General features: G+C 42.0%; 1 protein-coding gene across 2 annotated transcripts; it reads right to left on the bottom strand.

Moving 5' to 3' along the window:
* Nucleotides 1–41,910: 41,910 nt before the first annotated feature.
* ZNF516 (zinc finger protein 516) lies at nt 41,911–100,911 on the bottom strand. 2 transcript variants are annotated; one of them, XM_059485826.1, is made up of 5 exons: nt 98,999–100,911; nt 57,305–58,774; nt 52,348–52,452; nt 51,374–51,441; nt 41,911–44,876 (listed from the first exon to the last, which is right to left on the bottom strand). In XM_059485826.1, exons 1-5 carry the CDS (start codon nt 100,893–100,895, stop codon nt 44,817–44,819), a joined length of 3,600 nt encoding a protein of 1,199 aa, XP_059341809.1. In that variant the 5' UTR covers nt 100,896–100,911; the 3' UTR covers nt 41,911–44,816. The 2 variants fall into 2 exon arrangements, with proteins under 2 accessions (XP_059341809.1, XP_059341799.1); XM_059485816.1 differs by lacking the exon at nt 51,374–51,441.
* Between the last annotated feature and the right edge of the window lie 43,268 nt (nt 100,912–144,179).

Below are 144,179 nucleotides of genomic sequence, written 5' to 3'. Positions count from 1 at the left end.
TTCTTATTTCTCTGTCTTTTCCCCCCCTTCAGTAGATGAACTTTAAATGCAATAGTGTTCATCCTAAGTGACCCTGCCTGCTGGGAGTAATTGTCTAGAGGAGAATAGAAGAATATAAGAGCTTTTGTGCAAGGGAATAGAGAAGACAGACTTTATTATGATTCTGAATCGTAAGCCTGCTCTGTTTTTTTTTTTTTCCTTTCTCTCCCTTTCTTTTTTTTTTGGGGGGGGGGGGGGGCTGGTTTCTAACAGCTGTTTCCCATCACAATCGGTGTTTGAAAGACACAGCAAAATTGAGTGTATCAGTATCACAATTAGTTTCACAGGCGGCTAATAACTTACTTGCCAGCCATGCCTGATTTAATCAGGACAGTCCTGATTTATGGTTGTTTGTCCCAGTGTCCGATTTTCTCTGCCAGTTCCAACACAAGGAGATGCATGCAGCCTGCTTCTGCACTCCGTCAGGGCCACCAGTTCACTTCAGTGGGCTTGCTGCACTGGAGGGGAAAAAGGAGGAGGTAGCTGAAATGAGAAGTCTGGAGTCCTCTAACACAACCCAGGAAACAAATTCTTCTTCCTGTGATAAACAGAGCAGCTCACACTGGTGCAGGCGTGCCAGGCTGACGTGTAGGGGCTTGTACATTTATCAAGGTATCTCACAGTGGCCTGCTACCCCCCTCTTCCCTTGTGACCTGGAGGAACCTCCTGGGTTGGGGTCAAGAGGTGATTTTAGCAGCACATTATCTCAAGCCTGCAAGGCCCTGAGCTGCTGCGAGTGAGTCTTCTGTCAATGGTGCCAAATTACGCGTGGCTCATTTTTGCGAAGTGATCTACTGCTGCTGCTCATTGGGGACAGAGCTGAGACCATCCAACTCATTTTTCTTAAGACTGCAAGCTGGTCTGGAGGAAGTCCCAGCAGCAAGAGCCCAGCTCATGCCTTTCTCACTCAGCAACTCTACTCCTCGGAGCTGAAAAAAATGTCCATGAGAAGACATTTAATGGATCAGTCGTAGCTCTTAAAAGATGAGATCTGAGGCACTCCTGCCTGTGGCTACAAAAGGGTAGGAAAAAGAAAAGAAGAAAACAGGTTTGTAGGAGGCGTTTGGCTGGGTTGGCTATACCACTGTTCTTCCTGCTTAAAAGAAAATAGGCAAAGTTTTTTCCTTAAAGAATACAGAAAAGTAAGAAATATTATGTTATAAACAAGCATCTGAAATAACACCCACAGGGCTCTTCAGGGTAGATTTCTCTACAGCCACCTGAAAACTGCCCCAGTGCTCTTCTTCACATCTCTCTGCAGCACTCTCTGTACTGGAATTGCTACAAGACCAGAGCAGTGACTATGCCTCCACTGAGCCAAGCCCCCTGCCCACAGCTGTCTCACTTTCACTTGGGCTCCCCAAAGTATGGCAAGGTAAAAGGTCTGTTTATATTCAGTGTTTCTTACTGATCTTCCAGTTTGCTTTGGTTTTGCCTATATTTCTGAAATGGAGCAAAGGCTGATGCCCAGACACGTAGCTGTGGTTTCTAGATGCCACTACTGTACCAATAACCCTCAGGGATGTCTAATCAGGAGAGCTGGAGCAGGTTCATGTCAGAGAGAGTCTGTGCACTGTGATTAAGAGTGTTTTCAATCCGTGAACAGAGGGGTTTTGCTTTAGTTTGAAAGATTGTCATGGAAAATCCCTTGTGTCACCTGTTTTAAAAGGCATGAGTTACACTCCTATAGCTAGCTCTGAAACGTGAAAGACAAGATGGGCCTTGTCATCTCCTTCTCAAGTCAGGGATCCAGAAATCTCAGTTCCCTGGTTTGAAAGGGGAGGTGCAAGCAGATGCTTTGCACCTTCCATCTATGTGCTGGGGGATCACACTGCAATGGCACTGCTTATGGCTGCCACACAAACCAGGTCCTTGCCCTAAGGAGCTTGCAGTCTGGGTAGAAAGACAGCAATCTCTCTGGGAGGCTCCAAAGAAGCCTGCCAGTTGTGGTTTTTGTTTGGTTGGTTTTTTAAATTTTCTTCTTTTAAAACCTTATATTTGGCATTTGGCAATGCATGACAGAGAATATACATCTTGGTTAGCTGTTATCTGAAGCATAGCAGCTAACCAAGATACCAGAGAGGGTGCTTATTAGTTTCCTAGAAGACAAGACATGAGCAGACGCCACAGCACCTGATTTTCTCTAACTCAAAGAGCTGAATCTACATTTTCAGGCTCCTATTGTCCCAAGGTGCCAGAATGGGGGCATGTCAGTTGCAGATTTCACTTAATTTTAAGTAGAGTCAAAATGCAAATTTGTATTCAGGTTTTGTCCCTGAATAAAAGGTGTCTTGCACAATGCCTTTCACAGGAGGTGTTCATGCTGCTTCACCTGGAACATTCCCATCCACATCCTGGGTTTCCAACCAGCTATTTCTAGCTGGCCCTCCCTTGAGTATACAGACATGCTGACTTCCCCTACAGCAGGGACATTCTATCTATAAGGTCCACTAAGGGAAATTTAAGCTTTTCTCAAAGGCCTTTATAGGGGACTCGTGCTCTTCTTCGTTTCAAGCTAAAGGGGATTTGAGGCAGTCTGGAAACCTTAACTGAGGCAGAAACCTCATTTTTAGGTTTTACACTGCTCATCTGAGGTCCTAAAGCAGAACGTGGGCCTAGCATGTCCCTATAAGCAGGTACGCAAGCACATGGATTTGAGTGCTAATGTCTCTGTCATCTTTCAGAAGGACACATGACTGTTTTCTCATCAATGGTGGCAGAAAGTGTGACTGGTGCTGCAGCGACTTCAGTAAGAAATCTAAACTTGGGATTCCTTCCTGCAGTTCTCTTTTCTCTCTCTGTTTACACAAAAGACAGACCACATTCAACGGTATCAGTGCAACCCAACCATGATACTCATTGAGCAGTTAACACACACACAAATACAAAGAGAAAAAGAAAAAGAAAAAGTGGCAGTCTATCCATCTCACTTGGCATGTTTATATGTCCTTCTTAACCATAAAAAAGAAGCCTGTTTACAAAGTGGAGTGTCAGGAACATTGTGTAAAGGAACACTTATCTGAGAAACTTTGATCTCCTCCTGAAGCACCATTACTCTGAGCCTGAAGGGCTAATGGCTCTTTGGGTGGGAGAGAAAGTTTTTCAACAGGAAAAGAAGGAAGTTTATTGTGCTATCTAGTGGACACATTTAGAAAATCCTGCTCCTTGGAAATAAGTCGTGGCTGTATCACCAGCAGCACTATCACACATTGCACAGGCTGCTGAATGGGGGAAAAAACAAGACATGGAGGCCTCCTGTAATGGGATAGCGGAGTTGTTGTTACTCTGGGGCAGGCCTGCTATCTCACTAATTTAAGTAATGGACATATTAATGGAGATGAGAGCTAAACCAGACACAGAGCCCTGCCTATTGGAGCAAATCTTTTCCATTTACAGACTCTGGGACACATTTTACCGTGCTGATTCACATATTTAGGTCCTACTTGGGTGAGTAATCATATTGGCTTTGAGAGCACAAGCAGAACATTGGCCTCAACAAAAGGAGTAAAAACCACTGCCAGGAGAGTGATGGAGTTGGATCCTAAAAGATCTAGTTAGATATCACTATATATAAAAATATGTATATTTTTAAAAGGATTGAGAATTCCTGGCATGCAAAAAGCAGGTTGAAAAACATACAAGAGACTCAGGTAGATTCAGTTTCAGACAGGTCTGAAATACCACGGGAGCAACATCATTCACCATACTGCCTTTGCAAAAATTGCATAAAATCTTGCCCAATCCTTTTTTTCTTCCTAATTTCAAGTTTTTCAGGTCTCCCTTAAGACGCTGAGCTTCACTTGATGCTTCACTGCAGTCAGAGATCTGGGTATCTCTAATCTTTCCTGCAAACACATTTCTCTAAAATGTTTGTTAAAACGTTACTGTCAAATTGAAACTTAATAGCACAGACCTTCCTCGCAAACATAAATAGCACCTCCGGAGGCTCACACATCACTGCTCCTCGCTTGCATCTGTCCTGCTGCTCTCCATTTTATTTCTCCGCGCTGCCGCTTGCACTTTTCAACTTCTTCTATCTGTCGCTGAGTCCTTCATTCAGAGACTGCTGAAATCCGTGGGAGCCCATCCAATACCTGCCTCTGGCTGAGGGCCCCACCACAGCAATTCTGCCCTGCTAGCACTGAACACTTCCTTCAAGGCACTGAACAAACCCATTAACTAATCTCGTTAAAAATACTCCTTCACTAGCCAGCCTTTAAACAGTGGCGTCTATTGTATAAACGTGTATTTCTCCTATAAACAGTCCTGGGGAGACAATATAGAGATAGGCTGGAGCTGCCTTTTGCCAGTTGCTTGGCCTGTGGAAACAATTAGCTTGAAAGACAGACTTTAAAAGATGAGGGGTTTGTGCCCGCAAAAGAAAAGCAGCAGCTTCAAAAGAGTGTGATTTATTCGAAAGGGGGAAAAAAAAATAAAAGGAAGCAGAATAGTTAGGCTCATTGAGTTTCCATCCTGTAGTTTCCTTATTTTGCTGGGCTGTGAAAGACCGTGGCCAGGCTCTATAGAGAGTGCACATTTGAACCCAGATTCACTAGTGACTGATACGGCAGTCACTGAAGTTCAATTTATGTCTTTCTTTTCCCCAAAAAACAAGGTGTTCGTAAACCACCGTATTTTTTTCTGATGGGAGACCAATAAGGTAACTGTTATTGCAAGGTTTTTAAAATAGATAATACCCCGCTCGGAAACCAAGATGAAGTACCCTTCTATCTGGCATAGCCTTGAAACATTTACAGAAAGCCTTTTAATGGAGATTTAATGCATCTATAATAATAACACAGAATTTGATACCCTCTAGGAAAAACTGCCTGGTGCTCCCTTAACAACCACAATTACTGCACAACTTGTTATACCTAAAGTTAATAAACCAGAATTAAGGTTGTGAATAAACTTTATTAACCAGCAGGATCCTGTGTCTTCTCCCCTTTGTGACTGTCCCACAGGCACCAAAGACCCTGTGTTTGTCCTCTCGTTTACCTTTTCTGGGGCGGGTTTACCTTTCTAGCCCTGGAAGCTCTGGCCGTGACTGAGGCACACTGGGGCCGAGGCAAAAAAAAAAAAAAAAAAACAACCAACCACAACAAACAAAACAAAACAAGGCAAAACAAAGCAAAAAAACCCAACATCAACAACAAGAAAAAACAAATCCAAACAAAACACATGACAAAAAATGAACTACAAAGAAAGGAAAGGAAAGGAAAGGAAAGGAAAGGAAAGGAAAGGAAAGGAAAGGAAAGGAAAGGAAAGGAAAGGAAAGGAAAGGAAAGGAAAGGAAAGGAAAGGAAAGGAAAGGAAAGGAAAGGAAAGGAAAGGAAAGGAAAGGAAAGGAAAGGAAAGGAAAGGAAAGGAAAGGAAAGGAAAGGAAAGGAAAGGAAAGGAAAGGAAAGGAAAGGAAAGGAAAGGAAAGGAAAGGAAAGGAAAGGAAAGGAAAGGAAAGGAAAGGAAAGGAAAGGAAAGGAAAGGAAAGGAAAGGAAAGGAAAGGAAAGGAAAGGAAAGGAAAGGAACAAAAAAGTAGAATAGAATGGAATAAAATTTAACAAGATAAAACATTGAAATAAAATAAAATAAAATAAAATAAAATAAAATAAAATAAAATAAAATAAAATAAAATAAAATAAAATAAAATAAAATAAAATAAAATAAAATAAAATAAAATAAAATAGCCGATCCAAGCCGTTCCTGCCGTGCCGCTGCCCGGTGCGGCGGGCGCACGGAGCGGCGCGGGTGACACCGTGTGGCCGCCGCCGGGACTGTCCCCGCCGCTGCCGGCCCTGCCCGCGCCCGCCCGGGGGCCGTGAGGCGGCGGCCGGGGAGCACGGCCTGGGCCGCCCCCGGGCCGCCCCTCTCGGCACAGCCACAGCCGGGCTCTCTCCGGCAGAGGAGCCCGCTCCTTCCTCTCGGAAGCTGAATGAGTGTGGAGACAGAACTTGCCTTGAACTAACTCTGTTGCCGCCGGGGAAGACATCCGCCTTTTCGTTCCATTTTGGGCGGCTGCGGGCAGGGCAGCCCGGGTGGAGATTTGCAGGAGTGCTGCTCTTTCCGGTGTCCGCAGGCCGGGGAGACGGGGGGGTTCTCCTTCCTCAGGCCTGGCTCCTCACAGCAGCCTCTCTTGGACCCCGGTGCCGGAGGAAGGAGGCGAGCACAGCACGCCCCAGCCCGTGCCCGCGCATTTCTGGGGCAGACATCCTCGCCGGGAAATGGCTTTATTTAGACAGAGTAGGTGGTGATGAGATATCGTGTGCTGGGCCAGCAGAATTACAATGCATGCGGTTTGGGCCTTTGTGAGTCTGCCCTCAATTATTTGTGTTTGTTTTGGTGCTTCCCCAAGTCTTTCAGATAGAGTGTCTTCACTCATGTTTTTGTTCTTCCAGGAACAGGCAGGAGAATCCAAACTCCAGGCCTCGTCCGACAGCACATCCCTGTGCCAAAAAGGCCAAAGGAGTTGTAATAGCTGTCAGAACAGAGCTTTCAGCAGGCCCCTGAGAGGAGAGACAGTGAAGAAAAAAAACAATCCTCCGTTTCCTTGGCCCCCAAAATGCCTGTAAACTTTGACCTGCTGACAGAGAAAGGCCAGCGGTGGAAAGGGCGTGCTGTGGAGTCATGACCTCTGCTAATGGACCTCCTGCTTGGGAAGCTGTTCAGTACTGCCACCTGCTCTCCCCAGAGGCATTAAATAAAGTATTAAAAAGTTTTGTAATGTACCAGTTCTCACAGGTAGAAAAAGGGGACTAAATGCTTCATGCTCCTCAGGATGCTGAGGATATGAAATATAAGGTATATAAATGTTTCATGCATAATGGCAAATCTCCCATTAGCCTTTCCCCCTGTATAACATCATGAGAAAGTCTGAGGTTACTGAACATAAATTTCTATCACTATTTTACACGCTGTGGGATTTCCAAAACATCTTCATGATCTGAAAGAGATTACATACGAGTTGCAGAAGATCCGTATTTTTCCAGAGAAGTGGCTGACTGCCAGGTAGGTGGTCAAGAGCATAAGATCACTGGATGGTTTGGAAGGTACCTTACAGATCATCTAGTTCCACCCCCAGTGCCATGGGCAGGGACATCTTCCATTAGACCAGGTTCCTCAGAGCCCCATCCAACCTGGCCTTGAATGCTTCCAGAGATGGAGCATTCACAGCTTCCCTGGGCCACCTGTTCCAGTGCCTCACCACACTCAAAGAATTTCTTCCTAAACATCCCCTCTTTCAGTTTAAAGCCATGCCTGCTTGTCCTGTCACTACATGCCCTTGTAAAAAATCCCTCTCCAGCTGTCTTGTAGGCCCTCCTTAGGTACTGGAAGGCTGCTGTAGTGTGTCCCCAGAGCCTAACATGACACTAGAAATGGATGTTTAGGCAACTTTATCACACCCACATACCTTTTTTCTCTTAGGTGTGGACAGTCAAGAAATCTGGGGTCTTTTAAACATCTCCGCACACAACAGAAAAGAACACATGCAGCAGGTCACCAAGAATCAGGTAGTATTTGATTTAGGACAAGTGAAGCCTCTTTGCTCATGCTCCAAGAGTTCAGCATAGATTTTTGTCTGCAATGGACAAGTCTTCTCCACTTGTTTATGTACTGTTGCCATAATCCCTAAACTGACTGGTTTGGTGGAAGGAGCATACACATTTCCTGGCCATCAAAACCCCATCTCAAGCTGTGGACACCAGAAGACTGTCCACCTCCAGCTGTAACCAGGTCAAACAGAGCACTCACTGTCCATTCAAATCCTCTCTGTTGCCAGACTAACTTTAAAGAGAGAAAGGAAATTACTTGCACTCCAGCAAAATGTATTTTCTCTCCATCAAAATGGATGTTGAGATGATCACAAAATTGGAAACAAGGTCGCAAAATAGAAAAATAATGAAGAGTATTTATAGGTACGGCTTTTCAGAGCAGAGCTCTTCTCTTAGCATCCAGTGTCTAGGTGTATAATGGAAAAACCAGTGATCTTGGGATGAATGTAGAGAAACTATCAAAGTATGTTCTTAAGAAACACTGAAGAATACTATATAATACAATATTATAATAAAAGAAGACTAATATTGATGCCTACATTATTATAGTTTAGTTTAAACTGCCATCCCTGACTGGTGATTGCTCTACTGACTGGCACAATAGCAAATTCCTTCAGTTTATGCCCTGATATGAAAGAGAAGCAAGTATCAGCACCTCAAAGTACCACAGAGCCATTGTTTTTTCTTTGGTTCATGTGGATCCATCAGGAGCACATCTGCCTGTTCTGTGTGGTGTTTGGCAGCACTCTGGTAACTCAGGTGTTAGAATTCTTGCAGGAGGACTCTAATTCTGATGTTCAAGTACCTGGAGCTTTTCCTGGTGGCCCGGGTAACTGGTGATACCCCTGCCATGGGACTTCTTCACTCCCTTTCTTGACCCTACTGATGCTGACTCCATGCCAGACTGGTCTACTTTGATGATCTCCTGGATAGAGGGATGAGTGTGGCCAACTGGAGGAAGACAATAATACTGTCCATTCATCTTTATCCTCTCTGTCAAAGCAGAAATGTCACAGAGATATGATTGCCCCAGCTCTTTGGAGAGAGATTGATGAAGGCCAGGACAAAAAAAAAAGCCCCAGAACTGCAAATACTGATATAATATCAGCACTCAACAGTCTTTGATACTGCAGACAGAATCATGATATCATGATGAATCGTGATATCAGTACCTCACCTCCTCCATGTTACTCTCCATTCCAATGGCTAAAGTGAGGCAAAAGGCCACTGATGCCTCAAGAGGCTGCCTGGATCAGAGGCTATTTTGCTATCGGCCTATTAAAAAGGCCTTTAAAGGATTTACCTTGGGCAGTACAAGAGCCTGGCTGTGGCTCCTATCCAAAATGGATGATGGATCACACGTTTTCACACTTTTATAAGTTTTGGTTCATTTACATGTTGGGGTTAATTGTCCAATTACACCTTCAGGTTATGAAGTCCCATCCTCCCAGACTGCTCTCATCAGTTTGCTGTTATTTGTACCTTTTGGGCCTGAAGCTGCAATGGTGTCCTTGGTTGTCAGGCTGGAAAAGGATTGTTTTGTCTAACTACCCTGTGAAGAGAACTTGCTAACACTTTATATGAAGTTCAGAGTTATATGCTAATGCAGTACAGACTCTGGAAAATATGAAAGCTAAAACTTAAGACATCACACTCAAGTGGATTTTTTGGCTCACCTGCAAGGTCTCAAAGGAATCAGTTGAGGGCCTAGAGGTCAGTGCCTTCAGAGGGCTGGAGCAACCCTTTCACCTCAGTAAACAGTCTTCTCCTAACTCTTATCCTGCCTGAATTTATGTTCTGGGCTTGAAATAATGTCATTGCGCATGAGAGCTTTCAGGCAGTCTGAACGATGAAATCAGCCCCCTGTTGATAGATGTGTGGTGAAGGAACTCCTTGATATTTGCTCTTTCCTTCTGTGTCTCAAAGCAGACAGTTCATAATGTCCAGAGTTAAATGTAACTAGATAACTAAATGGCTTACACTGCTCTTCCAATCCCATTGCTAAGAAACATCTAGAAACCCATCAAAGGAGGTGGCTGCCTATCTAAGCATTGGAAGAGAGTTTCAGATTAGTAAAATCAGAACCTAGAAAGCCAAAGTGGAAAATCCATTACAGAAGAAGGACCCTTCCAGAAACCTTCCAAGTCTGGACTCGTGTCCCCTTCCTAAAGAGCTGTGGCACCTCCACTGCCAATCCCAAATGTACAGCATGGCTATCTTCACATAAGGAAAATGTTACTCCTTATTAAGGAGCTTACTTAGCTAAATGAGCTCCTCAGGTACTGAGATCTGTGTCAGTAAAAACCAGAATAGTGAACCTAGCTGAAGACTGACTGGATCCCTGCTCAGGCAACAGGACTATGAACACATGGTTTAAGACCCCTAGCACTCTGCACTGATTTGAACTTTCTTTGCAAATTCAAATACCATGCATTCCAGAAGTGTCAAAAACATGAACAATTGTGCCATGTCAGGAAGGAAAAGTTATATGCACTGTATTTGCCAGATACAAATGAAACCATTATTCTTGATCACAGCCACCACCTTGTGAGTTAGATGCAGCCTGGAATTTAGCAGGGTGTTAAGGCAGCCCTAGATCTGAAGCTGAAAAAAGTTTTACCAGTTCTTCTTCCTCATCTGAGCATTTGGTTTTATGTAATTAAATAGGCCAACAGAAAAAAATAGTCCTTTGTCAGATTGACAGCTAAGCACTAACTTAAAGCCATAACCTCAAGTGTGTTCAAAGCAGAAAATCCAATCTGGCTGACATTTTGTCCTTTAACACATGTTATCACAATCCCAAATTAAAGGCTGCCCTTATATTGTACCAAACTAAATCACACACATTTCAGAAACTTTGGCATGTAAAGGAAGCACAGTGCTACATAAAGATGGTGTCAGACCAAATATTCAGCCTTCTTTGTTGGTGTTTTGGATTTTTCTCAGACCTTCAAGGTTATATAAATTTCATGGTTTAATTTCTGTTATTCCCTAAGGCACTGGTGCATATTTACCCAGTAACAAAAATAATTCCTTTGAAACATAATAATTTATAATAGGCATATTATGATCCTTTCAGCTTTATTGTGATCTAATCACTAGGCACGTATTTAGGAAATATAAAATCCTTTCTAGACTTTTACCTTGAGACAGGCTAAGAATGCACAATGCACAAACACACATTCATAACAGTTCCCAGTTTGGTAAGATGATCTGTTCTCAAAAGTCATATATATAAAAAAAAAAGTTAACCGAACATTAGCCATCTTTCAAACCTAAATTGCCCAACTTGCTTAAAATAGAATATTTTGCAGAAATGTTTTTGTAAATTAAAGTCATGTTCAAGCTGCAGACATAGAAAGAAATGGAAAAAGTCAATTTTGGCCAGATTGTCACTTTGGTATGATTTTGTCTTTACGGATTAATATCAGAATCTAAATGCAACTCAAATAATGGTGTTTTCTATCCACTGATGGCCAGACTTCAAGAGTTTTACCTCGAATTAAGAAGAATGCCCTATCACCATATCCTGTATCAAAACCTGTTTTTAGTGGTTTGGTTGTTTTTCCTGCAAGCACAGTGAACTCTCAAGCAGCTCCCAACCCCTGTGCAGTGGAGCTGTATCAGCAGAACAAAGTCCTGGCACACCACACCATTTTTGCTGGCAGGAGATTTCTATAGTAGTGTTACACCAGCCTGAATGTTCCCTGTTCCTGCTAAGGGATTAATGATGATAAATAACTAACTACAGTAGGGCAAGTAGGTGACAAGAGTTGGAAAATTTGGTAAAATGATAATATTCAGTTTGATATGATGGATGGCTTTATTTCACGTTATGGGATACAAACTTGATTTTTCAGTGGATGAATTTGAGCTGTGACTAGTGTGAGGCAGAGAAACTTTGTGACTGCAATGAGCATACTTATTACTGCTAATAAAATATGTGTTCCCAACATTTCCTTAGTGAAAGAACCTCTTCCACAAATATCTCATAATTAGGCAATACTCATATTGTGTCACTACCTTTTTTAAACTTCCAATTGCAAATATCTACCAGGATGTCTGGCAGACACATTACTTTTTGAACATAAATTTCTAATTGTAATGTCTACAAGCTAAAGCTTGAAAGCACGAACACTTAAGATTATGATACCTGCAGATAGGTAAAATAAATCCAAATCTTTGCAATTTAAAAACCAGTTCTGTAATCTCTTCCTTATCATCCTAATTCAAATCCTTCTTTTAAAAATATTTTTCTCTGTAGACACACTTACACTGTCCATTATTTTTGGTACTTACCAGATACTTACCAGAGAAAAAACCCCTAACCTGACAGACTACAAAGTAGGTATTTCTTATGAAACCAGACAATTTTTTTGCCCTTATGTAGTGAAGGTTAAACAAGAGGGATGGGTAAAGGTGGTTCTTTGACCAAAAAAATATATCCTACCCCACAGTTTGTTTTTCCAAGTATTTATACTTTTTTCCTATTTAATCCATTTAGAATAAAAATCCTGAAGCAAAATTCCATTCTGAAAATATCCCATCAATCTCAACATCTCATACTTCCTTATGGTTTGAGCTGTCCTTGGTGGGTTTATCCCATGCTCAGCAAGGGGAGTAAGGCAGTTTAGGGAGGGACTTAATAAGTTTTGGTGCAAACCGAAAGTTTCAGAGTTCTCCAGTGCTCTTTAGGGCTCTACTAACACTAAGTGTTGGGGGGTAGGAGAGCTGTGAACAAAACAGGGGAAGAAGAAAAGGCAGAGAACAACAAGCCACTGGATTAGGTGGGAGGAAAATTAGAGAGAGAAGGACTGCTCTACAACCCATAGCCATGGCTCCAGCTCAAGTTACCTAGATATCAGATGTAGATATGGTTGTGGATACCTCAGCTGTGTGCCTCCCTTTTGAGCTACCTCTTAGTGTCCTTATAAATATACTGTGGGTAAAAGCTCTTTCTGTAGTGGTATCAAATTGTCAGCCTAAAGAAAATAATTACTCTTGGTGCCAGTGAGAGTTTTTCCTATTGTTTTGTTTGTTTGTTTGGTTGGTTGGTTGGTTTTTTCTGTGGGCAGTAATAGGAACCTCATTAAACTTTAATCAAAATCCATGGAAACTTAGATGAACTTCAGATAAAAGCTTCAGTGACAAAAATAAAGATGGATAGATGGATAGATAGATAGATAGATAGATAGATAGACGGACAGACAGCCGGACAGTTATAGACAAAACAGGGGTTTTATCTGTGTTTTGAACTTCCATTGTAGATGGGTACTTCCAGGTTAAACAAATGTCCTCCCCTCCTCCTTCTTCTGTGCAGCCCTGCGGGATAGGGCATAGCCTAACCTTACTCCAGTTTCTCTGTTTTCATCTGCTGAGGGACAGTGAACAGATCAGGAAGACTGTTGTTCCAAATCTGAAATTCCAAGCGCATTACTTGTTCAAATTAAGCCATGTGATACTGTTTTAGTTCATTGATTTGACAACTGTGACATTTAAAACAATGTTTCTGATACAGAAACTGCTTGAAAAGCAAATGAAAAATGTCCCAGAAGCAAACTGTTGTGGAAAGTAAGCACAGCTGGACCCTAATTCTTTAATAAATTGGAATGAATATTCCCAGAACAAATTTTCAGTATTTTGCTGTGTTTTTAAATTGGAAGACTTCTGAACTTGCATGACGCCTGGAAAACATACCATCCTCCCTCTCTCCACAAACTGAGTATTTCAGAAAATTTTCTTGTCTGTACAAGGAAAAGCCTCTAAGTTCAAGCATGATAATTTTTAGGCATAAAGTTTAAAGCTACAATACACTGAAGTTTGAAATAATTTAAGCATCTAAAGGTACAAATACTTGTTTACTGAGATGTTCAAAACACCCAAAGCTGCTTAAAACACCACAAAAGTATATGGATGTGTCACTTGGGGACATAGTTTAGCAGTGAACATGGTGATGCTGGGTTAGACATTTATCACACTGATCTTAGAGGTCTTTTCCAGCTACAGCAATTCCACTATTGTATGAAAGTGACTTTAAAAATGTTGTTATCTGCTTGTACCCCTGCTTTCTGCCTTTCCATCTCCTGTCTCCACTTGTGCCATTGTCTCCATTGCCAGCCTTTTTTCCCTTACTTTCCTCCAAATGCCAGACTAAAAATACTTCCCTTCTGCTTTCTCCAGCCAGGTCTCAGCATGCTGACCATACCTTTGCCTTGATTCCCAAGACCATTAAAAACAGTCTGTGAGGGATAATGCTGCACAGCTTGATCATGTAAGCAACAATGCTCTAGTGTACCTGTAAGATGCAAAGACACTGTAAAAATAGAGAGGGGATGAAAAAAAAAAGGTGCTGTTCTCATTCTTCCCAAATGAAGTAAGGGGTTGTCATGGAAGCTGTTTCCACACTCTCTCCCTACCCAATTTTTTGGCCAGTCTGCTCTTCCTTCCCCACTCATCCATGAGGAGTTGAAAAGGGCAGAACCAAAAGCAGCATGAAATGGGAGTGAGACTTGTAAAGACAATGAAACAAAATGAATAGACATAAGTAAAATAATCCTAAAACAATGACAGCTCTCTTTTAAAAACCGAGATGATAAAATGGATAGTAAAACTTTTAATCGCCTCTTTACCGCAGTGCAAGACTGCCGCTGTCAGAGTCCTGCAGTCAAGCCATGGTGAGACAGAGCAGGTTTTTTAGAGTTTCATTCTTCATCTGCAGATTTCAGGAATGAAAGGATTGTTCCTAAGAGAGGAAGTTAAAATTTAAATTGCCCAATTTCTTCCTTAGGCCGGCATATATCAAAGGTATCAATTGAGTTACGCTGGTTGGGGAGAGATGAAAATCTGGTCTGCAATCTTTAAAAGAAAATGCATTTCTATTGCACATTATTAGAAAATTAATTTTTGTTGCCTCTATAAGAAAGCAATAAGAAAGGGAGGGAAAATAAAATGTTTTAAGTACTGTACTATGTCCCATGGACACTTTTTGGAGTATCAGTCAATCATCAGTCCCAAAATAAGGTTCTCCAAGGCTGCAAGGGATTCCAGGTATGCAGGAATCCAAAACTCATGGCCAGAAGCCCAGGGTCCCGACAACTGACCAGGAAAAAAAGGCAGACTTCCACCACAAATCTGTCAAACTTGAAACGTTTCCAGGAAGCATTTCAAGTTATACTAATCACACCTTTTTGAGTTTTGTCCTGGCTCTCCTCAGGGGGCCTATAGTTGTGCCAGATTTCTGTAAGAGAAGAACAGTAAAGCCTGAATCAAACCCATTCAATTTTAGATAACGGTGATCTGCAAAGCCCCGTTCTGAGTCTGGCCTGAGGGGTGTTCCAGCTCTTCCTTTACAGTTTATAATTTTCCCTCTGCATTTATTTCAAAACCACAATTTTCTCTTTTAGTCTTGGACTCATTTAATGAACTGAAGGCCATCTGCCACTCCTGATGACTGACTGATGAAGTCTGCTTCTATTTCTAAAATAAAGCCAGGAGCAGACTAAAGCATGCCTGAGCCAGGCTAGGATGAGAGGGATGCTTGAATGAGTGGATGGTTGGAGTAGAAAAGGGACAAGTCAAACATTTATGCTCTGTGTGTCTTCTTGGGCAGGTGATTTAGGACAGACAACTTTGCCCTTCACCAATAAAATAGGAACAAAACTACCACTCTCCCTGCCGTTCTGCTGCTTTATGGCACAGGAAGGGAGGAAAGAGAAGAATGTATTTGTTTGGAGCATCCATCCACCATTCAGATCCTGGAACCCACACCCCAGTGTTATGACATGGCCACACTGCTACATCCCAGGAACAGCCCTCCTGGGAGAACAGGGTGCTCCTGGTTGCGGCTGTATGTCTGACAGAGTTGGTAGGCAAACTAAGATGGATTTGAAGCTTCTCCTCCTAGCACAGGAGGGAAAAAATTTAAACAAATGGGCAACAGGATGTCTAATGGTGCTAGTACAATCAATGGCAATAGCAGCTGTAATAGAGTCAGCCTTGAAGCGAGCTATTCTTTGTAATGATCGTTGTTAACTAATATTTGTCTGCTGAATGCCCACAGGTCTTTGTCAAAGATCAGGCCCCCACTATGGCTGGCCCTGAATACAACCTAATAAAAAGCTGTCGTCCTCCAGAGCCTGAAATTGAAGCACAAGTCAAAAGACAATAAGTGAATTCTGCAAAGAAACAGGTGGACCCCAGGGTAACAATGAGACAAATGTGTCATGACATGGCCTGAAAGTGGCCAAACAGTTACATGCAAGAGAATGAGAAATGCTGCTATTTCTGTTAATTTGAAGAGTCTCTCGGACAGTCTATCTAAGTTAAAGTTGCCAGGTCTTTTGATGCCTTTTCAGAGTTGAAGTCCCCCTCCTGGTAAGCAGCTGTCAGCAAGGCAGGGAAGAGGTAGCCTCTCTCTCAAGGTGACATGAAGTGAACGTGGGAGCTGCAATGTTGATACCTAAGGCTAATTCTCTGCACACAGTCCATTTGAACTGCATCTTCCAGAAGCCAAACTGGACTTCCCAGGCAGCTAATAAAAGGGATTTGTCTTCTGTACAAACTGGCTGCTTCCAAACGGCCACTGCAGAGTGAGCAGCCAGTCCTTCCCCAGGCTCGCACTCTTCAGAAAATAATGATGGCTTTGCTGTCTCTGCTGACCAGCTCTGCACCGAAATGGGAAAGGTTCCATACGTGTAATAGGAGCTCAGAGACCATGGTAATGAGTATGGTGTAAAAAATGATAGATAGGTGTATGGACAGATACCTCTTTATCATTTTTCTGAGCCATCCAATTTCCCCAGGCACAGAGTACACCCCGGAGATTTGGGTTTAAGGCAGAGAAAGCTTTACACGATGGATTGAGTGTTGTGTAAATATGTAAATAAAGAATAGCTATTTAATTTTTTATGAGGAGTGCATTTTAAAGCCCTGCTTTGGTCTTCTTACTCAGGAAAAATTGCCACCTAACAAAATGGCAGTCATACCTGCACAAACATAACTATGTTCTGCACATAAAACACCTGTATTAAAAATTAACTAATGAAAAAATATTTGGATAATATTAAGAAAAGCAAAAAGCTTGTGCATCAGACAAAAGCTTCCTGGGGTATGAAGTGCATTTGGCTATCAAGATGCTCTTTGTAGGCCACATGCTGCTTGCTGACATGCTTGAATCCTAAATAAACAGACTCTATACAGAGAAGCTAACAGGGTTCAGGGGCAAGTGGAATGTCACAGCCACCCTACTGCCATGTGTGACGTGTCTGGAGGCAGTGTGTGCACAGCAGCGTGTAGTGGTGGCGCCGTGCAGGACTGAGCTGTTCAGCAGCAAGACTGGCACCTGAGCACCCAGAAGATGCCAGGCCCTCAATATGACTCCTGCAGGACTGTCAAGAAAGACTGCAATGGGGTTTAAGCACACCAGCTCCCAGCCTGGAAGCTGGCAGAGGGAAGTGGAGGGCTAATCAGTGCCCTCTGCACCGTCTGAGCTGGCTGTAGGGTGCTGGGTCCCAGGCAGGCACACCTGCACCCCGTGTCTCAAACACAGAGCCTGTGCCTCAGCATGTCAGCTCAGGGGCCCCTGATGTGAGCCCAGTTTTGGGGGTTTTGTGGGTTCCTTTATCCCCACACAATCCCTCTGTTGGTGCTGCAGTAAGGAGACCTACCTGGCTCAATTCCCAGCTGCACAGAGGAACTGACCTGCTCCTGCCTGCCTTGCCCTGTCATGGTCTGCCCTTACACACTGAAACCAGGAATGGAGGGGAAGCAACCCCCCAAAGCAAGGCATTGCTAGTGGTTTACAGGAGAATGGCTAAGGCAAAGCAATGTGTGCATCTGGGAACAATCCTGAGCTGGTAGCAGCACAGACAGCACAGTCCAGTCATAATTGCTCTGTTCCCCCTCCAGGATCTCCATCAAGATGAGAACGGTTTCAGCAATTGATCAACATCATTCAAAGGGAAAAAATAATTTTCTGGTTCTGCTTGCACCTAAGAAAAAAATCTTAGAACTGTTTTACTGCTAGAAGTCCAAGTGTAAATATCATCCATAAGAACAGACTCTGCCATTAAAACCATCTTTGCTTTGTTCATACCACCAAAGACACAGTGTTCTGCCTAACTAAAGGTCACAAAACAGCAGAAATTTGAATGCTTCTATCAATGCTTCTAGCAATCCAGGAGATTTCACATAAAGCCTGTAATCCATCCAGTAAGCATATCTACATACATGCATACATACAGATATTTATATACACACACATACACACAATGAAGGAGGAAATACTCCCTTGAATAGCATGACCTTGTTGTTTTGTACCACTGTTTAAGAAAGGGATTATTAATGAAGCCAGCAGAAGTGCAGCAGTGTTTGTTAAGGCATCAAAAACACCCATTCCTCCTTTTTTCAGCAGAACTGAAACCCTCACATACATCCAGACTCTTGCAGTGTTTAGGTGTAAATAACACCCGGTGTGTACAAAGCTCCCCCTTTCATATTCATTACTGTCATAGCTTTGAAAGGAAAAAAGCAGAGGTCATTTATTAGAGGTTACTTTTCATGCAAAACACCCTGTGGTTGCTGTCATTCAGAACTACTTAGTCTACGCCCTCAGTCATCTATTAGCAGGGCTTCAGGTCATAACCTTTAGTGGCATTTGGAATCCCAGAACCTCTGATTAGTGCAGGATTTACATATCCTTCAGTAAAAAATGCTCAGCTATAGAAATGCATGAAGTGTTGTAAATTTGTTTGGCCTTTTGTCTGGAATACATATGAACTCTGCATTCAAAGTAGGGTGCATTAAACTATATTTGTTTATCGTGTTGTAACTCCTCTGTTAATGTGGCGTCCATTAACCCATTAAAGACAAACTGTCCTTTCAAAACGGGCTCATAATTGAGCACAAAGAGGAGGTAGATGCCAGTGCAATTAATAGGTTCAGATCCCACAAGCCAAATGTTGGTGCTTCTTTAGGCCTGCTCTGTTTTTCTCAGAGAAGTAGCCATGCCTGTACGAAGTTTGATTTAATGGTCTCTGCTAGGATCCGTATCCTGAAATTTTACTGGAAGGTGTGAGAGTACTACCGAGTTGCTGCCTTGGCAGGTGGTAGCAAGGTGAAACCAATCACACATTTTTGAGTTTCAGTAGCATAGAAACATCGTTCATTTGCAATATAGGATCAATACATGTTGGGGCTTCATGTTGCTAGAATTTAGAAATAGAGCCAAATTACACTGTTCTTCTAACAGAAATGCCATTAGAAAACATTAGCATGACTAATTGACTGATTTATCTCAGCAGAGAGGATTCGTCAAACAATACTAAAGCCAGTTTCCCAGATATTTTGGGTATATATAGAAGAGTACTTGGGGTGCTCTTCTACATTCTGATGTATTTCAAAGAAGATACAAAGAAGATACTTTTTCAAAGGGTATAACATTCGCAGCACACAGCTGGAATCAGTCATCTGTGCATTTGAGAGGACCTCACCTGAAATGAAGTTCTCTAAGTCATACACAGTGAGAGACCATCTATGTTTTATTTTGGTTGGTTATGACTCTCTTTGCCTGGATGTGAGTCCTAATGATGATAACAAAAGTGGTACCCTATGCAGTGGGGGCTTCTCTGTATCACCACAAAGCTTCACCTGGACATTCCAGACTTTGAGTCAAATGAAATTCCTGCCAGAAGTTCGTTTAGCCTATGGTCTTCCTCCTTGGAAAGTTAATTCAGATGTCAGTGAGCTCCAGTGAGAGCACAGCAAACAGAATACTTGCCAGGAGTATTTTTAATATATGCATTAGGACTTTGTCTGGGTATATGTCCCCTCTAGGTAAACCTGGAGATATTTTCACCACAAATTTAACAAAATAAATATTATATATAATTATTATTAATACTTCCTCACACCAAGTTAATATATTATCTTGCATACAGGGTGGTGGACATCTCTGGCCCCCAGTTTCTTTCCATTTACAATCCAACTGAGAGGTGACACTCACAGTCTCAAAATTCTTTGTTGAAAGAGCAACCCTAGCTGCTTCTGCCAGATGCATCCTTATTTCTGCATGTCTTGGTGTTTTATACACTCAAATGTGAGAGGAACTGCTTCATGCCCTGCAACCAATATCAATGGGAGATACAGTCTGAAAGGATGCTCCCTGCATGGACGGAGTTTTGGCAAACGGATCTATGGTCAGCAAAGAGGATATCACCTTTGCATATCTATCTCATGTCAGCATCCAAATGACTGCCCAGTTCTGCAGCTACTCTTTGGTTTGCCTGCAAGTTGAGAATGTCAGAATGGCCTGGCCTCTGAGTATGAAACTTGACTTTTGAGGTCACATCTGTGCATTGCTTCATTCAAAGGCTGTGTCTCTGCAGGAGTGAGGTCAGGTATTTCAATGTATCTCCTGGTTTAGATTAAACTCAGTGATAAGAGGCAGAGGGACTCCACATTTGGGTGATTTGCTGCACTGGCTTGGAAGCAGCCCACTCCCCAGGGGAGCAGAAGGACACAAGCTCACCTTTAAATTGGCAGCAATGGGGAAAGACTGAACCTGTGAGCTGCATCTCAGGTGATTATAGCAAACTTGACTTTTTCAATTCAGGAAAGTATTTCAAGGCATGCAGGCTGAAACCGAGAGCACAGATCTAGACACAGCCCAAGAAGAAAACCTGGCCCTTTGTCTCTTTTTTACCACAGAGAAGCAATACCTTTTCAATTATAAGAGACATCAAAAGGTCTATCTGTGACAGAGAGAAGGCTAAAATACCTAGAAAATGTCATTTTCCTGCAACATCAGGTTCTGGCATGGGTATCTTCACTGATCAGGCTTTCTAACTCAAGGTTACCAAACCCTTCAGGGTGGAATCATGCGTGCCCATCTTACTTTACCTTTCATATTTCCAGGCAGAACCAGATGAAAGGCAGAGTGCCATTTTCCATTCTGCAGGATCAGAAAAGAGAATGACACAGAGCCTAAAATTACGTGAACTTATGAGCAAAGCTGAGGACATTTCCTGTGGGAATGTGCAGTGGAGAATGATCAACCCCAAGACACACTGAAAATAATATCAGGAGTCCAGCCATGTCTTCCATTAATTTTTTTGAAAACCTGAAATGCTACTGATTCTCCAGCAGTCAGAAGTTGTAAGAGGCAGGATACTGCCAGGTGAACATGCCATCTGATACACCTGATCCACACAGAGAGAGCCTGAAATGCACAGGAAAACTGTCTGGCACTCTTACCTAGATGTGTGTTACTGCCCCAGCGCACATCAATACCTAGAGTAAACAGCACATTTAAAAAGTTCATTTGGTAGGTGTCAAGGTTGTTCTACAGGGACACATGTGAGGGATGGTTTTCTGAGCTTTCATGGGATTTCAGAAAAAAACTAATCAGTCAGTCCCTGATGACAAAAGGAGCTTCATGCATGGGACAGTGCTCACCACCCACAGAATAAGAGCCCTGGGGGACATATCAAGGGTAAGGAAGGATTAATAACAGGAAACAATGAAAAGTAATAGAGAATGGAAAGTAAGAAGCAGTAAAAGAGATGGAGGAATGGGATCAAAGCAGTAAAATCACTTTGAAAGCAAACTTTCTCACATGGTTGGTTGAAAAGAACAGATGGCACATGGACTTATTACAGCTGCTTGTCAGCACAAGTAAGAAGGCAAGTCTACAGATATCTCTAAGCCCAATGACTTCAGCCTGCCTGTGGCTTGCACATCTATTCAAAGTTAAAATGGTTACAGTAGCACTCTAAACCAGAGATTCTTCTGCTAATATGAAGAAAGAAAACCGGAAACCTGTGTTCCACAGTGATAAAAAAAGTGACCAGCTCCAGAACTTTTTAAGAGAATTTGCTTTCTTCTACTATTTAAGCAGTTAATTTTCATTCATCAAAGCTTTTACACCAACTTTTAGGCTGTTGAACAACAACAGGACTCTGGCACACCTTTAGTTAAGATGGAACACAAATATTTTGCTAAAATGACATCCAGGGAAACCATTGTTTATGTAGAAGTCAGGGAATGTTTTGTGGCTACCTTCAGTGAAAAAAGACTGAATTCCATGTTGCATGGTTACAAATCGTGTTTTAAAATATGAGCTTAATTTAGAAATCATTTTATTAAGATATATACCATTTTTCCTCAAATAAATCCTCTATTCTTTTTTTTCTGCAAAACCTGGTTATATGAAAGTACAGTATTCAGGAAAGCATTTGAAATACTGCTATTGTTTAAACTGAGGATGATAAATTCAAGCATTGATCTGTCCCTGCTACTGAATGGGAGGAGCTGCTCTTGAGGTCAGCACTGAGAAGAGTTGTCAGCAGATCCCTGCCATGTCCCATCAGTTACTCATGCACTTTTGATGTACCAAAAGGTTTAGTTAAATTAGATGGGTTCCATTCTGTTGGACCTTGAATGTGAATCACATATTCTCAACTAAATAAGGAAATGAAATTAAATACAATTTCGGTCAACCCTCTACCACAAGTGAAAGTTTTGTGTTTGTATATACAAATGCTTAAATCTCCATACATGCAGACAATTTTTAGTGGATTATTCCAACTGTCTGCCTTACAGATGCATCACATTGGCTGTGTTTAAGAGCACTGTGACCTTCCCCTGCTCTGGAGGCTGTGACTGCAAGAGAAGACACATCCATATGTTCTCCCCTCTGCTTCTCCCTCCTCTGCTTCCGTGCTCCCCCACATCCTGACACTTGCTCAGACAGGAAGGTCTGATAATTTTCCCACTCTGCAGGTTAACTCATTTCATTACTCCACCATTCTTCCAAATTCTCCACCACTGACCATGTTCTCAGTGCCTGTGCACAGCAGCACCCCCAGACAAAACTCTCCTCTGTCTTAGGGGCTTGTGCACTGACCTTATCAACTCCTCTTGGAACAATAGCCATAACCAGCACTTTAAACAGCAGATTTATTTAAAAGCAAAATGATCAGGAGAGCACAGCACAACCAGAGCTCAGGGAATGTGTTTTTTCCCTCTGGCTCTCCCACTGGCTGGCTGTTAAGACTTCATGCAAGTTACTGAGTTCCTCTGTGCTTAAGTTCAGTGCTCAGACATGTTTCTCTCAAAACTTCATGGTCTCAGAGACAAGGCCTGTCTTTTGCTCCAGATTTGTAAAATGACTGGCACAGTAAGGCCTTGTTAGTAGCTGGGATCTGTGGCTATCATGGCAATACCACAGGTGCTGTTAACATTACATAAGCAAGTACTGCACTGCAAGTGCATTTAGCACCCAACAGTCAAATAATGTAATAGGTCCCTGCCAACATCAAGGTTAAGTTTCACTTAAAACAATAACACTAAAGAAGTCATCTGAGTGTGGAAACTGCAGCAGACTTGAGATACAGCCTCTGTGACATTTCCCTGGCTTATACAAGCATTTTCTGCCCTCCATCTGAGCTGCCAAGGCCTGACTTGTTTGCTTTTATAAGAGAAGGAGTGGTGGGCTTAGGGTCGCAGTGGCTACAGGGCTTTCTCTCAGCCAAGCATGTGGATGGGCAGTGTGGGTGCTTCTGCCTGAAAAAGGTGTTGTGTAGAAATGTCCTTACTCAGCAGACGGCTGAGAGTGAAGCTGCTCAGCAGAACACAAGGTGAACAAATGGAAATGGAGGTGGGAGGAAATCATCATCTCCTAAACGACCCTGCAACACCCTGAGCCCAGCCAGGACTCTGCTGTCCCCTCCTGCAAAGAGGAGGTTGCAGTAGCAAACATCTACTGACCTCACTGGAACACGTGGCAGAGATGAAGTAGGTGACAAACAGCAAAGGCATCATTTCCTAGACAGCCATATTTATAATTTGTAGGCATACACACACACACTGTAGAGCAAAACTGGGACCTAAACAATTTGTGTGCATTGATTTTTGTGCTAGACTCAAGCTGTTCAGTTCACCTCTGACATCTCTTAGCGGATTTTTTTTTAAACTAGCATGTGACACAAAGTGAAAAATCCCTGTTGAGCTGTCTCCATCACAAGTGTCTTCACCTCACTGAACTTTGCCAGTAAAGCATCCAGAAAACAGAATGATGCCACTTTTAGTCATTGTCTCATTTTCCAGCTGTTGGTAATGGACACACTGTGCCTTAGCCTGTAATGATAAAACTGAAACCACAACTCTGTGTTTTATAGGCCTCTGCTCTTTTGAATTTGTGAGATCTATGCTAAAATACGTCATTTTTTGACTACAACTGGAAAAAGGCACCAATAAGCTGAAACACATTGCAAAAAGGTGAGAAGGATTATTTTTAACAAATTTCATAAACAGAATGGTGTATTTTTTTGATTTTTAAATACTAAAGATTTATAAAGAAAAACAAAATAACAGTTCTCTATGGGTTTTGTCTTTCTGTACCATAGGGAAAAATCCTTTGAAATGTTTTAGACATAGATGCTGCTCAATGAAATATCTCCTAAAGTGGTCAGGTTGAGGATTTTTTTGGAGAGGAGAGGTGCAAAGCCAGGAAATCCAGCCAGAACAATATATTTATGTACTGTGTGTGAGCAAACCACAGTGAGCTGAGACTGAGACTGTCTGGTGAAAAGTAAGGAAAAAGCTGTAGCCTGGAATAGGAAGGTTCCCTCTCTCTGTTCCTGGGAGTCTTGGGCATTGCCAAAAATGACCATCTGAAGGCTTTTCCAGAAAGACAAACAGACAGCCAAGGTAGTGGGTGGCATTTGAAAATCAGGCTGTGGCACAGTCCCAGCTTGAGGGACTCCAGAGAAGCCCCTGGTGAGTGGGCCACACTTGTGACTACATTAAATTACAGCAGTAATGAACCCTCACAATGGGCTAAGAGTTGGGGAACCTCAAAAATACAACAAAGTGACCACTGCTGTGCAGCCCCCTGCCCCAGGCTGCCAAATGGCCCTTGGGATGGAATTCCCCAGCCAGACAGAATCGTTTTCAAGGTGTGCTCTGCACCAGAATTACCCCCCATAAACATGGTCCTACATTTATCCCTCCTTCTCCCATTACCCACAAGAGCAAGTGCAATGCATGCAAAGGAACACTTCCAGCATCTATTCAACAGCTACCAGTGATAATATCTAGGAATTACTCCTCTTGTTTTCCCATTATTATATGCGTCACGGGGGATAACCAGGAGGCGGGGAAGGGAGAAGAGAGACCACCAGCTGTTCCCAAAACTCCCAGCTGATCAATCTGGAAGATGTTTCACACCTGGGAGGGAAATTGCTGGTGTGTGAATGGTGGTGGTTACTTAATCCCTACACTCGCAGAGAACTGGAGGAGGGCACAAAGGCTGAGGCAGTTCTGCTTGTTCCTATGGCCAGCCCCTGTTTTAGCAGCTCCATTTCCTCCTGACCTTGCCCCTCTCTCCCCTCTCTCACCCCCAGTTTAAACTGGAAACGAGTCAAATGTTTTCCTTAGGCCTGCAAGTCTAGTTCTTTGTAGGTTTGAGTTGTTGGTTTGTGTTGGAGTTTTTTTTTAAATGAAAACGCCTTGTTATGTGTAACATATGGATTTTATAAAGGTGGCTATGTATTAAAGGTAAAACAGAAAAAGAAAGAACAAAGTTTATTATTTTACACAGTGGAGTAGACACCTCGTATGGCTAATACTTGAGTTAAATGAGTTTTCCAAGAAAGTGTTTAGTCTTTCATTGAACAATGATTTTAAATACTCTGCCACCAAGAAGTAAAGCAGTGTAAGTTTTATGAACATTTTTTTTTTCCTTTCACGGAAACATTTGCTTGACTGATCCCTTATAGTTCCAGAAACAAATACGAGTGCATTTGCTTAAAAAACAAAACCACACACAATACTTAACTCATTAGGATGATTTAGCAGCGGTTCAGTATTTCTTTTGGCTGAGTGCTCTGGATGAAATCCCATGTACACAGCCTTGTATTTTACGCTAATACTTTTACTTCAGGTTACACAGTAATCTCTGTCAGGCGCTGTGCCCCAAGTACAGTATTAAAAGCTATCTGCTGGTGGAATGTCTCTGTCAAAAGGGCATGTGCAAAATAGATTCTAAAAATTAAACTTGTTTAATGCATTACACTTCATGGGTGTTAGAGCAGAGAATTAACTGAGATAGTAACCCATACTCCCCACCACTTAAAAGATAAACACAGTCACTGAGCAAGGGATATATTTGTAACTATGAGAAAAAAAATTGCCTCAGTTCTAGAAAAACTGTCTCAAACTGTCCTCTTTCCTTTTCATGCCTGACACAAGTAGAAATTAAACCTGTTAAGTTGTAAATTTAATTAAAAGAAACCTCATAAAATATATTAATACAATCTCTAGGAGCACTCCTCTGTACAAAACTTTTATTGGCTTCTCTTTTTATATGCCAGAATAATCCTTTGTGAAATTTCTCCTTAAATGTATTTAATTTATATCTCTCTGGCTGGTGACACTCACACTTAACATCCCTGCAGTATGGATGTACCCTACACACTGTGTTTTGAGTGTGTGGCGCAAGCTTTTCCAGCTGAAACTTGCCAGATGCTGTCCTGTGACCCCACAATCCTCTGCCTGCTCCTCATGACCATTTTGGTACCAAAAAGTTACTTTGAGGAAGGGTGACAGAATCTTGACCTAAAGAAGGCCACGTATTTACAGGCACCATTCTGCCATCCTTCCACAGGTTTTTAATGGTTCTAGTTTCCTACTGGCTTAATTAGAGCTGCAGGGGAGCTTCTAATTTTTCTGGTCACACTTTATTATCTTCTGATTACTAATCATTAGCCTTCAACTTTCTCTAGGGCTTGGGTTTTTTGGATTTTTTTTTGGAGGGGGGAGAGGGTGGTGCTTTAGGGTTTCTTTGCTTTTTTAATTTTTTTTTTTTTAACAGCCAGGGGTAAGATATATATTGAAAATCAATTTCCTCTTGTCAAAGTAATTGCAAGCTGGGCATGATAATTTCTTTGTTCGGAGCAGATACAGAACTATTGTCTTGGCCTCCTAAATTGGTACGCCATACCCCATGCTGTCTGCAAGCCTGAGTGTGGAGCCATGCACAGGAGATGCTGAATATCCAATATAACGGTGGTGTCCCTGTCTAACAAAAACTAACTCCTTCTCCTTTTTTTTTCCATTTTTTTTTTTAATGGAAGAGAAATAATGAGACAACCGCACAGCATTTTAGTCCACATTTCTCTATTTCCTTCTCATAAAAGGTCTCAAAGAAATGCAAAGCACCATTGAAGAGTTCAAAGACATACCTCAGAATGTGACTGCACATTCAAGGCACACTGACATATTCAAGACTGGATAGCTCTATTGGAGGGGAAAAAAAAAAAGGAAAGAAAGAGAGAGAGAGAAAAGAAAGAAAAAGGCTCAGCATACAAAACACAATACACAATATCTACTTCTACTGTGTGAAACTCACTGCATTCATTTTGCTCACTGAGCAAACTAGGTCCCAGAGTATAACACGCACAATAAATCGAGCCCTTTTTTTTCCATAGGACCTGATTTCAAGAGAAGCTAAAAATTACCCAGTGTAAATGATGCAGAGGCTGATGCAGCTGAATTTATAAATTGGGTTGAAAAGTTTGACATGCTGAATTAGATTATACTATATAATGCATCACTAAGTAATTGATATGTACATTACGTGCAAAGAAAGCCCCGCTAACTCATGTGTAACTTTCTTTTTTTTTTTCCACATTATTGTATAACTTGGCCGTTGGCTCATTGTCAGTTGAACAAATTTTAAGAAGGTGATTTAGTCCCTTATGAGCTGGATAAAAATTTTATTACATTCTGGTATTCTAAAAGTAGAATATAGGACAAAGATACACTTTTTTAAAAGTAGAAAATAGATAGGAAAGCATCAGAGCATTTAAAGCCTCTTTTGTGGCCTGTTTTCCATTTTTAGGGAAGTTTTCCTTACATTTGCTCAAGAAATGTAAAAGGCCAGATGAAAGATGTGCTGTACCAGCACCAACTGAAGAGGTCATCAGAAATTTAAGGGACTGGGGAATATACCATTTCCTCAGCTAAAACCAAACAATGTAACACAGATTTCTGTCTTCTGGGAGTACACTAGAAATCTTTTTTCAAATTATACCAGAAAAAAAATTCAGTTTGATACTGGCTGTTCAGTATACTTACAGTCTTCTACTGATGATCTGCATTTATTTCAAGAAGATGAGAGCATTTCCCTCTGCAATTACTAGCATATCTGCTCTGATCCAATGCTGATTGCAGCACAGGGCCTTAAATCTCTGTAATCTGTCTGAAATGTTATTAAATATTAGATTTCACTGTGATTTGTTTTCTTATCATTTTACTTGTAACTTTACTGCCATTCACCGCCAAGAGACCTTGAACTGGAGGCTACGGCTTCTATGTCAATTTGTTATACTAAAATGCAAAATTAAAGAAGAATGAAAAAAGTTGAATATTACCAAGGAATATAATTGATAACACTGTGTCAGTTTTGAGTTTTAATATTATAAACTGAATTTTATTATACTGTACCCTAATAGTGACATATTTAACATTTTAAGACTGGATATAATAATTTTATGGGACAAAATGGGTATTGTTAGAAGGTTATATAGTAGTACTTTATCAAGTCCTTGTATATTAAATACCAAAACACTATGATAAAATAATAGCAAGTCTCACTTCCCCTTGGAGAAGAAAATCTGGTTTTAATGACTCATCTCTGGTTCAAGACCTCCTGGAGGTCTCTGGTCAGGAAGCAGTGCGGTGCAGTACATGCCACCAAGCTCTGTGCACAGGGGCATGGACAGACAGCATCTACAGAGTTCTGGCACATCTCTTTTGCAAATACAAAGCAGGAACATTTTTATATCCTGACAAATCCTGCTTTGCTTCCAGGAACTCTTAGTTTGGTAGGTGCCCAAAGGGAACAGGCATGGACATGCTTCCAAACAGTACAGGAGCAGCCAGAAATGGATGATTTTGTTTTTCCTCCCCTGTTTGACCACTTCCTGAAACAGAGGTTCTCTCTTCCATATCACCAGCTAGACTCAAACTTCCTTACATCCAAATCCTTCTAATGCACCTCTGGCATGCTGCTGATTATGATGGTTGTTGGTTTGCATTGCATTTTCCTTCCAGACTTCTCTTCCCTTGACCTCCATCTACCTCCCTCCCAGCCCATCCTTAAATTGTGGAGAACTTGGGATATATTAAAAAAAAAAAAAAAAGAACCATGCAGAAATCCAAATCCCTGTTTCAAGTGAACTACCTTGCCAGAATGTGGCAGGATGTCAAGGATGTCATCACGTGTAACACTGGTACACATCTGTCATGGTAAAGAAAGGCAATTTTCTGGACTGGGAAAAGGAAATAATTCCCTGTTGCCAAGAGTCTGAAATTCAGACAACGTCCAAATGCAAAATAAAACTAAAATAAAAAAATATTGGTAGAAATATTAGATGTTAAGGCTGCAGTATGGCAGCAGCTCTGGAGATGAGTATAATATGTGAGGGGACAGATGTACAAAGAGGGAGGATAGCACAGGACTTTCAACCATGGAAATATCCAGATCAGGGTACAAGCCCTGCAGTTCCATCCTGCTTTGTCTGTCTGAATCACCCAAGCAATGTTCCTCCCTAACAGTCTATCCTTGAAGTGCATATAATAAAACGAGGCCACTGAGACTCGTACAGGGCTGGCTCCCTCCACTGATTTTAATTCACTAACTAGAAATGCTGCACAAGGTCAGTGTATGTGCAAAAATCTGTATCAGCAGAGGCTCACATTGACCCTTCTTTCAGAGGAAAAGGATAGGACTTGAAATTTGGGTTTTGTATAGATTGAGAAAAGTGTCCCCAGAAAAGAATGGTGACTGCAATTTTATCCAGATACACATAAAAGTTTTGAAGAGCTTTTGTTAGTTATATAGGACTCTTTCATGATGCACAAAGATCAAAACAACTGAAAACTGCCAAATAAAAGAGGTTTGGCGGAAGAAGGAAGTGGCAGAAGGAAGGAAGTGGCGGAAGGAAGGAAGTGGCGGAAGGAAGGAAGTGGCGGAAGGAAGTGGCGGAAGGAAGTGGCGGAAGGAAGTGGCGGAAGGAAGTGGCGGAAGGAAGTGGCGGAAGGAAGGAGGGAAGGAAGTGGCGGAAGGAAGGAAGTGGCGGAAGGAAGGAAGTGGCGGAAGGAAGTGGCGGAAGGAAGTGGCGGAAGGAAGTGGCGGAAGGAAGGAAGTGGCGGAAGGAAGGAAGTGGCGGAAGGAAGTGGCGGAAGGAAGGAAGTGGCGGAAGGAAGTGGCGGAAGGAAGGAAGTGGCGGAAGGAAGTGGCGGAAGGAAGTGGCGGAAGGAAGTGGCGGAAGGAAGTGGCGGAAGGAAGGAAGTGGCGGAAGGAAGTGGCGGAAGGAAGGAAGTGGCGGAAGGAAGGAAGTGGCGGAAGGAAGGAAGTGGCGGAAGGAAGGAAGTGGCGGAAGGAAGGAAGGAAGGAAGGAAGGAAGGAAGGAAGGAAGGAAGGAAGGAAGGAAGGAAGGAAGGAAGGAAGGAAGGAAGGAAGGAAGGAAGGAAGTGTCGGAAGGAAGTGTCGGAAGGAAGTGTCGGAAGGAAGGAAGGAAGTGTCGGAAGGAAGTGTCGGAAGGAAGTGTCGGAAGGAAGTGTCGGAAGGAAGTGTCGGAAGGAAGTGTCGGAAGGAAGGAAGGAAGTGTCGGAAGGAAGGAAGGAAGGAAGGAAGGAAGGAAGGAAGGAAGGAAGGAAGGAAGGAAGGAAGGAAGGAAGGAAGGAAGGAAGGAAGGAAGGAAGGAAGGAAGGAAGGAAGGAAGGAAGCTTATACTTATACTTATATATCACAAAATATGAAGATAGTCTAACCACATTTGATGTTCATGAATGGGTTAATATTAGAGTTGGCTGCTCTAGAAAGTTCTGTCCAACAAGCTTGGGTGCCCCTGATCTAGAGCACCAAGCATAACACTTTATTGCTTATATTTGTCACTTTTTACTGTGACTGCGATTTAGGGACAGATTTAGGTCAGATTTAGGACAGAGTATTTTTCCCAATTCATCCCCACAAAATACAGGTCACCAAAGGTCTTCTTAGCTGCTGTATTTTCATGGTTTTCTTTCAATTTCACATCACAGATGAATACCCTAACACTTGCACTGTCTTTGTCTCTCTCCTTCTTTGTGTGCATTTACACACAACATGAAACATTCTTCATTTTAGTCCATCAGAGATGTATACTATTTTCAGTTTTACTTTTTAATTCTAGCGTATCACAGGATTGGAAAATATTTAGAGTAAAATAGGGATGGCTATCTATAGCAAGAGAAAGCCTACTAAAACTTTCAAAACACAAAGGACAACATTCACCCAAAACAGGATCCAGCTAGATTCTGTCTCCAACCATGGACAGTCCTGGAAGGAAAGGTCATGATCATCTTCCTCTTGGAAGAGGATCACAAAATAATTTCTGAGATGTTAGTTTCAAACAGACATCAATCACTCTGCCTGCAACATTATCCCAAGGCTCAGTGCAGAAGAGAAACATTTATTTAAACATGCCAGCTGTGTTCAAAGTGAAAGAAAATTCCCCTAAAAATACTTTCAAAACAGAAACGAACATCAATTAAAAAAAAAAAATTAAAATCAGCCCATATTTATAAAACAAGAAGAGCACAAGAAGAGAAATAAAACCTTGTCTGATCACACTGCAGAAGTATTGTGCACATTTTGTAGTACAAAGAAAGGAAGTGAAGCTATAGCTGATTTTCTCTGAGTTTTGTTTCTTTTTTTTCTCAGAAAAGAAAGACACAAAAAAAGTAAATAAAAAGTGAGTTCAAAAATGCATAGGGAAAAGGAAACCCTCGTTCTCTCTAATTCCATCTTTGGAGATGTCAGCAAAAATAAAATGTCCTGCTGTGCCGGCAGCAGGACAAGTCATTAAAAATATGAGGAGCCACATTTTGCACCAGGCTGAAGTGCCAGGGGAACTGTGGCACCCAGGCAGGAGCAGCTGGCAGCTCCCCCAAGGCTTTTGTGCCCGGAGCCAGGAGGGCAGAGCTGGCCCTGGAGGGGGCTGGATTGACTGCCCCAGCATCAGGGCACTGCAGCACAAGGAAGGGCACTCTGTGTGCTTGCACACTGCGGGGTGCTGGTCTAAAAGTGACTCTTCCTGACACATGATTGCTGCGATTTGGCTCACTGCTCTATCCGAGTAAAAAAACCAAAATAACCCTCCAAAACCCAATAAACAAGCAAACAAAACAAAAATTTTTTAAAAAACTTTTATATCAATCTTCTAGAAAAATTCTGTTAATGTTCAACCTGGAGACAAAAGCCAAAACACCCAAGAGGCCGATCCCAGAGCCGCAGTGCCCCAGCAATAATTAAAGGGAACATTTTTGTTTTATGGCACAATATAGTCATGGTGCTTGGACTTGTCAAAACAAACAAACCATATTCAGGGAAATCTGTGGTACAAAAGAGCTAAACAAATTATGGGGTAGAGGCAAACATGGCCACACCATCAGCATTCAAGACCTGAAGAAAAGAGTGGAAACTTTCAGGGTCTGAAAGCGGGAGTGGAAAAGCTAATTGAGCACAAATGAAAGGATCTATTACGGCTGAAAGAATAAGTGAGAGTACAGGCAGGACAATACTCTCATTTATGATTCAAATATCCATGGATAGTGCAGTACAGCTTTAAATACAATTTACAGCCTTGATTACAAATGACTATGTGCATCAACTTGGAAGCAATGCAAAGACTGTGAACGGGAGAAAGAGCCTTCCTTGTCAGAAAGGAAGGAGAAGGGGATAAGTGACGGCAGAGCGGGGCTGGACACTCAGAAGCAATTGGAATGTGCAGAATTATGAAATAGGGCTTTTAAAAACCTGAAGATGAACTGATTAGTGGGTAAGAAGGCTCACATTTAGAATAACTGAATTGCCCAGTGATAAGATTATAAAGGGAGATTTATATTAGATAATCACAGTGAGATCAGGGGCAAAGGAGTATCATTCTGTCCCTGTGTCTTCCAAAGGCAAAATATAAATATATGAATGTGGTAAAAATAATAAGTACTGGAAATGAAGAACAAGGACAGGCTCTTATTTTTATGGAAAGCAGCAGCAGCTTTTTTTCTCAGCCTGCATGAGACCCAAAACTGACCTGAAACCACCCAAGTTGTGAACTGCTTTCTACCCAGAAACTGCCTGTATCCTCATTGCCCCCTTTTTTTTTTAAGCTGTGTTATGTTTTATGAATCAAACATTACTTCTGTTAAATTTCCAAGAGTTGGAAAATTCTAAAAATTTTACAAAAAGCATAAAATTATTTGGGCTGTGTAGCAACGAAATTAGCACTTGATGGACATTGGCACCAAAGACAGTGCACCCTGAGGTTCCACAGGCTGTTAAGTTTTCTGTATATTTCTTCTATTCCTCATCCATTCTGAGTTCCAGTCATTGAGTACCACAGCAGCTAACAAAAGTCAGGATAATGCCATCAACCCTCCACAGATCCCACTTTCCCACTTCTCTCAGAGCCTCTCTGAAACCAGAAGGTCACTAAAAAGCCAGTGGTGGCAGCAGACCCCAGTGACAAGGAGACAAGCACAAGCAGAGGCAAAGAGCTGGATGAAGGTGTGGCCTTCACATCTGCAGGAGGACATCAGTACCTGAGATCTCAGCCCTGCCACGCTTTTCACTGGGATTGGCTAAACAACACAGGTAATTCCTTTGCATTTACCTCTTCCCAGAGACCTTGTTTTCTTCCAAGTGGAAATCACTCACTCGAAGTGATCTGTGCATCCAGAACTGTCAGTCTTAATCATAGGCAGTGCACCACGTTCTCAGGATTGAAACCCAAATTTAAAAATCCTCCAAGCCTCGTGCAATATGTAGCAGTCCTTTGACTAAAGCAAATCAAGGGGTGGCTAAATGAAATTCAGGAGAGTTGTACATATATCCCTGCAACATCCCAACCCATTCCGACTGAACATTTGTCAGATTCAGTGTTCAAAATTTACACAGTAGTGAGAACAACCAAACATCAGGAATTACCCCTCCTCTCAGAACCAGAAGCGACAAACTCTGTAATTATGTGCACAGGAGACTGGAACTATGTAATGAGGAGGAAGAAAATGAGAGGCTTCTGGTGGTTGATTCAAGACAATGGAGCCCTCATCTCTGAGCCCAAAGAGTAACCACACAAAGGACAAACCCAAAGTCTCTTCTGTTTCCCCTGTCATAACCATTCACTGCAGAGCACAATAATGCTGGGGCAACTGTGTGTTATTTTACTTCTTTTGTAAGAGGTCGGGTGGCACCTTTCTTTAGCAAGGCAGTTAGCAGGGGTAGCCCAACACAACACCCCTTCTCCACAGTTATTCCTTTTTTAAGGAAACTTTTTGAAAGAAAAAGAGAATGAAACTACATGGCATGCATTCCCAGTCTCAGATCAGGAGTGGAAGAAAATAAAGGCCACACACTGCTACACAATTAGGTCTGTCTTGGAAAGAAATTATACTGATGCTTTTCTAAGCAATGCCAGGTGGTTTATTCACCAAATAATGAGATCCACTAAATGGATCTAAAGATTCTTGGTGTCTGGTAAATGCTTACCTTGGACTCCCTATTCCTCTCTTCAAGAAATGGTTTGCTTTTCCCAATAGTTTTCTTAAGTAGCTCCTCAGCTGTGATTAAAAGTAATAACAGTGGTCTGAAGGTTGGTTAACTTACACTTGTTTAATGATACAGCTCAAGGAACTGCAAGTGCACCTCAAATGCCTCATTGATTTAGTAAACGGCTTCAGCCACCAGAAGACCTTGTTTTTAAAGTTTATAATTCGCTTCCAGAAAATAAAAAAATCCTGAACTGTTGTAGTTTAGTTTTCTCTACTTGATCACTGCTCAAAATCCTATTAAAAAAAAAAAATTAAATCTTCTGAGCTTCATTGTTTGTAAGAGCAACAAAAACATGGAATCTTTTCCCTGACACTGCAGAAGGAGGGATCACATGATCTGGGAGCAGGAGATGGCCATGTGTGGGCAGCAGCACAGCAAGGACTGGTGGTGCCCACAGCCCAGCACAGAGGACCAAAGGAGCCAGGCTGCCTCAGAGCTGAGCAAAAAAGGGGGAGACCGTATGTCAACAGGCTTGTGCAGCCTCTGGGCTCTGCATCCGCTGTGCAGCAAATCTGCGGACAAAGAAGGACCTGAGCACACCTGGATCCAACACTTGCCCAAGTAAAAGTGGGTGGGATGGCCAAGAACCTCAGAGCCAACACTGCAGTAACTCCCAGGGTCATCCCGTGCCCCTAGGGCCAGCTGAATGATCCCACTGGTCACTGGGAAACTTGGTGTTCCAGCAGAGCTCTGTCCTGTGATACAATCCCTGCCCTGTGCTGCTCCATCTTTGAGAACTAGACAGGGCTCCAGCTCCAGACAAAACTGACCTGGGGACAGAACCCCTCCTGTACAGGTACAGAGCAATTTAAATGAAACTGGGGCTGCTAAGGGCAGGCTTAGGTAAGGGCTCCTCGCTTTTCCTCCTGCTGCACTGGCAGGGGTGGACACAGCCTGGTGGGCTGGGGTGGTCACCAAGGTGGGCAGAAGCACCAGCACCCAGCAGGTGACAGCCCTGGGATGTCACTCAGGAAAAAGGCTCTAAGGGAACAAGCCATTTCAGAACTATCAGCAGACAGCAAACAGAGCAGCCGATGGATTTTGCTTCCCTCTCTTTTTGTCAATTTAGGGAGAGAAGCACATTATAAAAATATTAATAATGAAAAAAAATGCTGCAAATAATTCTTCGCTTATGGTTTCTCCTCCAAATATTCAGAATTACTATTGCTTTGACCATCTTTGTCCAAAGATCGTTCCCATTTCAAAAGATGACTGTTCACAGCCAGAGATTCAGAATTTCGTTTATGTGAATACAAATTGATATTTATGAAAAATCCTACATCTAAAGTACATCTGCTAGAGTAATTTTCTAGAATATTCTACAAAACTCTAAGCATACCGAACATTGCAAGGCTTCCCAAGAAGAACTAATTACAATGTCAAAATTAATATTTGAAGAAAATCTTGAATCAATGGCTCTGTTCTCATTTAAATATGTGACTACTCTCTTTATAATGTGCAAAGCATTATAATCATTTATATATGTTCCAAGTGATATATTACTGAGTTGAACCTAGATTCCCCTTCTTTTGTTCTGGGTTCATAACCTTGCTGTATTATCTTCCATAACTCTATAGCTTGCTAATGCATAATTCAAGCCTCTCTTATTGACAAAAGGCGGCAGAAAGAAAGAATATTTCAATGCCACTTTCCCACGTAGATAGTATTGCTTTCACTTCAGCTGGCATCATTTCCATACTAAAGCCAAATCTTTTAAAGTACATTAAGTATCATTTTCATAGTTTATTCGCAATTGATTCACCGGGACAACTACATCTGTTTACCTCCATCTTCTGAGACTACTTTATTGCAAGTTTTTTGTTGGGTTTTATTGGGTTGGGGTTTTTTTTAAGTGGGTTTCTTGCCAAAAGAAGAAACTTCAGTTAAAATATTATGCACTAATGCATGACATCAGCTTCACATTAATCTCTTGATTTAACTAGAGCTTTGATTTAGGACTAGTGTCACAGCTTCCCCAAATACAAGTGTGGAGCAGAACCATTTTGCCATCATCCTGAAAACTCTGTTCTAATCCCTTCCCTGTGTAAAGTAACTGTAAACAGGCAAGTATCACGTTCCCATGCATCTCTGAGTGGAGATCAAATTTGCCTTACAGTCAGCCATGCATCTGTGCAAAAATCCCATTGATGTTAGTGCAGTTTCTTCAAATACACACAGGTGGGAAGGAGAAGATAGTCTCTTTTTTTTTTTTTTCTTCCCCATTTTTCCATGTAGGTGATGGATACAGAGAACTCCAGTGGTTTTCAGTCTCCTCTGAGAAACAGACTGCCTTCCAATGGTACAAAAGGAATACAGGCCCACAGATAGACAGAATAATTGAAAACAATTAAAGGCTCCAAGAAACATCCAAGTATCAACCTTTCCTCATCACTACCTGGGCTGGTTAGGACTGTCAAGTTCTTGTGTTTCCACACTCAATGTCCTCTCATTAGAGCATTCTTTGGAAGCCTAAAAAAGGACACATCTTCCTTTACAGACGGCTGTAGGGCAACGAGCAGGACTCTCCCAGCAAAGAGAGATTGTCACCACACCCTTCCCACAGTCCCTGCTCTCCCCTAACTTGCCCTGGGCTCAGTCTGCAGCTATATATGCAGCTACACACGCAGCATCCACCACGATTTGTGCCATCTCTTGGCTGCAGTGAGAGCAGAGTTTCAGGCAGGTCGGTGAATCCGGGAGTGCCAGGGCTGTGCACTGCACCTCCCTTCTCCAAGCTGCGACTGGTTTGCCCCACAGGCAGCTTAAAGGCATTCAAGCAGGTAAGTGCCGTGGTCAGAGGGGGAATTTGCCCCCGGGGCTGGTGCAGCATCACTTCTGCGTGGCTGCCCATGGCAGCTTCAGCATCAGGAAATGTCTCTTACCATACAGCGCCCAGCAGAGATGGACACCTACCTAACAGGCACTTTATATAATGAAGGAAGCTGTAATCTTACAAATTATTCTGCCAAAAGTGGCATGAACAATTATCAGAGGAGGCCCTACAAGGCACCTGGACTCCCTGGAATCATATTTACCAAACCAGCCTCAGGAATAACACCATCTAGCTAGGTCTGCAGCTCTGGTGCTTCTCTCTGTGCCATCTCAGCCCATTTCTTGCAAGTTCAGCTTCCTGAAGCATTCTGGCTACAGTCAAGATGATTTCTCTAAATTTAGGAGCTTGTTTATTTTTTTCTAAAAACTCTCAAAGACTCATTTTCTGCAGAATACTCAGAAAACACAGCTTGAGAAGCAAAATTCAGGTGGGTTTAATGGTGCCTCCAGCTGTGCCTCATTTTAAAGTCACTGTTTATTTAACAGAATCAATGCAAAGCAGAATTAACTCTAGTTACCAAATACTTTAAATGTCATGGTCTGAAAAAGTTGCAGCTTAGGAGAGTAACACTGCTGCCACTTGGACTATTCCCCTTCTACTTGTCTCACCTTAAAAGCCATGGGATTTCTCATATCATATGCTGTCAGAGAAGACAAAATGAAAATAACTTATGTAACTTTGTAGGGAATTCTGTATGTTTCTAACCCTGAAAGCACTAGTACTTTAGGGGGTAGTGTTGGAAATGGTGCTGTGACATAAATCAGCTGCCTTGCCAGCAGCAAGAAAAAGGCCCATGTCATTTTGACACTTGCTCACCGCCTGTCCTTCCCCCTGGAATTTCGCTTGGGTTTGCCCGGATTTAACTCCAGCACTTGCACTCAGCCTAGCTCAGGAAGTTCCTGCAGTTCTCACTGAGATGTGAGATAGCAGAGCAGAGCAGAGAGCAGAGCTTCCCCTTTTGTGGCTGTGATCTGGGAGGTAGGCAGGTCAGGGGAGGGAGCCCAGGAAGAACCATGCACGTGTGTCACTGCTGGCACAAGTGACAGCAAGCACAGGTCCCCTTCAGCACCCCAGGGCCAGCCCAGGGCCAGTGGCTGCAGGCAGCCTTGTCCTCTCAGGGCACAGGGATGGCAGGCAACCAGAGACTGAGGACCTGAGCAAATATCCACATAATTCCGTAACTCTTGTTAGCAAATTTCCAAATATCTGTCTTTGTAAAGAGCCCCCAGAATGTACCACTAGACCTACAGTTCCTAGAGATAAAAAATGTGCTTCATGTCACACCTGCACTAAGCTTCCTCCTGTACCTCTAACAAAGCAGTCCAACACTCCCTAACAATGACACTCTATACTCTTGCCAATATTTAAAAAAAAAATCGTATTTGGAAAAGCCAATCATTCCTATATCCATAGCAGGCTTTTGCCCATTATCAGAAGCATGGATGCACAACTGATTTGCCATTTGTCAGGACAATCAGGTAGGAAACCCCAGCAGAGGGGACAGGACGAGGCAAGCTCCTGGTGTGGATTTCTTGTAAAACTCTTCCCAGCTTTGCAGCTTTGGAGATGTCAGCTCCTGTGTGGTGCAAGAAACCATCCACCTACATCTATGTTCTCTGAAGCAGGAGAGGAACACAAGGGAGGAAAATTTGGGAAAGCAGTAGCCAGTGACCTGGTTACCACTTTACACCCATGGTCTTCTGTGGCTGAGGTGACTGCAGTGACCTCCCACTGCTGGCTCCCATGGGGAAGAACAGACCCAGTGTCCCTGCAGCAGCATGACTGTCATCAAAACTCATGGCAAAAGCAAGAAATGGTTTGGTTTGTGACCTACCTTCACCAAGGAATGTCCCTCACAGAAGAACATGTTTATTGAAGCACTGCTCCAGCACTCTGTAACAACCTGCAGACCTCAGAAACCACCACTGGCTTGTGAATTGTCCCAGGCAAAGCACAACACTGCCCTGTCCCAGAAAAATAAGCTGAATTCTGGGAGTAAGATGAACCAGAGGGTCAGTGTCCCTTTTATTTTATGTCATATCATAACAATGAATATTTAGAAGATAAATAAATAATTTTTCTCTGCTTAGAAAAGCCTTCTGATGTTCCTGTGGTACTTTGGGTTGATGATGATGAGAGATGACATGCACAGCTTTTCACTTACAGAAAGGGAACATGGGAAACTCACATTTTCTAAATTCCTCACAAGTAACTCACCTGATGACACAGGAACAAACAAATCAAGCCATCTGTACCAATCTCACCTGAACAACTTGAGTTTGAGATACAAAGGATTTCACAAAGGAAAGAGCCAAGTGTCTGAAGCCATTTTAGTGTTGGACATTTTAGCAGCTTTAAGCATCTCCAGCTCTTTCATCCGACATACTACAAGGCATCTTTAAACATTCTGTATTTCAGAATGCTATCTGAACATACCCTCTAGCATCCTCAAAGGATTGCTCCAGTTCAGCATCTGCTTAGAACACTGAGCCTTCTTGCCTGCCTTTTTTCCCCCCATTCCTGCTTGGGGCTAATCAGTCTACTTGTTTCTCTGGAAGAGCAATATGCTTCTCAGAATGCCTTAGGTACTGGAGGGACCCTTCAGTCCACCCTCAACTACTCATAATTATTCACCTCTGATTCACTCATCACTCAAGAAAGCAGAGATCAGAAAAGGCATTCCCTTATTTTCTGTCAGAACATCATTCAGCCTAAGAACATTTTTGCAGAATAAGATGATTCACTGAGATTAAATTATGAGCTTATTTTCAGAAGTTTCCAATCCATCTTCCCAGAAGCTGTCTGCACACTCCTCCTCTCTCATTTCAACAGAAGCCCTCTGCAATAGGCACACAACTCTTCTGGTTAGGTTTCAGAGTTTCTGCTCCATCTCCAAATTCTTTTCATCTCTCAAACTGTTGATTTTGCCCTTTTTGGCAATATTTTCACTCAATGGTGATTCCCCTCTGAACTTCTCGCTCCACTTCTGGCCTCTCCTTGGTCCTGTTCTCAGCTTCAGCCTTCCTCAGAGACTGCTTTCCATCTACTTCAATTTCAGGCGGTCAAAACTTAGCTCCTTAGTGACCTTTCATGGGCTTTCTTCGTCTTTCTTATGGCCCTGTGAGCAACGTCCACTGCAGTATTCCAGCCTACAGAGCTGGGAACCAAACAAACCCCTGCTCTGTGCCTGCTTCTCACTCACAACATACCCCTTCCTCTCTCACTAGCAAAAGCATCCCTTACTCTGACCAGTGGCTGGTGGTCACCTTGGAAATACTTGCTTATACCCAACATACATACATTTATTTTTTCCATGTACTATTTACTCTGTGACTAGCAGCTGCAAACAAAAGAGCATTATTTTCTAGTGTTTTAGGGTGGTTATGGTTTTCCTCCTCCCAAATGGAGTATTAATAAACCCATGAGGGAAAGAAAAAAAAACCAAACAAGCAACAGCTGCTCTATACTTGGAGATAGCTAATGATGTCCTCACATGGGTACAGTCCCTCTTGAAAGTGAGAGCATTCCCAGAGTCCCATAGAAAACAGCTAATAGGGGACCATGTCTATGCTTTCAATTATCTTCAACTGCTTTACACCACTTGCTGCTATCCAGAAACAATAATTTCATAATAATTTGTAATAAAAAACTACATTAGAAGTTTTTTCATGTATCAACACACTCCATTTCATTTGTGTTACCCTCTAAGCACTGGGAGGGGCTGGTGTTCCTTACCTGTGAGCTCTCAGTGAATCCACCTGTGCTCTGTCTCTGAACACTGGACTGCCCTGAAGTGTGGGGTCCTCAAACACAGCAGAAGAGAAAGGAGAGAGCACACGTGGAGAAGACTCTGCAATTTGGTGCTTTGCACAGAACTGCTGGCTTAAAAATAGTGGCTTGCAAGGAGGCAGGGGAAAGTTGACTTGTCATAAAATGCAACCTTTCCCCCAGTAATCCAACATATTTTAAGTATTAAGAATCTAATGAAGAAGTTACCTCTTGCTTTGTTCCAGGCCTTGTGACAGATCAGTTTTTCAAGGACAAATCCCCACCTACGTCAATGAATTCCAGCACTCCTGATGGAGCTGCTGAGATACACTTGAAGTAGCCCAGCATGGGAATATGGCAAGGAGGAACAAAACCAAGCACAGGCCTGGTCAGGAACTCCATAGGTGTGAGGAGGAGTGAACAGGAGGGATGCACTCCCACTAGAGTAACAGGATTTTGTTATTTTGCTGGCTCCAAACATCACGCACGCTCTGATGCCTCCAGCAGGGTAAACAACACCACAAAGTTTCCCAAAGCAACACATTTACAGGGATTACCATGAAACCTGCAGGATATCAGTGCCTGGAAATCCCCCAGTGAGAAATCTGTATCCTACAGTCAATAGCAAACCACTTTTTGCACCTGCCAGTATGTGCTGTTTTCTAAAGGCTCAGTCTTTGGTAGGAGAGAGGCAGCAATTTATGCTAAGGTTTATCACTAAGGGCTTTTAAGAGGTTTTAAAAAACAAACTTAAAAACTGTCTTGGCTTTCCAACTGGCTTAACTTTTTGTAGAATGCACCCATTTATACAGCGTTTCTGACAGAAGGAATTTCAAGAATGCAGCATGGTGGCAATGTAGGTGATTAGCACTGTGGATAAAGTTTCTCCAAGCTGGACTTTTGGTCAGTGTACAACATTCAGGATACAAAAATACTCTGCTGGTCTTTCGCTTCAGCCACAATAAAAGAGTCTCCTACACTTTAGCTAAAATAAACCACACACAAACCAGAGAGAGAGGGAGAGAGAGAAAGAGAGAGAGATGGCAGATACACTGAGAATCTGCAGTGTAGATAATCAAACCCTTTATTGTCTAAGTTACATTAGACTTGCAACACCATAAAAACCTGTTAAGAAGAAGAAACAGTAGATTGGTAGAGGTAGTAGAAAGTCCCTGTAACAGTCATAAAAGGGCTTTACAGGAGTGTGTCATGCCGAAAAACTTATCACGTTGCTTAAAAGAGCTGATCAAAGCCCATTTGACTAAATAAATAAGAACACAACTCATTTTAAATACTATGGTCTAACTAAAATAACAAATCAATACAACACAATGATAAAGAAAAAAAAACCCAGAAATCGTGGGATTCACTTTCAAAAACAGATGGTCCTTAAGGTTGGTTTTCCCCCACCCACTCTTATTTCTTGTTTAATTAAGTGAAAATCTCACTTCTTTGCCACACACAGCATATAATTATTTAAACTGATTTCCCCTACTGTTGTTCTTCATGAAGCTAAATTATGATTGTAAACTTTGCTGATTAGTACCCTGGCAATGGCAGTGACAGCACTAGCTTCTCTGGCAAGAATTCGGGAAGAAAATTCCAGAAAGAAGATTTTGGCTCTAAATATTAACTCAGATTTTCTAGTTCAGCTTGCCAAAAAAAAAATACAATTTAAAAAAAGAGAGAATTTACAAATGTACACTACACTTTTGTGCCATTTTGGGTATAGAAGAGTTTTTAATAACTAAACCACAAACAAACAGGTTAAGCAACTAGCTTTTTTGCATTCCTGAACTGTCACCATTACTTTCTCTCATGGAAAATATGACTCAGAAAAGCAACAAAACAAAAGGAAAAAAAGTAATTAAAAAAAATCAAAACCAAAGAGAAAGCTAGTGCAAACCCAAAATGATAATCATTAAGCAACACAGCAAAATATTTAACTTTTTCTTTTCTTTTTTTTCTTTTTTTTTTGGTGTACAATGGAATGTGTCTATGCGAACTCCCTCAAAATAACTTCACAGAACAGTTAATTACAATCACTTTTAAGTACTTGCACAGACATTCCTAGCTACACCGAGACTTACAGAGAACTCTGGTTCACATCTCGTGTAATAGCATAAGGAAAATCTAGTTTGAAAAAAAGAAGTAAGAAAGTTAATTTGCATTGTTGCAAATGTTGCAAAGTAACAAAACCTGTCAAGTAATTCAAAACAAGTAACAAGTAGTATCCAGCCCAAATTGCTGACTAGATTTTCTTTAAAAAGCACCCTCCCACCTACCTGTTAGAACAGAACTGTTAGAACAGAAAGATCATGTTTTAAGGTTTTTTTCTGCCTTTTTTTTTTTAACAAATCTCTTGTCAGAAGCCCATTTCTACAAAAACAGCACTATCCCATTACTGTATTAAGTAAACTGTGGTTTCACCTGTATTAAAGGTTAGCATCATTTCTGTACATGTAAAATTATTGCTTTTTTGAAAAATATATTTAGCATGCTAGTTGTTTTAATTCCATTTCCTGCCTTTACAAAATGTTACAATTTAAAAAAAACAAACAAACTAGTAAAGCTTTTGCAAAAATTTTCACAGAACATTTTCTTTCAAGGCAGCAGTAACTTTTGATAATGCATAAAATTATATGTGCAAAATCTGAAACTTTCAGAAATATTACCATCACACATAGTGTCACAGCAATAAGAAAAGAAAATATTTATATCTGTGGAATACATTTTTAATTGCTTACACTGCATGGTTTAACAACCTGTTATGTGCCACAACCCCACCTTGAAAACTTGCAGTTAAAGAGTTACTGTAGAAGAGGTATATAAAGCTTTTTTTTTCTTTTTTTTTTTTTTCCTAACACCACCAGTGATCACCAAGTACAAGACATGACACATTTATATGAACATTAACCTGCCACCACAAAAGAAGTTCCTCCTCTTTCCAGAACATCAGTGGGCCCAAGGAGGAGCAGCAGCTGGTCTGCTGAACCAAAGGCAGGAGCAGAGAGCACCTTATGGCCCCAGGGCTGCCTGAATCCATTCAGTGACACCTTTTCTCTTCCAAACAGACAGATCAGCGGTGTTAGACAGCTGAATGTTTTATTTTCTCCTTTTTATTTCTTCATTAAGTGAAGACTTCCTTTGTGACCAGGTAGAAGAAAGTAGCCCTGTTACAAAAAAAAGGTCCTGAGAGTAAAACACAGAAGCCTGGTTTTTCCTTAGTGTTCAACTAGCTTTTCTTTTCCAAAGCAGAATAGAAGCTTTTCTCGGGAAGTGTTTCAATTTCCATATTCACATACTATTAATGGTGCGCAGTCAAGAGCGAGAGCACTAGAAATGCAAGTGGTCCCCAAACTGTAATGAAACAAACCATTGCAGAATGACGGTCTTTCTCTTTAGTCCCTTTAATCCTTCATCAAGCATTGCTTTCTCAGCACCGAATGCCACCTTTTCCCTGCACCCCCCATTCTTCCTCTCACTGTTGTTGTGTTTTTTTTTTAATTTGCTTTTCAGCATGACAGGCAGTGGCAGTTTCATTAATTAATACTTCTCCAGCCCTCGAATCCACTGCTGTTTTTCAAATGTATCAAACAGTCATTGTGAGCATCAGGGAGGTTTTTGTTACAGTGCTTAACTTCTTCATGCTGTCCAAATCACATAAAGTTTAATTTTTCCAGTGTCTCAAACTTCTCTTGATTAATATAGACGCCTTGTGCCGCCACGGTGCTTGCCAACTCCACTGTTTATTATCAAGGAAATAAGGAACCATGGGACTGATTAGTATGTCAATTTATATATATCTTGTGTAGCATCTTCATTTGTTTTAGGATGATTAACAGCGCAGGGGCACCCCGCTGCTGGCAGAGCCTGCTCCCAGCCCGGCGCAGCCGCTCCGGGTGCGGGCCTGGCTGGCAGGGGATGGATGCTCTGGAGCGCGGCGGCTGCCGGGGCTCCTCCGCCCGGGATCTAGGTTCCCTTCCGGAGGTGCAGCATGTGGCTGAGCTCCGCGCTGCCGTGGTCTCTGCCCTGCAAGAAGGACAACACGGGGAAAAGCTCATTCTCAGCCCTGCTCCCAGGCGCGACCCTCCGGCAAGTTCTGCCGGCATTCGTTACCCTTTATTAGCATCATGCACATTCATCTCGACCCACCACGTGAGAACACTTTAGGGGTTTTGTTTTTTAATGCATCTTCACCAAGAGCAAAGCGTGTCAGGCCCATATAAAGTCCCCCATAAAGATGGACTAGAAGAAGAAGTAACAGGACCTGGCAGAGCAGCTCAGAAAAGGCTGAGAACAAGAAGGGAAAAAAGTGGCCTCCAAAAAGTGGAAATTATGAGCTAGCCAAAAGGGATTCACAACTAGATCAGTGTTTTAAAAAGGCTGAAGTTTGAGGTCACAGAGGCAGCTGAATGAAGAAAAACTGAATTCTTGTGCAGGTCTGTCAAATGGTAAGGCGGCTTTTTTCCCCCCTTGTCATCTTCCTTTTATTTTCTTAGACAATTTTCATGAATAATTACCACTTTGAAAAAAAATAGCAGGGATATTCTAAAATCAAGTGAAATTAAAGATAACATCATGAATAAGTGAGAGCCTGCAGCTCCCAAGAAAAGCTTTAAAATGACATTTAGAACATCACTATCGGAACAATGCAGTTTACAATCCTGATCCTAAAACAACATGGCAAGATTAATCTTACATAAATGCATTATCCTTAAGCTAAAGTCTTGATGAAGTGAAACAGACCATTTTAAATTAATGCAACATAAAATACAGCACCCATGTAAAATCCAAGCAAGTTTCAAGCTGTGCCTATGGCAGCCCTCGAAATAGCTAAAGAAAGCCCAGCTCTGGTTGACATAATGTATTAAGTGCATCTCTTTTGTTAATAGATTTAGAAAATTCTTAATTAAACCTGGCCCGAGATTCATGACATTTACCAGTCAAAGTTTGGTTTTAAGTCGGAAAGATTTGCAACAAAATTAAAGAAAAAAAAAGCTGCTGTACAGACTGCAGTATATTTGAAATGTAGGAAACAGTAACTGAATGAGAGATGTGATAAAACTTCCTTAGTTGGATGCTGAATTTCCCGCAGTAAACTAAGAAAGATGCTTTACATTTTTGCGCGGCTGCATCATGCCTGAGAGACACAGCCACAATTCCAGGAGGAGGCATTCATCACTGGAACGCCTCGCATCGAACCGGCTCCACGTACACGGGGGAGCACAGCAGAGCTTCACAGGGCTGGGGAGCAGGGAGGGAAGGGGAAGGGAGGGATGGCAGGCTCCTTGCCCCACTCTCCCTGGGCAGAAGCTGGAAAAGAGGTGAAATTGGAGGCCCTCTTCTGGGATGGATGGCCTGCGAGGTGGTGAAGGTGTGCCCTGCATGTCATGGACCACACAGCACAAGGGATCCAGGGGAAGGACAATCCATCCGCCCCGCACGTGCAAGGACTGGAGATGCTGTGTGGCTGGGCCCCTCTCAGGCACAGCTGTGCTCCCAGTTTCACTGGTGAACAGAACCTGAGCTTCATGTGTGCTAAAACCCACCCAGGGGCTCACCCGCCTGTACTCACACCACCCCAAGGTATGGACACATTTTGAACCAGCTGATACAGAGTTGGATTGACTTCTTCCTGAAATAATTTTTTTTTCCCTTTTAAAAACTAGGTTTTCTTCACTTTCAGTGAAAAGCAGCAGATCTTTATGTGAAACCTACAGCTTCCATGCCAAAAGCTGCTCTCATAGCAACTTCCAGGGCTTTTCCCCAGTCAACAGGAAAAAACCAGTTTGTGTGCATGTTAATATGCTGGAGACAGATCACTGCATGACATTGGAGTAAACTGCAAGGAGCACAGATAGCACTGCAGTTTGCTAGCAAGGGACAATTGTTGGGACAAGAACCAGAGCTCCAAATCCTGTCTCTAAATCTCATAAAGTAACAGACGTACAGCACATGCATATTACTCAGATGCCAGTACAGCAGCCTCCATGGTTCCTTGATTGTTTGCATTATAATCTCCATATGTATGAACGAGACAAATTAGGTTGCCATTTATTTGTTCATTATCTATTATTTTGATTAATGGAATTCTTGTTCTCAGAATAACTATTTAAAAATAACATTTGCAATAATGAGGACTGAACTATTAATCATGATCTTTGGAAGAAACTCTGCAAGGAACTGGGGCAAGACATTTCATATGAACAAATGTCATAAATAGGACTTCTAACAGACAGTACGAGAATTGTGAGTGCAAGAAAACCCCAATCAGCCAAACTCAGAAACCAACAGTTTAAATAACTTTTTAATCTGGGTTATGGTTTTTTGCCTCCTCCCTTTCTCTGTAAAGTTGCTTTAGGACAAGCAGAGCCATAGTGTTGCTGGACTATAAAAACATTACAGGTAACAGATGTCCCCAGCTTTTCCCCCAAGCTCCTTTACAACACACATACAGACATGTATATAGTGTTTTCTTGATGGCTCTTTCCAACCTTTCTATCCCCCTCAGGCTACTCCTAATTACGTGATTTCAAGTACTGAACGCTGCAAGAAATATTTTTAAATACTTATAGTGGAGAAAAAAAAACATAAAGGTTTATGGACCCCTTAATGAAGGGTCACAGAGTAGGTACAGGACCTACTGCACACCTGTCTTTTCAGTGAATGAGGCCCAAAAACTGGGGTGTCCAGAGCTGTTTCACAAAAAAGGCTGATCTGTTTTCTGGCATGGGGAAAGCTTCACCCAGAGAATTCAGGATATGAATAATTTGGGTTTTTTCCCCTGAGCTGCAGCTTCTAATTGATTTTCTGTAAATAAAAACTGTTTTTCTGGAGAGGACAAAGGCTGGAGTTTTGGGGATTTTCCTTGTTTCACTCACACAGAAGAGGGAGAACTTGGTGTCTCTGCCTCCAGTGCTGCAAATATGGTTCACGTACATATACACTCAATTAGAGAGAGCTCTCCCTAACTGCTAACCAGGAAATCAGGCCTTTAGAAAACCCGATTTCTTGTCCCTTAAAATTTTTAGAGATTATTGATTGACACTCATGGAGCATAAACTGCATTCCTTAAGCGGGCCAGATTTTTCTAGGGCTTTAAAAACGCAGAAGGAGTCAAAACTCACGGCGTACGCGTTAGAAACTGCCACCACTGCTGTCACCACAGTGAAAAAGCAGGCTCCAGACTGACTCCTGTACCTCTGGGAATTGGGCTTCTGGCTGCAGCATCAGGCAGTGCCTCTGAAATGACCCCACGCTTTAGGAGAGCCTTGCTCTGAGACACACACACACACACGTGGTTGCAGGGCCCCTTCTGAAGGGGAGCCAGCTTTTGTCTTGCCATGTACGTGCAATTGGAGTGTACTCCCTGAATCCATGCCTGCTAAATCATGTCTCTGAATGTTGCTTAAGAGTATTCCAAATTAAGATACATATTCATTGTGGATAAGCAAGTTTAATTATGTATATACTGAGATATTAAGCATTTGTAAAAATATTCAGAATATTCAATATGTTTAATATGGCAGCTTTTCAAGAGAATCTGTGACTTAGCACAGATTGTATTGACTTGGGGTATGTAATGAGCATTTTTTGTCCTTTAGAAAAAGAAGAGTAGGAAATAATCCAAAGTTCATGGGAAATTAATTTTATGTAAAAATGTCATTTGGTTGGGTTTTTTGTTTAAAGCGTTCAGGTAGAAATAAGAAACCACAATAAATAATGTTATGAATGAACATCTTATTTCCTACATTTCATTTATTTCATTGGTGCTGGTAACAAAGCATGAAACACAGCCCAGTGCTAATAGTAGCAAAACTTGTGTGCTGTTTGATCTTTTTTTACACACTCCTATAGGTAACCTCCTTTTCACAGATGCTGAACACCTGCACCTCCTGTTGGTGGTTCACTACCCTAAAACAGGGTTCTTATTTAGACACCTAAATATAGATTTAGCTGGTTCATTTTTGAAAAAGCCTGGCAGTAGAAGCTATTTTTCACACACAGAATTAGAATTATTCTGTGATAAAACTACTATTCAACGTGGCAGTGCTGTAAGCTACCATGCTGGGGGATTTTAAAAGCCCTCCCTAACATTGTTTCCTGAAGGAAACCTTTAGAGATGATCTGGCTGCCTAGAGAAGGGAATGGCAGAACCATGAAATACTAATGTTAATACTTTTACTTTTTAGCAAACTACTCAGGGGAAGCTATTTTACCTGTGAGGTGGAAACATTATGTAAAGTGAATAATTTCCACTTGACATCAAAAAAACCCCTCTTCCCTTCTCAAACTACCATATAGGTAACTATTGTTTCTTGCTCGGAGCACGTGCATGGCACTTTTGTAACTTGAACTGACTTTACACCCTAAACTCTCATGAATAGATCTGTCCCCAATTAAGAAATGAAATGAAGACATGGAGTGACAACGTCTAAAGTGGGAAATGGTAATGTTAAGGGAATGCTGCAGGCGCTGTTCTCACTGAGAGCTCATTTCTGTGCTTCTAAAGGCCCCCACAGCTGCCTGTGGAAATGAGAGCATTCCCTCCGTAACGCCCAGGGACTGTGCAGGTGGAGGCTGCTGGGGCAGCACAATGCCTGCCTGCCACGAGAGCCAGCGAAACAGCAGACAACTGAACAATCCCCCGACACAGACACTGACAAATTGAGACAAAGGTTGGTACCGAGGAGCAAACACCACAAAAGAAAGGGAACGATCTCCTGCAGGAGTGATCACACCGCATCTTCTATGGAAGAAATACCGACTGGCATGAGATGAAGCCATTGAAGAAGGCAACCCCTACTCAGTGCTCTGCTGTACTGAGAGATGATGTGATTTCATCAAATGCTTCGAAGGCAGACTGGCAGATAGAGAGAGCAAGCTACCTTTGCCATGGAAGAAGCTAGTCAATAAATTCTGGCATGACAACAGTTTACAAAGGCAAGATTACGAGTCAATTGATTGTGCGGCAATATAACCCAAATTACAAAGAGAGCCCAGATGTGGTCTGAGCTGACACATTTCTATTTGGATATATATGGCCATTCCAGAATATTTTGGAAATGTAGTTCCAAATTTGACCTTATATTGTCCTCTAGAAGAAAGCCTTCAGAATGTGATCTCAACTACACATGCGGAGAGAAAACCATGAGCATGAAAAGATGAAAGAGCATCTTGCAAGATGCTTAGGTTTACTAAATCTATGTTACTAAACTGATGAGAACCAAAGGCTAGCTGAGTGAGGTGGCAGAGTTGCAGTGTTTCACTCTGTTACATTGACTGTGTCTGTGTCCCTGTTACTCAGAGATGTGTCCCTGCACAGTTTTATCCAATAAGCATCATAAGGCAGACACTGCAACGTAACTTTGCAGCTACTGTCCCTCAAAAGCATAGCAAATATTGCCCATAACAACAACTGAAGTGCTATGCCATCTTGGAGACTTTATGATAATTGCTGGCCACTTCTATGGCTTGGTGTCCATCCAGACACTCCTATGACAGAGGCTCGCTTCTCCATGCAGCCTTTGGGCCAGAAAGATGCAAGGGCACAGAGGAGGTGCCAAGAGTCTTCATGAAGGGTGCAGCACATGAACTAGGCAGTGCAGTGGTGCCCAGTGAGAATGCTTGCTGAGCAAGGAGAAACCAATTCCTGAACTTTATCAGGTTGGGAGTAGCATGGAGATGCATTTTCTAAGCATGGCTAAAAACATCTGCAACAGTTTAGTAACAGACAGGAGGACAGGGGCTACTATAGTGAAAATTCAACTAAGAATGAGGATGAAAGGAAAAGTGAGTTATGCTGGAAGTAGTTTCACAATGGAAGGGCAGTGCCCATGAGAAGGTGTGCTCTGAAACAAACCTGCCAAGCTGGAAACTGAATGGGAAGGTCCAGGTTATGACACTATTCTCCAACGACATAAGATACACAAAAAAATGTTGTGTTTCAGTTTAATGATTTTTCAGTTTAATGGTTTTCTATATAACAGCTTTGTCAGGTATAATTCAGAGCTCTGAGAAGTGTTTGTTAAACAGGAAACTGTATACTACTAGAAACAGGAAAGCACACTAACAGAGTCTATGGAAACTGGTGGGTGAGAGCTTTTCAAGTCATATACTGGGTATCAGGGTGCAAATACTCTTCAGAAAAATAGAGACTAAACATTAGTTGTCTTGTTGCAGCAGAAAATGTGTTAATTGTAAAAGCAAATTTCCAGGAATTCTTTATGTGCTATCTCACTATTACACGTCAATGCACATTACAGAGTTACCCATCCCACCCAGTCCCCAAGTAAGCCAGTAACATGTTTATTTAAACACTGACTACCTGCTTTAAAATTAACTGACTCTCTATATATCAGGTTCTGATAAAATGCTTTAAAAATTTAAGAGCTAAAAATTAAGCAATACCATTATTATTTATACACATTATAAAACAGTCAGTGCCTTAGTGATGAGCATCACTGTGCAATATTTTCCCAGCTACCACATTAAAAACCAAACACCCAATTAATTGTAAAACATACTTGTTTTGGGGCATCTGCAGAGGTGGTGTGAACTTCAGTACCTCGGAGTCCATTAGACTCAAACACCACTGTGGGAACAAGGGGGCTTGTTAACAGATGAACATTCAAGCTTCGTTAGTGTGTGTACATTATTTGAGACCATTACAGATTAACCACATTCAAAAAAAGACACCAGCTCCTAGCCTGTGGCCGGAAAATACCAATTTACCGTAACACTTACTGTAAGAGAGTGTGCTAATGGCAGCCTAGGGCCACTGCCCTTTTTAATTCAGACTTCAGCGCTGAAGAAAGCAATCACTGACAACATTAATTATCAGTGTATGTGTAAAGGGACCCTCTTCTTGCATTACTTACCATTTGGCTTCTGTCATATTGCATCAGACTGGCTTATGTATGCATCATTCACACTTTTGAGGAGGAAACCTGCTACTCTCACTGTCTCATGCAATGCTCAGGAGGGCTCAGGACAATGGTAGCTTCAGCGTCCTCCAGCCTCAACCACAGACTGTGGCAGGTTAAAAAAGGCTGGCAGGGACTTCCCATTTTAGGGCTAACCAGGCTGAGGGAAAATCTCGTTTCCCACAAAAATGTTCCCATCAACAGCAACGATGAGGCAAAACAAAGCCTTATGTTGTGCTGAAAGGGGTACTTTGATTTCAATTTGTGCTGGTGGCAACAGAATTCATTAGCATATTCATTTCTGAGTACCCTACTCTCTAATTAAAATAAAACATTTGCAAACAGACATCTTAAATGCATTGCAATTTTATGGAGTTCGGGCAAGGATTAGGTAAGCAATATTTGGAGAACAAGAGCAATAGTCATAAAAATAAAAAACATGTCTATTAGATTTAGGTACTGGAATTACTTAGGCTAACATGGTACGTGAAATGTAATTCTTGGCATTTTGTTAGCTGAATCTGAAAGCAGGCAAGTGAGAAATGGAAAAAGCAATAGCGAGTGTGAAAAGATACCTGTGTGGGATCTCTGATGAGTCCTGAGGTGGCTGGGTTGGGTAAAGCATTTTCCACATTCTCTGCAGACACAGTCTCCTTGGCGTGTTTGTGTCCTGAGCATCCCTGTAGTCAGGAGAGAGGGAGGAAAGGGGGGGAGGGAGGTGGGGGGGGGGGGGGAGAGGAGAGAGGAAAGTTGAGAAGAAAACATTATGCCAGAAGAAAACATCATTAGTATGTCTAATGTGTCATTATGTGAGGCTACCTTCAGGCCCTGGATGACAACTGTCAGCCTTCATCTAGGCACTGGCTGACAGGCCAGGCACACACAGGACTGCAAGAATGCATAAATTACATTGAATTAAAAAATGCTCCCCGTGATGTGCCCGCACCAGGACTGGCATGTCAGGTGTGCGCTTTTCAGAGCAGCTGGATCCACTTCTCAGCCATCACCCAGCTTTGTCAAGCAGTACATCAGGCAAATCAAAGTGACTCCAGCGTGGCGGAGACAAGTCACATGGATAATAGGAAGTGAGTAGGACCAGAGCCCGACTGTCCCCCCCAGGCGGCAATACCTCAGAGACAAATGCAGAGCGAGCGCAGCCATCGCAGACTGATCAAACCTTTCGCCCCTGCCTACCTGCCTGCCGGTGCTGCTCTGACCCTGGACCTCTGAGGCACAGACGAAAGACATCTGTGAATGAAAGTGTCATTCCGGACATTTTGAGCTGGTAGCAGCACAGCAGCCTTCCCCCAGCCCTGGGTAAACATGTTTTCTAGGCCATTAGCATTTGTGGAAAACCGCTCAAACCTCTCCTTTTTCTCCAAAGGTCAGTTTACAGCATCTGACTTAAAGGGCTGGTCTTTGTCTTTTTGCTGCTGATCAAAAAAGACACATTTGACTTTTATTGGGCTTTTTTATTATTTAAAAAAAATGTTTGAACATCATCTTTTCTATTTTGGTAAAACACCCTCTTTGGAAGAAAAGAGTTGATGTTTCCATTTGCAACTGGAATACTCTGGCTTTTAAAGAAATTCGAGAGGGATGTCAACAGAAGCGAAGTTTCAGCTTTTCTTTCATATTCCCCCTCCTCCTCCCAGTCACAGAATTTAAATAGAATAAAATTGAGACCAAAAAAGTGGCAACAAAAAACCTCCACACAACTGAAAAATCAACTGCAGGATGCCACAAGATTAATCCAAAATATGGATGCTGCACCTGAAATTGAATGGGGAAGAAGACAGCTGCCATTTACTCTGCCAGTATGACACCAAGCATCCTGGGATGGTTTTCACCAGACCATATACTGCAAAGAAATCTCTTGCTGCAAAAAAACCTCCAAACACCACACTCACAGATTGTTTTCTTCTTTTATAATAGCACCTCCTGCAGATGGCAGCACAGTCTGCATAATACACCTGAATACCCACAAAATTAAGTTTCTGACTGTCAAATACAAGATCATGATTTAGGGAAAAATCCAGATCTGGTACACACACACAAAAAAACCCCCAAACAAACAAACAAACAAAACCCTATGGAAAAAACAACCTATCAAAAAAAATTTTAAAAATCATGTAAGTGTTCTAAACATGAATGAGAACCTTCCTGAACTGTAACAGGATGGGTTTGCCTTGTAAGGAAGGCAGGATTAAAGGTGGATTTCTGAGCTGTTAGGAGCATTTCTCCCCTCACTGCCCAGAACTGTAGCTGCAAGCTGGAAAGCAAAGCTGAGGGAAGTGTGTGGAGGAACCAGCTGTGGCCTTTGCAGGAGTGCCACGCTCACTGTGGACAGGCAGGGACTGGCAGGGCAGCTTTGTGAGGCCCAGGAGAGCTGGGTTCCTCAGGTCATGGTTCTGACACCTCTGGAAAGACATTTAATCCCTCTGTAACCCACATTTCCTTCTGTTGAAGGGGAATACAGTTATCTCAGCAGCCATCACCAATCTGACCCACCAGCCTTCATGGAAGCACCTCTCTCACCCATGAGGGAAGGTGGAGCATGCTGTTTGTAAACCAATGTACAAACACCAAGGATGAGTGGGTTAAGACTTCCACCTAGCCCCTCCCTAGCACTCACTTTATGGGAGTTATTCAATAAGCAGGTGGAAAAAAATGGACTGCTTCCAGGTGTATTTGCCATTGTTGCATTTCCCAGGTAGCACCAGAAGGCTTTAGATAGTTCAGAGGTTTGAGCCATGGGGGCGAGTCATCACTCAGGTTATCCTCTAGGTGAACAAAAGGGGGTGGATGACTGCAGGTGTTCGATAATTCATGTAAAGGAACCCCACTGTGTGAATGGGAGCTCCTGTGAAACCCATGCTCAAAGCTGGTCTCAAAGGAGCCCCGAAGAAAGAGTGCATCTGCTGCCATACCCCATCCTTTCCTAATATATTAATGGCACGAATAAAATAAATAACCTCTATTAAATGTAACAGTAAGATTCTCTCCACAGGCATTTCGTAAGACTGGGAAGAGTGAAACAAACCTAGCCTAGCACAGCAAGCTTCATGTTTGCAGCTGTATCACAGCAGTACACACAACAACTCTCTTCCAAGGACACACTGGAACAAACACAAACATCAAAGAAAGGATCCCAAAAACAAATGCAGCCACTCAAAAGGAAGTTGAATACTGCACTACCACACACTAAAATAATCTACTGTGATCCAAGATGACATCACATACCAAAAACCCCAAGGAAAGTCCATTGGGAATATTCAGCTGAGGAGAAAAGAACATGACAAACAGTATACATAATCCAGATTTTTGGATGTCCTTTATGTCATAATTGCCATATTCACATTACAGTATTAAAGCTAAATGGGATGATGCATACTGACTCAGAGGACTCAGCCTATCTAGAGCCATATGTTATTTCAGATGAAGTTCAATTACCCTCCTCTGTTTGCAGTTGGTAGGATCTCGTTCCTTTTGCCCGAAGCAGCTTTTTATTTGAGTGCTATGAAAAACAGCCGTCATGCCAATTGGTTTGGAGAAACATCAGCAACCTGGAAGTTGTATATAAAACCAAGACAAGCTACATTAAAAAAAAAGGGGGTTTCAAATTCTGAAAACTTGATTGCTGTAAAACACTTGGAATGAAAGAAGACGTTTCAAAGCAGAGATGGGCACTAAATAACTTCCAGTTACAGCATCTCTAGAAATCACTGCCCAGCAAAAACATTTTGGCAATAAAATCCCTCTTTTAAAAGGCAGGTAAACAGAGACCTTTTTAAAAACCCTGCCCCTATTTTACTTTGTTCCGAAAGTCATCATGAATTTTCTGGTCCTTGCCTTCACTTAGTCATCTTCCATTTCCTAGCTTTTACTGTTTTTCTCTTATCCCTCCTAACGTGGCTGGGAGCTCACTGGATCAGTAAGATTTCTCTGAGCAGGCTGACACAATGTACTATTAAATAACATCAAGGAGGGCACCCACATGAAGGTACCCCAAGTTGGGGGTGGTACAATTAACTGGTACTTGGAGCAGGAAGTGGGCAGGGAGAAACTTTAGACAACAATCCACTGGGATGGCGAAAGCAAAGCTGACTGGACCAAAAAAACCCTAAGGAACACTGAAACTGTAGTTTCAGACATTAAGCATGTCTTCCTCTGCTTCCTTAACAAAACTCAGGAGCCTTGTGTTGGCTGCAATCATCATACAGGCCCTAAGTTTCTGTGAAATGATCTGCTCAATAAATAGCAAGATCCCTCACACCATCACCTTTGGATTGACTGAGCAGAACTGACAGTGGGGGTGGCTGAAAGGCACCACTCACTCATGGCCTATGTCAGGGAGATTCTGCCCTCCTGTCTCCTCCAAAAGACCCTTCCACCAAAACCTGACTTAACAGTCTGGGCTCCTTCAACTTGCACACCTCTTCTGGGCACCAAACCACAGCTGTCCTTAATACTACCACCTTCCAAGGGTCCTGGATTTTGTACCACTTGCAAAAGATCCATTTCACACATGCTTCTGACAAAATAGAGTGTATTATGTCAAGGAAGGACACCAGAACACTGCCCCAGAATGTGTGGTATTTTCATGACAAGTTCATTTGCATGACTTCTACAAAGAGAAGGGTATAAAAAGTAGCACAGTTTACAAGTGGTAAGAGGTGAGACTATGACTCCAATTCTCCTCCCCTACAGACACACACACATCTCATATGTAAACAATCAGTGTGATTTTCAGTTTCTACTGAGACAAACTAATTCTGGAAGACCATCAGAAGAGTATGGTTTCAAATGCAAATACATAGGTGTATTTTTATTTATACGGCCGTTGAACTTTTTTAGTCCCCAAACTTTTAAACTGGCTATTTGCACAACTGATTTTTCGGCTTATGTGAATTACCATGCACGTGGTTCAGCTCTACCTCTTTTTAATTATAATTATAAAAAAAATCAAAAGACTAATTTGAAAAATACTTAGTAGCCTTTGATATGGACAAGGAAGATCTCAAGACTTTTGTCAAGAAAGACAAAGGACACTGACAAGCGATTATCCCTCTGTGTTGTTGGAAGACTTGTTTGCAGACAAAATTGAACAAAACCTCCAAAATAACATCACAGATAAGCCCCAGAGGATGTTTATTTTGCCTGAAGCAAAAAGATGATGATGTGTGCCAGCACCAGCATATCAGGGGGATCTTCCTGTGACAGCACATCTGTGTAACTCTAGCCTGCTTGAAGCAAGAGGACAAAGGAACAGCAGTACTCCAGGTGGAACCAGATACATTTAACCTGCGACAGAAATGTCACACAGAGCACAAGGGGGGATGCTGCAATGTTAAGAGAGCAGTAAACAAACCTATTCAAGCCTATCCAGCAATGATAAAAACAGTGAACTTGTAATCCTAACTGTTAAAGGCAGAGGGGGAAAAAACTGGGAAACAGCATGTCATGGTTCTGAACAAAGAAGGAACAAACAAGCTATGTCCCCAGCAATGCAAGAGGTTGTTAAAATCTTACCTGTGTGATCTAGGACGGGGCTGTTGGCACCACAGGTTTGGTACAGTGAAGCAAGGTCCTTTGGAATGTATGTTTTAAAGATATTTAAAATGTCCAAATGTTTCTCATGCCCATCTGATCCCAGATCCTGTTTGCTGGAGTGTAAAGCCGGAGGAACTCCCACGGCACCAGGCTGAGGCTGCAGCACTGGACTGGCTCGTGCAACTGCTGTGCAGTTTGCCAATGTCCTCATCTCATTCCCAGCCTTGACGTGAGTCTCCCTCTGAGGCACGGACGGCTCTTCGTGTTTAGGGTACTGCTCACTCTTACACAGGGCGTGGTACTGCAGCGGGGGGGTGTATTTGGCCTTCATGGAGTCGGATGCACAGTGCTTACCTGGAGAGGCAAAACCAGTACTTCCTTGGGGAACCACATACTTCTCCACCTGCTTACTGTTGGTGGGCTGCGTGCCAGGCCTGGATATGACTGTTTGAGTAGGTGTTACGCTTCTGCCATAGCTTCCCATTTGTGTGAGTTTGGAATTTGCTTCGTATTTGCTTTTTTGTTGTGCTGCTATGCTGTACTGCTCCTGGGAATGGTTTACCTTGGGCTGTCTGTACCCATCCAGGCCTGACACACGTGAGGCACAGTGGCCGAGCGCGTGACTGTCCTTTGATGGATGCGTACTCCCAGACTTTGCAGCCATCCCGACAGAAAGGGAGCTGGCTTTGGAACCTGGCAACGCACTTGGCACTTGAGTACGTGTAAATCTGGCAATGGGCAAAGGCTGGCATTCCTTCCCACCGAGAACAGGAGGGGGTCCAGTGCGCCCACTCCTCGCCAGAAAGACCAGGTTGGTTTTAATACTCTTGAATCCATTTTGTTGAACCCACGGGGGTACCATCGAGTTACAGCTGATTTTGTGCAAAATTCTTTTGTGCATCCACAGGACTTCAGGGTAGTAGGTCTTGTGACTGCAGAAAGGACACGGGTAGACAATTAAAGCAGCCTGCAAGGATGTATTGAGATATTTATTGCATGAACTATCCCTTGTTGATTTTTCACTCAAATCAAGTGGAGCTACCTCTAGAGCTTCAGCACCTTTTTCTATCAGAGGATGCTCCCTGTGCAAGTCTAGCAAATTTTCTCTAGCACGACTAGCCTGCACTTCAAGTGACGTTTTCAAGTCCATGACCATGTCTAAAGATGTCTGGCCCATGCCAGAAGCAAAGTCAGCAATGTGACTGGAGCAAGGAAGCCCTTGGCCATGATGAAATACTGGCATCTTTATGTCTGTAGAACCATGGTATTTTGAAAAGGGTTCCTTGATGACACTCTCCAGTGCTGAGACCAGAGCAGGAATCTCTGGTTTAGATTCCCTGGCTTCATTCTCTCTGGCGTTGTGGCCTCCCAGTTTTGGGAGTTCATCCAACTGAGATGTTATCATTGGGGTTTCCTCTTCGGGGAAGTTGCAGTGGTATGGCTTTCCATCTGAATGGGAGAAACAAAAAAACATCATTGTCATTTTACGCAGAAAGGAGCCCAAAAGACAAAGAAGAACTCAAGATAGAAGAGGACAAACTTTGGCATTACTATGGTAATGATGTGCTACAGACCAAATGTACCGTATGAGCAAGAAAATCTTGAAATAAGACGCAACAGTTCAATTTACTTTTAAAGATTACTGTGTAGTCTGGATAAGCTCTCTAGTACTGGGTGTTCATGACATTTTGAAGAAAAAACAATTCAATAACAAAACCACGTTAAAATTCTGGGACTGTGAGAAAAATAAACAAATCTGCAACCATTTAATGCTTTAACAAAAGCAAAGATAATGGAGCCAGATAAAACTGACCTAGTTAAAGGTCTGTCAGCGCTTCCATTACAAGCCCCTATTTTCAAAGGGTTTATAACTCAGCAATAAAAATTGGCTCCACACGGAAACCAACCATATAAGCAGGTACAGCATACAGAATAAACTGCCCACTTAAGGGAGACTTTTGCAGTGGCCAAGTATAACAGATGAGTTGTAGAGGACGTAAACTTTGAATTTTCTGTCCTTTAGTTTAAAGCAGGTATTTTTCTTCTGGTTTCTTTAATATTTTTTTTCTCTATAACATACATTTATGTTTGAGTCAACTTTAGGAAAACTTTGTGACGGCTCAATCCACAGAAGATAAGAACCCAACATTTCAGCCATTTAGATTACAGAATTCAAAACGCACTTTTAATTCTCCTCATTTTCTTTTTCGCTTCTCCAGAGTAAATTTATCCACCTAACATATGTCCTGGAAAGGGAGCATACTGGCCAGTAATTAAAACTGTTTAGGGTGAAAAAGTAGGAGTTGTTTTGCTGGGAGTGTGGCTACAGCTGCCTGCTCTCCCAATGCTGACCTCTGAGAGCCACTGATGAAGCCAATGAATCCCTTTAAATCAGTTCACAGATCAATTCACAGAGATTTTCACCACAGCAGTAATGCTTACTGCACTGAATCCATTTAGCATGTAACTGAATTGAATCATCTGACAAACTTTCAGTTTCAATTAACACGCAGTTAATGAGCCACTGCCAGGCAAGTATAAGGAGACTGTGCTCCATCTAAAATGTCACCAGTCCAAAGTGATCACACATCCATAGGAGGGGTGAGAAGGGGAAAGGAGTGAACTGCTCTAGAGCTGCAGATCCTCTCACATCAGCTCAGGAAAGCCAGCCCTTCAGAGAAGCGAGCGCTGTTCATTAGAGCAGGGCACTGCCACGGGCAATATTCCGCAATGGAAGAGCCACGCTATTGGCTGGAGCTGCTCTGCACATGGAGTCTACTTATCCTCACCTTCAATTCAAGCAAAAACATTCTTAAGCTTTTGTTTAATTCGAGGTAATTAGGTTAAAAATAACCCATAGGTTTGCAGCCTCACAGGGCTGAATGCTCACTCTGCTAAGATCATTTTCCTTTCAAACTCTCCAAGGGAGTATAGGCAGGGGGAGAAAATCCCCCCAGCTCAGAAATTTGTTTTTCCCGTGTTGCAGGCGACAAGGTTTTGGAAAAGCACATGCCCAGCACCACTAGCCAAATTTACAGTTTGAAACAAAGACACTGCATGCAGCAGTGAAATCTGATACTGCACATCTGTGTTGTTTTCCAAGTATATCTGTCAAAGCTCAAAATACTTGTGCTCTTAAATACGATTTTAAGGCTTCTCTTTATGATCAGAGGGAGTGGCTGCTTTGATCATTGTAGTAAATAATAAAGCAAAGCAAAAACAAATCCTTTGGTTGCAGCAGTACTCAGCGGAGAGAGAACCAACCTGCTGGGTATACTGGGCAGAGGAGGGAGGTGGAAGACCACTGCCAGCCCCATTCCAGGGATTACACAAATGGGAGGCTCTTGGTCCACCTCTGCAGCTGTGATGAAGCTGGGCATCAGCAGTATGATATCTGCAACTCCCAGGTTGCTCTGGGTACCACAGACATTGCTGCATACTTTCTTGCTTGGTCAAAATCTATGTACCAAGCTCTTTCAGCAAGGAGGACAAGTCAGACCGTGGGAGGTGTCACATCTCAGATCTGGGCTTGGTCTTTAGGTCTGGGCTGCTCAGTTTAGGTCTGTACCTGGGGAGGGGAGGAGGAGAAAGCAGAGAGACAGCCCACAGTCCCATGTGCTCCCATAAAGCCTGGGACTGTAAATTTTGAGGTGGATGCAGACCTTTTTGCCCTATTTCCTAGTGCATCCATCTATGAAAAAAAGATTTTTTCAGGTGGAAAATGTAACACAGAGCAGGAAAACGATGAAGACATTTCTGAGGTGTATAGGTCTGCAATTGCCCCAATGCTGTCAGTGCATTAGATGAAAATTTGTAAGCTATTACAAAACACAACCATAAGCTTCTAACATCTCCTCCTAGTGTCTTGCTAGACTCAATTCCTCTGATGTCTCACAAGAACAGTAATGAACATACCAGGAACAATTTTACAGCTTAGATCAGGAGGCTCAATAGCAGTATTTGTGCTAACTGCTTTTTTTTCAAGCTGTACTTAAAAGAAGAAAAAAAGGACAAACAAACCAACAACAACAAATGAACGAACAAACAAAACCCCAAACAAACAAAAACCCCACGTCCATACCCTACTTCCCAAGATTTGGACAGAAAAAAATTTTCACCTGCAGGCTAACCCAGGCTTCCTTCTCAGTACAAACACAGCCTATGCTCTTCCCTAGTCCCATGCTGCCCTCCACCAGGGATCCAACACTACACATCTCAACACCCAGGCTGCCTCATCCATCCTTCCCATCATGGCAGGGGGTCCAGGCTGGGCAGTGAGCAGGTAACAAGAGCCAGGTGGAAGAGGGGATGCAGGCAAGAGCATGGAAAGATGGTAAGCATAAGTCTTTTTAGAAAAATGGATTAAATTTATTTCTGCCTGCTCCCAGCTACTTGCCCCACTGAAAAGGGGTACTAATAATCCTTTTAAATCACTGGTATAAAATATTGTTCCATGCAGGCATTACTGTCACCAGAAACTTTTGAAATTTTATTATGGCCAGGTCAAAGCAAAAAGCCATGAATGAGATGCCTTCTGCTTGATCTCCAGGGACTATAACTCACACTCCCCATTGAAAGAGTTCTTGGCTAAGCATGCTCTCACTTTCATCCTACAATTTCCACTATCTCCTTACATTTTGTCACAATTCCTTTGTTTCTTACCCCAAACAGCTGTTTTTATCTGTTGTACTTTAGAGTGAGAAAGGTCCTTTTACTACAGGAGAAGTGTTCCAGTCTTTCTGTATCACAGGTACCTGGGCAACAGCTAAAGCATAGGAATTTTCCAAGGTGCCTTGCTAGGAGATGGCTGCTGATGCCAGCACCAGTTTCACTGCAGCTTCAAGTACCAACAGCATCACAGGCCACAGGGAAAGCAAAGCAGGAGAGTGCAAAACACTTAACTACACGAAACCCATAGTCTAGAAACACAAGAATATTCAGGGATTTGAGCAGTTCCTCAGAAATACACCTAATGCCCTCACCCATTTACTCACACACAGAGATAAAAGCAACTCCCCTTCTCCCCACACACATATATCCCTCTTCTCTCTTCTCCCCCTCACATGCATAAACTCCACTTGTTTTCTTCCCAGCACTGTTTCTCCACAAAACAGAACTTCAGAATGGGCTGCACAGCTGTTTTAATTCACGAGGCTTCCTATAAAGTAAACCAGGCTGCAAGGCTGAGGACAATGAAATCGTGATTTCTATTCAGAAGAGCAGAACTGGCTAGAAATTGGCCCCTTTTCTGGCTAGTGTTACAGCAGTAGGAGTCTGAGGAAAAGGAACAGATGTGGTGTGTTTGATTTTCAGTAAACATTTGATAGTGATTTGCACTTTGAGATGAATACTGTGACTTGATTTGAAAACTGACTGCAAATAAATCATGATAAAAGCAAAGGGATAACATAGGAAGAAGGTGCAATATTGCAAAGACCTGTATTTGGTCCTATTTCACTTGGTATTTTCTTTAATGTTCCAGAAGAGATTCTAGACAGCATGCTAACTTAAATATCCAGGAAATATTGCATTTGGAGGAGCTGCAAAAATAATGGGGACAAGGAAATAATGCACAGGGACTCAGAGAGAATAGAAATGCAGTCTGAAAATAATCAAATGGGATTCATTCTGGGGAAGAAAAGCAGGCTAAGACAAGTGAAGGGAAATGATCCAAAAAAATCCATGCAGTGGGAAGGCAAAATCCAGGAAGAAGCAATGTTGAAAATAACTGATGTTACAACAGACAGCAAGTTAAATATGAGTGTACTAGATTAAGTTCTTCAGAGCTTAGTTTTCAGAGATAAAAGCACACATTATAAAAACAAAAATAAAATTATCTCTCTGAAGAAGACACAATGGCAATGCAGGTCACACTGGGTTTTGAATATAGAAAATGTATGAAAAGCATATATAAAAAATCTATATAAATATATACAGACAATAATAATGGGCACTATGCAAAAGTCCACAGTAAGCACAATACAGTGGGACCCAGCAGGGGGGAAAAGGCAAAAAGCAGTTTTGCCACAGAAAATTCAGGTGATTTTTATTCTGTGAAAGGAAGGTTCAACAAAAACAGTCCATGCCCCTAGAATATCTGTGCAGATCTGCAAATACAGCTAAGTCAGGAGGAGTTCAGAGAACTGCCACAGAAAAGTAACCCCCCCAGAAAATAAACACTAAGAGTTTCCCCACATGGCTGAGGGAAGACAGAAGGGTGACAGGCCAATGTCTGCAGCCTCCCCAGGAGCTCAAACTCCAGAATTATGTCATTCTGAGCACTGGAGTCTATCAACAACCATCAGATACACTTGCACGCAGAAAAACTCATGATTAACAGAAATACAGAAATAAAAAAATGATTACATATTTGCAGCTTGAGGAATAAATGTCAAGGGAAGAGGTGAAACACCACTTGGACTGTAAAACTTGCATGGACAAAAACATGGACTATCAACACATAAAAATCCATCTTTTTCATAGGGAGGCAGAAAGCATGAGTTACTCCTCCCCTTTGCTCTCTCAATACAGCAAAGCAAAACCTTGCGTTAGCCAGCACCCACACACAGTAACTGCTTCACAGAGATATACCCAAAAACTATATGCCTTCCTTTCATATTAATTCCAGACACACTTAGTCCTCCAAGAAGGGCCTCTTGGAGCATTCAACAGTGAGCCCATGACACTCCTTAGCAGCAGGTTTATCCTGTGAGCCTAGCTCAGCCGTTCAAAGAGACCCAGTGTCTGTTTTTCAGAGGGGGATTTGTCTTAGCTGAGCCACGCCCCCTGTTCTAGCTAGTTTTATACCCCACACACTGCCCACCCTTTTCCCTGCTTTCTGATCCAGTTTTGCCACTCAGAGGATCCCACATGGTGGCAACCGTGGGCATGAGGTGAGAGCCAACTCCTACAAACCCTCTCAGGTTTTCTTACAGCACAAGGCCACGTGCCACAATGACACACTGGGAAAATAAAGTTATGCTGTTTTGATAGGAGATGCAGCTTCTCATCTGCAAAGCTCCTCTTGCTTTACACACTGTTAGATGTTTTGAGGGGCTCCTACATGAGCTCCCGAACAATTCAGAGGAAGATCAAGGACTAGACTGGGGCACTCAGCACCACAATCAGCTAATATCCCTGCTTTCTCTCCAATGAATTTTAGAATTGGTGGTGAGGGCTTTTGGCTGAGGTTTGAGGTTTTTAACAGGGCAGAAGCCCAGCACAGCTCTTGATGCTGACTGACACATATGGTTTGTCAGTCAGACAGCACATCCTGTCCCACAGAGGTTTCCCTTCAGCTACACGGGTGGGGAAATGGAGTAATGCTGTCCCATACCACAGGCCAGGAGCACATGGAAAGCAAGTCCCAGGTGCCCCGAGAAGTCCTGCCTTCATCAATGCTTCTGGTTTATATTACACTGTTTTTTCTTATTACTTTAGAGTATTTTTTCTCTTATTTTTGTTGTGGCTAGTTGTTGGGGAGTTACTTTTACAGTTCCACAAAATCAGCTATACATTTCTAGCAACCCTATACATCCTTAGCAAATAAACCCAGGCCAAAGGTTTACCAACCAGAAGTAGCAGCCCTTTGGTACAGTTTGCACGGTCTCCCTATTTTCCTTTTCTATATCTAAATTTTAATGATTTCCCACTGACTTTTTAAATTCAAAGCCAGCAATTTCAAGCAAAGCATCCTGATGGGAACTCCTTACTTTCTATCAAGTATTTACTGGGGAAGGATGATGCCACATGATGCCACAAGTAGAGAGATAAGAGCTGCTGCTTTGTTCTGGTTTTCTTGAGGGAGGGGGGGGGGAGAAGGATGGGATGGAATTGGGCCCAGAGTAGAAAAACAATTATCTGGTGAAAAAAAAATTTAAATTTTTTTAGGCACTGTCCTGGTTTTGGCCGGGACAGGGTTAATTTTTTGTAAAAACTGGAAGAGGCATGGCCAGGACCTTAATGTTATTCGATACCACCTCGGGTCACTGCTGAGTGGAGGGGAAAGGGACACACTCTCTCACTGCTTAGGAGAAGGGAGAAAACTGGAGACCAGACAAGTGCTGTATTTGTTTGTTGCTGGTTTCTTTTTTTTTGTGTAAATAGTTTCTTTGTCTTATACCTCCTATCATTAATATTGTTTCTGTTTAGTTTTTTATCTCATTTCTGTTCCCAGCAAATTGCTCATCTCAATCTGTGTTTTTTGCTTTTGCATTTCCAATACGAGGGAGAGAAGGAAGTGACCAGCAGCATGATGTTAGTGGGAGTTCCAAACTGAAGAACAGTATTCCTAAAGCACAGCAGGCACCCTAGAGTAACAAAATTTCACATTTTTTACACCATTTACTTCCCAAACAGTACTACTGCTGTTGTCACAATGATTATATGACTAACAGGGTCTCTAATTCAAATTTTTTATGACCATGCTATTTTTCAGTTTATTTTTCTCTTCTTTTTTTTTTTCAGGATTCCCTTTATAGAACAACAATGTACTGATTTATTTCAAAATCCTTTTTCCTGCATTTCACTAACTTTACCCTCTGCAATTTCTCACTTTAGCTGCAAGTTACTTTTTACCCTCGCTGTCACATGCATCGTCCTTCCAAACTCAGAGAGTGCAAACAGCTGAAGGACCCCATTGCATTGTTCATTTCCTTTCCCCTGCAGAACTGGGGGACACTGCAGGGGACAAAAGCAGGACAGGCCAGCCGAGCCCACCACTTCCAGTGCTTCCCAGTCTCCATTTAACTAATCTCTCCAGCATTGTCCAGCAGAACACCGGCTGCTTATGAAACCAAAACCCACAGAGCGCTTACAATCCAGACAGCAAAAAACGTGAATAGGTGACCATCAGACTTAATAAAGTCTGTTCAGTTCTGGACTGCACATGTTGAGATTTCAGATTATTAGTGTTATTAACATCAGAAATACTGCATTGGTTTTGCATTTCAGAAAGAATCTGAAATGTCACCAAATTGAGTGGAAAAAAGCACAAAAATTTTAGTTGATTACATTTGAAACTTAACCTTTTAAGATGAGTGAAATCTGACTCTGAGAACACTAACAGTACAGCACACAAAAGACCCCTCTCTACAAGGTATTCCCTAGCTCAGTAAAATTACAAATTCCTCCACACAGCAGAAATGCTTCAGAGTTATATCACACTTCAAGATCACTTTTTTTTTTTTTCTCAAAAGAAAAGGGAGGTCTGAAAGCATCCGCACAGCTACAGATGCAAATGCCAGCAAGGTTATTGGAATTCCAAGCATAATCAAGAGACTAGGCACCAACAAAGACACTAAGAAACTAGGCTGAAAAGGATATCAGGTCCAAAATCTCTCAGACTGAAGTACACATTGTTAGGTACTGGAAAAACAAGCCTGAAAATTCACAGTGAACTTTTTCTCTCCAGCTACAATGTTTTCTTTAAGACTATTTGGCTTAGTTGTTATCTAGGGGACTGATGCTACAAGGCTCCCAAACATCAAGTGGCTGAACCAGCAGCTCTATGTGCAAATTATTCCAATATCCTCTTGCACAGTACCTTTTCATCACCCTCAGCTTTGCACCAGTGCACATCAGGTGCAAACACAAACCATCTTCCAGGGCAGATGCTTTGGGATCTGTCTCCCAGGTATCAGCCCTTCCAGATGCAACACAAACATGGGGCTTATGGAAGGAAAGCATCCACAGCAGGGCACTTAATGAAGTGAAAGTGCAAATGTGGGCAAAATGGCTGCTGCTGGCAGTGTGCCACAGACAACATTTTCAGTGTTCATCACATTTCTCTGCACCTCCTCAGTGACATTTTTTGGGAAGTCATTCTATACATGGTACACAGAAATTCCGTGCAGTGGCAGAGCTAGTCGTGACTTATCAGTCTTTTCACCCATGTATTTCTCACAGAGGTCTGTGAGCATATTCTCTGCCCAGCAGCAGCCAAGAAGCCTCACAAAATAACACATACTAATCTGCAGGTGAAGCTGTAGCTCCTGTTATCTCAGCCTTTCTAAGTGCCTTTCTCGCCCTCCATCCATATTGTATCAACCCAAGGGTAGTGAAGACTTCACTGGGGCTTTCACTATTTGAGAATGAAGTTTGTCTTTTATCTAGAGCTGGCAGCAGGTGACACTGGTCTGACCAGTTCTAAAAAGCAAGGCTGCACCTAATGCATCTGATCCCCATCCTGATGCCCCATCCTGCTCCCATCCCCAGCAGAGCTCCTTCTGGGACTTGGGACCAGACTTCCCGCTCATGGCCCACAGCCCCTCTTTGCTCTCTGAGCTTCAAGAGCATCCTGATGTCTTCCTATCTCACAGAGAGCTGTTTCAGCCACAGTCTGAATCCTGGAAAAAGGTGAAGGAATGTTAAGTGCTTACCTAAAAACTGTGGGTAAAATAAAGGGCCAGAGGAATACATACATAAAACCAATACAAACACATTTGAAGGCACTGCTTGCCGAAACAGAACTGTACAATTTGGCATTGCCTTCAACGTTGCTGCTCATAATATAGTTAAAGAAAATTATGGGGTATAAAACCCCTGGAATGCTCTGCAAAATTAGGAAGTGATTAGGCCAGATGATACCAATTTGACTCCTAACACAGCTTTGTTGTAATTTCAGAGTTAACAGCTATACAGTAGAATACAGATCCAAAACCCAGGCAGAACACCTCCAGTATGCTCTGTAGCTGCTGCACATTTCTCTGTGTGTGGCCCTGCCTGTGAAGTTTGGTTCAGGTAGAGGGGGAAAAAGAAAAGGTTTAAGACCATTCACACAGGAGGATACGTAATTAAATTTGAGAGTTGGGTTTGGGCAATGGCTGTTGTGGGTTTTGTGGGTATTGGTTCTTTTCTTTTAATTTAAGGCATAGGAAGAGAAGCGCAATTGGCTTTGATGCATCAAAAATACTTGCAGAAGAGATGGAAAATCATGACTCAGATTTTTTTAAGCAAGTGGCAGCTTGCCTGTACAATCCCTCCAAACAGAGATCCAAACAGTTGTAAATCTTCCTGGAGACTTTTCCTTTCATTCCAACAGTCAGATTTGCCACAATGTCTGCTCCACAGCATCTTCTTGACCACCACCTGTTCATCCTCCTTCAAGTGCATTAAGGAGGAAAGCTTTCCAGGCCAGGACTGTGGACTGGCAGCCGTCCCATACAGCTTAACATTCCTCATCCAATATTTCATTTCTCCCATCATTTGTTAAGCATGGCTAGCGTACTGCCATACATCATAAAGCCCTTTACTACAGCTACTCAATCTAAAAACAGAGGGTACAGCTGTGCTGTCAGCCAGCATTCTGCAGAAATGCCTCAGCCACAGCCGGCAAGCCCAGCGTGGTAACAGAGGCAGCAGTCACAGAAATCAGGAGCTCTGCATGACCTAATTTACCTTGTTTCTCCTGCTGAAGGCCACGCTACCATAGCTGGTGACTCTGCTAACAGACTTAAGGCAGTCAGGAATCTCTACTGTGCACAAAAAATACAGAAACACATGACAGAAAGGGGAACTTAGACTGTAAGCATTACACAGATTTAAAGATTTGGTAGTTATACAGTGCTTGGACAGAAAATACGCTTTCTTGGGCTTACTGTTTTTCTGGCTTTCAAAGGAAAGAGGACTTTGAAAAGAGAATGGAATGAAATAGGGTTGGAACAGGGCAAGAAATACATACTATCAAACCCAAGACATAGGCTGGACAGAACTATGATTCTTTGACCGCCACTGGAAACTGGATGGAAATTGGATGCCCTTGGTGAGGTGTGACATTGCTGGATTGTAATTAGCACCATTATGTGGTGCTGCAAGCACATGGCAGGAGAAATGAGGAACCAAGCACTGCAGAGTTTCCTCAAGGTACAAGAAGAACCTATGCTACTGAAATATCAAGAATTGATTTGAAAAGCTCTGCTCTGGATGGACCACAGGGAACCAAGGTTCCTGAGGAGAATGTGACTGTAGGCACAAGGGCAGCCTTTGGCTTCTCAGCTAAAAGCACTGACTCAGTGCCCACTGCAGCTGAATTGCATCAAAGGCAAATGGTGTCCATGTGTGTCCACCAAAGGCACTGTCCATGTCACACAAGCTGCAGCCCAGAGCCAAAGGCCTCAAGAGAAGAGGCTGGAGGTGCCAGACCCAGCTCACCTGTACCCATCTCTGGCTTGGCATTGGCGGTGTTTGCCCCTTTTGACTGCACAGGACAGGGGTATTTGCAGGTTGGTTAATTGCTACAAAAGCACCTTCCCTTTCCCCTTCCCCTTCCTTCCACAGCCCTCCCTTGGGGTAGCAAGGACAATGGAAGGCACTTCCAGAAAAGTGAATGGTCTTTCAGACCTGGCCTGAAACAACTCCAGACAGCCTTATGCAGATCACTGAAGACATGAGCCATTTACTGGCAACTTCCATAATCCCCTTGAAGGGCTGACAGACAAAGCAGGAACCTAGCACCACCACACAGCAGCAGAAAGGGCAGCTGTCCGCACGCAAAATGCGCTCTACAAGGGATTTGGAGCTTTAGCATTTTTCCTGACTCCATTCCTTTTATACTGAGGGGTAAATTTGAGAGCTCACAAGAACACAAGAGCTCTGGGTTCACTTACATTCTTCCTTTTAAAGTCTTACTATTCTGAAAAAACGAGTAAAGAGAAAAAAATAACAAATAAATACCAACATCTATTAAACTCTGGCGGAAGAGACAGAGGAAGTCCTCTGTTTGGGAAAGAAGTCAGATGAGAATCATCCCAGGGTGCATCATCTAACTCAAAAAGGTCAGGAGACAAGGGTCTCAAAGATGTCTTGAAAAAAAGAAGAACCAGCTGTAAACTTGTTTTAATCAATCTTTCAAATAATAGAAACTTTGTTATGCTAAGGGATGATGGAGAAGACAAAGCAAATCCATTTGAAAAGTGGCAATAGAAACACATCACTTAAAATAAGCTTCAGAGACAATGAAACAGTAATTCTGCACCTGTGAGCCATGATTATTTATATCACCGCCTCATTTTAATAACAGCTGTGTGAAAATGCTAAAACATTATTAAATCTGAAACTAACTACTGCATCTAGCACATAGGAAGCTTCTCCACTTTCCAATTAGCACCAAGGTTTAAGTGTTAAAAGCGGCAGAAGCAAAAGAAATGCTGAAAAACACTGCCACAGGCTGGCTTAAATTGGAATTTCTCCTTTTCAAAAGGATTAAAAGCAGAAGACCAAACAGCCAAATACACACATCCAAAAAGGCAAGAAAGTACTTCAGATTAATTTCCTTCCCCCAGCACTCCTTTTATTGCATTCCTTACAAGTGAGCAGGTAAGTGTATTTAAGGGCAACTTAAAAACTTGGTCAGATAAAAAAGAATTTCTACACATGTACGTGCAGCATTCTGCAGCACCACTCTGGGTGAGAGGCTCCCTTAACCTCGCTGGCATCTCGCACCTCCATATTGAGAGCAAGCCCCAGGAAAGATCCCTGGGCCTGCCATGGGATTAACAGAGGAAGATTTTAAAATGTCGATGATCAGTTATTTATGAGGTGTCCTTGAACAGAAAGATGTCTGACGTTTCAGTGCAAAGCTTGTCTGCTCAGACATGCAGACCTGGCAGGATGGAAGAGCATCTCACTGGGAACAAGGAATAAGCTGCACCAGCTCCTGGGCAAGGGCTGTGGCTTGGTGTATTTTTGTAGGAAGCAGTACTGACACCTCTCCTCTTGAGGAGTTTAAGTGTTAATTATTCCCCGGCACCTGATTTTTTGGAAGCTCAGGAAGGCCATCTGCTTTCCCAGCAGCACAGAATAGGTGAGAACAACTCTACTGGGGAGTGGATGCACTGGGGAGGGATGAGGGGAACTAAGGTAACCAAACCACCCTCACCCCACTGCCCCAGACGTGTATCAATTGCAGGGACTGTTTTTATGCACATAACACTCCACGGGGGAAAAAACGAACAAACAAACAGACAAACAAACAAACAAACAAAAAAACCAAAAAAACTGCTCAAAGATGAAGTTACTAATAAAGAATGCCTCGGATCTCCGATATGACTTCCTTATCATTTACCCCCAGCCTTTTGCTATAAATGGCAGGACACCACCCATCCCAACCACAGCTGACCCCTTAAGACTGCTTCTAGACAGAAATAAAACTTGTCTACAGAAGAACGGGCTTAAGAAATTAATCTGGTTAATTCAGATTCTTAAATAGTAGAAAATCATACCAAAAAACAGATGTTTGCCCAGATATTTACTAACTCTGTGTGTGTGTGTGTCTTCCCAGGACCACCACATAAAGAAATACTTAGTACCACAACTGCCCTGAAAAAGATGCAGATTAAGCCAATGTCACAAAAATAAAAATGTTTTGAAAATCCTTCTCAAAGTCAGAGTAATTTAAAATCTATTCACTAAGAGGCATTTAATCTGCAATTTAATCCACCTGCACACCTGACTACACACGAGATCCAGGTGATAACTAGTCCTCATGTACAGACATCGATCACATCGAGCCAATTTCAGCTGTAGTTCCTCAATGAACAGGAACACACAGCCTCTGGAGGGACTTCAGGGTTAGGGTTAGGGATGTTCAAACATGGGTGCAGACACAGGACCCACTCCTGGAGCTCAGCCACACGCTCTGGGCACTGCGGAGATCACACTGGCACCTTCACCCGTGTACAGGTAATTGTGTTAGGCTGAAACTCCATCCCAGGGACTCACTGCCATGTGCAGCACGTCCTGCCTTCTCCTGCCACCAACGCCCCCACCACAGCTGCCCAAGAGACCAGGGACACCCATCTGTACAGGACATCGCCCTGCAGAGCTCTGGTATTTTCACTGTCACTGACGGCGCGGTCACTTTCGCTCGCCGATGTCAGTCCCTGGCGAGGAGGAGGAGGAGGAGAAGGAGGAGGAGGGGGAGGAGGAAGCAGGGGAGATGCTGGTGCCGGCCGTGGCCGCCAGGTGGCGCCGCCGCCCAGCGGATGCTGCCGGCGCCGCGTGCCAAAGGCAGCAGCGCCGCCGCCTCCGGGCCCTCCAGCCGGGACCTGCTCCGGATGCGGCCCGAGCGAACCGCTCCAAACCCCACCCGCCGCCCAACAACCACCACACAAATAAAAAGCAAACAAACAAGAACAGAAAAAAAAATAAAAAGAAAAAAAATCTCCACCAAAAATTCCCTGCCGTCCATAACCAAATTCATGCGTGTCATTCCACCTCTGTGTATTGGGGACACAAGTCCTTTGGGCTCCTGCCAGGGATGTGGGGCAAAGTGACGCTCCATCAAGTGGCAAACGCTCCCCGCAGGACCCAAGTGTGCTGACGTGGCTGATGATGACACCCAACTCACCTCAAGTCAAAGTCTGCCACTATCAAGAAAATATAGCTGTAATTACTGGGGTGTAATTACAAAAGGACCAAGGGTTTTCTATATAATGAACTGTACTATATATTTTTTTTAAAAAACCAAAATTCTCTTTATTTAAATAGTTCCTAACAGGTTAATATAGATGACTTTACAAAGAAGCACCATGTTTGCAGATGGTGGAAAGGCATCCATTTTAAGGGACACAAAACCTCTAGCAGAGCTGCTCTGACTTTTGTTCACTGCCCCTACTATGTAAAAAAAATCCCTGTCAAAACAGGCCAAAGTTTGGGTGGTCAGAACCAGGATGAGGTAATGCCAACCTCTATCCTTCTTTCCGGAGTGTCCTCCTTGATGCATAGTGATCAGCCCACATGTTCCTTTCCACAGGAAAGGATGGCTTGAACTTTCCTAGCAAAGCCACTGGGGAAAATACAGAAACACGGGTGAAGAGAATACAAAGACCTCACAAATGCAAAAACCTCTGCCTGAAAAGTGCTAATTGAGAGAACATTCTCGCCAATTAAAAAAGTGCTCTGCTAGTGGGAGAAGCTCCACTTAGAGCTAACAGGGAAGTAAACTAATAATCAGTAACTTGCACAAGAAAACAGGTATCTGTAGAGATGGCAGATGACATTTGCAACCAGGTCAGTTTTAAACTACTCCAGACTGTTGGTTTGTGGTTACAGGAGGGCAAATGAAGATGTTGCAACAACACATTATTAAATTCAAAATGCTCAGAGAGTGCAGGTGAACAAAAACTTCAGATTTTGCCAAACGTAGCATGGAAGACAAAGAAGTGCAATATTGTGTTCTGAATTCAACTTTAGACAAAGACCAGGAGAAGGATAAATGGAGCCAGCTCTATTCTCAGGGGGGAAAAAAAATCACTTCTTTAGAGGAAAGAGTCCTGAAATAAAGGCCTAGGTTTTTTGAACCCAATGCAAGAGTTTGGGTACTCATATTTTATGACATTAAAACATACTTTGTATGTTCCCATTCACGAGGCATAGGTTCCAGAAGACAAGCACACTTCACCATGCTCTGCAGAATGTGCACACTCTCTGCCACTGGGCACCCGAGTGCACTTGGCTTCTCTGGCATTTGTTTTCACCTCCAGCTTATGAAACAATTAGAGCAAACCACTGACTCTTCCCTGATGCCACACCTGATGCCTCACTTTTCTACTTCACTGTCTGGGAATGGAAAACAAGAGCAGCCGAGTCAGAACACGCAGTTTAAGGATGTTTTGCAAAATTTTATAAAAAGCAGCACTTCTGAAGTCAATTCTCAAAAAAATTACTTGGCTTAAAGATTTAAGGTTAATTCACATAATTCCTTCATTATTTCAGAATGAAAGTTCTCTGAAAAATATAAGAGCATAAATAAGCACTGAGTTTACCAGGGACTTTCCAAGGTTCTGACATAATTTTGTGTATTTGTTGATGAAATACTGGCTTTCCCAAGCTCATTGCTGACAATTCCTCCTTCCCCTTGTCTTTTGTTTTTTCTTCTTGCAGAGCCTTTTAAGTTTTCTTTTGTCTCTAATTAAGAAATTTTGCACTATGAGGTACCTCCTTTCATCTTCTTTGGGCTGTGCAAGAAGGCTTCCCATGAGAAGGGAATCCTTGGCATGGTTTCCAGATGAGCCAGGTCTGTATTTAGGGTCACAGGTGTGAAAGCCACCCTTTTCAGCAGCATACAGAGTTCAGCAGCAAGCACTTTCTGCCAACTATGAAGCTGAGTCAACTGTTCCATCTCCTCCACTAAAGGACTTTACCTCAAGGGTTTTTCTCCTTTGCCCTTCCTGTCTGAATCTTCATGGCTGTCTTTCTGTATTTTTTAGCCTCTGGAAAAGCTTATTGCTTAGGTATAATGCCTTTTACCTTTATCACAACCATAAAGATATCTTCTGGACCTCTTTTCCCCACACCCTTCCAGAATATTCTGAACACATCCTTCTTGCTAGTCTTTTATACTCTTTCTCTGTCCTTTTGTCCTGCTCCATTCTCTGCTTCTCAACAAAAAAAAAAACCAAAAACTTACAGAGTGGATGGTTTTGTAGTTAAAGACAACGAAAGACATTCCAAGCCACAGTTTTTGGGTTTACTACATACTTTAGTCCCATAAACAACCATGAGAAAGTTGTTCAATGCCTCTGAGATTACAGCTCTCTGTCCTCTGGAGGAGGAGCACTGCTGCTCAGAAGTGAGAGTGTCTCTCTGCTCCAACAGAGAAGATTTGTCCTCTACTTGACTCAGCTCTGCACACAGAAGCCTCTGTGTTAATTTCAGTTGTGGTTCCTTCATCACCGCCCTGGCCAGAACAGAGAACTTAATAAACTGGTACACTTCCAGTTCTGAAGATGTAACACTGTGAAAACAGCCTTGCTGATCCTAACTCCTCACCACATTTAGTCCTCATCATTCACTGCAACTGAGCATTCACATCACAGTTTGTAAACTTCTATTCCTTCTTTTGGTCTTTTCTTCTTTTGAATCTAGTTAACTAGTTGCAGTGAAGCTCAGAGTAACTGTGTAAGGCAAGAAAAGTCATAGTCATTATGAAAAAAAGTATATTTAAAATAAACAAACAGCCCTTTACATTGCCCTTGCCTTTTTCCTTGTCCCAATGTTCTGAACCCCATTCTTTAGCTCTTCTCAGTTTTCATTATACTTTCAGTGCACTGTATTTGCACTCAGGCAAAGTTGAAAAACTTCCTTTAGGCAGAAACTCTTACCTGAGAAATTCATGCTCCCTTAACCTAAACATAAAATTCAGACTTCAATTACACTACTGTGAATTTCATACAGCTGAGTATTACTGGCACTTGCACTGCGCTAAATGTTTTCTTGCTGCTTAGTAGCTGGACTTCAAAGTGACGTACAGTTTTACCCTGAAAATCCTCTCAACAGACAAAACATAAAACTTTTAAATCTGTGGAGTACTTTCAATATTGTGGTAAAGTACAAGCCTCATTTTCAAACAAATCAAAAGCGTAAGTGCTACAGCAGCTCTTCTAAAAATCTTTTAATTTGGTTTACCTAAAAAATGTTATTGCAGTGTCATACTCCTGCATTTATAATGAGAAGTGCCTTTAAATGGAGCTGCATTTTTTATGCATATCCTATTATGGCTAAAAATTGATCTACTGCTACTGATAGTAAATTTAAGCTGTAATGTTAAGAACATAAACCTATATTTTTAATAGAGATTGTTTCTATGTAACCTAATTATCCAGGTTACTATCTGAGTCATCTTGTTACTAGGCTGACAAAAACCTCGGAAAAACAAAGCAATACTTTGTCTAATATTACTGAATCTCAAGAAATTAATTATTTTCTGTGGAAAGCAGTGGTTTTAGTATTATAGTATCACACTGTTACAAACAATACTTTCAAAATAAGCATATTTAGATCTCAGACTCATTTTAAGTAGCTTTCATAAATTTTTTCTAACCTTCATTTTAAAATAAAGTATGAGAAATTTAATGAATGAGCTCAGTTAAAGTTGCCTCCAAATTCTGGGCTGACGGGTTCTATAATCCAAGTTGAAAGGCACAAGGAGGGGTAGTGAGGGGTTTCTCTATCCGTCTGCCAGTCTTATTAAACTCAAATCCTTGCCAATTTAGTCTTCTCCGTTCCAGACACTCTATGGAAGAGATGGCTGCAGCCTCAAAATGGAGAGTCACCACTGAACAAGTCTCACCTTTTATTTGAAACTCCCTCTGAGGAGGCTTTCCATTCCCCCACAGCTGGAAAGAGACAAACAACAGCCCCTTTTTTACCATAGTTGTCTTGCTGCAGGTGGGTGCCATCCTACCTCTTCTAACCAAGCTCCTTCCTGCATCTAAGAGGATCTAAAAAATCCCTCACTTGATGTGGCCTGTCCTCTAAGACACGAAGACTCGGGGTGATAATGGGTCAGTACAGTCTAAAGATAGATCAGCTTGCTCTAACAGCTTAATAGCTCGTTACAGGCAGCTGTAGCACTTAATGAGGCAAAGAACAACAAACTCTGCTCCTTCGAGGTTCTGCTCACAACGCTGGGAGTGGCACTGGCCAACTTGGCAAAAAAAAAAAATTAGGACTACAAAACAAAAACAAAACAAAAGAAACAAAACAAAAAAAAAAAAAAAGACAGAAAGCAAGAAAGAGAAAAATCATCCTTTTACTACTCACCACTAAGTTAATCTCAGAGCTGATGACAGTATCTGCATATCCCAGATGCAAAGCCTGTGTCTATGAGCGATACTGGCCAGAGATAGCATAAATCAAGTCTGCCTACTCACTCACTGAACTGGTACCAGGACAGGCTCTCCAGCAAACTGCTGGAAATGGATGCCACCTCCACCACATTTGATGCTCAGTTTAAAGGGAAAACAGGAAAGCTGTTGGACTGGCAGTTCCTTTCCTTTCCCTTTGCTGAACTCCAACACCAGATTAGCAGCCTGGCAGACGGTTACAGGTCTTCACCCATTCTCAACCTACGTGTTCCATCAAGCACTGCCAAGAAAGAGCCCTGACACTACACTGCAGCCTCGGGATACACGGTTTGGAAGAACGCAGAAGCTCGACCTTCTTAATTAGTTAATTCCCCAGAAGGAGTTCATTCCACGAACATCTGCTCTTCCAGGGAATGTCAAGCTTTGCTGGAAGAAGCAAAACCAGTAACAGATCCACAGTATTCATAGGGTTGACATTTTAAAATAAAACTTGCATGGCAGTTACTTTAAGGGCCTTTTTCTTTAAGCAACCTTGTCACGACTCATCAGTTTGGGACTCCAGAGGAGAACCACCTACATTGCTGAGACATCATTACTCTTCATACAGCCCATTTTCAGATTTGAAAAATCTGCAGGTTTGTATTCTGCAGGGAAGAAGTAGTAAAGGAGAGGCTACTGCAGTCATATCTAAGAAAAAAAAAATAAAAATGCTAACAACTGTCGGATCATTGCAGTCACTGGGTTCAAACATCTTTCCATATTGAAAAGTATGATGATATTTTGGACCTGACAGGAAATCACCAAAATTTCTTCAGTGCTTCCCCTGTGAACCAAACAAGTCAGGAATAGAAATGTATGAGCCAGTGCCCCAAGTGCTCCAATGGTACTCTGAGGCTCATCAGACTGTGCTGAGCAGCGAGGCATCCCTGAAGCACTATAAAACTTCAGTTAGAACTTGCAATTCAGAAATCTCCCAGTGACCCCATTATCAGCGTAGCATAGAGAAAACAGGGCTGGTCTTGGTATATGAAGGCAATGACTATTCAGGGAGCTTTAATCAGAAGGAATTTAACTGAACAAACAGCCGCGGCTCCCAGAGAAAGGACGAGTACTTTCAATTTTTAAAAGTAGCTGAGCGTATGCTCTAGAACAATAAGATACAATTATTATACTAAAACCCTTTAATTAATGCATGCGACAGAAGCTGTGATTTTTAAACCCTAATCTCCCTGTCATTTCAGTTTTTAAGAAATAGTTAGAAGCACCCATCTGCTCAAGCTGCCACACGAGGCCCAAAGTTCTGTTCTCACACCAGTTTCATGCCGGATGTCTCAATAAATTTACTGCTTATTTACATCAGCCAAAATGGAGAAGAAAGCTGCTAATCTCCCAAGTTTGGCCTTGTGCTGAAACAAAATATATTTTGCTGTTTCACACAGCACTCTTCACCCTAAAAGCAGGGGTTTGTCTCCCCCTCCCCCCAAAAAAGAAAACCCATAGGGCATTTCTAAAAGCCTGACAGATGTTTAATTACAGAGGCACTAGCAGGCATTATTTTGGGAAGCTCAAACACAGAACGACTGTATCTGACGACCAAATGGCTAAAGTGTCTGCAGTACCACTAGCGAAGCAAAAAACTCTGCTAATCCACGTTTTGCTAATTCAAACACCTCATAATTCATATGCAAGCAAAAAGCTGCCGGTAGCACAACACATCTGAATAACCATTTAATAGGAGGAATCTGTGGTGTAATCTCATGTTACCAGGGGTGTATTAGGAAATACAGCAAACAGCAGTCAGAGCTATGTTGTGAAATATCAAACCCAATTCTTACTCTCAGCATCTAAGAACAAAGTACCTTTTGTAATGCAGGTTTCTCCCCCGTTCTGCATTTATTAATTCATTAACTTCATTCATTTAAATAGGTCCTTTAGTCACTGATGTAAATGAACAGGGAACTACAGTACGCCTGTGGCTGTGTGGCAGGAAGAGAATAGAGATGGCACTGCCTTCTCCACTGTTATTTCCAGCTGTTTCTTACAAATTTCTCACTGATTCCCTGGAAGTTCTCACACTAGGTTCCAATTAAAAAACTGCTTTACTCAGACAGAAAATCCTAGTTAGGACTATTAAAAAAATAAACGAAACCCAAAAATCCAGTCACACAGACCTTTAACTAAAATTTCTTGGCTATGCCTCTGAATGCAGAGGAACCTGCACCTTCTTTGCTGAGTCAAATTTAGTAGTGAATAATTTTCATCCTTTATCCACCCTCGTGGCTGAGCAAGCTTACGCGCCTCGCTGTGCTGTAGAATTGTGCGCTGAGCACGCAGCAACATGAAATATTGTCCTAACAGATTTAAGCATGCCTCAAAGCACATTGTTCTGACAGCGCCTGGGTCTCCGTCATCACTCTCCTAACTATCAATGATTCTGGTTAATTTTACAATCACAAGAGGTACAAGCCTCCATCTGGTTAGTCTACATATTGCTGCGGAGTTGGAATCACACTGATCAACAAAATATGTTGGCTAGTAAAGCTCTGTTAAGGTGGACTGGTGAGTGGAGAACAGTCCTGCTTTCAGCTACACTGAGGACCCACAGGAAATACAAGGGAGAAGAGCAGGGGATTGGTGCTCCCTGGGGAAAGGTGCCTGACACTCTAGGGCTGCTGGGGGAGGCCAGACACACAGATCACGATTCAGATGTGCCAGCAGGTCTGCTTGGTAACCTAACACACCAGGTGCAGTCTCCTGAGTGCCTGCAATGCATAAAGCAACAGCCTGCCACAGCTCTTTCCCTGGAATGAAGCTGAAGGGAAGAGAGTTTCTGGTTTAATGCCTGTGACTGAAGCAAACTTGCGAGCATAAGTGGCAGAGTTTCCAAGCACTTCTTGTTCCTGCCCTTGCTCAAACCCCAAGTACAAGAGCACCCTCACCTGCAAGGAAATCATGGTGTATGTAGCTGCTACTACAGAGCAAGTCGCCACCACTCCTGTCATCCCTCACTAAGCAGCCCTGGCTCGCAGATCTTAGGGGCTGTCAATGCAGGGATCCTGACACCAAGAGTACCAAGGTTACATCCGTGCCAGCAGCCAAAACCAGACATCCACAGGACTGTCAGCATGGATGGAGACACTGTGGCAAGACTGCTATTTGTGTTGTTATAGCCCTTTCTCTACACAAAGACAGCTGGAAGTGTCACTTGGCTTGCTGCATCTGCGTCTGAGGTCCCCTTTCACCAGACCCACAGGGCTCAGGGGGCAACACTGCTCTAAGCCTAACACATCTAACACAGACAACTCTGCTGGCAGAACCTGAAACACAGAGTGCATCTAAGCCTCCTGTGAAACAGGTATTTCTTGCTTGTCTTCCAGTTCTGGGTTACTTCTGGATGCTGTCACAAACCGGGAGTCCTCTCCATCCCCTTCTGTCTTCCAGCACAGGAGATAGTGTTGATTTCTCCCAAATCTTACTCAACTGTGTTCTTACCTTCTAATCAGGCCCTTTCTCTGAACTCCTGGTAAGCAGCATATTTAAATGCAGAACTGTTTTTACAGATCTTTACCTACAGCTCTTCTCAAACAAATCTGCAAAAACACAAATTACTGTGCTCATATGCAATGTACTCCATAAGCAAAAGAAATTACAAATTCAGGAGCCTTTTCTCATTCTGGAGTTCAGAAAACACTTCTCCAGTAAGACTCTGAGTAAACTGATTTAAATGCTCTTGAAACTTCAGCTTATTCTCAATGCTAAATTTGCATCTGAGGCTCATCACAGCACAGTATGTGTAATGCAGGATTATACAATGGAACTCCCTTATGCAGCAGTTAAGAAGCAAAACACCTCAACCCTTATACTGTTTTGACCTTCTTTTTGCGCTAACCTACAAGGCAAACAGAAGCAGTCCACAAGCAAAGGGCAAGTGACACTTCTTTCTCTGCTCTTGCTGACAACTCCCCTTCCCACAGCTCTACTCACTTCTACTCACCATCAGGCACAGCACAGAATCCCCCAACCATGTTTTATTTCATTCATCTAATACTATTCTAAATATGTACAAGAAGCCTGCTGTGATCCCACTGAAATCCTCGATGCTACAACTGGTAACCTCAAAAGAAAGAGAACTAGTCCGAAGAACATAAATATAAAAACCAGTTAATTCAGAGCCTCTCCTAGCTCTGGCCAGCTGGAGTTTTAAAAAACACAGTAGCTCCATATCTTAAGCAATGAAAAACAGGTTACAGAACTGAGCAACAGGAATTAATAAAAATGACCAAGGGTCATCTGTAGTCTATCAATCACTGTATCGTTTACAGTTCATATTACAGTAGAAAGGTATGAATGTTGTCAGTGTTATACAATGGCTACTCAGATCTATCATGAATAATTGATAGAGGTCATCCATCTGAGTCCCAGCCTATTAGTCAAAACTCTAAACCTGCTGTTCACCAACAGCAGAGCACTGCAGATGAAGGATAGAGGGGCACTTACAGGGAGCTATTTTCAATGATGCAAGCAGTTATAAGGGAATGCAAAAGATCTTAAAAGCAAAAGCTGAATTTTTCTGAGACCTAAAACACTACTCTGTGAATCAGCAAAACAGCATTTCATATATACACCTATATACCTATTTTGTACAATTTATTGCCAAGAATAAAATCCATAAGGCAAATCTGAACTTGAGGTTTCAGTCTTAAATCTCTTAAAAAGTTGAGAAGCTTTAAGAGTGTTTGAGTTCAAGACTGAAAAGTGCATTTGCCTCACACTCCCTTAGGTAGTTTGCACTGAGCATCCATTATGTCTCATCCTGACAAAGTGACTCTGAACTAAAATCAAAGAGTAAAAACCTTTGTTAATAGAACAAAGTTTTGATGTTACTTTTAAAATGAGTAAATAATAAATCAGGAATAGCTATATTTCTGGATACACTGGGTGTTTGAGGAACTAAGAGTTGCAACATGACCTACACCCTGACACAGACATTACCCAAGTAACTTACTCCATGACTGTATCAATTCCAATGGTAGCAAATGGCAGCACACCTTGGAAATCTGGAGCAAGGTTAATATACCAAATAAGCATCTACTAACTACAAACAGTCCTACTAACTAGTGCCTTGTTTGTTTACTTGCAATTCACCATGACTGAACTGAAGAATCACCATCCTGACTCTCCCAGTCCATCCTGCAGGGTGCAGAACAGATCATAATTTCATTTTAGCTTTAAGGTCAAGCTCACTGAGCTGCCTTTGCATGGTTTGTAAGGGCAGAATAATCCGTTACAACAATGACACCTGAGATATGGAATAGGATTGTCAGCAGCCCCACTTTTTAATCTTTACAACAGCAGTTCAGCAGTGGCATTTGAAACAGCCATGATATAGTTACATCCTGACAAGCAACACCTGAAATGCCTTCCCTAGCTTTGCACATCCTAGGAATCAACAAAAAATTAACATTTTTTCCAATAAATTAAGAGGCAGGTAGCCAAAGTACAATTTTCTCTGCAAATGGACGAATATCAGAGCCTACTTTTAATTCCCTTTGCTGAAATGCAAGGCTCTGTCTAGACACCAGCCTTAAGGCACACTTTGCATATAAGGCAGGTCAGGGTATACTGGAAGCATAAGGATTGTCAAAAAACCTGTTTGGGCTTTGGCAAAGTAGTAGTACATATTCTGTAGACAGCACAGTTCTTAGGCTTCTGTCTGACAGAAGCAAAAAGATGCTACAGTATTTTTGACAAACTCAAGCTTTCCTTGCCAAAAGCCATCCTCTCCCCAACTCAGCCTGTTAGGAAACCAGCCTGAAGAAGGCAAACCTCCACCTTTTCTTACCCAGAGATAAATTTTGTGTATTTTGACTGCCTCTTGGAGGCTGCGTGCTTCGGACTTGCAGACTCAAAGATCAGTGATACTGGTTTTGTACTGGACTTTTTACAACCTGCCACTCATCCTTTCCACCAACTCAGTGGAGCCATATTTCAACCAGAAACTAACATCCTTGCCTGAACACACCAGGAGCGCCTCCTCTCCCATGCTTCCTGTAAATGGCAAAACCCAGTCCCACTCCCATCTTCACTCCAAAATATTTTTCTCACACCAAGCTCTTGTTCAACAGCTTGTGTGTAGTGGTCAGCCTGTAGAGACCTTTCACACATACAGTCAGTGGTTGCTTTTGATGGGTCAGACTCTCGGCTATTCCGCTCCCAAGGCTTATGAATACAGACTTCCAGGCAAGTCTGGAATTTGGTTTGAAACACTGGTTTGGAAACAGGGCACTTGAGGAGACTGGATAGTTTCCACTGAGAAATTTACAGCTGAATTGGCTGAGCGGTTTTATGGAGGCAGGGTGAGGTGAAAACAAGACAGAGGGAAACAGATTTGATAGCAAACAAGTAATTCATCACTCACTTAACTCTTTGCTTCCCCATAATTTCTCAGCTAGTTAAAATGCCCATGCAGTACTTGACATGGACAGGCAAATACAAACAGCAGCATTTAGCAAATCAGTTATTAAGATTAGTTTTGCCTTACAACAGCTGAGCAAACTACAAGATATTAACAAACTTCATAATGTAGGAAAATAACTAACTGCACTTTAAAGAAAGCCTAGTAAAATTACTACACCATCAGAAGGGAGTAATTTATTAATTATGTGATGATCATGTATTTCTGTTCTTTTTAGCTAGGCCTGGAGATGAAATATGAGCCTTATATGGAAAGAAGCTTTGATGACAGTAATTTATTTGGGAAAGCTTTTCCAGCCTTTTTGTTTCACACAAATTATTTGAATGTTTAAAGTATTGAAATAGTTTCATATCTAGGTATTAATAAAGAGATGCTGTCTTTACCATCTTTTATATTTTATTAAGCTTTTAGTGAAAATGTGGCTGCTGGCTTATAAGCAATTAAAAATAATATATATACAAGCAGGCAGCCATTTTCACAGTCTGGCAAGTAACAGATTTCCATAAATAACAAAGAATACAGGGTCATGATATCAGCTGTTCAGAAATTTTAAAAAGTCAGATTGCTTCTATTTTTGCAGTAACTATTTGCTGGATTATTTTTATTTATGGCTTGAAACAGAATCTAGAAATGTTTTCCCTGAACTTTAGATACTATGCTCCTGACTGATTTGCTTTCTCTTTGCTCTTTTTCACTTGCCTTCCATGCATCTGTGTCCAGTCTGAGGGCAGGGAATGGCACTGGCTCAGGAGCTGGGCCTGCAAAGGTCTGTGAACATCTGAATATGCTCCTTGTGCTTTTATATGCCCATATTGCACAGATAATATTGGGTTATTTGTTCCCATAGATGGTCGGCTGCCCTGTTACCTGGCTCCTCAGATGCAGCATTAATTGCACTGAGCATCAGTTTTAGGTAATTAGACACAGCTGTATGCTTGCAAATGCTAATACACAGTGGGAAATCCTTCTGGAAGATTTTGGTCATTAACACTTTCACAGTTCTCATATATACCATTATCTACTCCTTAATTCTCTGTTTTGATCCCTGTTTAAAGTTCTCTTTTACTTTTCCCCTGGGGACTTTGCCAAGCTTTCCACTTGAAAATGATTCTGCGACATTGTGACTCTGCCTCTTTCTAACAGAAAAAAACCCCATATATATAATTCTGTGAAACTGGAAGCCATGTCCTAAAAAGATACAAGAAAAAATAAAATTTAAAACCAAGTATTTTTGACCAGCAGAAGTTGATAAACAAGATGAGGTCGCTGTGTTTTTTTTGTTTAAATGACATATGAAATAATGCATTTCACATACTTCTTCCTCCCTAGAAAAGCTGACCATTTTTCTCGAAAGAGACAGGAAGTTCCTCTTCTGGGAAAAAAACCCCTAAAAACAACAAACACCAAAATTGTCTCGGATCTGCTCAATTAATTTTCTTCCACAAACATAGGTCACAAGCCATGTTAGTTTAGAACCAGATTTTGACAATCTCATTAGCTCGTGATTCAGGTAACTAAAACTAATAATAATAAAAATAATTTAAAAATCTATGCAACAGTTATTAATCAAAATTATGAGACTATTATTGTTATTGCTTCTCTGATAATATAAAGAAGTTGGGTTTCAGACATCTTGAAAAAATGGCTTGTTTCATTTTGCTGTATTGGGGGGTGCAAATAAAGAGGGAAGAGATTACACTGGTGATTGTGAAAGCATGAAAACTCAACGGGCAAAAAGGCACTCACAGAAATAAATACAGCACAAAAAAGTACAGCAGAATAAAATTATACGGGTTCATCCAGTCTGACTGCATATCTGGCACCCCAGAACCAGAGTACACAATTAGTTAAAGAAAATGATCAAGCAATTTCTTCTTTGTTTTCAGGAGTCCAGAGAGAAGAATGCTGTCAGAAGAGCAGTGAAAACGTGGTAACCCCAGAAATTAGAGAAGTGCATATTGCTTTAATTTTGATTCATGAGCAAGGATTTATTTTCTTCCTTTTTTTTCCCTAACTGCCACTAACTGTATTTCTGGTGTTCTGCTTCAAGGGAGCACCAGGCTACTAGGGGATTTCCTAAGTGGGATTACCCGTGTTTCTTCAGTTCCTGCTGCCTGCTTACAGTTGCACCTGCGACAACTTAACCAAGTTGGCTGTCAACAACCTGCAACCAAACGTGAAGATTTAAGCTCTCTCAGAAACAAAGCCCATGGATGAAATGTAACCTCAGGGTGGGATTTCCTCCTTTGGCTGAAATCAGTAAGGACTTCTAAGTCCTAAGGAAGAACGGAAAATCTAAGCTCGCCTAAAAACTTCCGCCTTTTTGTCAGGAGTCTTGTTTCTCCATTCAGCTTTTGCTGAGGTGTAGTCACAGTGCAGAATATAATTAACTCTTGAGTAAGAGAGGAATGGGAAAACAGTTTCCCTTCTCTTCTCAGGAAAAGCCTTTTGGGGTGGGAGGGTGGGCGTCAAAACAGAGAAGCGCCAAAGCCTAAAGTAAAGAGAGGCACAATTAAGCTTTCATACAACATCTGTATCACATTTACACATGCACTCACTTCCAGGGAAGTGACAGACATCAAAACTAATGGAGAACATCCCGACTCTCCAAATGCAGGAAGAACACTGCAGCTTTCCCAGCTGTGCTCTTGGGACTGTAAAACAAGAGATTGGCAAAGGAGGCTATTTTTTATTGCTTTGACTATTGGTTTTGGCCAGGTAGTACAACAAAGTTTTTAAACAGAGTTATCCTACTGCACTGCAAGAATTAGGTACACCAGGACTACCGGAAAACAATAGCTGCACAGTAAGCCTCATCATCCTCTGAATGTTATGCACACTAATTGGTTCCAGGGTCAACACTGTGATGCTACAACAAAGGGCTGTAGCTTAAGGGTAAAGAATAAACAGCAGAAGTTAATGGAAATTCTGTTAATATATAAATGCCCCCCAAATTGAAAGAAAGACAGAAAATAAAATATTCTGCATAAACAAAACTGATTATGAATCCAACATGCAACCTTAGCTCTCAACAAGCTGTTAATTTCATTAAAGAAACAAAGCAAGTATTTCAAGTCACTGTAACAAGAAAGCAACACATTAAGATTTTGAAGCTAGTTTGACAAACAGTGCGCTTGCTATGGGTGCCAATTTATTAATGTAAAGAATACAGACAAAGAAAGGTGTCTGAAATTACAGTATTATTCACAAAATACCATTATGAGGATATAGGCAACTTTGTTCAAAACACCACGTGCGACTGCTCCACTGAATCTAAACATCTGGGGCAAGTTATCCATCTGGCTTTAGTGCCTTTGAAATGACATGCTACATTTAAGCTAAGAGGTCTGGTCACACCAGTTTTAAGTAATCATGTTTTCATAGTCCAGCACTTCATCATTTTGAATCTTTCATTCCATAACATTTTTGATAAAAATACTTTTAATCCTTTTCCCCACACAGCAGGAAAGTGAAATAGATATAGAGGTACAAATGTTTTCTTTCTAAGTTTTTCTCCAAATATAACAATTATCTGCTGCCACTCAAGCACCCAGATGAATAAGTGCAAGGGAACATCATTATCCTTATGATTTGCCAGGTGAAACACTAAGATGCAACATATCAAAATGGAATCCCTCATTGTAGGTTTCCCTATCACTTCTTCCCTTTTCCATTTCCATTGTTTTCAGGACCTGAAAGAAACTTTTATCTGTTTTTCTTTCACCTGCTCTGCTGCTGTGCACACCTTCAGGTGCTGGGACTGATTTTGCGGGCTTGTAGCACTGTGTGTCCTCCTTCCCCAATTCACTCCAAACATGAGCAGGATGACACTGAGTTACGACACCTCCCTCTTTGATGCTCCACTTTTTCTCCATGGTCACTCATTTCCTTCCTTCAAACAATACTCTGTTCCCAAATGCCAGCTGTGCCCACACAGGATGAGCTCCCACAGCGTGCCAACCTCCCTGGCACACGCTGCTCCAGGCCTTGGCTATCCTTATGGACCTCCTCCCACTAGGAAGCCAGCACTGTGACACCATTTATGCAAACACAGCATGCTTGTACCTCCAGCTTACTTCCTTGTGCCATTGATTCAGCTCTTTTCCAAGGCTGCTCCTCAGGCTCCCCACTCCTACATGAACTGCCTATGGTTTGCAGCTGACAAGCGCCTGAAATCCAGACCCTTCAATACAAACTTCTCTATCACTTCCTCCAGGTCACAAACACATCAGAGGAAAATACAAAGGAAAATATCCCCAGCCAGGTCCCATCCATCACCCAGCTCTTGGCAGCACCAGCCTGAGTGCCTGGTTTGCCCACAGCAACACCGGGATACATCATAAAATGGCACTTTGGCTCCCAGTTGGGACCCTCAACAGAAGAAATACGGATTGGTAATCCTACAGTGTATATGACATGAGATAACCTTGATATCATGCATCAGATCAAACATGTGCATGTCAGAAAGCAAATTCACAGACAGGGCAGTTACTGCAGAAAACCACATTTCTGGCTTGTGCTTTAGCATGGCTCTCACTCCCCACAACAACAGGGATCTCAGGAGAGCTGTCAGCAACAGAGGCCTGCTTGGAACTATCAATGAGCTTCCAGAAGAAGCTGTTTACATCATCTGGATGCAGCTCTAATAGTAACACATCATACCTTTACCATGTAGATCTATTTATCTATACTTGTTACATAAACCCATACACCTTCAGAATTTTGTGTCTTTCTCAAACCTTTTTCTGCTTGATGGATTTCTTAATTACATTATGGTTTTGGCCCTTTCCAACCTTTCTTTCTTCCCTAGGCATCAGGTTTCTTTCCTTTTGGCTTTTATAGGCCTCAAAGAAAGTTGCAGAACTGGAATTTGAGTAAATACTTCATGAAGAGTACTTTCCATGATGCCCTGGTTGAGTGAAGTCAGTATTTCAACTTACTGAATATATGCTAAGATACATTTTTTTTTTAAACACAATCTTGCTCTAATATAATTGACCAAGAAATGTCAGTATAGCAGAAAATTCTTCTTGGCACATAAAAACTTCATTATGAATTAATAGCATTTCAGTTCCAATATAAGCCTTACTATTAGACATTTGCATATTGATAACACCTAAGATAAATAATCCTAATAACTTGCAAAATTATATTATTATGTTTGAATTGTAACTAATGTGTCATGTCTGTGTGCAATAAACTAAAAAAAGTACAACACTCCCTACTTCCACAAAAATAACATTCCTTGTATAATATATTTAGCATTACAGTAGCAAGTAAGTGATTCTCACTTATGCGTACCCATTTTGTTGTCCCAGAACAATCCAAGTAAAGATTAATTTTTTCCTGTTACAACTTTACTTGTCATTCTGTGTTTGGGTACTTTTTAAGCCTTCTCCAGGCATCAACAGTACTTAAGGTTAAGACATTTCTGGGAAATTGCTGTGCATGTGGATACAGATATGTGCAAGGACAAGAAACTTCTGCAAAGTATTATAAGGGGTTTAGGATTAATATGTTCCATGTGCAGTGTAAGCTGTACTTCCTGAATTCTCTTTTAAGGGAAGAGACAGATCTGTTTGCTTCCTTATCTAGCAAAAAAAAAAAGGCTTTACTACCTACTGAATAAAGGCTAAATCACAAAAAACTGATCAGACCCTTGGTTCAGTAGTGCTACACACCTACCAAAACATGCAAAAGGCAACAAGGAAACACAGCATCTGCTCCACTACCTTGGGGTACAGCAGGCACAGGAAGAGATGAAGTCTTTTATACTCCATTATCATCCTGAGTCATTGCATTCAGTCCTTCACTACCATGACACTGGTGAAAGATCTCTGCTGTCAAAACACCCAGAAAATGTTTCACAGGATAGAGGGAAGAGAAAAAAAAAAAAAAAAGAAAAAAGCCCTTTAGCCCTTTAGACCTGAGGTTCACACTTCCCAAAGAACCCATATATTTCCCTTGTGGTTATGCTTTTTTCTCCCCCCCACAAATATTTAGGTTTTGCTGACAACAGCTTGCCTCAAATGCTATTTAAGCAGTAAGACATCACAAGACATATGCTATCCTAAGATAACACACACCTCTGAAGTGCTGTTAGGTGTAGCTGATGCCTTCAACTGCCTGATGAATTTGTTATCTCAAAGAAACACAAGGTTTGGGAGTGCCTTACATTGCAAGCTAACCCTAAATTTAGTCTTTAAATAAATAAATAAAATCTGTGATTTTGCATCCTGTATTAAAAAAAAAAAAAAAAAAAAAAAGAGATCTGACTTGGAGTAAATCCTAACTTCTTGCTCCCAAATAAAACTAAACTTTTTAGCTTTATACTTGTGATGTGACAGAAACAATAATTTTAATGGCTATTTCCTTTTTAGTTATTTGAAGTAACAGAGATAATGAAGTAATAACTGAGGTTTGAGATTACTAACCTGGAAAACAAATTTCTGAAAGCAGGAGGGCAAATCTTTCCTCCTGGGTCCTGTACAAGGATGAGTATCTCAGTGCTCTAATTCCATGTTAAGTAAGCACCCCTATCAAAGTCACAATAATCATCACTTGAGCGAGTACTTTTGCCTTTCACATGGACACTTTCTCAATAGAGATCCTACTTTAAAAGGATGAAGGGTTGGATTTTTGCCCTCAGCATAGCTAGAGCATAACCAAGCCATCAACAGAGTATCCACAAAAGACAATTCTGAGACTTGCTCCTCCCCTAGACTTATACCCTGGGAAGTTTGCATGCTACGGTGCATTTCAGGATATGCAATTTACACTGGCATTGATTAGAGAAAAGAAAGATTTCCCTATTCTTCTCTAATCTCAGGCCATTAGGTGCCAAGTGGTTCAACAAAGCAGTTTACAATGATTCCAACCTCACTGCTCTGTGCTTAAAATCAAGCCCGCAGTTATAACTATTGCTGTATCAGGGCCAAAGTATTCTGCAATTTTCCAGTCCAAATCCATGCTGTCTATAAACAAGAAAAATTCACCATGAAAGTAAGTTCCCTACACATTTACAAATCCATTCATGGCACTGAAAATAATGCCTACCTGTCACTTAGAAGATATGGGACTGTAGCAATCACACACCAAGTACAAGGATCCAAAAGTCTCCTTCAAGGTCCAAGGCACTGAAAATTATAACACTAAACTCAATGCTTTCCTCCACAGTTTCAATAAAATTCACTATATGCTTTTCATATCCCTAAAAACTACAGGCTTGCTGATGATAAATCTTGGAGGCAATGAAAAGAAAACTGAGAATAAGAAAAGCTATCAATGCTCCCATCACAAAGGGTTCCCTTAACTGCAGCAAAGTTGCTCTTGACTTTTACTGGTACAACTGGTACCACAGTCAGGCCTTTTCACAGTAAAGTAATCCAGTGCCTCAACGAGACTACTGGGTTAGAAAGTAATAAAGTGAAGTCAAGTGAGACCTAGTAAAACTTGTATTTGTAAAACACACCTGCAGAAAACAAATTATCTACCAAGGCTAGGCCCAACCACACATTACTTTTATATCCTGTGCAGCCCTGGGACTCCCCAGCATTTCAGCTCCTGCAGAATTCAGCCCATCCCATCCACTGAGAGTACCTACTGCCAAACTTAATGCACTAAAAAAGAAAATCTGACTCTGGATGGAGGGCAAACTGTGAACCATAACGTTAAGAACCACAAAAAGATTTAACATTAAAGACATTTATACAAGCCCCTCGTTAGCAGTCATTTACAGATCAGCAGAGTCCCACTAAGCACAGTCATGGAGCTACCAAAGTATTTGGGAATCAGATTAAAACCATCACAATTTTCATCATCTGAATCTTGTTTTACTAGCTGGGGGATGGCAGTCCTTACTCACTGACCAGAAACTGCCTCTGCTGAAAATAAAAGCACTACACAATGTGATCTTTTGACTGTAAATGTCACAAAGCAGTATCTCACACACTACAGTTTGATGTAATAGAAACATCCAGTACAAAGAGTTACCAGAGATGCTAAACTGACGTTTACAAGGCAGCAAGGTCAGAGCAGGTGTCAAGAAGTGAGGGATTTGTTAAAACTGAGGTTCTGTGCAGCAGGATTTCCAAGTGCACATCCCTATATGGAGACATTTATCACAGTTACTGAAGAAGAGCTAAAAGCCCAGTATCAACACTGGAATCCCTGTGCAACTGACTTAAACATAAAGGAGTATTTTTGAATGCACAGACTGAAACCAAGATGGCCAATACCTTTCCACACCCTTGGAAATATTTTTTTAATGCTACTCTATGGTAAGTGTGGAATGGTGACCGACAGCTCAGGAAGGAATAAACAGAGACATAAGCAATCCTTTGAGGCAGCTCTTGGGACAGCATTTCTAAAAACTGTGAAAGTAGTAGCATGAAGAAATAATCTTGGGCATTTTCTATAAGCTTCAGGGCAAAGCTTATCCTACTATGACCTACCTTTAAGAAACCACATTTCCGTGCTTCCTAAGAGATAAAATAAAGGTTGGGTAAACCTATCTCCCTCTTAGCAGCTTATACAATTTTTCTTCCAAGCTGAGCTGTGTTTTTGCTTATATCACAGAAGCACAGCTACAATAAACTGCCTAAATAATACTTGTATCTCACTGTGTCACTTGGAATTGCATATGGTAACCTGCAAAAAGGAACACTAACAATTAAAGCTAAATACAGCAGAAGTATCTTTGACATGCACGAAGTTCTTCAGCACTTAACACCCTCACAGAAATGTTTACAAGGAATAAAAGTAGTGCTACAGCTGGTCTAATAACTTCAAAACACTGCATAAGAAATTGTCTCTGAGAAGCAATAAAGGCAATCTCTGTCACGACAAGCCATCAGTCTACTGAAGTATCCCAAGCTCAGCCAACAATCCTTAGTTCTGACTTGAGCTGACTGTGGGTTTTCTGTTCCTCATCACCATGCCCCATTTCAAGAGGAACTTGAATTGCTGTTTAACACCCTTGCTGGCCATCCACATTACATAGGACTGGGTAAAACAGGCCTGGTAATGCAGAGCAAAGTGTGGTCATTAGGAACACAGTGGAATTTACCTAAGATTCCTACAGGGCAATCTTTGCATGTTCCTTAGTCAGTATGGTGTCAGGTTAATGGACAGCATTAAAGGGTACAGACTGCTTTATGCCAAACATTGCTGCCCTATTCCAACCAAACACTTCCTGCATGGATTTGTTGGAGCATAGCTCTCACCATCAGCCTAAAATACAGAATGAGCAAGCAACTTCATGTGTGTGAGGTGCACCTGGCAAGAGAGGTTTCAACCACTTCCTAGATGTCCCATGGCTTTTCTCTCCTCCTCTCCTCTCAGTACACACTGCATTGATCCTAGCTGTCAGAATTTTTCTTGCTATCCATTTTCTTGGGACAATCAGCATAATTTCTATTTTGTTCTCTTTCCTTGGCAGGTATTCCCATTAAGATCAACCCACAGTCAAAGACAAATAGAATAAAAAAATACTGCTGAGGGCAACACCACAGGAATGTGTATACTCACACAGGAGATACCATCTGCAGTCTGGAGGAGAGTACAAGAGTCCAAAGAGGAGGAAAAAGCAACAAGTGCTGCTGTGGTGATACACAGAGGAGATATGACCTGTACTGGTCAAAAATGATGGTTCAAACCGCAGTGTTTTGCAGAGAAACCTCAGATCATGAGAAAGTACCACACTGCACACGACTTTGCTAACAAGCATCATGACTGGACTATCACTACAGTCCATTACATTGGACTTGCATTACAACAAGGCAGATAGGAAAGAGAAATTTCTAAACGGTATTATTAGATGTGTTCAAACTAGGTAACAAACTAGGTAATGGATCTAGTCCAAATCTGCTTTAAGGAACAGCTGAACTCTGCTAAGCCCCAACCAACATCTAATGGATCTCTTACTGCTGGCATAGGTTTTTGCTTCTGCCCAACTTCCTCTATAATTTGAAGCATCAATTTGCTTGTAATTCCAAGTCCCAGAGTTTCATTGATCTCACTGGAATTAAGAATCCCAACAACTAGTTTGAGTTGTAAAGCTGAAAGGGTTTTATATTCCAACAAGCACCCCTCAGCAATGCCCAAATTAACTGGTGAATCACAGCATAAGACTGTTATCTTCACAGTTCTGAGACACTGTTCCTCCTTGAAACTGCCTTATTTCTTGGAAGCCTGGGGCAATAGCTACCAATTGTCCAGCACTGAAACATTTTCCAGTTTGTTATATGCTCCTTCAGCAAACTAAATATGTTAAATAACTTAAACATACTTAAGACTGTACATATAGAACAAGATCTCATTTGGTGTAAAAAGCCCCAAGAGCACTGCCCTTAGCAGCACGATACTGTGGGATTTACACTGAGAGTCTGGCATGAGAAGCATCTGAAGTGCAATTAATCAAGATATGTAATAAAAATGTTTGATTTTTACATAGTGGAGAGACCTCCCCTTGCACACAAAGAAACACTTTTTCATGTAAGAACAATGAAGTCCTGGTACTGGATACTGGCAGCTGTTCCATACACTCGTGCTAGCAACAGAAAACATTTACTAGAACTAGCTCTGTTCTCTGGAATTACTATACATTTTTATTTTTCTAATTTCATTTGCTTAGCTGCTTTATTCTTATTGTTGCTTTCCTCACAAAAATTACAGCCTTGCTGCTTTACTAAAACATTAAAGCAACTCTAAACAACTTTTACTTTTGAATTATTTTACATGAAAAGATTTCTGAAAAGATGCATTTTTCAATAAACTTCCAGCTCCTGGACTTGTTATAATTCATATGTGAGCAAAACAAAGTCCAAATTTATGCTTCATAAATCTCTCCTATAGTTCTTTCTCAGAACTTGCCAATGTTATGTTTCTATTCAAGCATTCCAGTTTATATATAGGATTTTCATGTAACAGGCCTGGGATAAATGGTATGTGTTACATCCCCAAGACTGTATAACCTGTAAGCAATTCATAGGCAGCTGTCTCTTCAGTTTACTAAAAAAAAAGATACTACATCAGTCTCTGGCCATGGTCTTCTAAGAGTTTTTGAAATGTAACAAACACAAAGAGGTCCAGACCTGGTCTTCACATGGAAATCCTCATGGAGTGACCCACCTGAGCACAGCACATCATAAGCCTTTAGAGCTTCAGTGCAAGCCATCAATGCTGGCACTGCCTTGGAGGGTCTAAACTCCAATGCTACTGCACACCTCTCTTGAGCCCCTCAGTTCTCCTGAAACCTCATCACCGGCTCAGCTCTCTTCACCAAAGTCGTGCTTCTCTCCACCTTTCCCCATTCTCCTTTCTCTCCACCTGCACCTTACTCCCATCTCATCCCACTCCTCCACGGTGCTCATGTTCTAAGCAGGTCCCGCCAGTGATGCCTGATGTAAACCAAGCACAGCCACACACCGCTGTTTTTTATTCACTGTTTGAGTTTTTTCACATTCTGCAGAGTCCTGTGCCCACCTCAGTCAGGTCACGAGCTCCTCGGGCTGAAAGCAGCATTGATACGGGGCCCAGCACAACAGCCCTCACTCGCAGCCATGTGCGCAATACAGGTGAATCAGTCTCTCCTTAAAACACTTCAAAAAATCAGAGCAGTCCAACAGAAGGGAAAAAAAAGACAAAGAGAAGGGAGAGCAGAGGCAGGAGATAAAGGAAATAGAATACACAGGATGGTTTTTACTGGAAGCAGCATTCCAAGGTGATACATCCTCTCCTTTCCCTGATGTCCTTCCTTGACATGGCCACTCTAGAAGCATCATTCCTCTCCTTTGTTCCTATATAACAGTCCTTCTCTTTTCTTCTTTTCTTTTATTTTCTTTGTTTTCCCCTCCTAGATAAATTTTAACATTTACTTCCAGCCCAGACTGACAATGACATACCAGAAGAAGCACCACCTGTATGGCACTTCCTCACTGGCTGGGCTACCTCAGGTCTGTGCTTTTACTCCATGCTTGCCAAGAACCAAGAGGTATTTAAATTATTTTCACTTCTTTTACTCATCTTTCCACCAGCCAACAGCAGTCACAGCTGCAAAAATTCTTCTTCCTTCTTCATTTCAGGACTGACATATAGCCCAATGTAACAAACCCAAACACCTTTGCTGCTAAAACCACCATGGCAATGAAGGGGCTCAATGCCTTAAAAACACTAACTACTAAATTACTTTCATATATCTAAAACTACATTTTAGGTGAGAAGATGAAAGATTATAAAAACAGTGTTTTCCTTTCACTTTTATCAACACATATATAATCCCTCACTACTCTCTCAGTCATATCTCTGGGGCTCTTCTCAGGGAAAATGAAAATCATTAAAAAGACCCAGCCAAAAACCTCAATTTGGGAAAGAGGGGAGCAACAATCTACAGATGGTTCACACAGCTTTGGATGCAACTCAGCAAACATTCAGGTACAGTTTTGTAAGTGGCTTGAACGATAAATAAAAATGAAGAATCATCTGGGGCAGGAATACCTCAAAAACATCCAAAGTCTGGTCTCAAGGAAACAAAAGCGCTCTGAGCCACCTCTTCCCACATGGCTGTCACACAAAGACTTCACGTGTGATCTCTGCATGACAGGTATCACACAGTACACTATGTGTAACCCTACAAAACTCAGTTACCCTCCCTCCAACCAGATAAAGCACACTTTGTAGTCAGCCCAGCAGCTGATAAACTGGGTTTGCAACACTACACCCCAGTGCCTGAGGAATCATGATGTTACTCAACAAAGGCAGCAGGGGCAAATTCCTGTTAAAAGGAGTGCCTGCCCTGGAGCCTCTCAAGCCCAATTTTTGCTCTTCTCCCAGTGAGCCCTGTCAATAATCCCTGCTCCTGCCACCCTCAGCCCTAAGTGACCACAGAGGTGCCCCACCAGCTTCCCTGCTGCAAGACCCCGTGCGTCAACAGCACTCCTCAGATTATTAAGAATTAAATGCACAAAGAAATACTTTCAGCTGAGTCAAGGCCACAGCATTCTATACTTGGCAGTCCCAAGGCCCTTTTCTGACACAGGATAACATAGTAATGCATGAAAGGGGGAAACAGAGAGTAAAGATAGGAAAGTTTAAAAAAAAAAAAAAAAAAAAAAAAACCAAAAAGACAGATATGGTAAAACCTTCTGAGTAGCACAAGATTTTCCTGATTACAGCCCGAGTAAAAATAATGCTGCAGAAATAATTTCAGGAGCACGAACTGAGAGCCCTGCTTGTCAGCCTCCACTGGGGAGAAAGCCTGTCCATGGGGCTGGAGCTCTATTCCTGATGGAAAATCTTCACCTGGAAGAGTAACTAAAAAAAGCTGCAGCAAAGGATAGCAAACTACAGCAGTTCTAGGACAAAACGTGCTTCAAGGCCACACCAGAACACCTCATTTTTGCAGGTACATACATCAGGGCAGAATCTGGCCTATATTCCATACACCTTAAGTCATTGTTCATAGGGGAGGGTAAGAAAACCATCTTGAGTTACAGCAGAATCTGCAAAAGAATAAAATTAATCTTACAGCTTGCTGGACAGAAGGACTACAGTTCCTTAGAACACAATACCAGGGCAGTGCTAATAAACCTCCATACCAAAATGATAAAATTGGGAAACTTTAGTCCTGAACATTTGCCTATGAAAACTCCTTTTATTCATAACAAAACAAATAAGCAAAAAAACCTTAAACTTTCTTTCAAATTAAAAAACGTTATCACTTGTAAAAAAAACGTTCCCTTCACTGAGACAGTGATTTGAGTTAAATAACCTCTAGTAATAGGCAGCATTTCTCTTGCACTGAAACATTTCTCATTAGCCAATTAAATACTTGATTAGCTCTTCAGCTGTGATATTAGCAAATATAAAATGCAGCAGCCACCCTCCCAGCCCATCATTGCAAATATATCCCTTTTCCAAAATGTGCCTTTATTCAGACCCATCAGTTTGCTGCTTCTTTACAGTTAAAGCAAACAAAGATCAATTTGATACCCAAGGAAGTGAGTTTCCAGTTGCTGGCATCAGTTAAGCCAGTAACTTTAATTCCTATGAGAGCAAAGTGCTATGTGACTAGCTCTCCCCTTTCAGTCCTGCAGCAAGGGCTCAAAGCCTGAGCTGAGGCAAGAAGCAAAACAGGCAAAGATATGAGAAAACTCCTCTTGTTAGAAATAAAATACAGAGAACATATAAGAACAGTTTTCCTCTTTGAACATCATACAAAGAGGTGTTGCAGTATTTTTAGCCCATGTCCAGAGAAATGGTTTTCCATCCCAGCAGTTCTGATTGCAGCACTGTACATTTCACTGGTGCAACATGGCAGCCCCATTTAACTCTAGACAAAGCTGCAGTTTTAGCACCACACCTTGTGTCAGCTGAACCCAAGTACCTCAGGTGGCAGTGGATGGACTTGCACACAAAGTAGGCATGTACCCAAATAGAAGAGTTCAAGAATCCAACAGCACATAGGAAAGCCAAATTCTGAGTCTTTTAAACTTGCAAGTAATCATACTGCAAATATTTAAGAATCTGTAGGAATCTAGCTTGTCACTAGACTTTCTGGAGAGGTTTTTTTATGAAAAGGTGAAAAAACAAAAACAAAAATTGATGTTCTTGGATTAATTTGAATATATTCACCATTGCTTCAAAAAATTATGAAAAGTGTGTAACAATTCACAATTCTGGTAAATGTCTCTCTGTTGCTGTGGGGTCTGAAGCCAGGAGAAAAGGAAACATTATATAATATCCTGAAAGAGCAAGGTAATTGAATAAACCCACTCTCTTCCACAATACTGCTGATTACTTCATCCACGATGGTCTTGAAAATGAGTTTAACTCTATAGATAACTATGTTCTTCACAACAAAAGGAATGAAGATGAGAAGAAACCATTTTTGTTCACCAAACAGAAAACAAACAAAAACCAGCAGAAGGGCTAGTAAGGAAAGAATGGTTAATCTCACATTTCTAAAAGGGTATTATAAACAAAGCATGGTGAACAACAAAAATAAAGGATTAAAAAAAAAAAAGATACGAAAGTGCTTAATGGTGTTCTTTTAAATATTTACTTTGCTGCTATTTGGAGAATAATTTGTTCTATTTAGTAGCATTGGGCTCAAAGGACCGCTTTAATCCAGAGAGATTAATTATAGCCTTTGGAGTTATAAACACAATTTGGGAAGTGAAGCGGAGAAAAGGAGAGACACTCCTGTCACGCTGGCATTTTAACAAGTTTATGTGCTTTGGGGCTACACTACGCGGGCTACACCTGCACACTACAGGCAGAACAGAACACACATGAATTGTGGAAAAGCAGCCCCCAGGACATCCAGGGGGCTATCCTGAATATCCTACAGTGTTGCTGTAGGCAAATAAAATACTTCTCAGGTGCCCTTCATCAAAATACAAGCTCACCGGCACATTACAAAAACATCATCTCGCTTTTATTACCTGCACCAGAGAGGAGCTGCCGCACTGAGACATGCAGCGCACACAGGGTCTCTAAGACCTCTCACATGCTTTCACCTGTTTCTCCCTGTGGTCATCGCTGTGTCCCAGACCAGGAGACAGACACAGGGACCAGCAACAATTACTGGGGCAAAGCTGGGAGCGGTCTTACCTAGCAAGGGATTGGCCGCTCCCTCCTCCGAGCTCTCCTCAGCGCCCTCCTCTCCCAAGCCAGAGGTGGCTGAGTCCTCTGGGGCGGATGCTGAGCCGGGGGTGCTGGGCCCGCTGATGGAGCCCGAGTCCCCTTCCTCGCTGCTGGAGCCGTAGCGGTCGGGCTGGGCGGCCGTCCCGCCCTCGCTGCAGCTCCTGCGCTCCTTGCGGTGCACCCGCGAGTGCAGCACCATTTGGTGGTAGGTGCGGAAGATCTTCCCGCACTCAAAGCACTCCGTGGACTTGTTCTGGGTGCCCCGGCGGCTCTGCCGCGAGGCAGGGCGATAGTCCAGATCCCCGAGGGCAGGCGGGCAGCTCTCCCCCGCTGGGACACTGCTGGCTTTCTCCAGGCGCCCACCGGTGCAGCTCTTCTTCTTGGGGTTGCTGGGTGAGTCCTGGTCTCGCTTGCGCTTCTCCTGGTTGACAAGGATATACTCCCTCTTATCCTTGTCGTAAGTCACGTCTGCATCTGCCAGGGCCTCATCCCATCCCACATACTTCACATACTCTGAGGGCTCTACTACTTTTCCTTTGGTGGCCAGCTGCCAAGCTTGGTAGCTACTGACCGGATCCAGCTCAGCTACTCTTTTCCCAGGCTGTCCTCTCGTAACTCTATCCAGCCCTACAGATGGCCGTAGATTGAGACACTGCAAGAAAAACTGCTTGGTTACCGAGGAGCTCAGGCTCCCATCAGTCAAGCCCTCAGCTTTATCCCCGGTGCTGCCCGGCTGCACACGGTAGTGAACAGCATTATGCACTTTCAGGCTTTCCATATTTGTAAACAGATTTCCACACTTGGTGCAAACTTCATACAGAGACAGGCCGGTCACAATTGTCTCCTCTTGTATCACATCATTGATAGTGGCAATCAGCTCCAAATCATTTTTTGGTTTGTTTTTGCTCCCAGACCTGGGGCCATGCGACTTCATGTGGTTTTTGAGAAACCAGGGCTCCTTGAATCTCCTGCCACAAATATGGCACCCATGATCAAATGACCCCCTATGCTTTTTCATGTGAGCTTTCAGGAACCAGGTTTGACTAAAGGTCTGACCACAGACTTCGCATGGGAACTCGCCCACATTCAGCTCGCTCTTGCAGTTCTCGGTGTAGGTCTCCCCATTGGGGACCTGAGCTGTTATATGGTCTTTCTCTATGTGGTTTAACAGCGTCTCCTCCCTCAGGGTCATGTAGCTGCACAGCCTGCACTTGAATGGTTTGTGGACTTGGTGCAGGTGCTGCTCCAGGTCCTTCTTCCTTTCGAATTTGTTTTTGCAGAAGGTGCACTGGTAAGAGGTCAGCTTGTCATCCTCCTCAGCTGGTGCCATCTCTGTGACCTCCTTCTTGCTGCTTCTCAACAAGATCTTACTGCTATCGACCTGAGTGGTACCGTTCAAGATCTTGTTGCAGGCAGACGTACTTTTAGTGGGGCTGGTGCACCCGCCAAGGCCCTCAGAAACGCCCATCTCCCCCAGCTGTGCCTCTCCCATCTCTGCCTCATGCCCCTGACTTAAAGTGCCTGTCCTGTGACTGCGGATGTGAATCTTCAGGTTGCCCTTTTGGGAAGCTCTGTGATCACAGTAAGGGCATTTGTAGGGCTTCTCACCTGTGTGCTTCCTCATGTGCTGCGACAGGGAGCTCTGAAAAGGGAAACTTTTACCGCAGATGCAGCAGCTGTGGCACATGGTCTTGTCAGCATCCACGTCGTTCTTGCTTAGCTTGCCAGGGCTGGAGGATCTCCGTAACTCCATTTCTGCCTCTCTGCCACGATCCATCTGTATCACTGCAGCAGGGGGTAAGCGGGGCAGGAGGACAGAAGCATGTCCGGCAGCAGAGCAGGGCTGGAACGCGTTCTCAATCATACGGTTCTGCAGAGAGGGGCTCTACTGCTTCATCCTCGGGGTAACGCTTCCTTCAGCCGCTCCACAGAGTCCACAGCACCAATTTATTTCTGTGTGCTTTGTAAGCACAAGGCACAGATCACCTGAAACAAGAACAAAATCACACAAATGTACAGATTCTTAAATATATTCAAACCTGTTCATGCTTTGAATTCAACAGCTTCCACCACTCACTCGGCACTCAGAAGCGCACCATATGACAATCTATTGCACCAAAAGGCACTAGTTTCTCTTTCTGCTGATATTCTAGACTTCAATGACAAGCATAATTACTAAATAAGTAAAATCCATAAAAGAGCAAATACTCATTTCCATACGCTGACGTCAGTGTCTTGAACGAAGTGCAAACTTTAAAAATATTTTTTGTTTTAAAACCAGGCAGAAGTGGCTAAAAATACACCTTAAATGAGGAAAACATTTCTTGTGGGGGTTATTACACTTTAAATCTGTGGCTTTACCATCATGTGTAATTTCATGTAAAATACTTACTTGCCAAAGATAAAAGGCTTTCCTAGAGACTTTAGTAAGTATCATATTCCTGCTGGCAACTGCATTACTTTGTGTCTCAGACAGCTCGGCTGTGCTTGAAGTGGCAGGCACAGAAAGGCGCAAAGGCTGAGGACGCTCAGTACTTTGATTACAGAGCAAACAAAAAAGCAGAGCCTGACAAAGCACTCATGAAAACTAAAAGTTATTTCCTGCCGGACAGTGAACTAAAAAGACCCTCCAAGTATAAATTTCAGTCTCAAACTAACAAAGCAAAGTGATAATGTAGCTATCAAATTACCTCAAACGTGAGTGATTTATGTCAACATGACACACAGGAAATGACACCACCACCCACCTCAATGAAACAGAATTTTAACTATAAACAAACAAAACAAGAAAAAAAACTCTAATTAACAGAACAGATTAATAAAAGTTTAAATATTTTTGTATCTCTTCATGAATAAATGCAAAGGTCATTATCTTAGTGCAAGATGAAACACACCAGCACCTTGTATACAGCAAAAAACAATGATCAAAATCCACATAGGCTGTTTCTTTTCCAATTACTACACTGTAAAACAAAATCTGCCCCCTCTGCTACCCTCATTAAGGACTACAAACACCACATGACTAAGATCAAAGAACACAGCATTCTCTAATGAAGAGAACTGATCTATTGCCACATTAAGAAAACATCAGCTTCTTAAAATGTAGCTAAAAATATGCAGAGCACTAATGAGACCATATATTCCCACATCCATCACTCGACATCTATGACTCAGGAAAGAGCTACAGATCTACAGCTGCAAATTTTAAGATTTCTCACTGTATTCACCTCTGAGTATCTCCAATACGTCAATAAGCAGTCTAACCACATCACCAGCAGGAGCTAAACAAAAAGCAAGACTGTCGCAATGCTCATTTCAGTCACGGGCTACAGAAGAATTTATCACATTTAATTTGATCTAGCCCTCTTATTTGCTACAAGACATTAATTTCTGGGCTGGATTTTCTGCATATCTAGTATCTATTTAGCATGTTAGGGAGTTCTCAAACAGCATCAAACCCAAACTACCTTTTCCTCAGAGAGCTGGCAATAACATTTAAGGGATGAGTTACAAAAGCAATTTCATTTCTTGAATGAAACATTTTTTTATTATTAAAAAAAAAAAAATAGGTGTCTCAAATTCAGCAGTCCATTTGAGCAGGAAGTTTACAAACTACAGAATCTAAACTAATCTTTGAAATTAGTAATTTAAAATCAAACAGAGACAGCCTCAGAAGAAACTTCCTGGGTGAATAAAGGATGTCAGCCACTGAAATTGTGGCTGCACCAGAAGGAACAAACACACCACACAGAAAATACAAGTTTATATTGCCCATCAGTGGAAGAAACAACTTTGAGTAACATCTTATTTATCTGACCCACAACCTAAAACTGCCAAGGGACAACGTATACTGTCTTATAACCAAAGATTTAACCTAAAAGTCATTAAATCATAAAAAGAAACACCAGGTTCAAGTATACTATGCTAAATGCAAGTAAACAGCTTCTTCTGAAATGTTCCACACCATTTCAGGAAAAAAAAATATAAAGCTTTGGGAACAAATTTTTTCCATGTATTTTATACATTTTTTTCTACATTCTTAATTTTCTACAGTTTACACCAGTGAGGATATTGCTTCTATTGGCAGGCTGATTTTTAGACTAACAACTTTTTTTTATTTTAAAATGTAGGGCCCATTTTAACTCAACTTTCTGCAGTGTTTCCTGTCTGAAAGTTCAAAAGAGCTTTAAGAGCCAAGCTTAGACAAGAATGCTGTACGCAGCAGTCCAAGCACATGTAGATCCAAAGCTTCAGAGTCCCTTTGTTTACTTGGCCACAGATTCCCTGGGCTTAGTCTTGACATATTCCACTTTAATTATTTATAGCATTTTCATTAATGAAACTTAGTTATGAAAATGAGGCTATGAAGAAAGCATTACTTATAAGAAGGGTATTAGCCACTCACAGGAGATCCCCCTAGTCCTGTATTAAATTAGGCCTGAGGGGGAAAAATGTCAGACTTAAAAACTACTGAATAATTTTATTAGTCTAAAATACTTAACGGAAGTGTTACTGTCTTCACAAAAATATTCTGAGAATTTTTTTCATCTTTATTAGTTAATCTTGCCCAATGCACTGTAATCTGTGACTTAGAAGTTGAAATAAAGTATCCCTAGACTGGAATTATTTTAATTCATGCACACGTAAGACTCACAACATTTCAAGTCTGATATTCCACAGACAAAATTCTAGGGGAATGAAGGGTGTTCACCCAATCTGAGCTGCATTTACACAGCACATGGAGGTCAATCTTGGGCTTTGGTAAAATATATAAACAACTCACTTCTCCCTCTTCATATAATTTGAGTGGCTACTTAGAAGTAATTCTTCCAGAGGGGTCTCTCTGCAGAACAGCAAAGCTGGTTCACTGGAAAGCGGTAAATAAATTACAACTTTGAAAAAAAGCTTCAATTTAGAAGATTGAACATACAAAATAAGGGAAAGATCACCTGTAAAAAATTCTAACAATAGAAAGTAACATTCTGTCTTAATAATTTTTACTTTAAAGATTAAAGTAAAATATTTTATTTTAAACAATTAAGATGGCACAATGGATAGAAGACAACTGGTATATCAAACAACACCAGTTACTGTTTCATGAGAAGTAAAATTTTGCCATCGTTATCTTTGCTTCTTTCAGCTGATGTGATGCTAAAAAAGCTTGTATTTTGAAATAATTCCAAATTTTAAGTGCTCTGAAATAATTCTCTATCAGCACACATGGAATGCAGCCACCTCCAGCTACCCTCAGGTTACTGAAAGTGTTTCAGGTGATAAGCAGCAGCCCTCCGCTGCTTTGGTCCAAGCTCACCCTGCAGTTCCACAGCACTGGCTCATCACACAGAATCCACAGCACAGTCACACCCAGCCTGCAGATTCCTCCCAGACTGTCACAGCACAGAAACCCCCACCAGCAGAGAGGCAAGCCATAAGAAAACACAAGTGAATGTAAACCAAAAATTAATATACAGTCTTTAAAAATATTTTGTGGCACTGCAGTCCACACCAAATGCCATCCAGCTACTTGGGGGAGCTGTGATACTCTAAGGGGCAGAGGAACTAGATTCAGTTTATTTTGTTGAACTAGGAATCAGCAGCTCAGTTCATGTAGGAAGCAGCTAGCCAGTATCCATGAGGCATTTTCAGCCCCTTTAAATACACTTATCATCACTGTTTACACACAAGTTTGGTATATAAAGCAAGATGGAAAAGAAAAATGAACAAAGACTAAAAACTATGAGGGGTGGAGTGCTGAGAAATAAATGCCTTTGCACAGCCAAATATTTTAGTTATAAGGTTTCTTCTTGCACCATTGCCTCACCAGATTCTTTGCCTTGACACACATGGGAACAAATAAAAACAAACTTTGTCATATTCCCCTGGTGCCCCCGAAGGGAAAACAAGCTTTCCCACACACTTAAAGCAAGTACTTGTCAGAATCTACTCTATTTCAAACATTTAGGCATCAAAACTCCTTTGGTTTCTAAAACTAACTTGGACAGAGTTGTTTCCTCTCAGAGAAAGCACATTTGACCAAAGTGACTTGCTCTCAGCACAGAGCCCCAGCATCTTTTCCACCACCATCCATGGCTTTCCCAGTGAGGCTGTGGTAGCCTGTCCCAGCTGGCAGCTCAGCAGGTACCCCGGTGCACGGCTGCATCACCCTCACAACTCCTGCAAGACCCTCATTTAGCCTAGCAATGAGCAGAAATACAGGGAAAGAGCACTTTGTACAACACAGGAACACTCTGAAATACATATTACTCTTCTCTTCATCCCACCTCCATACTCTGGAAGAGGATCAGGGATTGAGGACTGCCCACAGGTCCCCGAAGGAAAGACACAGCCTCCTAAGGACCTTCTGTGCCTCTTGGAAAACAATAAATAAAAAGAGAAATCAAAAATAAACAACACAGGAAAACTGGGGGGGGGGGGGGGGGGGGGAATAAATTAAGACAAAAAGAATTCAAAAGATACTACACCAGAAAAGTAATTACAAATTCATTTCTTACATAAAAATATGCTGTGCAGTGCAGACAGAGAAAAACATAGAAAATTATTCCTGTTCCAACACAGAACAAGCAAATTATGTATTTCTTTTAAATTTCTCCTCAATTAAATATGATTTTTTAAATCATATTGCATGATATATAGTGGTAAGAAGGCAAAACTCTTCAGTAAATAATAAAGAAGAAAATACAATTTGGGAAGCCACACAGACCTACTGAAATAGCAGAGTGTATCTTTTAAAACAAACTGCTTTCAGTCTGGGTGTATTTCAAGTCCCATCTGAGAGATAAATGCACCAGAGAAATAATCGCTCTTCTAATCTCCAAGAGGTTTGAACATACACTGCAATCACACCACCATGTTCCTCTGCCAAGAGCAACAAGGACTTTAAACAAAAAAACAAAAAAAAGAAAAAGAAAAACCTATGGGAGGCATGATCATGTTGAAAAATATCTTACTGAAATTCCTTCTAGATGATGAAATGATAGGACACAGCATGTGAACATGTAAGTGAATTTGAGGAAGCTGTGTTTTTGAAGAACAGCGACCTGGAGCAGAGAGAGGCTCTCTGCTCATTTGAGAAGGCTCAGGTCGCTCAGAGCCAAACAGGCTCTGCCATTCAGGGCAAAGACGCCAGACGAGAGCGAAGTGCAGGAGAGAGGGGACAAAAGGCACAACATTGTGCAGCTGCCCCACCAGCCCTGGAGCTCACTGAACCACAGAGACCTTTCCCTGCTCCATGTCTTCTCCCTGGGCTACAGACTCTGTCCTCCACACACACCACCTTGCTCCACCTGCACGCCCTCCTCCTCACTTTGTGAGGGGACATGGCTTCTTGTGAACAGCCACATCCCATGGGCTCATCAGTCCATCGCCCTGACTCACGGCTCAATCCTGCCATCCTTATCTACACATCAGTCCTACCCACATGCCTCTCATAACCATATCACCAGACTATGGACCATAGACTACATCAGAGGACAGAAGAACAAGCTTATCTTTAAACAGTAAGCCTATACCTGAATTTGCAGGAAATTCTGGCACTGCACAGCCTACAAAGGTAAAGGCAGCATAGTTCTAAATGGATTTTTTGAGAGTAACCCAAACTAACCCAGTAAAAACCTATCAAAAAATCCCAAGCCAGTTGCAGAAGACTGGCAAATTTTCCAAATGCATTCAGTTATCAGAAGTAGCAATCTGGACAACAGACCTCCTGAAGTCTGTTGAAGCCTGCCAAAATTGACACAGCACTAAAAAAGAAAAATAAAAAGCTTCTGGAAAAACAAACAAGAAATTTCTATTAATCTATTTCTACTCAGGCTTTTAAAATCCTTGGGCAGCATTTTGAAAAATGTTTTTTGTTTAATTATTTTCAACCAGCCTTCCCCTGCAGCTGGTGAAGCTCTTCCCATTTGCAAAGTTTGCTGTCTGAACCCTGAGATATTATTTTGAGCTTCTCCAAATACATCATGTGTTTTTGTGCCTTTCTCCCTCCATGAGCTAATGACATTTTGCAGCAGGCTTCCAAGCAGCAGCCAGGAAAGCAGAGTCAGGCCTTTCCCAACTGGTGCCGCACCCTTCGCAGAGGAAGGGATCCATAAAATAAAGGTAAAAACACTAACGCTAAAAAAGCTGGAGGTACGAATTTGCAACGAGGTGACTGCTCTCAAAATGAAGTCAACAAAAACTCTATAACCCAGATTTTATGTGGGTCCTCAGGAATCAGCTCAGGAGCAAGGCTGGGTGGGGGCAGGGGGGAGTTTGTTTTCACACTGCTACAGGGTATGTTGAGAAACACAGAGCTGTCACCCACTCAGTACATACTTTGTGTTTTAGTGTACTGTGCGTGTTTGTCTTCTGAGAGACAAAGAAATGTACTTTACTAGTTACACTGTAGTATTCTAAGCCATGAATTGAAATGTATCATTAACATCCAGGACAAGCTTTATCTTGCTACCAAAACAAAGGGACCATTCTTTGAACAAATTGAGGGGGAAAATCCCATAATGACAATGAAGAGTTCCTCTCCCTAAAAACTGTGCTGCACAAGAGTAACAATTACTGGCTTATATTCTGGAGACCGAGGTTGCGAATGGCTGCATGAAGCGATGCATTCACTATTGGGAGAGTAAGTACCATTGATGACAAGGCCTTGGGGCTTCTGCTGTTCGCAGACCAATCAATAATCCATTATGAACAAACTACATTTCCCCCTAATATGAAGAAATGAATAAAAGGGAACCACTAACACTAGTACTTTCATGGAAAAAAAACCAACAATGCAGAAATCACAAAATGCCATCACAAGACTTAAAACTATTGGTGATGTCTAACAGTGACAGAACTACCTACAATAATCCTTTATTTTACAGCAGTTGCTGGAGACCATTACATTATATTTTTTTTAAAAGGAAGAAAAAAAAAGGCTTATTTTAACAGCAAGATTTTTTTCAAGGCTACTTATTCTGGCTGCAGGACAAAACAAAAAACAACATTAATCTTGCAAGGCAAAGAGGAGAAAATGAACTAACTTCACCCAAACATCTACCAGCTTGCTTCAAACTATTTTCTAATGCAACGTAAATAAGAACTTTAATTAGAAATAACTGTCCAAATGTGACTGGTCAACCATAACAAGACTTTATTGCAGCAGCTGCGTTACCATCCAGACACGAGGCCCTGAAACTGTTGTTCTCCCATTGTCATTGTCAGATGCTACAATACAATCAAGAGAGGATCCATTTAAATAGCACAACCACAGCAAACCTTAGCATCCTGAGCCCAGTTTCTACCCAGACCTCTCAGCACAGCACCAGAAGGCAGAAGAGAAAAGCTCTCCGGAAAAACTACAGATAAATAAATTTAAAAAACCAAAAAGTTGCTGATTTTTTAGATGGGTAACAGTAAATTAGACCCAAAGGAAACACTGAGACTGATACTAGTAAAGCAAAGGCAGTCTATGTCCTTTTTCTGAAATGTAAAGACTTAGTAGTTAAAGTTGACCCTGCAGGGTGGGGGGCTAGCGGGAATGAATGCACAATGTGATTATTGATCAGCCCTAGAAAAGCCAAGAACTGCACCAGTGCAGAAGTGATTTTTCTTTTCCTAGGGTCATTACTGATATATATTGGCAAGTCAAAAGCTCTTTTTTTGACATGCTGTAACAGTATCATTAATTCTGAAAATAAGCATCAACTTAGGTTACAAAAAAAAAAAAAAACAAAAACTAAAAAATTCCAATGACAACAACAAATAACCCCTCCATTTTACTTCAGTGCAACAGTAATGTTTTCCTATTTGGCCACACCCACCAAGGGAATTACTTTAGTGGCTTATTATTCCCAAAATCTAAGATTTAAAAGTTGAAGAAACATTTACAGTTCTGATAGTTTCAAATAAAAAAGTAAGTCAGTTACAAGCAAAGTCACCTCAATCCTGTGTGTTACCTCCTTATTCAAATCGATGGCATTGATGCTGTCTATTCATGCATGTCTATGGAGATGCATATATATATGGGCAGCTCAGTATTTTCCCAGCATCCAATAGTGCTTTTATATTTAATGATCTTGTTAAGGTTTCCACTGCAGACCAATTTACACGGACTTGTAACATGGCCATTTTAATCTTCAGTGGGGGGGCTGATTTCAAGCTGTACGGGCGGGGTAATTTTCCTGTTAATATCCTCTGTTCCAAGCTCAGCTTCTATCTTACAACAGCAAAAAAATTTAGAAGTATCTTTTTTTATTTGCACTGTCATGACAAGGACATACTGAGGTATTTTGCAATTATTACCTTATCTGTATAGAAGAACAGGGACTGGATCATCAGCTGGCAGAAAAAACAGGAGTGCAGTACATGGCACACACAGACACATACCCACCCACCACTTCTTGCTGCCTCTTTCCTTTGCCCCATCAATTCAAGCTACACACAAACCACATCCTCAGCTGCCAGAAGTGCACACAGTGCCATGAAATCAATTTGTATCAATTCAGAAGCTGCACCACTAACTAAAACTGGAATGTCTTTGTGTTGTGTACATGAAGACCTGAATGCAAGAAAAACATGAACATAATTGAAGGTAAATGTTTTGAATTGTTGATTTCCTATCCCAGCAAAAGTTACACGAAGCAACTTTGCCCTAAATGTCCACCCAAATTCCACTCTGTCACATCTACCAATTCCACCAGTAAGGACCAAACTTCAGTGCTTTGGTAGACTCACACAGCACTGTAACTTGCCCATAGCAGACCTCAAACATGAAAAGCTGTATGTTTAATACCAAACAAGTTTTCTAGCTACAGACATGTGTTCACCAGGTCAATGGAAGGTAAATATTATATCTATGGGCCATTGCTGCAAGATAAGCTGTGTGAAGAATTAAGAAATTCAAGGCAATAAATTAATTTCACTTATACCTAATATATCTTACTGCTCAAACTGCAACAGTAAAATCATTACCTTATAAATAGAAGCGTTGCCAAGCGTTAACCTCTTAACAGACTGAGAATTGCAGCACTGTGCTCTGATTAACTACTAATGCCTTACTGTAACAAAAATTATGTCTGAAGTAACACCACCAATTTGTTTGCTCGTTTCTTCCCCCTCCACAGTATTATAAAGGAATTATAAAGCAATGAAACAAAAACAAAAAGAATACAATTAAAAAAAAAAACAAAAAAAAATTGGGGGGAGTGAAGAAGGAGTGGGACAGAAAGGGCAGAGGAGAAAGGGAGAGGAACTGTGCCCTGAAATACAAAGAGGAATAATCATATGCAATAAACCATAAAAGTATTCATTAAACATTAACTTCTGAGGTAGCACTGAGAAGCAACACAAAATTCACAAAACATACAGCTGGCAAAACCTCAATTGGAGATGCTGGGCTACTTTTTTTTTTCTCTGTGTGTGTAGAGATATGTGTGTGTAGAGATATGTATGTGTAGAGATATGTATGTGTATGTGTGTGTATATATAAAGTATTTCACTGTAAGCTCTTGTAAAGCACAAACAGCATGGACAAGCTCTATTTTAGGAAGCTTTTTTAAACTTCTTAAGAACTTAAGCAGGTAATTCATTAAGACTTTCAATCAGTTTTTCCATTCTCTGCACTTCTGAATGTCAAGCATGCAGAAGAAGACACTGCACTTCAGAGATCCCTCACCACCCAAGCTGAAGGCTGCTCTACACCGACTGAGACTCAGGACCTACCATGCTGCTTAAATCACACACAGCTTTGGCTCCACGACACCACCAGTCCCAAACTGGCAGAGGACAGTTTGTGGTTAGCCAGTGCCTTAGAAATGCCTTCATTTCACATTCTTTACACTGAAGTACACAGTACCCCTGAAGATCAGTCTATCCACAAGTGTAATTTGGGATGATGAGTTTACCTTACACTTCACAGTAAGATGAATGACTGCTAGCAGTTTAAAAGAAGGATCAGAAGTTCCTAAGTTCACCAGCAGTTTTAAAGATGAGATGTCAGCTGTTGCTTCATTACTCCAACAGTTCATTTTAGAGTTTTCTGCAGTTATCATCATTAAAAGCCACTTCCATTACATATGTGATAAATCCAACTTTGAAATACACTGACTCTTGTACTAGCCTGTCCCTGCCAGCACAGAAAAGCAAACACGCATAGCCAGTACAATAAAAGTGGCATAACCATAAAACATGAGTTGATTTGCTCAGTGAGGTAACTACTTTTCTCCTCTTTTCATTCATTTACTTCTTTAAACACGAAGGGAAGGAAAGAATAGTCTGGTATGTCAAAGCACAAGATAAGTTTTTCTGGATTTCAAATCTTCCAGTCAGGAGAAAAGAAACTAAACCTGAAATCAAATCTTTCAGCTCTCTGTTGGTCTGGCTTATTTTGGTATGAAGTGCTGAACTATCTCTGCGGAACATCGCTGCAGTGTATCACCTAAAAGAGACAAACATCCCATCCACTCCTTATAAATACAATTTCAAAGTCTATTTTACCAGCTCTGTCAACTTTGCTCTCGTAACGGCACAATGAAAAGCATGCTTCAGAATTTGGCAGGTCAGGACACTGTGGAATCACAAGATGAACCCTGATAACTCTGTTCAGAACTACTCCATACATGTACTTCTCCTCTCCTTGCAATTTAATCAAAGGCCTGGAACCTTTGGGCCAGTCCTTCACCTGCAATGTACAAGGCACTTTGCTAGAACTCCAAAGATAGACAGAAATTTACCCAAATGCAGAAAATGATTCTGAGTTAGATTGTCTGTGAAAAAGAAGGGCCTGGGGGGACATCTCCAAAACCATTCCTGAGCTCACTGCTCGCCTTTAGTACAGGAAGGTAGAGTTAAGAGCATTAAAAAAAGTAAAGGAACAAACCTCACCCCTACTCAGATACTCTGGTAACAGCCTCAACATTCAAATGCTGAGCAACTACTTCAAAGCAAACCAAAACCTCTGAAATTATCACTCACAGGACAGCAAGCAAGCAAGCTTGCAAGGAAGAAAGAAAGGTCTGATGTCACAGGCTGTTGCTGGTTTATTTATTTTTCCATACACAACTAAAACTTGCAAGACAAATCTCTCGACTGGTAAGAAAAATATGAATTACATACACCAAGGACACCAACCTGTTTGCATGATAAAATATTAGTTAGACTTTATCACTGCTTTCAAAAAATGAGTGTGTGTACCACATGCACAGACCAGCACCCTCTCCTCTCACCACTCTTCACAACAGAGACCCCAACACTCCACTACTGCCACACATGCCACTGCACCTTCCACCAGAGCCCATGTCCCTGCCCATCCCACACCACTTCTGTGGCACTGCCACCCTCTGACCTGGCTCCACCCCACAGCTGTCACCACCATGCCTCCCACCCCAGCTCTCCGCACATGCTGCTGCCTGTCAGATTCCTCCTGGACCACCTGAGGCCAGCTGCCAGGCTCACACTCCCTTCTGGCCACTGCCATTCCACAGATGTGGAGGCCATGTCTTCTCCCCACTCTTCCCTGTCTGCCTGCCCTCCAGCCCTTTCTCAGTTGTCCCCAACACTTCTGCTTCTTCCAGGAGCACTTTCACTTCCTTGTGTCTCCCAAACCTGCTTGGGCCCTTCATGACTAATTCTTCCATTCGGGCTCTCCCTCATTAGCCCAGCCTCAGTCCCTGCTCACTGGCTTGCTGTTTGCCAGGACATTCCAGCACACACTCACATGCCTCCTGCTTGCCCCTTCTGTCCTCTTGCCCAGATGCCCACTCTTCAGGCTTTTATACCCACGGTAACACCAGAACCATCTCCAGCCTCCAAGCCTGTAACTTGTCCCCCTCTGTTCAGTAACTGCTGCTGTCCCAAAAATCAAAGGATGCCAACACCCGAATGCCTTGTGTGTGAGGTTCAAGTGCCATTCTTCTTCTTCAAGGACCTACACAGTTCCACCCTACTCCCTTTTGTGTGGGCAGTGACTCACCCTCCCTAACACAGCTTTTATATTGGTTTCCCACTTACAACCTTGTGTTCTGACACTGCATTTAGAACTGGTTTTTCATTATATTTTCATTCATTATTAAATTATATTTTCAACAAATGACTCAAAATTATATTCTAAAATTAAATCCATCAATCCATTTTGTATAGTTTTTTCCCCTAATGCATAATACGTGTCCTACCTATTGCTATGTTCTAATTGGTATGTATATTCCTCAAGGCAGGAACTTGAGATCTTTTGTATGTGCTCTTTTATGTACTTTTAAACAGTGCCAAATGTTCAAACTTCAAATAATTTCTAAGAGCAAATTATCATTATAAAGTCAAGATTCACCTTTTCAAAGAGTCAAAGTCCCTCTTTTCATCAGAGGTACAGAGAGAAGTTGAGAAATAGCTTCTTTCCCATGAGCTCCAAAAGTAAACTAACCCCTTCTCCTGCCTACCCAGAGTTCATCTCTTAAGTTAACCAAAAGGACCATCAAATAAATGGTAAAGGTAAGCTAGTAAAGAACTAACAAGGCATAAATCACATGTCACGAACCCCTAGCCTGTCTGCCTATTTGAAACATACATTTCCAGCCAATGTTATGTATTTACATTTAGTAACAAACAAGAAGCATAATGACAAATAGAATTCAAGTGCTGCACTTCACTCCCTTTCTTCATAAGCAACTGGAGAAAAAGCAGGCTATGCAGAACATCAAATTAAAGGGTAGGATCCTTAGAGGTGATGCTCACTGCAGTGACGTATTCTTCTTACAGGAGTTAGTCTCTTTCCACACCTGGGACTGTAGGGATGATTTTAAAGCTTTTCAAACTCCCTTTCCTCCAGCATGAGCATGCTGCTTTATATCACACACTTTCCCATTCTGCAAATAGAAATATACTCCTTCATCCCTCAGGGCAATGCTGAAGCAAGTAGATTTTCCACCAGAGAAGCACAACATCACTGTGACTCTAACTCCAAGAGCAGAATTTGAGCCACACTGCTAAATCCTTAAACCTGTTACACAACAAATAAGCATGGATTACAGCGTGGCTGGTTCATTATGGGATGTTTTGTGATGCTATTCCTAACACACAAATGCCATTTGTCTTGGCCACATACATAAAGACCGTTCTCCTATTTTAGGTTATCCATCTTTACCATCGCTTTCACTTCTCTGCATCTCCCCCATTTATTACTCATTTACTCCCTATTTAATATATTTCTACACCATAAGCAGTGTTAAATAATCATGATGTAACAGCACAGTATTATATTTGCTCTATATATAAATAACTGCTACAATACACTTACCTGACACTTCTTACCAAAACAAACCATTTATAACTATACATTACCTTTAGAACTCCATGGCTACTCTACTTGCAGCCCTAAACAAAGAGCGTATAAATAAAAAGAAGCAATCTACACCAGAGAGGTTTATATTTCAGCAGAAATAGCAAGCATGTTGTAGAAAATGCCTGACTAAAAGCACATTTTTAGGCAGGTGTAATCTAATTTTGGCAGGTTTACAAGAGTCAGCTACAATATTTGCTAATACATTGGAGGATTTGGGTTTTTATTTTTTTAACAGTTTTAGATAAGCACACCTGTATTCCCTTCCTTTAGTAACGGGTACATTTACCAAAGCTACTGTTTATAATCTGAAGAGATATTTTCTCACAAGTAAAAACTTGCCATATATGGAAGAAACAAACAGCCTCAATTTGACCAACAGTAAAAAACCACAATCTTGACAGAAAAACACACGCATTATTACTGATGTGTATGGGGTCAAAAGTACACCACCTTATCTATAAGTAAGTAATTTGTAAAAATAAGGAAACTTTTTCCTTAAACCCTTGTATCAGGTTTGTATTCAAACAGGACAACTCCTTTCAAGATCACAACTCTAAAAATACAGATTTACAATTAAAAGTATTGACCTTCCTTCTGTCACACTTCTTTTTTCACAGGCTTTCAAGTATCTCCTGAACTTGATTAATTCAAGCATGATTCATTCAACTACCATTTAAAATCAAAGAGTTAATTAAATACAATATCCAAAACCAGATATGGATAAAACTTGCAGAGAAAGCACAATAAAAATGGGTATTATAGTACTGTCAACTCAGAGCACTAAACCTCATGGGTCAAACGCTCAAATACCAAGGTACATCCATCAGCTTAAAAGAGGTTTTTGACCAAAACTTGGCTGTGGATTCTCTTATTTGTCTTTTGAGCTTTTAGAGTACACTCAGTAATATCTCAAGCTTCTTCCAATAACCACAAAGTCAAGGAACTTTCTGTTCTCACAGGCTTATATCTTCTCTTTTGGAAGCACTGGACTGCAGAAAAAGGGGCTTTGGGCTACCTTCTCCACTGACAGGACTGTAAGTGGGAAAGCCATAACTGAAGCAAACAGATGTGGTATTCTTTTGCTCTGCTGGTTCAATCATAAAATACTCCTCAGAAGGTTACAACAGCCTTACCTAAAAATATCTAATACAAGGGGCCAGAACAATCCCATCCAAATTCAGTGGACAGATGGTCAAATGTACAGATCATGCACACTCTTCACTTACTCCATGGGATTTAGAGGTAATCAAAAAATTAGGCAAAGAAAGATCTTCTGCCAGAATGATTTTAGTATAACCCTGAATATAAGTAGAATAGATGGTGACAACACCATTTTAAGACAAGAGAGCTCTGAAGGAGGTGACAAGCCCCTCTGCGTCTCACTGGGTTTGCCATTTGAAAAACTGTGTCTGTCTTGGGTACAGCTAAAGGCAGTAACAGCATCTGCTAACACCAAAACCAGTAAGAGGCTGTTTCAGCCCAAATTGTTAGGTATCCCATAAAGGAGAAGTCAACAGACCAACCCTATGAGACACAGCAATAATGCTGGAAAAGGAAGTCCATAATAGCCTGTTTCATCACTTATTCTCTAGCATATTATCAACTTGGAACTTGCGAAAAGAACGTTCCTTCATCTGCTTCAGATAACAAACCAAAGGTGCAAAGGGTGGTCTCATGCTGTTACCAAGCTGACTGGATCAAGAGAAGCTGGTCCAGCCTCTGAAGTGGTGTTTGGCCATCAACGGGCCCCGTCTGGTCAACATGGTATGTCTTACTCAAAGTAGCTGCTCTTTGGGAACCCCATTATGGCAGCAGGATACAGCTCATTTAATCAAGAAGTTTTTCTCATCTAGAGGCTTGCAGAAAGACTGCCAGCATACAAGAGGTTTACAACAACTCAAGGGCTTGGTTGCAAACTGAGGGTCACATTCGAGCCTGAGTCAGACAAAGATCTCTCCTGATGTACTGCAATGACTTGAGCACTCACTGCACACTTACACCATCCATGAAGAGAGACATCAGCCCTTCAGTTTTTGTTTTGAAGTCCAAGGCTGACTTTTACCTTCCCTATACATTTAGAATTACTTCCTTTTGCACTGGAATTCTTTTTAAACCCTCCCTGAGCCTACAAGGTACACATCAGCTGGAAACCAAGACACCCAAAATTTAAGTTCCCAGTTTGCCTACCACACCTCACCACTATCTAATCAATTCACATAAGGCTTAATATTTGCAAATGGACAAACTCCAGAAAGAAAAGCCCAACCAGGCTAAGAAACCAAAAATACTCAGATATGACCTCAGCTTAGTCACTGAACTGCAAACTGGTCAAACTGGGAGAGTACTCCAGAGAGTACCCAAGAGGCTTCTGATGCTCCAAGCACTATCAGAGGAAAGACTGGGGAAGGAGCACATGAGTCTTCAGCCTAATCCAATTCAGACCCTCATACATTCCCATGACTATTAGGAACAAATCCAAAGCCATCTGCTGCTGTATCAGAAAAGGGCGAAGGCCTCCCCACAGCGAGACATTACAGCCCAGCCACCTCCAGTCAAAGGGTGGAGAGTCACTTTTATGTGGCCACACAATTTCAGGGCAAGGCTAATCTTTCATGGCAAGCTGCAAAACAGCTGGCACTACAGCCACCCAGAGCACAGACACCATCTCAGGCACAGAAGCAGGAATACTCCTTGGCAAGGCAAAGAGAATTCCCTTCCCTGCCTTTTTATGAACATATGCATGAGGTCAACAGTGTCCAAAAGAGCTGACAACACAAGTTTCGAACTGGGAAGCCAAATAGTGCTGATTCCCTGGAACAAAACAAAAAAAACCCAACAAAGCTCTGAAAACACACACATCTCCCATTCTGCTACCTGCTCTGTTTGTATGTCACTACTTCCATCCGCACAGGCCAGCAGGAACGCAGACCCCTCCCTTACTGCAAACCAGACACTGCCATGGCTGCCTACAAGATGCTTCAGAGACATCCTCCTAGTGCCTCCATCAAACGAACTTGAGTGACCAACCCAGAGCAATTATCTTGCAGCCAAAGGGAAGGAACAAAAATCAAGTTAATAAACTTTAGTAACTAATGACAGGGATTTTTCAAATCTTAAACAATGACATATAAAAAAGATGTCAGTTAAATTTAAAGGGCCTTCAGTACACAGATTTTTTGAGTAAAGGGCATGCTACTATGAAGAGACAACATTATCAGTGTATTTGCACACACACCAAACTTCACAGCTCTCACTGCAAAACCAGTAGTTTCTCTGTTTGAAACAGTAAAGCTCATCTATAGAAATTTTGCAGCTGACAAGCATTAGATTTCACTTTCCAGCAACAATACTGCCATCATATTACAAATACCATCAAATAAAATTTTAATTATTTTCTAAGAGTCAGTTGGCAGCTATTAATAAAGGTAAACTGTTAGGGAAATCCAGCCAAAAGAAAGTAATGACCAGATGTGTACCAGTGCAGCAAGGTCTAACTTAACTGAGTAACTACTTTAAAACCTTAAAAAGAGTTGGACTCACCTATTAACACCTTCATTCCAACATTTATTTTAAAGTATTTTTCCTAACCCAGAATCTTGATCAAAGTAGTTTAGGAATCATTAAATATATGTTAATATCTAAATAAGAGAAAGACAAGTAATTTTACAGGCTTTCACATTTAAATCTCAAATTCTTTTGAGTAACTTCCATTAATCTCCCTTTACAGCTTTTTCAGAGTTCATAATGCTTCCTGCAGCCTGAAATAGAACAAACTGCAGAGATGTCAGAAAGCTACAGATGCACTCTTTAATTACCCTATATTAATAATGTTTGTCATCTACACTAACATGGTAAATGAAAACAACACATGCAGATCCAGAGATGTGCTTGCAAGAGTCTGTACCCCGGGCCACCACGCCTGTGCGGCAGCAGCTAATTACGGGGGTGAGCTATGCCAATACGGAGCTTGTGCTCGTACTGCAAAAAAGAGCAATTCCTAGCCCAGCTTAGGTTTGACTGCACAGTGTGGGGCTTGGGGAAAAGAGACACATTTTGTACTGATATTATTAGAGTGGTCTTTTTGACAAAACTGAAGAGAACAATGTTTCCATTTACATCAAATAAGCCAAAAGCGCAACTGAACCAACACCTCTTGAATCATGCTGCATTTCCTTATAAGGGATCTACAACCCAAAATATTTAAACTACTCTGATAACCCCCTGACAGGAACATACTAAACTCCATGGCATAAAAACACAACACATCTTTATCACAGCATAGAAATATCAAATTTAAAAGCTATTTCATTTGTAAATGCATCCTTATTAGAAGAATGCTTATTGCTTCACTGGTTCATATTCCCAAGTCTCTGGCCTATTGAGCAAGTAAGTGAAACAACATCTATACATTTTATAATTAAGTTATCTCCACGTTATTGTTCTTGTTCTGCACTGATGAAAGCACCACAGGAAGAAATGCAGCTGCTGAGCACCAAAGGTACTCCTCATTTAAAGTACTTTACAGAACAAAAGCTGAAGTCAGAAGTTGGTCTCATTCATTCAGCACAATAAAACCTTTCCAGAGTTGCCACAATTATCAATAATCAATCATAAAATGTGAAAAAAATTAGTTTTTCACCCTTCAATTCCAGCATCCATAGGTAGGTTTTCTACTAGTGTTACAGTTACTTTTAGCTATGATTATTTGAATCAATTCTCTAAAGAAACACAACCAACACCCTAAAATATACATGTACAGTTTTAATTATTCTCTTCATGTCTTGCCATGAAGTTTGCTCCAACATTTTTCCAGCTGGCCAAGAAAAGGAAATGTGTCAAGGTCAGAGAGAAATAGCTGGTTCTTGCTTCATTTGAATTCCAGTTCTGGGCAACAAAAAAATTCAGCAATTTAAACAGGAAACTGGCTTAATAGTTCTGAATTCATCTTTTCCATGAATGGAGAAGCAACATGCAGCAAGCCTGTCTGCTTCTGCTTGTTTCATCAATGAGAAAATGAAAAAAAAATTCAAAAGCCTCAGATTTGGTCTTGCTGAAGCAGATCTGGAAGCAGCGGCTGATTTAATAAAGCTAATCTTCAGCGAAGCACATGATATGTAAATTGCAGACCACAGTAGTGTGTAGCTTTCCTAGAAGTACTGGAACTACATGTTAGAAACCAACTACTGTTGGTTTCTAACATGAATTGGAACCTCTTGTACAAAACTTCTGAGGATGATCAAGTTCAAGTGCTGCTATGTCACCATTCTTTGTCATACAATTTAGTGTCATTTCAGAGACACTGCAAGCACTCTGCGGCTTTACTATGGCTGACTTTGAGCTTAACTGCCGCAACGTGGCTTGGTTTGCTTTTTAATCATTTTTATGGTAATAGATTCCCCTTTCTGACAGACACTGTTCATATTTGGTATCAACATAACAGAGCCTGCATAATCATGAGGACACTTCCTTAAAATCTAAGTCACTGTAGCAGTGATTCAGATGAAAAAAATACTTTTTCTGAAACCAGCGCCATCCTTCATCTTAAGAAAAGCAGTAAGAGATGAGACCAGTACTCCAACTTCAGAGGGTGCAAAGTGATTTAGAAGCAGGCAAGAGCATCCTTCTTTGAAAACATGTCTTCTTGACCTCATGCTTTGAGTAGCCCTCTTATGGCAAAAGTCATATGTCATAACCTCTCCATTAGTTAGCCTGAGCTGTAATGTTTTACTCTGATAATATCTTGGTATAGTGAGTTCCACAGGTCAGATGTCTTTGAGAATTCAGCTCATTTTGGCACCCAACCACTTGAAGAAGTTTCTTTTCACTCAAGCCTCGCTCCAACTCCACAGACTGTGACCAGGCAATACTGGGTTTGAATAGAAGTTCAGTGTAGAATACTGGTGAAATAACCTGAGTCTAAAGCAATCTCTCCTCAATGACTACATTTGTTTTGAAACAGATATTTAGCCAGTTTTACCACAGAGTACATTTTCTATACTTACATATTAACAGATGCACAATACAGGCACACAATGAAAGAAGCATAAACTGAAATTCTCGAAGTAGCTGAAGAGTTAGAAATGGTGTTATGGAGGTTCCTTTGAAAACTTCAGCTATGCTTTTTTTAAGTCTCTTCACTGGCTTTTTTATGCAAGAGTCAATCAGATAACCTAGTGATAAGTACTCAAGAATGCATAGCTAGAAAGAAAAAAAAGTCTCTAGCATACAGAAGGAAGTGGGGAAAAACAGAGGGAGGGAGGTTATAGTGTTTTTGAGGGAAGTGATTTTTGGTCTACCCTTTAGTGCATGGGAGTTGAGCAGGCTTTAACTGCTACTTTGAAAATGCCCCAATTTGTCTGCAGAGCAAACTAAGAGATGTCTGAAACCATTAAACTTCCAGGTATCACCCAGAACAACTACATAAAAGGACACAGTGAATCCTGCTTAAAATTTAATAACAAGAAGTATTTTATATATTGTCTGAGGAAATGTAGGATGTCCTGAGCTTCACAGCATGTCCATACTGTATGGAACTATTTCAGGATGTATTTAGAACTGCTCATTCAGGAATACTTTCTTAAAATATGTAGTCTTATCATTTCTATGCTTTGTTGTATATTACTAGAACAGAATTATCAGTTGCACATTATTCACAGTGTCCTAAAAAGGCGTGCATTTGAGAAAGCCTCATCCGTCTTCTCACTCCACATAAAACCATTAAACTGCTCCGAATGGTAAAGTCATCATTTTGTAATTATAACCCTAAATTAAGGCTTTTGTGCTGTTAATTCTCCAGGAAAACTTGTACCTGTGTTTTACAATGAAAGGAAAAATATCAAAATACATCTTACTAAAGGTTTATGAATGAATCCATTGTATCACTGATGAAACACGCACAAAGCCAAAATCCGTTCTATTTCCACATCCATTTCTTTCCTTCTACATGAACAGAAGCTGACCTAAAATGATTTTCCTTTCTGAAACCAAATGCAGGGAGTGAGCTGTGCTGTAAATACAGGCATTTCAGACATCTTAAAAATAAAGTTATTAAGAATGGAAGAAAAAGAAATTTAAGCCATTAACTGAAACTTCACAGAACCCCTACTTCTGCAAACACTTATACAATTGAGTAACTTCACACATATAAATAATCTGCTTAAGTGCAGGGAGGCTGCTATAATTTTCAAAACCCCTCACACTTTTTGAATGTGAGTAGAATCATGACACAATACATTTAACAAAAAACAAAATCAGAGATGTCACTGTGAAACTTAAAAATTTTTTTAAAAACCAGTACTTAAAATACATAATCAAATTCTACTCATCTGCACCAAGCAAAAATACCTACAAGATTCAGAATTATTTAAAATTAAACCTGAAATTTTGCAAATGATGTGCAAACATTTTTCAAACACTTCATCGGCTCTGGAGATACTAACTAGGTTACTAATTTAGGTAAAGAATTTTCATGTCTCGGGTATCTCTACAAACCATCATGTTTAAGTGCTTAACAAGGAAAGCTCGCTTTTCAAAGTGCTTATTATAGCATTTCCCATTGACTGCAATGGGATTTCCAAGTACTGAGCTTTTCTGAGTTAGGGAATACTTAATAACAGGACACAGGAGTGCAAATTAAGAAATCTATAATTAGGTCATCCAGATTTTACAGTTTTTACCTGAATAACTAATTTGTACATTGTACTAGAGATGACAAGCTATCACACGCACAAAAACAAGGAAAGAAAAACTAAACAAACAAAAACAAACCCCCAGAAATTGTGACACAGTAAAATACAAAGCACACGCCCTTGCTATGAGAGAATGCTAATAAAAGACTGGAGCCTTGATCTTATTTTCAACAGTCACTTATACAATGGCAGAAATATCCTTAATCCTCCAAAATATATTCAGCCAAGACTACAAGAAGCCAGTGCTTTCTCCATAAGCACTAAATAGAGGATGACTTCACCTGAGAAGTCCTTTAATCCTTCCCATATTACTTTGTCGTCTAAGCACACAGCAAAAACCCCTCCTGTCGTACCTCTCCAGGACCCACGGAGAGCATTCTCTGCAACTCAGATGCACTAAACTGCAGTTCATTTTTCAAGTGTGGAATCAATACTGTTAAGTGGGAATCTGGGTGGGTTTTCCTTCCCTTGTATGAATGCTTGAAACCATTATTGAATCATTTCTCATCTGCTATCTTGCATAACATCAGCATTTGTTCTTTCACCTTTGTTTCTGCTGCATCTCCACTTTCAGAACCTGCTTCCAGACTCATTTTGGAGGCACTTAGTCATAGCAGGGTTGGTGAGATAATTTCTTTGGGATGTTCACTTCATGCTATGTTAAACAAACAAACAAACAAAAGCACACTAAACATACTAAAAAAAAAAAAAAAAATCACTTCCTGAGACTTTCGTTGGTTTTTCTCCTCCTAAACTTTAGGGTGTTAGTGACTCAGCTCCCAAATGAAGCTGATGCTGGAAAGCTGTCAGGAAATTATATTTATCTGGCAAGTTATTAAGTGTTGCAAATGTTTATGTTGTAATTTAGAGAAATTATCTGTTACCAATACTTCAACCGTCTCAATCACTGATTTCCTAACATCACACACCCATAACCGAAAGCCGGATCAATAGGCATCTGATAATCACCAAACACAAAGTGCCCCTTCACAGTATTGATCAGCAGCTTTTCCTACACGTGCAGCAGTTCGAGGCAGTAACAGGCACTTGGCAGTATCAACACTGCGCTGACAGAAGAGAAACTGGCTGGCACTCGTGCAACATCGTGTCAGTAGATACCACGTCCATCAAACGCTGACAGTTTGGCAGATCAGACGCTCTCTACCATAATGTCATAATGACTTCAATTTACTTCTCCACAGCACCCAAAGGCTGCGATTTTATGAGCTATCCAAGTCTCTTCTCTTCAAGAACGAGACTCTCTTGCTTCTGCTGCCTTGACAGCTTCATATATTTCCTTAAAGTTTCCTAGCAGGCAGAACCAGAACAGTAAGAAACACAAAGCTGTTAACGGAGTCCCTCATTATTTATACAAATAACTAAAGTTTTATTTAGCAATTAGAATTTCACTCTCAGAATTCAAATAGCAACAAGTTTTAATTACTGAAAAACAAACAGAAGCAGAAAAAGGAAACCCCTATAAAACCCACTAGGACAGTGACTTTCTCAAGCCCAAGGTCAACAGGGCTGCCTTCACTCCTAAGTGAAGAGCAAGATGCCAGTGTTCAACATTCAGGAATGTGTTTCCAGGCACCAAGAGGAGGCAACAACTGTTTCAATCAAGAATAGGCACAGAGACAAAGCCTAGTGCTCGCTTCTGTCCACTGTGGATGGAAGAAAGCCTTGGCAGCAATGCGTGTTCAGGCACCAGTGGGAGAAAACACACATCAGTGCATGAGGTCACCAGGACACCACCAGCAACCAGGAGATACTGAGGTATTTCCTCACAGTTACTCAGATGCTGCAACAGGGGCAATGATTGTGTCAGTCAACAGTTGAACTGAAACTGCTGCTTGAGTTTTGGCAGAAAAATGCTACACCTTCCTTAATCTGCACTGGCACTTCTAATTGAACAGGTACTTTTGTTTTCTCTGCCTTTCTACATCCTAGCTCCCCAGGGTCTCCTCTGCCGGCCAAGACAATGACTTGAATATTTTAAATCATCTTGAATAGCACAATTTTAATCTTTTCCTTTAAAACTTAAGTCAAACAAAAAAATGCAGCAAAACCATTCTTTTGTAAGAACAGAGAGACTCAGAATTGAGAAATCAAACCTGGGTTTCTGCATGCAATTTCTGTTTGCCATAGGAAACATTATGTTCTTATAAAGCACAGACAGCTAAACCTACATTTCTGGTAAAATGTAGATAGAAAACCTACCCACCTGAAAGAGAAGACAGGGGCGAGGAGGCAGACTTTCCACCAGAGGACTTCAAAGCACTTCTCAACTCAAACAAAAGTGTTTCAACGATGCCATGGAGGTAAGCCAGCACCTCCAGGCTGTATCCCTGCCCTCCTGTCTCCACCTCTTCCACCCCTACCCCTTCACCAGGGCTCTGCCCTCCACTGCACAGCCAGTATCACAAAGCTAAACACCATGACACAAGAGACAGGAGCTCCTTCTTATGGCATTTAGCTGCTCAAGAACTCTGGTGCATTGGCCTTGAAAGAAGAAGGGACCCACACAGCACAAGGCAGAACTTCCACGTTGTTGAATCTACATAAAGCAACAACACCTTTGCTGCAATTTGCACCGCTGTAGTGGTTACACCCTATGTGCAGGGAGAAAAAATAGCCTGATCTTACTTTCAAATTTATTTAAAAGAAAAATAAACCAACTTTTCATTCACAGTAACAAAAACAATGCTAAAGAAAAGTTTACATAAGCTACCTCACTTACACCACAACAAGTGATTGTTGTATAAATACAGAGTAATTGCATCTTAAGCCCCCTGCTTTAAGAGACAGATCTCATTAATCTGAAGTAGGATGCAAACTCTTTTTGTTATGCTGTGTAACCACCCCAGATTATTAGATCTGTAAGATCAGGTATTGTATGACCTAGCTCAAACATGCAGATGCCTGCTACACGGCAGGATGTTACCTGTCAGTAACTACAGCAAGAGTAACTAAGCACAGGACAATCAAATCTGACTGCACCCTGGTGACTGCATCCCTTTGGTCTTACCACACTTCAGCACACTGGCCAATTGCTACATCCCAACCAAATCCCTTCCTCCTCACCCTGGCAAAGTTACACAGGACATCTAGTGTGTTAATCTAGGTTTCTCAGCAGACCTGGTTTTCACCTATGTCAGTGTCAAAACCACCAAAAAAATCCAAACAAAAAAAAAAAAAAGAAGGCACATGGATGAAATCCAAAGAGAAACCCAAAGAACCACACCTCTCAATACTGAATCAGCCACTCCATACCAAACCTTTCCTCTGAAGGAAGGGGTAAGGATGAGGAACACACTCAGGCCAGTATTTCTTATTAAGGTCACCTCTCCACAAGCAGTAACAATGAAGGGTAATCTCTGTCCCCAGGTGCATATATATAAATATAAATATAAATATAAATATAAATATAAATATAAATATAAATATAAATATAAATATAAATATAAATATAAATATAAATATAAATATAAATATAAATATAAATATGCACTGATGTGCTTAAAATAATTTTTAAAAAAATTAAAAACATTAAAAACCAAAAAAGGTTTTTACCCAAAACGTTTTACACTTGCAATACCACGTCCTTGATCTTGATTGTTCTAAATCCAATGTTTCATATCAAAACTAATGAACTCCGCCCAAATACATCAAATGTTGATATACATTTTTGTTAAATTCATGCAATTTTAATGAGGAAGAGTTAGGGTTTGGTTTTTTTCAAAGAAGATTAAGTAATTCTCGCTGACTTCTTTGCCTTGCAACCTTTCAACCACACACGAGAGAAGAGTTGTCTTTGCACTGACACCTGCAGTGACTCCCTGTAAGCACATATGCAAGCAGGCAGTGTCAAAACATGCTTCTTAAAGTGATGGCTGAGAGAAGTTTTTGGCCAGAAGACATCCATATAGGAGTTGCAACATGAAAACTTGCAGAGGGGAGAGGATACGTGCTCCCCCGCTCAACCGCCCCAGCTGTCACAACAGGGCATGTGGAGCAACCGGGCAACAAGATCTCACCTATGCCATGTCAGCACTGCATTTATTAAGCTGTTTTCCATTTATGCAAGTTGGTATTTTAGCCTTCCTAAACCTTCTTTCATATTCTTCTCACTGCTTAGAGAAAAATCCATAGGAACAACTGTTCCTGCCTGCTCCTTCTGTTTCTGAGTTTGCACCTGCGGCTCTGCCATCCTTCAGATACCTGGGCAGGAGCATCAGCTGGGGCCAGAGCCCTCGACCTGCAGCAGGGCTATCCTGCACACTGATATTGCATCATATGCCCAACGAGGCTGTTTAATCATCCTGATGATGACAGCTTCCCTTAGGGTAACTTCAATGGGCTGCCTCAGTCCTCTCTGACTGAGCATAAATCACAGCTGACTTGGGAAGAGTACCAAGCTCCTTCAATGTCTTGAAAAACACAGCCAGTGGGGAGCTGTAAAGGATGAAGACACTTTATAGATCTAAAAGCTACATCTGAGCATCAAATGCTAAATCTAGTGCTCAGGGGCACAGTGGATCTCTTAACACTTCCAGGAGGACACTGAATGCATTAACTTGTGGATGGATTACAGGCATTACTGATACATAAACAGGGTGGTTTCATGCAAACTGTTTCTCCTGCCATTTAACATAAACTACCTGCTTTTACACCCTAATTAGGAACACTTCCAAAAGAAGCACTGATAGCAAAGCAATTATTTGAGCTCCAAAATTAGGCAATAGTGAATCATTGTCTCTGAAACTAAACCCCACATTGTACAGACTGACCCACATGACCAAATCTTTGCAGTCAGTTCAATAGACTTCCAAGTGGCCACCAGCATCTGCCTACAGGGATCAGCTTGCCAGACCAAGGAGTGTTAAATTACAAGCTTTGTACTCATGGCAAGCATGTTGATTAAATAAGTAAATAAATAAAGATCCATTTTATTAATGGCAGCATGGCAGCCCCATGCAAAAACTTCAAAACCTCTTTTCATTCTGAGCTCACTCTAATATTAGCTTTAAAAAGTATCAAATCATCAGCATCTTTTAATGTTCAACCAAACAGCTACACTCGTCCCTGGTTAAACTCTGCCACACTGGAAAAGAACCAGAGATTAATTTAATTGAATGAATTTGGCTTTTAACCTAGACAATAAAATTTACTAGTATAAAAGCTTAAATCCCAACTGGCACTGGTAAGGATGCCTTAGGGTACACTCTGCTTCCTGCCAACACCACATATCCACCTATAAAGTTTTAAAATAAATCTCTGACTTTTGTTTCCACATGTACAGGCATATACCATGCTTATACTACAAAAAATCAACACTGACTTGCAAGGGTTAATAACGTGATGCTTGCTAATATATAAACTCCAAACTATAGCAATCTACAGATAACCTCCTTCTGCAAAACCGGAAGTAGGAGAAGGTAAAAAAAAAAACCTGCTCTTGATCAAGACAAAAGAAGCAGAAATAATGAACGACAACAGGATTCTGAAGTCACTCTATTGAACTCCATTGCTATCTTTGCCATTAAGTTCATCATACACTTACTATTATTTGAGCAAGCATCTTTTTAAACAATACTTAGCTAGGTCTCTTCTGTCATACTTGAGAAACTACAGGAAACAATCTCAATTTCTACAGCCATCATGATGACAATATTGCCTTTATTTTCCCATTAACCAGCAAGGCATGTACCATTTTCTGTTAACAGCTGACCTGTTGTTTAAACAAACACATTCAGAGCATGCAGGTCTGTGTCCTATATAAACAGAGAACCAAATCAGCCGGGCCTACACCCCTGAACTCTCCACATCAGTGGGTGGAGATGGCAAAGAGTTGAGGAGAATCCAGCCCACAGTGTCACAACGGAGGCAGGAGGACAGAAGCACATCACGTTGCACTGCCATAGACACAAAATGTTCCACATGACTATGTGCAGCCAAGGAGGCACTTGTACCTACAGGGCTGCAGGCAATTCTGTTTGCTTGATTTAAACACCATCAACAACACACAAGAAACCAACAATTCCTTTTTTTTTTTTTTTTTTTTTCAAATCCTGGCCAGGTAACACTAACACCCTTTTCTTCCCCTTTTTTGGTGTTTTTCTTTGTGCATGTGTGTGTATATGCCCAAGCTAGGCAATGCCAAACTTCAGGTAACTGAATCATACCATCACCCTCTAGGGCCAGGCTGGGCCACCATTGCTAACACTGGCAAACTCCTACTCACAAGAAAGTGCCTCTCAAGTCAGCGAGGCTCCTCAGATGAGTAAGAAGTGCTCACTGATGTCAGTGAAGATTACCTAGTGAGGGCTTTGAAGTTGCTATTCTGCAGTGGGGGGGTGTGTATGCACATATGCACAGGAGCAGACATGACTCCCTAAAAGCCATGAATTCATCATCAACCTACAAGGCAGTATGGCTTACAGTCAGAAAGTGAGATAATGACCCTATGCCATGACCTCAAGGTAGAAATAAACTGGGCGTAGGCAGCACCTACCGATACCAGGATTAACATGACTCAGGGAATACGGGGCTGAAATAAAGCATTCAAGAGGCACAAAACAGATGCCATAAGCACATCTCCTTCTGCCAGCCCAGTTCCCTGTCATCCTGCTCTTTCTATGCCACAACACATATTCAGCACACCTAATACCAGGCTCTAGTCTAACATGTGCTGATGTAAATTTAAACTAATGTGACTAAAGCAACTGGACAAACATTACCAAAACGCACAGTAACTGAACAAGGTTTAACCTCTGGGGTCAAGTTGATGGAATGTCCTAAAGTGATGGAATATGCATCATTTTCTGACCACTGTCTAGAAGAAATTACAATGCCATTTACACATGCAGGGGATGTGGCACCACTTCACTTCCAGTTGCTCTGCTCAGGAGGTACACCAAAGTAAGCTTCTTATCTGTGCATATTTACTATGCTACACAGCTCTTACTAACAGGCTCAATTACCAAAACCAGAAAGTTGCTGCTGCTGCTTGCAAAAGGTAAGTATCTTTGCAATGAAAGATAATTCCATACTCAATACTCTTTCTCAGGGAAGAGAGCTGTACTCACATGAGTATACCCATGCTCTATGGCACGCTAAACCTTTTCCTCCTTGGTCACTGATCTCTTATGTGACCTTTACTACCCCTCTGAAATGGACACAAAGAGAGAGGGCTAATGAACCATCCTAATATTTTTCAGGCAGCTGACAGGTTACTTTCTTGAATGACCCAAGGACCCTGGCATTGACCACATTTCTAGGCACCTATGACATTTCTAGGCACCTATGGTGTCATACAGAACTACAGCCCCAAGGTGCAGCTTTCCTGCAAACCTGGGACCGGTTTCTGCACAGAAACCAGCTGAGTCTGGAAGAGAGCAGAGGACATTTCTACCCCATCACAACACAGGCAGCCTTCAGTACCAGGAAGACTGTGGCCAAATTTTTGCCTTGCATTATGCATACACATTCAAATGCCAGATGAAGATCAAGCACCAACGTTGGCTTCCCCCCACTGTAGTAAAATGCACAGTTAATTCAATTCTAATAACTTATTATTGTGAAGAGGACTGTGGTAATTAACAGACATTTATTAGCATTTAATTTGACAGCAGATATGCTTTGGAGAACTTTAATGACCCCTTAATGGATCCATACAACCACATGTACACAGAGGAGATACAATCAAGTCCTGGAACTTATTCTTACTGTGTGTTTGTACACATCCCAGAACAGCAGCAATAGATCATCATTGCTACTGGGTGCCACCATATGACAACAGCTTATAATTATACTCTCTTGATAAATCATAATATTCTGTAAGCCTAAACCGCTGACTCTGTGTCAGATAAAAACAGATGCCTGCTGTGTTCCCACGCACCTTTACCTGACCATCATGTTGTGGTTTGATGCAGAGGATGATTGTTACCATAAGGAACTGATCAGAGCTACAGAAGGCTGCTAAAGTGAACTGCTGCAAGTCCTCATTTTATCTCCTTTATAATGCTAAAAACATAAAGCTACTACTTCTTTTTAAGAGAGCAGAAACATTATACCCAGCACATTCTTTGCAAAGTCATCAGAGTTAAGGCTGTAGCAGTAAAAGTCACGTCTAGAAAATGTGCTTTCAGGACAGACTCACGAGAGTATTCACAGAAAAGACAGAGGATGAACAACAGACTTCCCAAGTGCTTTTTTTTTTCATGGCTATTTTTGCTGACATGCATATTTTACAAACCCAGCTATTCTGAACAAATTCTATTCATTAATAGCAATTTCTTTTTTCAGGAAGTTTGCTACCAGTGCTAAAAATTAATCAATATTAGGTGGCTGTTTGCATTGTGCCAGACACCCTCCCAACCCTTCTGTGCCAACAGCCTGGTTTCTCAGCATAGCTCAATCCTTCTCACGGGCCCCTTGCAACACCTGGATCACTCCTGTTTTCATTCTGAACACAAACCTGCTCCACTTCATATTCCTCCTCCAAAAACTCTCATGCTCAGCATGCCACATCCACCCACTCATCCCAAGTCTCTGCCACCTTCAAGTTCTGAGTGCTGACACCAGCTCAAGTTCAGAAGTGCCCAACAGCCAGGAAAAAGGGACTGCAGAGCAAAGTACACCTGGGGGACAAGAGACAGGAAAGGAGCCTACAATAATGGGTGATTTGTGCAGTAGAACCAAGTCTTAAGTCCCTTCTAGAAACCACACAGAAGAAAAATTCAGTTACCTCACACACATGCAAACACATGTGCTCAGCCAACCTCCTCTTCTTCTGTTTAACATCTCTCTATAACCATCACCACTCTAATTTCTCCCAGGGCTCCTTGTGATGAAACAGGGCTGCACAAGCTAGGCACCAGACAGAACACCAGGCATCTCCCATATCCTGTTCCTACACAGCTCTGCACACACTCCATCTCATTCTGGTGCTGCTGCAGGACGGCAGAGACCACCCAGCAGACCAGTGCCACAGGAAATAATGCAAATCTCAGTCAGACCCCATTAACACATCCCAGACAGCAACATCCAGCAACACTGTACAGGGACATGATGACCAGGGGAGCTCCGGCCACCACCGCAACCTCAGCACTCATGAAGAAAAGCATCACCAAAGGGCAATGATTCTTTAACTACCTTAATGCAGATAACTACAGATTCCTGCCGTGGTGATTTCTGATGAAAGACAGACACCCACCTACAGAAACTCAGCATTCCCAGGTACAGGGGAAAGTAGTTCTCCACATTCAACAGTCTTCCTGGACACCCACAGCTCCTCCAAACACCCATTTCCTCCTCCTTTTTTCTGTATGATCTTGTTACAGTCTTTTTACCTTTAAGGCTGTGTTCAGCTCAACACATCCTATTTTCTTCTCCTACAGCTTTTGCCGTGCCTGCTGTTTGTGCCAGCTCTTCATCATTTCTGAGCGAAGAGACGGGCACTGATGCCAGACGTGAAACGGCTGAGAGATCTTTACAAGTGAACCAGCTCACACTGGCATAGCTCCGCTGATGCCCAGCACAAGGTGTAATTACCTCACTTGTGGGTGGAATTACACAAGGAGTAATTCTGGTTACCTGGTCTTCAATAAACTTCACAGAGCTGCTGTAAGATTCCACAAGAACTGAGTTATGATAGGCAAAATCCATTAGACCCTAACAGCATGGGAGGAAAACAGGGAGGACTGTGTGGTAAGCATTTTTATTATTCATCTGCAAAATTATTTTCCTACATTCACATACTGCTATACCTACACATATATTTTCTTTTTAAATTAAGATTCAAATTCAAAACTTCATTTTGCATATTAGAATGAGAAACTGAGACTTTCGCCCTTCAAAGACTGTTATCTTCTTCAAAGTGTAAAATACAATGAATAAAGCAGAAAAAACTGTGTGTATAAGAAAACAAAAATCTGTCTCATGTCTAGCATCTTCTTAGCTGACAGACTCTCAACTCTCATCATCTTGTCCTTTTTCTTACATGTTGAAGAGAGTTTAGTTTAAGAGATAGTGTTCTTCCACGGGGATCACAGATGACAGACTGTACCCCAAGTGATGAGGTTTTTTTTCCTGTTCAGAGGAAGGACCAACTCAGAGGGCAGCATTCCCAATCCCACTGAGCCAGCAGGACAGCTTTAGGCTCCCAACACACTCCAGAGTAACCTGTGTCGATGTGCAAACTGAACTGCAGGAGAAAATACTTAAGCCAAACTTCAGACAAATTTCTTGATCTTGTCACTACTCTGGGCTGCTGATCCTTCATCAAGTCTATTATGCTCTCTCTCCCATCCTCCAGGAGCACAGAAGTCACAGAAGAGCCACATTAAGCAGGTAACTATCTGTCTTTCTCTCCAGTCTGGTGATACAAGTCTTGATCCTTGGATATCAGTCTTAGAACCTGCAGGAAGCTTGGACAAGCCTTATGCAAGGACAGAAGAAAATCTAGTTTTTATAAGGGTAAGGAATTACTTGATCTTTTACATCCCATTTCCTTCCCTTTTGCCAGCCTGCCAGATCAGCCAGTCCCCAGAGGATTCTTTTTAAGCTTGTATCTTCCACTCCTCTAACCAAGTCAGCATTTCTCTTCTTGAACTTCTTGTTCTCTCCCTTATCTTCTGTCAGAGCCAAGGACACAAAAACAATTACGGGTCTCTCCACGAATCTTGTGCAGTGCTCCACATCTAGCTAAAATTTGCAGAAATGTTTACCTGCTATTTCATTGCATTTGACTTAGCAAGTATTGAAAAGCCAAATAAATGTCACTATGTTATCTCAAGCTGTACATCGGGACAAGGTAGCAAAGAGCGCTAAAGTCACAGCATCTCCTGAACTAGACAGAGGAAGATAAGAGTAATGTCTAAATGGTTCCATCACGGGTGCCATCTTTTTATCCCTCAGAGGGGATGCCCTGGTTTGCAACTCTATCCCTAGCTGAGAGGGGTATGTGTGATCTGCAATAAACAGGTGGCAGTTAAAGGATTTTGTTATGCAGAGGTACACACAGTTTGTCTGCAGGTTAGAACAGGACACACAAAAGTCATCAGTCTATTGCACAGACTGCACATCATAAACATTGTTGTAAGAAAGCCCTGGGTTCTGCACTGAAACAGGGAACACAACAGTAGGCAATTCAGCAGCAGGCATTTAAAATTTTCTCAGTGGCCTGCAGATTACTGTTTTGTACCATTTTGCAAACTTTTAACAATCAAAACCATACAATACCCAGGCTCCTTTTACATCTGCTTCAGGATATAAAAATCTGAGGGGAAGGGCTGCTCACAATCTAGAAACCACTTCTGAGCTCCAGACACCCTCTTTCTAAGTGCATGAAACTTTGAAGCAAAATATTAGCAATCCTCGCATTTGCACTGCTTACTTTTGTGATGGCAGCCTATAATCCCTAATCAACCTAGAAAATAAATGACCGATAAACCAATCTGCTTGTAACCCCATTAACAGATTCTGGCTTCAGTATCAACAGGGTAATTTGCTGAGACTATTTTTAATCCCAACTGCTAAACCATTAATCCCACAATTTCCACACAGTATTTCCACCACCCCCCAAATTTACTTAAGGTTACCAACAATTTTGCAACTCATTAAAAAGCAGATAAATAAATAAATAACATTTGCAAATATACACCTCCTGGCACGGGAGAACTGACAGACTCCGATTACTTGGTTGATCCCGTTAAAGCCATTACTTTCTAATTGGGAAGAGTCATTCAGAAGCAAAGCTGTGTGTCTGGCATGTCACTTGACACCTGGTATGTACTGCTCGTGATAAGATGAACTCTCCAATATGCTTGCCACAACGAAAAGAAGTGGGTTATTTCATCACACCACTGATAGTCACAGCTCTCTACTAAAATCTGTTCTAATTTAATGGGACCAAGGTTACCAACATAAATTGTCATGTTTTCTCAAACTGGCATTAAAATATTCCCCAACTATCATTACTAATGTCAATATAAATTATGCATTGAAGATCACAGCATTCATTACTGAGGTAAAATTTATCTGGAGGGAAAGAAAAAAAAGAGACAAACAGAGCAAATCTAATTAAAGTAAGTATTTATAGATTTTGTACAGCTTTTCTCTTTAGTGATGAAAACACTCCTTTAAAAAAGGTCCTAAAATAAGAATTCACAGAGCCATCAAAAACAGTACCAAGAAAGCATTGTGTTAATCAGCTAAAGGTACAGTTATACACAGGATGTTGCAAAGGGACTGATGTGAAAATACACAAACTTGGTATTTTATCCAAGGATGTATCAATGTGCCAGCACAACAATCTGGAAGACAGACCCTTGGTTTCACATAAGCAGCTACAAACAGGAGGAAAAGCTGTATTTAGTGTTGGAAGGGTGGTGTTTAATGCCCCTTTCAACTTCTATAAATTACAATGTCAGCCATTCCTAATTGGTATAATTAGTATTCAAACACCACGCTGAAATTAGAAGCTTAGCAGTTTTTTGGTACACTTACATACTCTTCACACAAACACATGAATAACCTTGTTGAAATATTTTTGAGTCCCAAGGTTAAAAGAAATTACTTTAAGAGACAGATGGTGAGCAACTGGTACCTCAGTGAGGAGTGCCACCGACTTTTGAAAGTTCTCACGCAACGCACCGTATGGGGCTAACCCCGATTTACTGCACACTTCAGGACTTTGCAGGAGAGCCTCAGCTCCTGAAACTCCCAAGATGTGCACAGACAGGATGGCACAGGGGAAAGAAAGCCTAAAAATACAACTCCCAGGGAAATCCAAATCCAAAGGGAAAATAAGATATCTTATTTCCCTAACTGCATAGTTTAAGTCAGTCCTTAAGCTGCCTGATTCATAGTTTTATCATACTTGTGGTTGCCAATACTGCTACCAGCTCACCAATGCAGGTGCCTCACAGTCTGCCACAAAGGAAGCCAGAATGCATCCATTAAAACAGACAACTAAGCAGCCCCTGTGTAAAGACTGGTGGACAAAGGGGGGGGAGAGAGAGACTTTGCAAGCACATACTCAACCATCAAAAGAGGAGCTCTAGTTTCAGCCAGCAGAGACTGTAACACCTCGCCCCGCAATCCTTTACAACACACCGTGTCACTGGCTATTGTTCATAACTCTTCCCGCAAACCATTTCAACATTCAGAGAATGACTATTTCTTAAGGAAATTATTTCAGAAGGGGAAAATATTGCTTACTCATGAACCTGGTATCATTTCAGCAATGAGGTAAAACAGCTACAGACAATTACATTGCACAACCCTAAATACATCTTTTATTGTACTAGATTTCAGAAAAAGAACATTCTGAAACACTGAAATAAATCAGAGAATAAATGTGACTTGTCAGCTAATACAATATGGGTTAAATGCTACCATATGGTGAGTGCACACACGTTACCCTTTTAAAAACAAAGAACATGGCTAATTCCATTCCCAAATCTATTTTTAAATAAGTAAACGTGACCATTTTAAAATTAGGCTACAACTGTGCCCAAAACACCTCAATTTCTACCAGCTTCTCTACCTCTTTCTTTAGTGAAAACTAACACCACTTCCCTGTTCACCATCTTCTTAAAAAAGACAAGGAAAAATTACTATTCAGTCAGCTTTATCCCCATAATAAGCCAACACAAGCATTTCTATGCAGTGTAAAAATAGTGACGAGCCAACTCACCGTTCTTCCTTTATTATACCTGCCAGAAAAGCAAGGCGTGTGTGTGTGTGTGTGTGTGCGCGGGTGTGTGTGCAGTACATTGAAACTCACTGACACACGATCCGCTTTTCAGCAAGCACTCACAACAGGACCTGCCCGACAGACAGAGCTCTCGTTTTCCCTGCACCCCCCAGCATGGACTGAGACATACAGTTTCAGTACACTCCCAGCCAAAAAAGAATAACAAAAAAAAAAAGAACAAAAAAAAAAAAAAATAACCAAAGGAAACACGTATGAAATACATACAGGGTAGCTGAAGTGGATGCTGTTGGTTTGAAAATTGTCTGTCTAGGCGCTGTGCTATTTGTTTTTATCACTATACTATAAATGAAACATGCCAGGAGTCCAAAAATAGCTACAAATTGTAATTACATAGCTTTGTAGTTTTTATTTTACTTTGAAAAGAAGATTAAAAGCTAGATCATTTTAGAAACAGGCCTTATAGATTTAGGGAGCCACAAAATTCTTCTACTTTGCAATTTGAAGTACACTGCTGGAAAGCATTTCCTTTGGGACATAAATACGACAGCCCAACATGGAGAAGCAAGCTCCCAACACCACACAGTGAGGTGGCAAGAAAGAAAAGGGAGAAGAACAGACAAAGGAAAAAGTAATTTCGTAGAGATTCTAAGAGCGCCCTGATTACGGATGTAATACTATAAGCTTTAATTAGGTGCTAAGTGCTGTGTGCTAAATTCATCCCCACATCCAGTGCTGTAAATTCAGAGCCACCCTACTAAAGTTACCTTGGGTTTACCACAACAGTACAACAGTAATGCCAGGCCTACAGCTTCTGCAACAGCCCATAATGAAATGTGGATTTTGTTGAACAAGCGTTAAGCAACACAATATCCTGCTGATAAAAATTTAATTCTTTTCCACAAGCAATCACTTAAATGAAAGATTAGCAAAAATGAATTTTAAATAGTCCTCAGAAGGTAAGCAGTCTTGAATCCACAGAAAAGAGCCTCTGTTCTTACGTGACTTGAAACAGTTTAGAGACCAGTCTTCAGCAGCCCCTATCCCAGCATCCCTGCCATGGTCACCCATGTGCAGTGTTAGCTCACAACGTGGGGGTGGTAAATAAACAACTTATCTTAGAGCAGATATGTGCCACTGCTATGAGACCTGCTACAACTTATAAGGCAATAAACAGTTTGGTAGCAACTTGAGAGATGCAAGTTCTGTCCATCCGCACACGAATTTAATCTCGGAACACACGCTTAATGCCCCACGTTCCTTTGCACAAGCGCTGCTGCAGTTTCAGGAACGCAAGGAGAAACTGCTAACACCAAGTGTGCAACAACAGTGATGGGCCTCTGCAGATAACCAAGATGTAAACAACATCAAAAAATGAACAACCAGCCTGGAGTAATCACACCAAAAAAAAGAGAGCTCGCTAGCTTCAAATGGCAAAGCAGGTTCAGCAGATCAAGAGACTAAACATTTGCTGACTAACAGTTAGGTAATGAAAGTAAACATTTGTAATGAAGTCATCATCCTAATGACAGCATAAGTGGCAGCGTTAACTACCTGGACCATAATCCACTCGCAAGTTTTAACACGGGCTCACCAACATAACATTTACTAGAATTGTTCCTGCTGGAAAAGACGAGGAAGTTCCACTTAATTTTAACATTAGTGACAGAAATGACAACCAGGAAATATTGCTATCTGTTAAGTCATTCTAACTCCCAAGTACTCTACAGTTTCTGTGCAGTTACAGTGGGTAACTGAAAAACAGAATTTTGCCTTCAGTGTCTGAGTCAGAACAGCTTTATCCTAGCACTGAAGTGTATAAATATTTGCAGCATGTAAGATGTCTGCTTTGAAAAAGCAACATTGCACCAAGTTTCAAATATTTATATTGCAGATACCTAATCAAATAATCAAATAAATGTGACTTTTTTTTCCTGGTTTTTTTTTTTTTTTTTTTTTTTTTGGCCAGGCTTTGATTAGGTATCTGGATTAAGCTTATGGCTAGAGGAAAAAAAATGACCATAACAAGTTTTAGTTGATTAACTGCCAATATAATTAAGGATTTCACATATGCATAAAGAAACTGTAACTCAACCCAGAATCACCCTCATGCAAATCCCAGTAGTCAATGGGAGTGGAAAGGGTGCTTATTATGGGTCAGCAGTGGATTCACAAGCAACAAGTCAATTTTTAGGATGGTTGGACATGCTCTTATCCAACTAAAGAACATCACATGGTTGTGAAAAACAGCAGTACGTCCATTTCTCCTTTCCGTGCAGAAATCCGATGCCCATTCAGTCTCAAAAGGTATGTATCTACAAATCCATACTTGTGTCTCAAAAACTCAAACAGGCACTTTTCTTGTGAAATTTGCAAGCTTGGACAAGTTGCTTCCTGAAAAATGCAATCACTTTGCATTTCAGCTTTCTATTCTGATGGCTTTATGAAACAGTATAGCCAAACCCAGATTTCCAGTTTAAGCACACATATACAGCTTTTGCACTGGATCATTCTGCATACTGCATGTAATCCCAAAGAAGTCCTGGAAGTTCTTGGCACAAATTGAAGTCTTCACAGAAGTTAGGCCTTTCAAAGCTGACAGAGCTTGGATCTTACTAAATATAGGTACCTTTCATTAGATGGGACCTCAGAACAAAACTCATCAGATCTCAATCACAGAGAAATACAGATAGGTAACTATAGATAACTACAAATATAGACAACTATAGACAGGTAATATTTATTGGTAATTATAACTATATATATATATATAAGACAATAGTTAGAGGTAACTAAAGGTAACTGTTGAAGTCACCTGCTCACAAAGACCCTAGTAAAAAAATCCAAATAAACAGACTGCCCAAAGATCTCAAAAGTTGGTAAGTACTCCATTTCTATGAGGATACTCTTCCAGGCTGCCCCCTCTGGTGTAAGCACCCACAGCAGGGTGCATTTTAAAAGTTATGCATTTTTCAGTCAACTGAAGCCAACAGCACAGCTTCTGAAGGTGATCTGTAAGATGTTAAGACATAAACATGCTCCTTTGCTAAAATGACGATCAATTCAACAGGCAGAGTTCCAGAACAATGGCCCAATCGTTTCCAACTCCTTCAATGAACATTTCTGTACTGATAATTGCTATTATTAAATCTTGGTGACAGCATGATACTATGACCAATTATAAAATCATACAATGAACCTATTTTTTAAAGTAAATACATTAGTCACTGCCACAGGAAAACTTTATATACAAAATGTTGCTCCATTCTAGGCAGATAGAGTTATTGAGGACACTTGCAAGTAACAGTAGGTAGATTTCACCCTAGTGATGTAAACTCTCTTCTGTGAGGCACAGAGAAATAGTAGCTCCCATTCATGGAGGGACTAATACATAGTTTGTCTGGTACAGGAGTTTAGAAGGTCGTGCTAAGCTTAGACAGGTGCTGTGCTAACAAAGACCACTCCTCTCTTTAAACATATTTTATATCATTCCTTAGGACAATGTTATTTTCACTGATGCTTTATTTTTTCACTCTTTTCTGTAAGCGTTATCTTTGCATATTAATCTAACAGTTCAGAGGGACGGCTATAATGCCCTTTTGTTCACACAGACTGCACAGTACTTATCACTAACTAGATGTCACTTCAACACCACTCAGCTTCATAGGAACTAAAGGCTTGAAAACAAACCCCAGGCAAGAATTTTTAGAGATAGCTAAAAACCACTTTACACCAGGAGCTAGTAAAGGTGTGCTTGTGCCAGTAACACAAAGCCCCACGGAAATGACTTTATTATACAGAGTTCACTCAAGATGGCTATGGCAGCTGCTCTTGTGAAACTGAAGACGTCTCCTGGAATATCTGCACCTTGATACTAATTACACCACAGGTGCTCCTATGCAACTTCAGCTTCCAGTTTCAACAGAGGAAAGCTCAAAACACCACTGTGCCCACCCTGGTGGGACAAGGCTGGGGTGCACAGAGTAGCAGATGACCAAGCTGATGATGGTGCATTTGCTGTGACAGAAGTGAAAGACACTTTGGCAGAGAAGCAACATTCACTGACAGACAACTCCTCCGGCCAGCTGCCACAGCCAAAACTACTGGAGCAAAACTACCAACATACTCCCCCACCGAGATGAAACTTTTGCTCTCATTAGCAACGCCCCTCCCTGGCACTGCTCCCCCCTAAAACAGCCAACACCTCTCACAACGCTGTTATTTTCAGCCCACTGGCAGCAGCCACCCGGGGGGACACACATGGGGACCTCACTGGAGAAGCCCAGCCTGCACTCCTTCCCACACCTGCCCACAGGACACTGCCACAAACAAGGGGACAAGAGCACACACAGGCACCTGCGTCAGTGAAGCATTCCCCCACCCGGCAGCCACGCCAGCCTCATTCTGCCGTGCACACACATCCCCAGCAGCACCTACAGGCACACACATCTGGCTCCCATGCAGCAACGCAACATACCGCATCCCTGCCCTGCCCCTGTGCGCACACACTCCAGTGCACCTGCTGCAACACCTTCCCGGCCCTGCACGCACCTGCCTGGCACCCAGCTGCCCAGCATGCACACTGACACACCTGTACACCTGTACAGCCCAGCACGTACACTACACACCTGTACACCCCAGCATGTAAACCCACACGCCTGCACACCCCAGCATGCACACTATACACCTGTACACCCCAGCATGTACACCTACACACTCGTACACCTACACACTCGTACACCTGTACAACCCAGCATGCACACCTACACACCTGTATACCCCAGCATGTACACCCCAGCAAGCACACCTGTACACCTGTACACCCCAGCAAGCACACCTACACACCTGTACACCCCAGGATGCACACCTAAACACCTGTACATCCCAACATATACACTACACACCTGTACACCCCAGGCTGCACACCTACACACTCCCCCCAGCCCCATCCACACATCCCTCGCAGGGCTCAGGGGGGGCAGCTGCCACAGGGTCAGCATCCTCCTACTTGGTCTGGCACACACAGGGCCTTAAAACACCACTGGAAAGCAATGGTCAAAATCAAGACACACATTACATCTCACAAAATAAAACTCTCAGCTATCATCCCACACACACACCATGCCCAGGGATGGGGGTACAAGAGAAATCTGACAGAAGATTTTGAAAAAGACTCCCCCTCCCAAATCAAAACCAACCCATGTTATGTCACTCAGGTTTTGCTTAAAATTACGCTTTCTTTTTTTGGGGGGGAGGGGGGATGTTGGTGGGGGGAGAAGCCGACTAAATACACGGTTGCCAAGTCGAGTTAATGAAAAACCCTTTGGCTGTTAACTCATTTAGTGCAGCAAGCATGAAATAAAGTCCGTGGCATGGGGCCAAAGCGCAGCGGCCCTCTGCCGGCCGGGCTTCTGGGACCTCGCCCCGGCCGCCCAGGAGCCGGCCCTGAGCACGGCGCCCGCCCAGCCACCACTTCTGGGGAGACACTCTCCAGAAACCGGTGAATCCGCCTCAGAATAATACAAATATTAAAATGAACCCCACAAAAAAATCCAAATATCGATGCCCCCGCCGGGCCCGACGAGCTTTTTCATAAGGGCACTTTTGCACCCACTTCCAAAAAAAAGCCGGATCCCAGGGCTGCGGGGGGAACGGCGCGGGGACGGCAGGAACGAGGCCGGGCCCGGGGTGCGCTGAGGGCAGGGCAGGGCAGCGGGAAGGCCGCGGGAAGGCGGCGGCACGGCGGCTCCCCGTCCCACCTCGCCGCGCCCCGACACCCCGGGGCCGAGCGGAGCGGGGCTGGGCCGGGCCGGGCGGTGGCGGGGGGCGGGCCCGAGCGATTGGGCCGCCCCGGCGAGGCGGGGCCGCCGGCGGGCGGGGGCTCGGCTCGGCGTCCGTCCGGCCCCGTTCCCCAACCCCCCCTTACCGCGGCACCCCCGCGTCCCTCCCCGCCGAGGAAACTTCTCTGCTCGCCGGGAGAGTTCGGCTCCTCAGCCGGGGGAGACGCTGGGTGCGAGCGGGGAGCGCCCGGCGATGGGGAGCGAGGGGAGGAGGAAGAGGAGGAGGCGGCGAGAGAGTTGCGCCTCTCCCCAAAAAGGGACTTTGACCCCGCACCGCTCTCCGGCGGACCGCGAATTACATATTTTTGTCACAGGTCGGATCCTAACGAACGTCGACACAGCGTCTAATTTATGAACTCATCAGCCTAATTTCATTATTTAATCATGCGCCCAGCAATCGTGTTTCCTTAAGAAAGGACTGACCTATTTTTGGCTGGAGATAAACGATCATGTTAACAGATGTTAATCTTGTAATCTGTTTTTCCTGTAAGCACTTCGCATACCCGCGTTTCAGACATTAAAAAAAAAAATTTAAATCTTGCCCAAACGACTTGACGTCACGATTCAGTTCTTATTAAAAAAAAAACAAAAAAAACTCGCAGTGGTTTCAAAGACATTAAATCTTTTTCACTTTATAAATGCTGATTTGTTCTGCCTCAACTCCCACAGGCTTTTATTTGCATTTCAAATTCCACAGGTTACACCAGTCGCCTTTTCAGAAAATGTACACCCAACAATAAGGCAGCAAATGCGGGGGGGGGTTGGGGGGAGGGGAACCCTGCATCTGGATTAAATAAAAAAGAGAATTAATGTTTCGAAAATAGTCCGAGCAAAATTATATTTGCACGTCCAGTGCCCGAACGCCTCCGTATCTATAGGGGTAATGGATAAGCTGTGGGCACACACAATGCGCATTCCCCAGAAGATCCCTGTCTGCTGATGGGAGCTTATTAACGCTCCTAATAAATGGTGCTGACTCCAAACCGACACTTTTCGGCTTAAAACACAGGGTTTGTCTCCAGCAGCTAATTGCAGAGGTTAGCTGGTTTGAGGGGAAAAACAACGGCCGGCTGTCATGCTCCACACGCCTCCCCACACGTACTGCCAGTTTTAGCACCCCACCTTCTTCCCTCATAGCAAAGTTTACCCATCCAAACTTTCCTCAACTTGCCCAAGTGCTTAATTCGCATTAGGATCGCGACTCGGCGCTATGCTAATGATCACCGAAGATAGTAATGGGGGGAGGGAGGGAGGGACGAGGAGGAGGAAAGCTTTTATAGCACAAAATGTCTGGAACTGCATTATTTCTATTCTTCTTTCCTCTCCCTCCCTATCTCTCTCCCCTTCCTTCCCTCCTCTCGACCCCCCCTCCTTTTTTTTTTTAACATGTACATTAAACTCCCTGCCGCCCTCCCCCACCCCACCCGCATCAAACGGGCTATTTTTCCTCTTCTGGAAATAATCGCTACGGAGACATTGTCCTCCGAGTCCTCCTCGCTGTCTATATGTGAATAATTGTTTTCTCCGCCCGCCCACCCACCCCCAACTTCCTTTGATAAACTGTGTACTTCTCTAACGGGGATCACGCAGCGACCGACTCGCCACGGAACCGAGAGCGACTCGCAAACAAGGGGGGGACACACACGGGTAGAGCCCCACATCGGGCATTTCACGCACACGCTGGATCAATATCAGCGGGGCTGGGGGGAGAAAGAGGGGGAAACAACCCACTGTTAATAACTGAAGTGGCTACTCGGGGCTCGACGACCCATCACCCACCTTCTTCAGCCGAAGCTTTTCACTTTAAAGTGCGGCAATTTGTTCTTTGTCTCTTAATGGATTAATATCGCAATCCGCCTCCCCTCACCGCCCCTGACGGAGCGTACAAAGCCAAAAGGCTGCCGGAGCCCGCAGGGCTCCCCCACCCCCCGGCACCACCACTGCAGCAAACCCGACCTCCTCGCGGAACAGCGCAAAGTTACCATTTTGGAGCTGCTCCGATGACCGGGGGGGACAGTCCCCGTACCCGGGGCGAGGCGCGAAGTTGAGGGTTTTTTTCCCCCCCAGGGACACAGCCCGAGGACCCCCCGCCCCCCGGGCCATTCCCCCGCCCCGCCACCCCTCACCTCCTGCGCGGCCGGCGGCGGCAGCGTTCGGGGAAGGGCGCGCCGAGCCGCTCTGAAGGTGAAACCACGCGCCGCATGCGAGCGGCGCCGCGCTGCACATGATCCGCCGAGCGGCTCCACTGGCGCGGGCGGGGGCGGCCCCGCCGGCCCCCGCCGCACCGCGCCCGCGCACCGCCCCCGCCGCGCCCGCGCCCCGCCCGCCCCGCCGCCGCCGCCGCCGCCGCCGCCGCCGCCGCGCGTCCCCCGGCGGCCGCGCTGGTGTGGCCGGTGCCGAGTCCGCACGCACACGGCGGGCACCATTGTCTGCGCGGGGCAAAGTTGGGGCGCGGGTGCCGCCGCCCCCGAGCGCTGCGGGAGAGCTGGGGGAGGAAGGCGGGCGCCGCGCTGTGCGGGCGCGGAGTGGCGCTTCTGCCCACCACCGGCCCGGTTCCCACGTACCTCCT

This window comes from Ammospiza nelsoni, chromosome 1 (assembly GCF_027579445.1).
Source record: "Ammospiza nelsoni isolate bAmmNel1 chromosome 1, bAmmNel1.pri, whole genome shotgun sequence".
Taxonomy (NCBI): Eukaryota; Metazoa; Chordata; class Aves; order Passeriformes; family Passerellidae; genus Ammospiza; species Ammospiza nelsoni.
Note: the sequence above shows the minus strand (reverse complement) of the source record. Positions and strands in the feature narration are given on the sequence as shown.

What these genes read in the sequence shown, in the direction of transcription:
- ZNF516 (XM_059485816.1), bottom strand. Translation starts at nt 100,895, where the DNA reads ATGATTGAGAACGCGTTCCAGCCCTGCTCTGCTGCCGGACATGCTTCT. An exon ending in AGCGGCCAATCCCTTGCTAG is followed by an intron (nt 58,775 to 98,998) that starts GTAAGACCGCTC and finishes TCTCCCATTCAG; the next exon opens with ATGGAAAGCCATACCACTGC. An exon ending in CCCCGTCCTAGATCACACAG is followed by an intron (nt 52,453 to 57,304) that starts GTAAGATTTTAA and finishes TCCTGACTACAG; the next exon opens with GGATGCTCAGGACACAAACA.